The sequence below is a fragment of the Pristiophorus japonicus genome, chromosome 19 (assembly GCF_044704955.1).
Source record: "Pristiophorus japonicus isolate sPriJap1 chromosome 19, sPriJap1.hap1, whole genome shotgun sequence".
NCBI lineage: Eukaryota > Metazoa > Chordata > Chondrichthyes > Pristiophoridae > Pristiophorus > Pristiophorus japonicus.
This window is the reverse complement of record NC_091995.1, coordinates 7,966,878-8,076,783: the sequence shown is the minus strand read 5'-3', so window position 1 is coordinate 8,076,783 and position 109,906 is coordinate 7,966,878. Positions and strand designations below refer to the sequence as shown.

General features: G+C 45.5%; 1 protein-coding gene across 3 annotated transcripts; it reads left to right on the top strand.

Moving 5' to 3' along the window:
• The first annotated feature begins 32,169 nt into the window (after positions 1–32,169).
• Positions 32,170–93,629, top strand: LOC139229690 (carnitine O-acetyltransferase-like). 3 transcript variants are annotated; one of them, XM_070861212.1, is made up of 15 exons: positions 32,170–32,296; positions 32,400–32,474; positions 39,423–39,698; positions 40,832–40,950; positions 42,483–42,536; positions 44,024–44,189; positions 45,343–45,517; positions 48,731–48,909; positions 49,897–49,997; positions 51,323–51,442; positions 60,355–60,477; positions 61,579–61,714; positions 76,688–76,750; positions 80,634–80,771; positions 92,891–93,629. In XM_070861212.1, the coding sequence occupies exons 2-15, from the start codon at positions 32,445–32,447 to the stop codon at positions 93,104–93,106; spliced, it is 1,896 nt and encodes a 631-aa protein (XP_070717313.1). In that variant the 5' UTR covers positions 32,170–32,296; positions 32,400–32,444; the 3' UTR covers positions 93,107–93,629. The 3 variants fall into 3 exon arrangements, with proteins under 3 accessions (XP_070717313.1, XP_070717316.1, XP_070717314.1); XM_070861215.1 differs by lacking the exon at positions 76,688–76,750; XM_070861213.1 differs by lacking the exon at positions 32,170–32,296 and having other exon boundaries at positions 32,314–32,474.
• Positions 93,630–109,906: the final 16,277 nt, after the last annotated feature.

Sequence of the window (109,906 nt, the reverse complement as noted above, 5' to 3'; positions counted from 1 at the left end):
GCTTCAATGCCGGGGATGTTAGCCTGGACGAGGACGCTGATGTTGGTGCGCCTGTCCTCCCAGGGGATTTGTAGGATCTTGCGGAGACATAGTTGGTGATATAGCTCCAGCGACTTGAGGTGTCTACTGTACATGGTCCATGCCTCTGAGCCATACAGGAGGGCGGGTATTACTACAGCTCTGTAGACCATGAGCTTGGTGGTAGATTTGAGGGCCTGGTCTTCGAACACTCTTTTCCTCAGGTGGCTGAAGGTTGCACTGGTGTACTGGAGGCGGTGTTGAATCTCCTCATCAATGTCTGCTTTTATTGATAAGAGGCTCCCGAGGTAAGAGAAATGGTCCACGTTGTCGAGGGCCACGCCATGGATCTTGATGACTGGGGGGCAGTGCTGTGTGGCGAGGACAGGCTGGTGGAGGACCTTTGTGTTACAGATGTTTAGCGTAAGGCCCATGCTTTTGTATGCCTCAGGAAATACGTCGACTATATCCTGGAGTTCCACCTCAGAACGTGTGCAGACGTAGGCGTCGTCCGCTTAGTGCAGCTCAATGACAGAGGTTGGGGTGATCTTGTACCTGGCCTGGAGGTGGCGAAGGTTAAACCCACTGGTTCTGTAGTTTAGTTCCACTCCAGCGGGGAGCTTGTTGACTGTGAGGTGGAGCATGGAAGCGAGGAAGATTGAGAAGAGGGTTGGAGCGATGACACAGCTCTGTTTGACCCCGGACGTGGATTGGGTCTGTAATGGATCCGTTGGTAAGGATCATGGCCTACATGTTGTCGTGGAGCAGGCGAAGGATGTTGACAAACTTTTGGGGGCATCCGAAACGGAGGAGGACGCTCCATAGACCTTCACGGTTGACAGTGTCAAAGGCCTTTGTAAGGTCGAAAAAGCTCATGTATAAGGGCTGGCGTTGCTCTCTGCATTTTTCCTGCAACTGTCGTGCTGCAAAGATCATGTCAGTTGTGCCCCGTGGGGGACGAAATCCGCACTGTGACTCCGGGAGGAGCTCCTCGGCCACAGGGAGAAGACGGTTGAGGAGGACTCTAGCAACAGCTTTCCCAGTGGCTGATAGCAGGGAGATTCCCCTCTAATTGCCGCAGTCGGACCTGTCCCCTTTTTTAAAGATGGTCACGATCACTGTAGCTCTGAGATCTCCCGGTATGCTCTCCTCCCTCCAGATGAGAGAGATGAGGTCATGTATCCGCGCCAACAGTGTCTCTCCACCATACTTTAGTGCCTCAGCAGGGATTCCATCTGTTCCCGTAGCCTTGTTGTTCTTGAGCTGTCGTATGGCTTTTCCTACCTCGTGCAAAGTTGGGGTTTCACTGAGGTGGTGGCGAGTTGCATACTGCTGGATGGAGTCGAGAACACTCGAGTCAAAGGCAGAGTCTCAATTGAGGAGATCGTCGAAGTGCTCCTTCCAGCAGGCCCTGACTGCCTCAGTGTCCTTGATGAGTGTTTCTCCAATCTTGGCCAGCAGTGGGGTGGGGCCTTGGGAGTTTGGACCGTAGGTGGCCTTGACTGCGATGAAGAATCTTCACACATCATGGCTGTCGGCCAGTTGTTGTATCTCCTATGCTTTCTCCATCCACCACCTGCTCTTTAGGTCCAGGGCTTTTTGTTGGACCTCAGCCTTGAGCTGCCTGTAATGTTGCTTGCAGCTCCCGAGTTGGGTTGTTGCTTGAGGCTCAGAAATGCTCTGCGCTTGCTATCTATTAGTTCTTGGATCTCCTGATCATTCTCGTCAAACCAGTCCTGGTGTTTTCTGGTTGAGTGACCAAGTATCTCTTCGTAGACGCTGGGTATGGAGGCCTGGAGGGCAGACCAAGCGCTGTGGGCATTCTGCATCTCAGGGTCATCAAGGCATGTCAGGTTAGCTGTGAGGTGCTGGCTGTATGGGGCTCTCTTAGCTGGGTCTTTAAGTGCCCCGGCATTGAATACTTGCGGCACTGTTTCTGCTGTCCCCTCCACTTTGGGGCTATGTTAATGTAGATGTTGGATCGGATTAGGCGGTTGTCAACAGTTGTCAACTCCTGTCATGGCGTGGGTGATGCACACATCCTTGCGATCCCTGGCTCGGACGATGACATAGTCGAGCAGGTGCTAGTGTTTGGAGTGAGGGTGTTGCCACAATGCCCTGTATTTATCCCTCTGGCGGAACAAAGTGTTGGTGATGAGAAGTTCATGTTCTAGACATTTTGTCAGGTGTAGGGTACCGCTGGAATTGGCTTTCCCTAACCCCTCTCTGCCAATCATGCCTCCCCAGAGGGCTGTGTCTTTGCTGATCCTGGCGTTGAAGTCACCTACGAGAATCAATTTGTCGCCCGCAAGGACGCGGGACAGGGATGTTTCGAGGTTGGAATAAAAACCCCTTTTGTTCTCATCCGTTGCATCGAGTGATGGGGCATATGCACTGGTGACTGTGGCACATTGGCTCCAGGATAGGGTGAGTCGAAGTGTCATGAGGCATTCATTAACCCCGCAGGGGGAGTCTTTGAGGCGGTCGACCAGCTTATTTTTGACGACGAAGCCGACTCCGTGAAGGCGGCGTTATTCCTCTGGTTTTCCTTTCCAGAAAAAGGTGTAACCTCTACCTTGTTCCTTGAGCTGGCCTTCCCCTGCCTGCCGGATCTCGCTTAGGGCGGCGATGTCGATGTCAAAACGTTTAAGTTCCCGGGCAACTATGGCAGTGCAGCGTTCCGGCCTGTCGCTGTTGGAGTTGTCCATGAGAGTCCTGACGTTCCAGGTCCCGAACTTCATGTTCACGGAGTGGAAGATGCCTGTGCGTGAGTTCTTTTAATGTGGGATTAACACAGGCTTAGCTGAGCAAGTCTTGGTCCACTGGCAAGGGGGTCCAAAATGACTGGAGACCAGGCACTGCTATATGAGCCTAATTGCCTACAGCGAGATGTTGGCCGAAGGTCGGCGCCGAGTAGCGCCCTTGATGGTAGGTGGCCCGAGGCTTGGTTGGGGACAGGCATTAGGAAGGTCAGTTGTCCGCTTGAGTTCCGGGTGGGATGTCAGCAAGGAGTGGGAGGGCGGAAGAGTCATAGCCATTATGCTCACCAGTAGAAGAGGCCAGGTCACCAGTGGGAAAGGAGGAATGCTTCCTGACATCACCCCTGATGTAGTAAATGCACAGATCTGTATGGTCCTGAGACACGTACACCATGAGGGTCACAAGGTTGGTCCCCAGTCTATATTATGGAACAGCAGTAGGGGCTAGGGAGAGGAAGCTCAGACACAGTTTATGTTGCTGTTTGCTATCCAGTTACTTCGGCATTTTGAGTGAAGACAAGATCATGGGTGGGCCACTCAACACTCACTGTGTAGGCATTGACATGAAGAATGGCCATTAGATCGAGGTGCCAGAGGACTGATGGTGCCCATGAAAACATACCCCGAGTTAGCACATTCAGGAGATGGAAGGTGAGGAGAGAAATTCAGAGAGGAAGAGATCTTATCTAAACCTGTACATACATTTATTAGTGGAAAAAAGACTCAGTTAAAGTTGCAGGTTTCCTTGGGCACGTGATCCTAACAGTTAGTTTGAGAATGCAGAGTACTACACCTGGTTAAAGGAGCAACAGGTATCAGCTGTGGTTCAGTGGGGAGCACTCTTGCCTCGGAGTCAGAAGGTTGTTAGTTCAAGCCCCACTGCAGAGACCTGAGCACCTGATGCTCCAATGCAGTACTGAGGGGGCGCGCACTGTCTTTTGGATGAGACGTCTGCCTTCTCAGGTGGACATAAAAGAAGACGAGCAGGAGAGTTTCCTGATGTCCTGGCTTTAATGTCCCTCACCGAGGCTAAAAACAGGTGATCTGATTAGTCATTTATTTCATTGTTGTTTGTGGGACCGTGCTGTGTGAAAGTTGGTTGCCGTATTTCCTACTTTACAACAGACTTTAAAAGTGCTTCATTGGATGTAAAGCACTTTGAGACATCCTGAGGTTATGAAAAGCATTACATATCAACATGACTTCTTTCTTTACAGAGTTCTGTTTATAATAGACACAAGGGAGGGGTAATTTTAACGTAACTCTCCAGGCGGGTTCAGGTGTTTTACCTACCACCCCATATCACTCTACATTGACTTAAATGGAGAGTAACATCAGGCGGGGTGTAAGACAAGCGTCACACCCGATCCCAGTTTCCCAATGGGGGGGAGGGCGGTGGGATTAGGTTAAAATTGTCCCCAATTTGTGTTTCGAAAACATCATCATAAATTTAATTGATGAAATTGATATAAAATTTAAGCTCTCCCATAATGGCTCAGCTGATTAGGAAGTGAGTCGTTGAGCTGTAAAGACCAGGTTTGATTCTCTAAGCTGTGCAGATTCCATAGTCAGAAGCAGAGGCCCAATTGGCTCATATTCCAGTTTCCATTTGCCATCGTAGCCAATACCTGTATTTCTAGTAACATCTAGACATTAATACGAGATCTGACTTTAAAAGTACGGCTCTAACATGAAATAATTCCCATATGTAAACCACAGTTCAGATTGCTCACGTCTTTAATCCTGAAGGCAGATCTTAACCCTGTGGGTCAACTGGGAATAACATCACCCACATGGGACATCACACCATAAAGCTTTTGATCACTCTTCCTAATCTCTTTCTTTGCCTCGATGTCCATTTTCTTCACACTTCTATGAATCACCTTAAATTAAGAGTATTTTCTGTATCACAGGCACTATATAAATGCAGGTTTTTGTTGTTGTTGGTGTGCTATATGTATAGAAGATGTAGGTTTCAGCTCACTGGAGACTTGGCCTGCTTCTTGGCTGTGAACCAGTTTTTAATGACAAACCGACAGATTCATGGTCACTTTTACAGATACCAGCTTTATTATTTCCAGATTTCCAGAATTTGAATTCTCAAACTGCCAAGGATTTGGGATTTAAACTCATGTTCTCGGTATCATTAGTCCAAGCCTCTAGTTTACTAATCCAGTATCATAACCTCTACATTATCACATCTGTACTACCAGCAAGATAGTTAATCAAAATGAAGAGCAGGAATTGTACTCGATTTTTCTGCTGCATAGTCCAGGAGCTGTGTGGCAGAGTTCTCACTGCCTCGTGGCTGAGATTTGTTATCTCAACACCGGCCAGGGATTGCAGCTGGTCTGTACGGCTCAGATTGCGCAGCATACTATTCAGTGCATTCACTCACTGCGCTATCTATTCTAAGCTCTGTCCTTTTCATATTTTCTATAAAGAGTTAAAAAGGACTATGGCCAGTCAAAGTGCAATCTGCTGTTTGCTAGAAGCTAAAGCACTGATTCTGAGTAAAAATTAACTCATTTATTTCTGGATGAGCTCAACACCTGCAGGATGAAACAAACTGACACTTAGGCTGGCTATTAACAGTTTTTAGAGCAGTCAGTATTGTTATGTATATAACCCTTGGCAACCTGTATCACACCTGACCACCAGGAGTCCCAAGGGATCCCAGCATCCCTTGGGAACACTGTATATAAACAGGCCTCCCACACTGTACCTGCTCTGGAGTCTAATTAAAGGAGCTAAGGTCACACTTACTCATTGCATACAGTACTCAGTTTCATCCTTTATTATGAGCATAATAATTGGTGGCGAGGTAACGAACAATTATGCGAAAATGCAAAGAACAGTTGGTATCCTGGAGAAATTCTCAGAAGGGGATGATTGGGAGGCCTTTGTGGAGAGACCCGACCAATACTTCGTGGCCATCGAGCTGGAAGGGGATGAGAACGCTGCCAAATGAAGGGCGATCTTCCTTACCGTCTGTGGGGCAACAACCTGTGGCCTCATGAAGAATCTTCTAGCTCCGGTAAAACCAACAACCAAATTCTATGAAGAATTGTGTACTCTGGTCTGGGAGCACCGAAATCCTAAGGAAAGCGTTTTGATGGCGATGTCTCGGTTCTACACGTGTCAACGGTCGGAGGGCCAGGAAGTGGCAAGCTACATTGCTGAACTAAGACGCCTTGCAGGACATTGTGAATTTGATGGATTCCTTGAACAAATGCGAAGAGACTTTTTTGTGCTTGGCATTGGCCATGAGGTAATCCTTCGCAAACTATTGACTGTTGAAACACCGAACCTGAGCAAAGCCATAACGTTAGCCCAGGCATTTATGTCCACCAGCGATAACATCAAACAAATTTCGCAGCATAAAGAAGTTTCGGCTAGTACTGTGCACAAAGTAACATTGTTTTCGAGCAGGAATATACATGGCAGAACGTTCACGCCGGCTGCTGCACGATCTCAGATGACCTCGAGTCCGCCATCAATCGTTAATGCGAGGCAGTTAACACCTTGTTGACATTGTGGAGGTGATCATCGGGCCCATCAATGCCGTTTCAAGCACAATGCCGTTTCAAGCACTATGTGTGCAATGGCTGCAGAACAACGGGACAGGCGAATGTGCAGGCGAGCTGCAAACTGCAAACCATCACGTTGCAGAGGAAGATCGATCCATGGTGGATCAGGCTGAATTAGAGACTCGAACCGAGGAGACACACCTTCACCACGAAATGTCCACCAATAATGTTAAAAGTTGAACTGAACGGAATTCCAGTATCCATGGAACTGGACACTGGTGCGAGTCAGTCCATAATGAGCAAAAAGGCCTTCGACAGGCTCGGGTGCAACAAGGCACACAGGCCCAAGCTCAGCCCCATTCACACTTACACCAAAGAACTGATCCCTGTAATTGGCAGCGCAGAAGTCAAAGTCTCCTATGATGGAGCAATGCACAAACTCCCACTATGGATCGTACCAGGGGATGGCCCCAGACTGTTCGGCAGAAGCTGGCTGGGAAAAATCCGCTGGAACTGGGATTACATCCAAGCACTTTCGACCGGCGATGACGCCTCATGTGCCCATACTCTGAGCAGATTTCCATCATTGTTCGAGACAGGCATTGGAAGTTTCTCGGGGTGAAAGTGCAGATCCACTTGGTTCCCGGTACATGACCTATCCACCACAAGGCACGGGGCGGTACCTTATATGATGCGAGAGAAAGTGAAAATTGAGCTGGACAGGCTGCAGCAAGAAGGCACCATTCCACCAAGGCCGGTGGAATTCAACGAGTGGGCCAGTCCGATTGTCCTGGTACTCAAAGGTGACGGCATGGTCAGAATTTGTGGGGTCTATAAAGTAATGATTAACCGTTTTTCACTGCAGGACCACTACCCGCTACCCAAGGCAGACGACCCTGGCTGGAGGAAAAACGTTCACCAAATTGGACCTGACTTTGGCCTACATGACGCAGGAGCTGGAGGAATCTTCGAAAGGCCTCACCTGCATCAACACGCACAAAGGTCTGTTCATCTATAACAGATGACCGTTTGGGATTCGTTCGGCCGCGGCAATTTTCCAACGGAACATGTAGAGCCTGCTATAGTCAGTTCCACGCACTGTGGTTTTCCAGGACAACATACTGGTCACAGGTCGGGACACTATCGAACATTTGAAGAATCTGGAAGAGGTTCTATGTCGGCTAGGTCACATGGGACTCAGGTTGAAACACTCGATATATTTTCCTGGCACCAGAGGTCGAGTTCTTGAGAAGAAGAATCGCAACAGACGGCATCAGACCCACCGACGCCAAGACGGAGGCCATCAAGAACGTGCCGAAACCACAGAACGCGACAGAGCTGTGGTCGTTCCTGGGACTCGACTATTTCGGTAATTTCCTACCTGCGTTAAGCACCTTGCTAGAACCCTACACGTGCTACTGCACAAGGGAGACGACTAGGTATGGGGGAATTCACAAGAAGCTGCCTTTGAGAAAGCCAGAAATCTGTTATGTTCAAACAGACTGCTTGATCTGTATAACCCATGTAAACGATTAGTGCTAGCTTGCAATGCGTCGTCATACGGGGTTGGGTGTGTTTTACAACAGGCTAATGAATTCGGGGATTTTGCAACCGGTCGCTTATGCGTCCAGGAGTCTATCCAAAGCCGAAAGGATCTACAGCATGATTGAAAAAGAAGCTCTGGCGTGTGTTTACGGGGTGAAAAAAATGCACCAGTATTTGTTTGGTCTCAAGTTTGAGCTTGAAACTGACCATAAGCCACTCATATCACTATTCTCAGAGACCAAAGGGATTAACATCAATGCCTCTGCTCGCATCCAAAGATGGGCGCTCACGCTGTCGGCATACAGCTATGTAATCCGCCACAGACCAGGCACAGAGAACTGCGCTAATGCCCTCAGTTGGCTACCATTGTCCACCACCGGGGTGGAAATGGCACAGCCTGTAGACTTGCTCATGGTGATGGATGCATTCGAAAATGAAAAGTCACCCGTTACAGCCTGCCAGATCAGGACCTGGACCAGCCAGGATCCTTTATTGACCCTGGTAAAAAAAACGGTGTCCTCCATGGGAGTTGGTCCAGCATCCCAGCGGAGATGCAGGAAGAGATTAAGCCATTCCACAGGCGCAAAAATGAAATGTCTTTACAGGCAGACTGTCTTTTATGGGGTAATCACATGGTCTTGCCCAGGAAAGGCAGAGAAACGTTCAGACGTGACCACACAGCACCCAACCAGGCATTGTAATGATGAAAGGCATAGCCAGATCCCATGTGTGGTGGCCCGGCATCGACTCAGATTTAGAGTTATGCGTGCGCCAGTGCAACACTTGCTCTCAATTGAGCAATGCAACCAGAGAGGCACCACTATATTTGTGGTCATGGCCCTCCAAATCGTGGTCTAGGATCCACGTTGACTATGCGGGCCCATTTCTAGGCAAAATGTTCTTGCTTGTTGTGGATGCTTAATCAAAATGGATCGAATGTGTAATAATGTCTGTAAACACCATTGAAAGCCTACGAGGCATGTTTGCCACACACATGGCCTGCCCGATGTCCTAGTCAGCGACAATGGGCCATGTTTCACCAGTGCTGAATTCAAGGAACTCATGACCCGCAATGGGACCAAGCAGGTCACATCTGCCCTGTTCAAGCCCGCATCCAACAGCCAGACAGAACGGGCAGTTCAAACCATCAAGCAAAGCTTGAAATGCGTGTCGGAAGGCTCCCTGCAGACTCGACTGTCCCGCGTTCTGCTCAGACCCCACTCGCTCACCGGGGTTCCCCCAGCTGAGCTGCTCATGAAAAGGACGCTCTAGACAAGGCTCTCTCTTGTCCACTCTGACCTCTATGATCACGTCGATGGCAGGCGACATCAAAAAGCATGTACCATGATCGCACAAACTTGTCACGCAATATTGAGGCCAATGACCCTGTGTTTGTACTCAATTATGGACATGGTCCCAAATGGCTCGCTGGCATGGTCATAGCCAAAGAAGGGAGTAGGGTGTTTCAGGTCAATTTGGCCAATGGACTAACGTGCAGAAAGCATTTGGACCAAACCAAATTGCGGTTCACCAACAGCTACGAGCAACCCAAAGAGGACACCACCAACTTCGACCCTCCAACACACACACAAGTGGCAACCGACATCATGGTTGACCATAAAGCCAAACTCACCATCCCCAGCAGCCCGGCAAGGCCAGCTGCCCAGCAGCCCAGTGAAGAACCAACCAACTCACCCGAGACAATCGACAAGGGAGCGAAAAGCCCCAGACCGTCTCACCCTGTAAATAAGTGTACTACTGGAGTGATGATATGTATTTAACCCTTGGCAGCCTGCATCACACCGCCACCAGAGGGCCTACCTTTTGGAGTTCCAAGGGATCCCAGCATCCCTTGGGAGCACTGTATCTCAGCAGGCCTCCCACGCTGTACCTGCACTTTGGAGTTTAATTAAAGGAGCTGAGGTCACACTTACTCATTGCATACAGTACTCAGTTTCATCCTTTATTATGAGCATAATAAGTATCATTTCAGATTTTATGGCATTTTGGCAACAGACAATATTGTTTGGAGGATGGTTAAGATCGTCATAAAGCAACGAGGGGGCTGTTCATGGACTATTCCACAGTGTTCAGCTTATTCATAACTTCTCTAATAATGAAGCAGCCCATGCCAGCCTACAACATAACTTGGATTAACATATAGGCTTGGGCAGACAAGTACCAAGTAACGACTATCTCAAACAAGAGAAAGCCCAGCTATCTCCCCTGGACTCCCTCAATCTCTTCACCTTTCTTTCCTCCTTTAAGGCGCTCCTTAAAACTACTTATTTGACCAAGCTTTTGGCTCGGTACCAAATTTTATTTCATTATGCTCCTGTTTCATTTTGTTTAATTATCTCCTGGCCGGCCTCTCATCTTCCACCCTCCATAAACTTGAACTCATCCAAAACTCTGCTGCCCATATCCTAACTTGCACCAAGTCGCATTCACCCATCACACTGGTCTAAATTGGCTCCCAGTCCACAAACAGCTCAATTTAAAAATTCTCATCCTTGTTTTCAAATCCATCCGTGGCCTCACCCCTCTCTATCTCTGTAACCTTCTCCAACACCACAACCCTCCACGATCTCGATTCTGCTCCAATTCTTGCCTCTTGCGCATCCCTGATTTTAATTTCTCCACCATTAGCAGCCGTGCCTTCAGCTGCCTGGGCCCCAAGCTCTGGAACTCCCTCCCTAAACCTCTCTGTCTCTCTACCTCTCCTTCCTCCTTTAAGATGCTCCTTAAAACCTACCTTTTTGGACAAGTTTGTGGTCACCTGTCCTAATATCTCCGTACGTGGCTCCGTGCCAAAAGTTGTTTGATTATGCTTCTGTGAAATGCCTTGTAGAAGGTTTACTATGTTAAAGGCGCTATATAAATGCAAGTTGTTGTTGACCAATGACACCACAATTGCTGAGTCCCTCACCAACTGCACCGTGGGACGTCCGAAGGTCATGAAAGGTGCTATATAAATGCAAGTTCTTTCATTTCTTTCTTAAATCAGCAGTTTTCATAGTCATGTTCTGATGCGAACACACAAATAATTAGATTTATTGAATTCAATTTCCTATCATGCCATGGTTGGTATTTGAACATGTGATGCCACTCTAGTACCCGAATCATTTGGCTATCCTATCCTACAAAGGTTAAGATAAACTTGCAGAATGGGCATATAATTGGCAAATGAAATTCAACACAGATAAATGTGAGGTATTACATTTTGGTCAGAAAAATAGGGAGGTCACATATTACTGTTAAAACACAAATCTAAATGTGGTAGAAAACCAAAGGGATCTCAGACTACAAATGCACAAATCACTAAAAGTAGCAACACAGGTTAACAAGGCCATAAAAAAAGGCAAACTAGGCAGTGGGGTTTATTTCTAGATGATTGAATTGAAAAGTCGGGAAGTTATGCTAAACTTGTATCAAACCTTGGTTAGACCACACTTGGAGTACTGTGTACAATTCTGGTCACCATATTATATAAAAGATATAGAGGCACTGGAGGGGGTGCAAAAAAGATTTAGAAGAATGAACAGGCTGGGTCTCTTTCCCTTGAAAAGAGAAGGTTGAGCGGTAACCTAATAGATGTCTTTAAGATTATGAAAGGTTTTAATATAGTAGACAGAGAGAGTGTTTCCACTTGTGGGGAAGAGCAAACCTAGAGGCCATCAATATAAGATCGTCACCAAGAAATCGAATCGGGAATTCAGAAGAAACGACTTTACCCAGAGAGTGGTGAGAATGTGGAACTCGTTATAACAGGGAGTGATTGCAGTGAATAGTATAGATGCATTTAAGAGGAGGCTAGATAAGCAGATGACGGAGAAGGAAATAAAGGATTATGCTGAAGATGAAGAAAGAGGGGACGCGACTGGAGTGGAGCATGCTGGCATGGACTGGTTGGGCCAAATGGCCTGTTTCTGTGTTGCATATCCTATATAATCCTCTGTAAGATCTGTCAAATTTTCATCTTCAATGTATAGGTGTTAAGCATCACCTGGGCAGAGTGGAAAATCTGGTGCGGAGCTTCATAGGCTGATAATAGAACCCACTGGATTTTCCTTCCATTCATTTAAACGTAAGGAAAATTGGGCAAATCTCCCAGCAAGATTTTCCTTTTTGCACTGTGCTCATGGGACAGGTAACGGCCAGGCTGTGCAGGCGCAAATCTACCACATTGTGTTGACAATCATATTATCACATTAGCACAGGTACATAATTATATTTTAAGTAAAAATCTAAGAAGTGCATTGTAAATGTTTTCACTGGAGCAAACCTGACCTCTGGCACCACCTGCAATTACCCAGCAGCATCGAGGACAATGTTTGAATTGGGATTTTTGGAGATGCCATTTTTTAGCAAAAGGAATCTGCCACAAAGTCCCCAGTTCAGAGACAGTATTCTTTTAAGATTTACATTATTTTAGTTTTTTGGTTAGGGTGTGATGAGAGCACAATTTTCTTCCTGGAACAGAGAAATGGCGGACCAATTGAACAAGTACTTTGGTTCGGTATTCACTAAGGAGGACACAAACAACCTTCCGGATATTAAAGGGGTCAGAGGGTCTAGTAAGGAGGAGGAACTGAGGGAAATCCTTATTAGTCGGGAAATTGTGTTGGGGAAATTGATGGGATTGAAGGCCAATAAATCCCCAGGGCCTGATGGACTGCATCCCAGAGTACTTAAGGAGGTGGCCTTGGAAATAGCGGATGCATTGACAGTCATTTTCCATTGACTCTGGATCAGTTCCTATCGAGTGGAGGGTAGCCAATGTAACCCCACTTTTTAAAAAAAAGGAGGGAGAGAGAAAACAGGGAATTATAGACCAGTCAGCCTGACATCGTTGGGTAAAATGATGGAATCAATTATTAAGGATGTCATAGCAGTGCATTTGGAAAGAGGTGACATGTGACAGGGAAATCATGCTTGACAAATCTTCTGGAATTTTTTGAGGATGTTTCCAGTAGAGTGGACAAGGGAGAACCAGTTGATGTGGTGTATTTGGACTTTCAGAAGGCTTTCGACAAGGTCCCACACAAGAGATTAATGTGCAAAGTTAAAGCACATGGGATTGGGGGTAGTGTGCTGACATGGATTGAGAACTGGTTGTCAGACAGGAAGCAAAGAGTAGGAGTAAATGGGGACTTTTCAGAATGGCAGGCAGTGACTAGTGGGGTACCACAAGGTTCTGTGCTGGGGCCCCAGCTGTTTACACTGTACATTAATGATTTAGACGAGGGGATTAAATGTAGTATCTCCAAATTTGCAGATGACACTAAGTTGGGTGGCAGTGTGAGCTGCGAGGAGGATGCTATGAGGCTGCAGAGTGACTTGGATAGGTTAGGTGAGTGGGCAAATGCATGGCAGATGAAGTATAATGTGGATAAATGTGAGGTTATCCACTTTGGTGGTAAAAACAGAGAGACAGACTATTATCTGAATGGTGACAGATTAGGAAAAGGGAAGGTGCAACGAGACCTGGGTGTCATGGTACATCAATCATTGAAGGCTGGCATGCAGGTACAGCAGGCGGTTAAGAAAGCAAATGGCATGTTGGCCTTCATAGCGAGAGGATTTGAGTACAGGGGCAAGGAGGTGTTGCTACAGTTGTACAGGGCCTTGGTGAGGCCACACCTGGAGTATTGTGTACAGTTTTGGTCTCCTAACCTGAGGAAGGACATTCTTGCTATTGAGGGAGTGCAGCGAAGGTTCACCAGACTGATTCCCGGGATGGCGGGACTGATCTATCAAGAAAGACTGGATCAACTGGGCTTGTATTTACTGGAGTTCAGAAGAATGAGAGGGGACCTCATAGAAACGTTTAAAATTCTGATGGGTTTAGACAGGTAAGATGCAGGAAGAATGTTCCCAATGTTGGGGAAGTCCAGAACCTGGGGACACAGTCTAAGGATAAGGGGTAAGCCATTTAGGACCGAGATGAGGAGAAACTTCTTCACCCAGAGAGTGGTGAACCTGTGGAATTCTCTACCACAGAAAGTAGTTGAGGCCAATTCACTAAATATATTCAAAAAGGAGTTAGATGAAGTCCTTACTACTAGGGGGATCAAGGGGTATGGTGAGAAAGCAGGAATGGGGTACTGAAGTTGCATGTTCAGCCATGAACTCATTGAATGGCGGTGCAGGCTAGAAGGGCCGAATGGCCTACTTCTGCACCTATTTTCTATGTTTCTATGTTTCTATGTTTCCTGCTGCAAATAGGAAAATTTCTACCTTTATATGATATTGTGTTTTGAAATAGCCAGAATTAAAATGGAAGATACCTTGTGAAATTTTAGAATGGAGTTCTATAGTTGAGTTGAGTGAAACCCTGGCCAGGGTTTTTTTTGTATTGTACTCGTTAATAAATTCAAGTACCATTAAATCAGGATGTAACACCTAGACACCACCTCCCAAGACGCGAGATCTGACTTTAAAGGTATGGCTCTAACATGAAAAAATTCCCATGATGTCAATCACAGTGCAGACTGCTCACATTTTTAATCCTGATGGCACATCTTAACCCTTTGGGTCAACTGGGGACTAACATCACCCACATAGAACATGTCACCATAAAGCTTTTCACTCTTCCTAATCTCTCTCTCTTTGTCAAAGTCCATTTTCCTCACACTTCTGTGAAGCATCTTAAGACTATTTTCTATGTTAAAGGCACTCGACAAATGCAGGTTTTTGTTGCTGCATGTGTTAATTTCGTGGTGTGCTGTCCTACTCATGGCATGTATAGAGGGTGCAGGTTTCAGACTTGGCCTGGTTGTGGAAACTGCTTTTTGGCCTTGTCCACAAACAAAATGTTGGGAGGAAGTGCAAACTGTAATAGGGAGAACAGGGAAAGAAAACAAGAAGAATCAGCTGACTAGCAAATGATAAATTGGAGAATTTATCAGATGACATGGCTGACTCCTATAAGTTCAACTTATAACACAGTATGTCTGAATAAAAAATAACTTTAGTATTTTTCTCAAAGCTTAGGACAGTTAAATCTTCTCTGTGATACCATAATTTCCATAAAATCCGTCACCGTCGGATTGTCGCCCAAAATATCGCTAAGATTCTTAAATTAACGCCGGCGAAAAATTGCACAAAAAAAGGAAAAAATACCACCTGGCGAAAAAATGGATCTTACAAGCAGATTCTCAACGGTTAAAGCGATCCTGGGAAAATTGGGCGGTTCTTAATCAAAATGGGCGGTAATTACTCAAATTTAGACCAAGGCTGTAGTTGGGCCTAAGGAGGGGGAAAACACAAAATATATTTTTTCCAAGAAACAAAAAATAAAAAATCAGAAAACATTCTCAAGACCCTTTTTAAACTTAATCGCTGTAAAAGAATGTTAAATAATTATTAAAAACTTTAACTTATCTTTCTTTGCAGGGCTACTTACCTATCGCCCAGCTGCGGCTGCTTTTCGTGGGCGGTTTTTTCGATCTTACCTATGGGTCACCGCTGAGCCCAAACTTGAGCGGCAGTTTTTTCGGCGGTGCACACCAGCAGTCCGCTCCCCAGCGATATTTCGAAACCGCTGGCGGAACTCTTTGTGAAGTGGAGTGGAAATTTTCGCTGAGTGGTTTTCCGCTGAAAATGAGCCACACCACCAAGAAAATCTGCGGAAAAGGAGTGGAAATTCCAGCCCTATGTTTTTACCATGATCTCACAATTGATTTGGTATTTTCCCACTTCAGTGTTCTGAAGAACTGCTTACGAAGAGACATGTATGGCTGGAAGGGCAATACCAATAGCAAAGTCAGTAACAAATGGAACTGATGTTAAGAATTTGCATAGAAGAGATTTGCGAGAATGGTTCCAGGGATTCGGGATTACAGTTACTTGGATAGACTGGATGTCATGTATCTCACACTACTGTACATAACTGTATCTTACCATGCTATACATGGCTGTAACCAGATATGACCTGTAACCACAAGCTTACCTTACCACCAGGGATGCACTTGCAGGAGACAATGGATACCTGTTCCACACAGGTATATAAAGACAGGTCTCAGGCAAGTGCGGCATTCGAGACCTGTGAATAAAGGTGCAGGTCCTGAGTGACCTTGACTTCAGTATGTGCCTCGTGTGAGTCTGTACTGCAGGGACAGGACTTTACAGTGGCGACGAGTTACGGGATTACAGAATCCACAGAATGGCGACCAACGGCTCAGATAAAAAATACAATGCTGGAGATAATTGGGAGGACTTTATAGAAAGGCTCCAGAAAAGCTTTGTAACCAAAGACTGGTTAGGCGACGATAAGGCAGACAAGAAAAGAGCCCATCTCTTGACCAGCTGTGGCTCGAAAACACACGCCTTAATGAAGGACCTGCTGGCACCCGAGAAACCAGCAAGCAAGTCGTTCGAAGAGTTGAGCACAATGGTAAGAGACCACCTGAAGCCAGTGAGCAGCCTACACATGGCCAGACACAGGTTCTGCAACTACAGAGCATACCCGACTTTGTGGCGGAACTTCGGAGGTTGGCTAGCTTATGTGAGTTCTCCGATGAACTAAGGAGAGAAGTACTGAGGCCACGCAGGCATATTCCGAAAGCTCATAGAGACCAAGAACTTGACCCTAGAGGCAGCAGCACTGGTTGCACAGATATTCTTGGCAGTAGAAGAAGAAACGAGGTTGATCTACACTGCGGGTATGACAACTAACGAAACACCGGAACAAGGGGTTCACAGCGTGAAACAAGCCGCTACCCCCACACACAGACAAAGGCAGGAGAGCAGGCCTTCAACAGTAGGCAGTGGCGCCAGAAGCCATCAAGGGCCACATGAACAGCCGTTCACACCTCATCAACCCACTATGCGAGCAATCAACTACAAACTGAGAGAAGCTCAAGAGAGATCATCCAGACGCAGCTCATCCTTTGTAAACAATGGAAGCGGTCTGTGCTGGAGATGTGGGGGAAGGCACTCATCAAGGGGGTGTTGATTTCAGCATGCGTTTGCAGAAACTGTAACTATACAGGCTATCTGGCCCGCACGTGCAGAAAAACGGCAGCTCGGCTGGTATACGATTCAGAAGGGTCGGAAAGCGGACCAGAAGACGGTCGGGACAGTACCCGGACACCGAGGTACAGCGGGTCAACGGGATCAATGGCCACTGCTCTTACAACAAGACGCCTCCAATAATGATGAGGGTCCTACTCAACGGGATACCCCTCAATGGAGCTGGATACGGGAGCGAGTCAATCTCTCATGAGCGCTCAACAATTTGAACAGCTGTGGCCGCACAAAAGCGACAGACCAAAACTCACAAGGGTCGACACCAAACTAAGGACCTATACCAAAGAAACCGTCCCAGTCCTTGGCAGCGCCATGCCCTCAGTCACACAGAAAGGGACAGTGAACCGACTTCACCTGTGGATTGTCCCCGGAGATCTCCCAGCACTGCTGGGGAGAAGCTGGCTGGCAAAACTAAATTGGAAATGGGATGATGTTCACGCCATGTCGTCAGAGGAACGGACCTCCTGCTCAACAGTTCTAAGTCGATTTGAACATCTCTTTCAGCCAGGTGTGGGCACCTTCAAAGGGGCTAAAGTCAAAATCTACATCACACAGGATGCTAGACCGGTCCATCACAAGGCTAGAGCTGTGCCCTATGTGATGAGAGAAAAGATTGAACATGAACTGGACAGGCTTCTGCGGGAAGGCATTATCTCACACGTGGAATTTAGCGACGGGGCAAGTCCCATCGTCCCCGTCATGAAGCCTGATGCATCCGTACGAATCTGTGGGGATTGCAAATCTACCATAAACAGAGTCTCCCTCCAGGACCAATACCTGCTGCCCAGAGCGGAAGACCTATTTGCCACATTGGCTGGAGGAAAACTTTTCTCGAAACTAGATCTCACGTCTGCGTATATGACGCAAGAACTGACCGAAGAGTCTAAGCTACTCACCACCATCAACACACATCGAGGCCTTTTCATGTACAATCGATGCCCATTCGGCATCAGGTCGGCAGCTGCTATATTCCAGCGCAACAAGGAGAGTCTGTTCAAGTCCATCCCGGGGACGGTTGTATTTCAAGACGACATACTTATCACGGGCAGGGACACCGACTCCCATCTCCGCAATTTGGAGGAAGTACTAAAGTGGTTGGATCGGGTAGGCCTAAGAGTTAAGAAATCCAAGTGTCTGTTTCTCGCGCCCGAGGTTGAATTTTTGGGCAGAAGGATTGCCGCTGATGAAATCCGCCAACAGAGTCCAAAACCGAAGCAATTCGCCTGGCACCCAGGCCCCAGAATGTCTCAGAACTGCGCGCCTTTCTCTGGCTACTCAATTACTTTGGGAACTTTATGCAGAACTTAAGCACACTGCTGGAGCCTCTCCACGTGCTACTCAGAAAGGGGTGCGATTGGATTTGGGGGGACGCCCAGGAACGCGCCTTCTGTATTCCAACAGTATTTTGGCTTTCTTTGATCCAGGTAAAAAGCTACTTCTCACATGTGATGCATCAGCGTACGGGGTCGGGTGCGTTTTACAACATGTCAATGGTGCGGGTAAATTACAACCCATAGCTTATGCCTCCAGGTCACTTTCGCGGGCGGAGCACGGGTACGGAATGGTGGAGAAGGAGGCGCTCGCGTGCGTGTACGGTGTCAAAAAGATGCACCAATACCTTTTCGGGGCCAAGTTCGCGTTAGAAACCGACCACAAGCCCCTTACGTCCCTACTATCCGAGAGCAAGGCAATAAACGCCAACACCTCGGCGCGCATTCAACGGTGGGCACTCATGCTGGCATCTTACGACTACACCATAAGGCACAGACCAGGCACAGACAACTGTGCCGACCCACTTAGCAGGCTACCACTGGCGACCACGGAAGGGTCTGACGAACATCACTGTGAAATAGTCATGGCAATCAATGCCTTTGAATCCACAGGCTCGCCCATGACGGCTCGCCAAATCAGAGCCTGGACGACCAGCGACCCCATGTTATCCTTCGTAAAAAGATGTGTCTTAACTGGTGACTGGGCAGAGGCTCGCGATGCCTGCCCCGAGGAGATCAAACTTTTCCAAAGGCGCATGCATGAGCTATCACTACAAGCAGACTACCTGATGTGGGGCAGCCGAGTAGTTATGCCTCTGCGAGGCAGAGAGGCATTTGTCCAGGAGCTCCACCGCATGCACCCGGGGATCGTTCTCATGAAGGCCATAGCCAGATCCCACGTCTGGTGGCCTGGCATTGACGCGGACTTGGAGCTCTGCATCCGACGGTGCACCATTTGTGCCCAACTCAGTAATGCCCCCAGGGAGGCCCCCCTGAGCCCCTGGCCCTGGCCCACCAAACCGTGGTCGCGGGTGCACGTAGACTATACGGGCCCATTCATGGGCAAAATCTTCCTCGTAGTTGTAGATGCATTTTCAAAGTGGATTGAATGCACCATTTTAAACTCAAGCACCACCTCCACCACTGTGGAGAGCCTTGGAACTATGTTCGCAACGCACGGAATTCCTGACATATTGGTCAGTGATAATGGTCCGTGCTTCACCAGTGCAGAATTGCAAGATTTCATAAGTGACCACGGCATAAACCACGTTAAGACGGCACCATTCAAGCCAGCCTCCAACGGCCAGGCGGAGCAAGCAGTGCAAATCATTAAACAAGGCATGCTCAAAATCCAAGGTCCCACGCTGCAGGGCCGCCTTCATTGTCCACATTCATTGACTGGAGTCCCCCCCCGCCCACGCAACTATTGATGAAACGGACCTTAAAGGCAAGGCTCTCATTAATCCTCCCAGACATGCATGAAATCGTTGAGGCAAAGCGCCATAAGCTAACTGAGTACCATGACCGAAATTCGAGGGGGAGGTGGAATGAGATAGGGGACAAAGTGTTTGTGCTAAGCTACGGCAGGGGTCCCAAATGGCTTGCAGGGACAGTAACAGGAAAGGAAGGAAACAGGCTACTGGTGGTACAAATGGAAAATGGCGAAACCTGCCGGAGGCATGTAGACCAAGTGAAAAGTAGATTCACCAACAACATTGCTGAACCAGAGGCAGACTACAATGTGGAACTCACACCACACCTGGTGGACAGACAGAGCGAACAACCTGAGGAAAGGGCAATCCCAACAGACAGGCGAGATACCAGCAATCACACCGAAAGAAAAACAGGCACCAAGGCAAACAACTGAACCACAACTAAGACGCTCCACACGAGACGTAGACCACCTGAGAGACTGAACCTATAAAGACAATAAGACCTTGGGGGAGGGTGATGCCATGTATCTCACACTATTGTACATAACTGTATCTTACCATGCTATACATGACTGTAACAAGATATGACCTGTAACCACAAGCTTCCCTTACCACCAGGGGTACACTTGCAGGAGACACTGGATACCTGTTCTACACAGGTATATAAAGACAGTTCTCAGGCAAGTGCGGCATTCGAGAGTTGTGAATAAAGGTGCAGGTCCTGAGTGACCTTGACTTCAGCATGTGCCTCGTGTGAGTCTGGACTGCAGGGACAGGACTTTACACTGGAGATACTGGGATTGCAGTTTTGGCTCCTGCTCATGTATGCCAAAATTGCCCACTATTCCAGAATCATTCTGGAATGTAAAAATAAACCCTAGCTTCCATTCTCACTGCTAACCATCTTTTCTCCACTGCTGACCCTCTCCCCAGTCTTCACCCTCACCTCCGACAATAAGTATGAGGAGCTCATGGACCTCTTTGCCTCTAACATCGAGACCATCCATTCAGCCGCCTCTGCCGCTTCCATTCCTTCCCCTCGCCCACTGGATCCCCCCTGCCCTAGCCCTGACCTCACATCTTTCTCCAGTTTCTCTCTGATCTTCCCTCACGATCTTTCCGAGCTCACCCTGTCTATGAGACCCACTTCCTGCTCCCTTGACCTTAATCCCACCAAAGTGCTGACCACCCATCTTTCTTTTCTGACTTCCAAGTTAGCTGACATTGTTAACGATTCTCTCTCCTCAGTAATGGTCCTCCTCTCCCTCAAGTCTGCCATCATCATCCCTTTCCTCAAAAAACCAACCCTTGACCCCACTGTGCTTGCAAGCTACCGCCCCTTCTCCAAACTTCCTTTCCTCTCCAAAGTCCTTGAATGTGTTGTCGCCGCCCAAATCCATGCCCATCTTTCCCACGATTCCATGTTTGAATCTCTCCAATCCAGTTTCTGCGCCTGCCACAGTACCGAAAGGGCTCTCATTAAACCCGCAAATGACAAAGGTAAACTACCCTCCTCGTCCTTCTGGACCACTCTATCCTTCTCCAATGCCTCTCCACTGTCGTCCGGCTGGGTGGGACTGCACTCGCCTGGTTCCATTCTTATTTATCTAATCGTAGCCAGAGAATCACCTACATCGGCTTCTCTTCCCGCTCCCACATCGTTATAGATCTATCCTTGGCACCCTCCTATTTCTCATCAACATGTTATCCCTTGGCAACCTCATCCTAAAGCACAGTGTTAGTTTCCACATGTACGCTGATGACACCCATCTCTATCTCACTACCACTTCCCTTGACCCCTCCACGGTTTCCATATTGTCAGACTGCTTGTCCAACATCCAGTTCTGGATGAGCAGAACATTTCTCAAATTGAATATTGGGAAGACCTAAGTCATTATTTTTGGTCCCCGCCACAAACTCCATTTCCCAGCCGTTGACTCCATCCCTCTCCCCAACTTCTGTGTGAGACTGAAGCACACTGCTCACAACCTTGGTGTTATATTTGATCCTGAAATGAGCTATCGACCACATATCCACAGCATAACTAAGACCGCCTATTTCCACCTCCATAACATTGGCCGTCTCCGCACTTGCCTCAGCTCATCTGCTGCTGAAGCTCTCATCCATGCCTTTTCTATCTCTAGCCTTGACTATTCCAACGCACTCCTGGCTGACCTCCCACATTTTGACCTACGAAAACTAGAGTTGATCAAAATTTCGACTGCCCATGTCCTAACTCGCACCAGGTCCCACTCACCCATCACCCTTCTGCTCAATGACATACATTGGCTCCCGGTTAAGCAACGCCTTGATTTCAACATTTTCATCCTTGTTTTCAAATCCCTCCATGGCCTCGCACCTATAGCCTCGCTATCTCTATTTCTGTAATCTCCTCCAGCTCCACAACCCTCCAGAGATGTCTGCGCTTCTCAGCATTCCTGATTATAATCGTTCAAACTGTTCCCATTGGTGGAAGGGTCCAGAAGACGACATGAGGAAAAACATTTTTACACAGCGAGTGGTTAGGATCTGGAATGCACTGCCTGAAAGGGTGGTGGAGGCAGATTCAATTGTGGCTTTCAAAAGGGAATTGGATAATACCTGAAGGAAACAATTTGTAGGGCTACGGGTAAAGGTGGGGCAGTGGGGCTAGCTGAAATGCTCTTGCAGAGAGCCAGCATGGGCTCAATGGGCTGAATGGCCTCCTTCTGTGCTGTAACCATCTATGAACCAAACCATTTGCAACCTTGGTTTTGGTGTCCTATTCAATCTTGAGTGGAGCTTCCATATCTGCTTCATCACAAAGTTTGCCCACTTTTACCCTTGTAACTTTGGACGCCTCCATCTCTACCTCAGCCTACCTGCTGCTGAAACCCTCACCCATGCCTTTGTCACCTCCAGACTCCACTATTGCAATGGTGTCCAAGCCGACATCCCATCCTCTACTCTGCTCACCAAACGTTCTGCTGCTTGTATCCAATCCGGCACCAAGGGGAAAACCTAACACAGCTCTGGGGAAAGAGCAGGGGAGTGGGATTGATTAATAGCTCAGCAAAGAGCCAGCACAGGCATGATGAGCCAAATGGTCTCCTTGATTCTATGATTTAGCCATCATCACTCCCTTACCTCTATCTACAGCAGCTCCCCAACACCTCCAATTTAAAATTCTCATCCTCACGCTTCAACCCCTTCATGCCCTCACCCTTCCCCATTTCTATCACCTCCTCGAGCCCGACAAGCTCCCCTGTACCTTGTTGACAAGGGTGGCACTGTTGTTTGGTGAACCAACCTCTACCTTGCAGAGGCTGATTGCCAACTCTCTGACACCTCCTCCTATCTTCCCCCGGACCCCACTACTGAACATCAAACCATCATTTCCCAGACCGTTACTGACCTCATCTCCTCTGGAGATCTTCCCTCCACAGCCACCAATCTCATAGTTCCCCAACCCCACACAGCCCGCTTCTATCTCCTTCCCAAGATCCACAAACGGGACTGCCCCGATAGACCCATCGTTTCAGCTTGTTTTTGCCCCACAGAACTTATTTCTTCCTATCTCGACTCTATTTTTTTCTCCCGTTGTCCACTCTCTTCCCACCTACATCTGCGACTCCTCCGATGCCCTCCTTTAACTTTAACAGTTTCCAGTTTCCCGGCCCCAACCGTCTCCCTTTCACCATGAATGTCCAATCCCTCTACACTTCCATCACCCAACAGGATGGCCTGAGGGTGCTCCACTTCTTCCTCGAGCAGAGGCCCAACCAGTCCCCATCTACCACTCTCCTCCACCTGGCTGAACTTGTTCTCACATTGAATAACTTCTCTTTTAACTCCACTCACTTCCTCCAAATTAAAGATGTTACTATGGGAACCCGCATGGGTCCTATCTATGCCTGCCTTTTCGTGGGATAGATGGAACATTCTTTGTTCCAGTCCTACTCGGGTCCCCTCCCTCATCTCTTTTTCCTGTGCATTGATTACTGTTGGTGCCGTTTCCTGCTCTCACCCTGAACTTGAAAATTTCATTCACTTTGCATCCAATTTCCACCTTTCCCTCACCTTCACAAGGTCCATCTCTGACTCTTCCCTTCCCTTCCTCGACTTCTCCGTCTCCATCTCTGGGGATAGGCTTTCGACCAGCATCCACTATAAGCCAACTGACTTCCACAGCTACCTGGACTGCATTTCCTCCCACCAAGCATCCTGTAATGACTCCATTCTATTCTCCCAGTTTCTCCGTCTCCGTCGCATCTGCTCTGACGATGCCATCTTTCACACTAGTGCCTCTGACATGTCTTCCTTTTTCCTCAATAGAGGATTCCCCTCCGCCATGGTTAACATGGGCCCTTGACCGTGTCTGCTCTCACCCCTTCCCCTCCCTCTCAGAACCATGACAGGGTTCCCCTTGTCCTCACCTTTCACCCCACCAGCCTCCACGTTCAATGGATCTTCCTCCGCCATTTCCACCACCTCCAGCATGATCCCACCACCAATCACATCTTCCCCTCCCCTCTCAGCATTCTGAAGGGACCGCTCCATCCACGATACCATGGTCCATTCTGCAGTCACCCCCAGCATCCCCTCCCCTTCCCATGGCACCTTTCCGTGCAAGCGCAGGAGATGCAACACCTGCCCTTTTACCACCTCCCTTCCCACTATCCAGGGCCCTAAATACTCCTTCCAGGTGAAACAGCAATTTACTTGTATTTCTTTCAATTTAGGATACTGTATTCACTGCTCACGATGTGGTCTTCTCTACATTGGGGAGATCAAGCGTAGATTGGGTGACCACTTTGCGGAGCACCTCTGTTCAGTCCGCAAGTGTGACTCTGAGCTTCCGGTCGCCTGTCACTTTAATTCCCCGCTCCGTTCCCACTCTGACCTCTCCGTCCTAGGTCTCCTACACTGTTCCAATGAAGCTCAACGCAAGCTCGAGGAACAGCACCTCATCTTTCAATTAGGCACTTTACAGCCTTCTGGACTCAATATTGAATTCAGCAATTTCAGAGCGTAGCCACTACAAATCTTTGGCTCCCTTACCACCAACTTTCCCCACCCTCCCCCCTCCATACCCCCCACCCCGCCCCCACCCCCAGAGCTTGTTTCTTTCTTTTTTCTCCATGTCTCTAATGGAAGCTGGTCATTATCTCGCAATTATGCGGTATAATGTGAGGTTATCCACTTTGGTGATAAAAACAGGAGGGTTGATTATTGTCTGAATGGTGACAGATTGGTAAAGGGGAGATGCAACGAAACCTGGGTGTCATGGTACATCAGTCATTGAAGGTTGGCATACAGGTACAGCAGGCAGTGAAGAAGGCAAATGGCATGTTGGCCTTCATAGCGAGAGGATTTGAGTATAGGTGCAGGGAGGTCTTACTACAGTTGTACAGGGCCTTGGTAAGGCCACACCTGGAATATTGTGCAGTTTTGGTCTCCTAATCTGAGGAAGGGCATTCTTGCTATTGAGGGAGTGCAGCGAAGGTTCACCAGACTGATTCCCAGGATGACAAGACTCACATATGAAGAAAGACTGGATCGACTAGGCTTGTATTCAATGGAATTTAGAAGAATGAGAGGGGATCTCATAGAAACATATAAAATTCTGACGGGACTGGACAGGTTAGATGCAGGAAGAATGTTCCCGATGTTGGGGAAGTCCAGAACCAGGGGTAACAGTCTAAGGATAAGGGGTAAGCCATTTAGGACCGAGATGAGGAGAAACCTCTTCACTTAGAGAGTTGTGGGCATGTGGAATTCTCTACCACAGAAAGTTGTTGGGGCCAGTTCGTTAGACATATTCAAAAGGGAGTTAGATGTGACCCTTACGGCTAAAAGGATCAAGGGGTATGGAGAGAAAGCAGGAATGAGGTACAGAAATGCATGATCAGCCATGATCATATTGAATGGTGGTGCAGGCTCGAAGGGCCCAATGGCCTACTCCTGCACCTATTTTCTATGTTTCTATGTTTCTATTCACACCCTATTTTGACTAATGTTTTTCTAACTCCTGTCATCACCATTTAAATTTGGGCCATCATCCCTTTTTGCTTCTCCAATCTCTCCTGCCTTCCAACTTATCACAGACCTTCCCTTTTGTTCTTTCCTCCCCTATCCCTTTCAGTGCTTGTTAAGAATCTGCTCTTTCCAAACACTCTCCAGTCTGACGAAGGGTCATCGACCCTTATCTCTGCTTTCTCTTCACAAATGTTGCCTGACTCGCTGAAATTTCCAGCATTCTCTGTTTTTATTCCGGATTCCAGCATCCGCAGTACTTTGCTTTTGTATTCGTCCCCCTGATCAATATGTTCCTATGAGTCTAGACTGTTGTCTACTTCAATCTATATTAACGACTCGGAAGAAGGGACCAAGTGTAATGTAGCCAAGTTTGCTGATGATACAAGGGGAATATGAGTTTCATGTCTGAGACCAGCAGAGTCAGGTTGCCAACACTTTGTTTCACAAAAATACATTTTGCATATAAAATTGAAACATTTAAACCAAAGGGTAAAAAGCTCAGTGTCAGATTGTAAGGGGGTAGAGTATTGTAATGGGGTTAAAGATGTCATCAAAGTGGAAGTAGACAGACAGGTGGTCACTAAAGTGAATACTGAAGGTAGTGAATTGATCTGACACATAAAATGGTCCAGATTATAGGGCTCATCAGTATTAGGGGGTTGTGAGGAATCGGGAGTTCCTCCACCTCATGGTAGAGATTGTAATATATCACCTATTGACAGATTGTATGTAAAACTCGCTTATGTCAGTCACCAGTGGGGTGCCGCAGGGATCAGTGCTGGGACCCCAACTATTTACAATCTATATTAATGACTTGGAGGAAGGGACTGAGTGTAACGTAGCCAAGTTTGCCGATGATACAAAGATGGGAGGAAAAGCAATGTGTGAGGACACAAAAAATCTGCAAAAGGACATAGACAGCTATGTGAGTGGGCAAAAATTTGGCAGGTGGAGTATAATGTTGGAAAGTGTGAGGTCCTGCACTTTGGCAGTAAAAATCAAAGAGCAGGTTATTATTAATGGAGAGAGATTGCAAAGTGCTGTAGTACAGCGGGATCTGGGGGTACTTGTGCGTGAAACACAAAAGGTTAGTATGTAGGTAGAGCAAGTGATCAGGAAGGCCAATGGAATCTTAGCCTTTATCACAAAGGGAATGGAGTATAAAAGCAGGGAAGTCTTGCTACAGTTGTACAGGATATTGGTGAGGCCACACCTGGAATACTGTGTGCAGTTTTGGTTTCCATATTTCCGCAAGGATATACTTGCTTTGCAGGCAGTTCAGAGAAGGTTCACAAGGTTGATACCGGAGATGAGGGGGTTGACTTATGAGGAAAGGTTGAGTGGTTTGGGCCTCTACTCATTGGAATTCAGAAGAATGAGAGGTGATCTTATCGAAATGTATAAGATTATGAGGAGACTTGACAAGGTGGATGCAGAGAGGATGTTTCCACTGATAGGGGAGATTAAAATTAGAGGGAAAAATCTTAGAATAAGGGGCTGCCCATTTAAAACAGAGATGAGGAGAAATGTATTCTCTCAGAGGGTTGTAGATCTGTGGAACTCACTGCCTCAGAGAGCTGTGGAATCTGTGACATTGAATAAATTTAAGACAGAAATAGACAGTTTCTTAAACGATAAGAGAATAATGGTTATGGGGAGCGGGCAGGGAGGTGGACCTTGATACGTCCTTACTATACAGTATAAATGCACACGAGGCCCATGCTTGAGAGAAGGTCAGTCTGTGACCTGTCCTTCATTCCTCAGCACTCAAGTGATGAAGGTGGGTGGAGCTTCCCCTTTTATACCTGAAGGTCCAGGTTAGGAGTGTCTCCCAGATGTTCACCACCTAGTGGTCATTGTTCTCACAGTGTACAACTTGTCAGTTTATACATGGGTTACAATGCTGGTTGAATACATGACATCACCTCCGCCCGCCCCCCAAAGTCTTATTGGGATCACAGGTTGAGTCTCTCTGGTGGTTTACGCTCTCTTGTCGAGCGCCTGAGTTGGGGCTCCGGTTGTTGGGCACTGGCCTGAGTGTCTACTGTTTGCGGTGCCTCAGGCCTGTCCGGACTGCCCACAGTGACTGGGCTCTCCTCCCTTTGGTTCCGGTGTTCGGTCACCTGTGGTGGAGTGAACTCTATATCGTGTTCTTCCTCTGCTTCTTCTATGGGGTTGCTGAACCTCCTTTTTGTTTGATCCATGGGTTTGCGGCAGATTTATCCATTCGTAAGTTTAACTACCAGAATCCTATTCCCCTCTTTTGCAATCACGATGCCTGCGAGCCATTTGGGCCCTGCAGCGTAGTTGAGGACAAAGACAGGGTCATTTACATCAATACATTGCGCCCTCGCAATCCTGTCATGGTAGTCACATTGTGACTGGCGCCTGCTCTCGACAATTTCTTTCATGGTGGGGTGCATAAGGGATAACCTGGTTTTGAGCGTCCTTTTCATTAGCAGATCTGCGGGTGGAACCCCTGTGAGCGAGTGTGGTCGGGATCTGTAAGCCAACAGGAAGCGTGATAAGCGGCTTTGTAGGGAACTCCCTTGGATTCTGAGCATCCCCTGTTTGATTATCTGCACTGCTCGTTCTGCCTGGCTGTTTGAGGCCTGCTTGAACGGTGCTGTTCTGACATGGTTAATTCCATTGCCTGCCATGAAGTCCTGGAATTCAGTGCTTGTGAAGCACGGGCCATTGTCGCTGACCAAGATGTCCGGTAGACCGTGGGCGGCGAACATTGCCCGTAGACTTTCTACCATGGCAGAGGATGTGCTTGAATTTAAAATGTCGCACTCGATCCATTTGGAGTAGGCGTCTACTACAACCAAAAACATTTTTCCCATGGAAGGACCTGCGTAGTCCACATGGATGCGTGACCAAGGCTTGGCGGGCCAGGACCAGGGCCTAAGGGGGGCTTTCCTGGGCGCATTGCCCAGCTGGGCACACGTGTTGCACATGCGAACACAAAGTTCCAGATCTGCGTCTATTCCTGGCCACCAAATGTGTGACCTGGCAATTGCCTTCATCATGACAATGCCTGGGTGTTCATTGTGGAGTTCTCTGATGAACACCTCTCTGCCCATCTGGGGCATGACTACGCGGTTTCCCCACAGTAGGCAATTGGCCTGAATCGAGGGTTCATCCCTGCGCCTGTGAAATGGTTTAAATTTCTCAGGGCATGCCCCGTACGTGGCTGCCCAGTCCCCATTCAGAACACATTTCTTGACTAAGGACAATAGCGGGTCTCTATTTGTCCAGACTTTGATCTGACGGGCTGTCACGGGTGAGCCTTCGCTTCCGAAAGCTTCAACAGCCATGATCATCTCAGCAGCATGCTCGGTAGCCCCCTCAGTGGTGGCTAGTGGAAGCCTGCTGAGTGCATCAGCGCAGTTTTCAGTGCCCGGTCTGTGCCGAATTGTATAGTCATAGGCGGCTAACGTGAGTGCCCACCTCTGTATGCGGGCCGATGTGTTTGCATTTATGGCCTTGTTGTCGGCCAAAAGGGACGTTAGGGGTTTGTGATCTGTCTCCAGCTCAAATTTCCTGGCAAACAGGTACTAGTGCATTTTCTTTACTGCATATACACATGCAAGCGCCTTCTTTTCGACCATCCCGTAGCCCCTTTCTGCCTGGCACAGACTTCTGGAGGCATAAGCTACCGGCTGTAACTGACCTTTGGCATTGACATGCTGCAACACACACCCGACACCATAAGACGACACATCGCACGTTAACACAAGTTTCTTACATGGGTCATATAGCGTTAACAGATTGTTGGAACATAACAAATTGCGTGCTCTATTAAAAGCCCTTTCCTGGCTGTCCCCCCAGACCCCTTCGCGACCTTTGCATAGGAGCACGTTTAGCAGCTCTAGCAGCATGCTCAATTTGGGAAGAAAGTTACCAAAATAGTTCATGAGCCCCAGGAACGAATGCAGCTCCGTCGTGTTACGGGGTCTGGGTGCTCTCTGGATCGCTTCCATCATCCCCAGGAATTCTACCTCTGGAGCTAGGAAGACGCACTTCGCCTTTTTCAGTCGGAGCCCTACCCGGTCCAGTCTGCGTAGCACCTCCTCCAGGTTGTGGAGGTGTTCTTCAGTATCGCAACCCGTGATGAGGATGTCGTCTTGAAAAACCACCGTCCCTGGAATCGACTTGAGGAGGCTTTCCATATTTCGTTGGAAGATCGCGGTGGCCGAGCGAATCCCGAACGGACATCTGTTGTACTCAAACAACCACTTGTGTGTCATGATGGTGGTCAGCTTCTTCGACTCACTCGCCAGCTCCTGGGTCATGTAAGCTGAGGTCAGGTCCAATTTTGAAAAAAGTTTGCCACCGGATAGCGTCGCAAAGAGATCCTCCACTCTCGGTAGCGGGTACTGGTCTTGGAGTGACACCCGATTGATGGTGGCCTTGTAATCACCACATATCCTGACTGACCCATCTGCCTTGAGCACCGGCACAATCGGGCTCGCCCAGTCACTGAATTCGACTGGCGAGATGATGCCTTCCCTCAGCAGGTGGTCCAATTCGCCTTCAATCTTTTCCCGCATCACGTACGGCACCGCTCTGGCCTTGTGGTATACTGGCCTGGCGTCCGGGTTTATGTGAATCACTACCTTGGCCCCCATGAAAGTGCCAATGCCGGGTTGAAACAGTGAGTCAAATTTGTCCAGGATCTGTGAGCACAATACTCGCTCCACAGAGGAAACTGCATTGACATCGCCCCATTTCCAGTTCATGACAGCAAGCCAACTCCTCCCCAGTAGTGCGGGACCGTCCCCCGGGACAATCCAGAGTGGCAACCTGTTCTCCGAATCTTTGTGGGTCACGACTATCGTGGCGTTGCCTAACACCGGAATGATCTCCTTTGTGTAAGTCCGTAGTTGTGCGTCAATCGGCGATAATTTTGGCCTCCTGGCCTTGGATGCCCACAACTTTTCAAACTGTTTGATACTCATCAGGGACTGGCTGGCCCCCGTGTCTAGCTCCATTGATACTGGGATGCCATTGAGGAACACTTTCATCATTATCAGTGGCGTCCTGATGTATGAACTGTATACGTGCTCCACATGAACTCGCTGAACTTCAGCTTCCAGTGATTTCCCCCAGCGTTCATTTCTGCAATTTCTGCAGGTATTTTGCTCATCTCTGCAAACTCCGGCTGAGTGTGTGCCTCCACACCTCCAACATGAGCTGTTGTTGGAAACAAAAGGTCCCTTGCCAGTCGATCGTCTCTGACTGCCTCTGTGACTGTCCTTAAGTGCGCCATTAACAGGTGTTGATGGCCCCATTACTGGCCTCATTGTCCCTTGCAATGGCATGAATCGCCGTTCAGCTAGCCATTGTCTCTGTCGAACTCCCCTCTGGGCTTGACTACATGTTGGGGCATGCCCAATTAACCTTTTCTGCCTGGAGAACTGCGTGCTGCTTTAACAATGTTGATTCTCTGTCCCAACCATTCCTTAACACAGTACCTCTCGTCTGTTCTGCTAATGGCCATGCTCGCGTGGTTTAAATCTCAGTTTTTCATCGCCATTGATACGCCCTTACTATACAGTATAAATGCACATGAGGCCCATGCTTGAGAGGTCAGTCTATTCCATAGCACTCAAGTGATGAAGGTGGGTGGAGCTTTCGCTTTTATACCTGAAGGTCCAGGTTAGGAGTGTCTCCCAAAAGTTCACCACCTAGTGGTCATTGTTCTCACAGTGTACAACTTGTCAGTTTATACATGGGTTACAATGCTGGTTGAATACATGACAGACCCGAGTCCATGATCAGATCAGCCATGATCGTATTGAATGGCGGAGCAGGCTTGAGGGGCTGTATGGCCTACTCCTGCTCCTATTTCTTATGTTCTTATGATCTGTCAGGCATTAACCACGCTGCCGTGACACATTAGTTTCAGAGGGAGTGTATATCTGAATTTCGGGAATAAAAGGGCTGGTTTGAAAACACACAAGATGAGTTTCAATAGTAAGTAGAGAGTAAGCATTGATACGTGTCAATATTATGGGCTGAGCCAAAAGCTTCCCTTTCCCCTCTCCTTCTCCAGCCCAGTTCAGTGTGTTGTGGAGAATACTCTGTTCTCTTAAAATCTGTTTTTGCAGAATTAGACCAATCACGATCTCACTAGCTTCCTGTGAAGGTCACTGTGTTTTGGGGGTATGTTTTCTATGTCTGACTCTAAACAAATAGCCGCCTTTCCATTTGTGCCGTATTTCTTTGTGACCCGGGTTTTGACAAGTAAAATTCCCTTCCCCTGCCTGACCTTGGTCATGTTGCTCTTTGTTGACATCTGATATTACAGCGCCTCGCATGCCAGACTGTACCATTGCAAGAGTGAGAAAAAACTCCCTTTATATGAGGTATAATGATCGGGTGTTGCCGAACTAAATAAACCCTTTCCAACCACGGCCGACACTATTGCAAATAAAATCACAATGTTTATCGTCGAATTTAAAACTCCGTCCCGCATTTCCCCCCTTTATTTCCTGCTTCTTTAAAAGAATTCCCCCCATCCCAAATAATGTAAATATATAAGTGGCATTCGGTGCTCCTTTCACTAATAATTATCGGTGCGTGTTGATGTTCAAACGCCACCATAACCTCCAGATACCCCTGCACGTTTCGACTGTATCCCTCTGTATTTTGAACACAGAACACACGGGAAGCAGACGGAAGTAAGCGAGCTCTGGTGAACTCTAAACTCTTGGCATTTCCTTATATCATACCACAGCAGCTGCTGAAACAGCTCTAACTTTAGTATTTTGTTTTCAAAAAAAGGTTGGCCTCCACGTTGGAGTAAATGCTTCCTAGAAAAGGTTCAATATGATGCTCATGGCGTCCACGCGCCTCTGGGTGAGTTTCCGATCGTCAATTTCATTCCGGTCATTGATGCTTACATTGTAGCAAAATATTAGTATTTATTAATGGAAAGAAGGCACAGTAGCGAGTTACAAGTTGCATATTGTAACTACTGCTCTGCTCGCTAGCCTATTTGTCATACTCTTTTCCCACAACCGCTGGCGGATATTTGTGCATTAATAAAGTCAAAATAAACAGCGAGCATTGCACACGTGCGAAATGTCACTTTCTCCCCCACCATATCCCGAGTGTTTGCTGGGATACACTTGTCTGGCTGGGCCGGAAGAGCATTGTTGCATTTTATTAGGGAACCCAGTGTTTGTGAGGCACTCTTGTCCACCCATACCAGCAGAAACCGCCTTTAAAATGCAATTAAATGAGGAAAGAAAGAATTTGCATTTATATGGCGCCTTTCACTACATCATGACGTCTCAAAGCGCATTATAGTCAATGAAGTATTTTTGAAGTGTAGTCACTGTTGTAATGTAGGAGGAAGGTGTGTTATTAAATTCCTATGTATGCCAAAAATTAACATTTATTAAAGGTGAGACCTGTACACTTTTTGTTGTGGTTTTCAAAATTGCTGACAGCAGACATTTTGTGCAACAGTTCCTGTCCAGTGAGATCACGAATCAAAGGCTGTGGCCTATGTGTCACTGTATATAATGTACTCTCCCTTTGACCGGCAGTTTCAAGGCAGAAAACACAAGCGTGCACATATTCTTGCTATTGTTTGTAACTCATTTGTGTTTGTTCTACAGGCAGTTTTGTGTCTAGTTGAAAGCTATTGTAAATGTAACATCTGGAGAAGGTTAACTTGCGAGAAAGAAAAAGACTTACATTTATATAGCACCTTTGACGACCACAGGACGTCCCAAAAGTGCTTTATAGAAAATTAAGTACTTTAAAGTGAAGTCACTATTGTAATGTAGGAAATGTGGCAGCCAATATGTGCCCAGCCAGCTCTGACAAACAGCAATGTGCTAATGACTAGATAATTTAGTGATGTTGATGGAGGAATAAACATTGGCCAGGACACATAAGAAACAGAGGAGTCGGCTATTTGGGCCCTCGAGCCCATTTAATTTAATAAGATCATGGCTGATCTGATCATGGGCTCAACACCACTTCCGTGCCCGCTCCCCATAATCCTTCACTCCCTTATCGTTCAGAAATCTGTCTATCTCCGCCTTAAATATATCCAATGATCCAGCCTCTTTGGGGCAGAGAATTCCAAAGATTTACAATCCTCTGAGAGAAAAAATTTCTCATCTCAGTTCTAAATGGGCGACCCCTTATTTTTAAACTATGCCCCCTAGTTCTAGATTCAGGGGGTAACTCCCCTATTCTTGGAAATAGTGCCATGGGATCTTTTACATCCACCTGAGAGAGCGGGCGAGGCCTCGGTCCTAACGTCTTATCTGACAGTGCAGCACTCCCTCAGCACTGCACTGATGTGTCAGCCTAGATTTTTGTGCTCAATTCTCTGGAGTGGGACTTGAACCCACAGCCTTCTGACTCAAAGGTGAGAGTGCACAACACTGAGCCATAGCTGTATTACTGAATTTCTATGTATACCAAAAATTAACATTTATTAAGGGTGAGACCTGTACACTTTTTTTTGTTGCTTTCTTTTGCTTTCCTACTGCTGATAGCTGATGTGTTGTGCAGTAGTTCCTGTCCAGTGAGATCACGAATTAAAGGCTGTGGCCTGCATATCACTGATATAATGTACACTTTCACGACCACAGGACGTCCCAAAGCGCATTACTGCCAATGAAGTACTTTAAAGTGAAGTCACTGTTGTCGGAAATGCGGCAGCCATTATGCTGCTCTTACAAATAGCAATGTGCTAATGGCCAGATAATCTGGTTTTCCAGTGATGTGGATGGAGGGAGAAATATTGGCCAGGACACCGGGGATAACTCTCCTGCACTTCTTTGAAATAGTGCCATGGGATCTTTTACATCCACCTGAGAGAGCAGGTTTTAACTTCTCATCTGACAGAGCAGTGCTCCCTCAGCAATGCACTGATGTGTTTGCCTAGATTTATGTGCTCAAGTCTTTGGAGTGGGACTTGAACCTACAGCCTTCTGACTCAGAGGCGAGAGTGCTACTCACTGAGCCATAGCTGACAAAGAAATATGAGCTATGAGTCTTCCATTTTGGTCGAAAGTGATTGGGAACATAGATACTGAATTATCCTATCACCATAGGCAGTCCCTCGGAATCGAGGAAGACTTGCTTCCACTCCTGAAGTGAGTCCTTAGGTGGCTGAACAGTCCAATACGAGAGCCACAGACTCTGTCACAAGTGGGACAGATAGTTGTTGAGAGAAGGGGTGGGTGGGACTGGTTTGCTGCACGTTCGTTCCGCTGCCTGCGCTTGATTTCTCATGCTCTCGGCGTTGAGACTCGAGGTGCTCACCGCCCTCTCGGATGCACTTCCTCCACTTAGGGCGGTCTTGGCCCAGGGACTCCCAGGTGTCAGTGGGGGTGTCGCACTTTATCAGGGAGACTTTGAGCATGTCCTTGTATCGTTTCCGCTGCCCATCTTCGAGTCTCAACGCAAAGAGCGTGAAGAGGCCAAGCGGAAGGAGCTTGCAGCAAACCAGCCCCACCGACTCCTTCCCTCGACGAATGTCTGTCCCACCTGTAACAGGATCTGTGGCTCTCGTATCGGACTGTTCAGCCATCAAAGAACTCATTTTCAGAGTGGAAACAAGTCTTCCTCGATTCCGAGGGACTGCCTATGATTGGCTCGTTTGCCGTGAAGGAGCTCCGAGTAGAGCACTTGCTTTGCGAGTCTCGTGTCTGGCATGCGAACTATGTGGCCTGCCCAGCGGAGCTGATCGAGTGTGGTCAGTGCTTCAATGCTGGGGATGTTGGCCTGGTCGAGGACGCTAACGTTGGTGAGCCTGACCTCCCAGGGGATTTGTAGAATCTTGTGGAGACATCGTTGGTGATATTTCTCCAGCAACTTGAGGTGTCTGCTGTACATAGACCATGTCTCTGAGCCATACAGGAGGGCAGGTATTACTACAGCCCTGTAGACCATGAGCTTGGTGGCAGTTTTGAGAGCCTGGTCTTCAAACACTCTTTTCAATTACCTCGGTATGGGTTTTACTAAAACAAACAACAACTTGCATTCATATATCAGCTTTCACATGGTAAAACCTTCAAGGCAATTCACAGGAGCGATTATCAAACAAAATTTGACACAAAGGAATTTGAAAACAAGGATAGAATTTTAAAATCGAGGCTTTGCCGGACTAGAAGCCAATGTAGGTCAGCAAGCGCAGGGGTGATAAGTGAATGGGCATTGGGTTCAGAAGCTCAGCTCAGGGTCAAATAGGATCCCAATCAAGATCAGACTGGTGTGATGAAAATTCCTGTCTAAGGGTTCGGTATGACTGAGCATCAGGAGGTACCACTCCAGCAACGTAAGACAACAGCACCATGTGTCTCTCTTGCTTTTTCCTCCCAGTTAGCAGCCAGGCCAGATGAGAAGCACTGTGCCAGAACTTGTACTTGCTGATTTGGGGTCATTGCTGCATCAGAGCAGAATAATAAGCCTGTTCTTAAAGTAAAAGCAAGTTCACGGCACCCGCCATTATTAATTCGTAATAAAGCCCCAGCAATTTGTGGCAAAGAGAGACCCAGTGACTTTTATGAGGGCCAGATGCGAAGTTGACATCGCTGTGACATTATCAAATCGTAGTACCAGCAATGCACGGCACAGTAAAATATAGCATGATCTGAAGGGTGTGGGAAAAAAATCCCAAGTTCGTCGCGAGTTAAAAGGACTTGTATTTATACAGCGCTTTTCACAACCTCAGGACCTCTCAAAGCACTTAACAGCTAAATGAAGTGTAGTCACTGTTGTAATGTTGGAAACAGGGCAGCCAATGTATGTACAGCAAGGTCCCGCAAACAGCAATGTAATAATGACCAGATAATCTTTTTTTTAGTGAGGTTGGTTGAGGGATAAATATTGGCCCCAGGACACCGGGGAGAACTCATTTGCTTTTTTCCAAAATAGTGGCCATGGGATCTTTTACATTCACCAGAGAGAGCTGACAGGGCCTTGGTTTTAACATCTCATCCTAAAGACATCCCCTCTGTCAGTGCAGCGCTCCCTTAGTATTGCACTGGAATGCCAGCCTAGATATTTGGGTTCAAGGCCCTGGAGTGGGACTTGAACACACAACCTTCTGACCATTCCAGCAATTGCTGGCTCAATGTTTTATTGTGAGAGCATAAGCAGATTGGAAGCCAAATCCATTAGAGACACATAAATGTAGAAAGGGAGGAGCCAAATGTATAATCTGGGAAAATAAAGAATAAGCCCAGTGCCTGTGGAGCTACTACACTCCAAAAGCACTAATTGGCTGTAGCGCACTTTTGAGATGTTTGCAACTACAAATAAATGTGTACTAAAAAAAAAATCCTGTGATTTAAGTGTTGTGTTTGAATATTGCCATGTCAGCTGTGGTTCAGTGGATAGCACACTCGTCTCTGAGTCAGAAGGTTATGGGTTCAAGTCCCACTCCAGAGACTAGAGCACATAAATCGAAGCTGACATTCCAGTGCAGTGCTGAGGGAGCGCTGCACTGTCGGAGGTGCCGTCTTTCGGATGAGACGTTAAACCGAGGCCCTGTCTGCTCTCTCAGGTGGACGTAAAATATCCCAAGGCACTATTTTGAAGAGCAGTGGAGTTATCCCCGGTGTCCTGGCCAATATTTATCCCTCAGTTAACATAACAAAAACAGATTATCTGGTCATTATCACATTGCTGTTTGTGAGAGTTGCTGGGAGCAAATTAGCTGGCACATTTCCCACATTACAACAGTGACTACACTCCAAAAGCACTAATTGGCTGTAACGCACTTTTGAGATGTTTGATGGTCGTGAAAGGTGCTATATAAATGTAAGTCATTTTTTTTCTTTATGTCATTCCATCCCTTCAGCTGCCTGGGCCTTCAGCTGCTTGGGCCCTAAGCTCTGGAATTCTGTCCACCTATCCTCCTTTAAGATGCTCCTTAAAGCCTTCCTCTTCGACCAAGCTTTTGGTCATCAGCCCTAATATCTTCTTGTGTGTCAAGTTTTGTTTGATAACACTCCTGTTAAGCGCCTTGGGATGTTTTACTACATTAAAGGTGCTATTATAAATGCAAGTAGTTGTTGCCTCCATTCCCCATCCTTCCGGGTAGCATATGCCCCTACTTCCTTGGCGTGGTGTCCATTTTTTCCCTTAAAATTCTGTGAAGCATCTTGGTATCATAAGTTGCTTTATTGCAGACTGCTGACTTCCTGATATTACGCGGGGAGGCACTGAGCAGAGGCCAAGTGTCTTCCATAAGGTGTGAGGATCCAGAGGGGGAAGCTTATTGCTGGACTATGCTTGTGAAACGTCTCGTGACCAGCTAAAGGCAACAATGGTAGAGTCAGCTATTTGTGGCGAGGAAGGCCTGAGCAAGTGAGAGAGAGAGAATCAGGTTTAAAAGTATATGCCACTTGCTTACCTGTGTTAAAAGGTGCACCAGTGGAAAGTACATTCACCCTGCTGTGCTACTTGATACAATGTAATACTTATCCAATGTCTAATACAATGCAGTGTTATCTTTGGGTGTAAAGGTCAGTGTGCTATTGGTATTTTTGAAAAGGCTGCTAGATGATAATCACGAGTAAAAGATTGGTTGAACACAATTAGCCTTCCATTGCTCTATTTACTTTCTGCAGGTCATTTGGAACAAGGTTGACTTATTAACTTGCCCTCAATAAGCTAGTATGCAGACAAACAACCCCACATGCTGAGCCACATTGAGAAGGCAGCCTTAGTCCACATTCGATAATTGTTTCATCCCAAATAGGAATGGTTTGCCTCCCTGAAACTGTGGCTGTGGCATTCTGTTAAAGGGGAATCTATTCAAGAAAGTGTTTGGCACAACGATTATTCTTTAACAAACAAGCAGAAGACAAATAGCATTAAAGTTCTATTCTCATTGGACAGCTCTTATCCATTGCAAATTTAAGAGGTTTGCCAGAGCTGTCAAATGAAGAAATTCGTGTGGGTGGGCAGTGTGAAACGAGTTGTGCCATACAGATGGGCAGTGTGAAATGAGTTGTGCCGTACAGATGGGCAGTGTGAAATGAGTTGTGCCGTACAGATGGGCAGTGTGAAATGAGTTGTGCCGTATAGATGGGCAGTGTGAAATGAGTTGTGCCGTGCGGGCGGGCAGTGTGAAACGAGCTGGATCGTGCGGGTGGGCAGTGTGAAACGAGCTGGATCGTGCGGGTGGACAGTGTGAAACGAGCTGGATCGTGCGGGTGGGCAGTGTGAAACGAGTTGTGACGTGCGGATGGGTAGTGTGAAATGAGTTGTGCCGTGCGGGTGGGCAGTGTGAAACGAGCTGGATCGTGCGGGTGGGCAGTGTGAAACGAGTTGTGACGTGCGGACGGGTAGTGTGAAATGAGTTGTGCCGTGCGGATGGGCAGTGTGAAGAGTTGTGCTGTGTGGGTGGGCAGTGTGAAATGAGTTGTGCCGTGCGGACGGGCAGTGTGAAGAGTTGTGCCGTGTGGGTGGGCAGTGTGAAACGAGCTGCATCGTGCGGACGGGCAGTGTGAAATGAGTTGTGCCGTGCAGACGGGCAGTGTGAAGAGTTGTGCCGTGTGGGTGGGCAGTGTGAAACGAGCTGCATCGTGCGGACGGGCAGTGTGAAATGAGTTGTGCCGTGCGGACGGGTAGTGTGAAATGAGTTGTGCCGTACAGGCTGTCCAGTATAGGCGCCACCAAATATTCAACTTGAGTGTGAGCAATAGAAAAGCAAATCAGCCGAGTGTAATACCGATTCACTCTCACCCATATTGCACTTCTGCTCAGCACGGGTTGCACCGCTCCCTCCAAGTCTAGGTGCTTTATGCTTCAATTTCCATATTGCAGACAGTCAGAGTATGGTGGCCAACTCTCTTCATCAAGCCGTCAGGCCTCCGCTGCCCTCCAGAAAGGCCTTTTTCCACCCACACTCCATTGCCTCAGCTGCCGGTTCCTCCGCTGAAACATACATTGGAACGCTACCTCCTGGCACTGCAACCTCTTGTGACCCCAGAGGAGTTAGAACAGACGAGGCAAATGGTGAGAGAGTTCAGCAGACCACGTAGTATTGGACTGAAACTACAGGACAGACTGGAAAGGCGATCTCGAAGGACTGAAAACTGGGTAAGTGTTAGGATTTGTCACAATAAATAACATGGGGGCACCACAAATTCCTCTCTGTTCCCGCAGATTAGCATGAAAGTGGTGGGGCGGGTGGGAGGGAGGGGTGCTGAAATCAGAAAAATGCACTCGAGCACCTTCCAGTGGACATTGGGTGATGACTGGATCGGGCTCAGCTGTGATGTCTTCCAATAACAAATCGCAGCCCGTTTTATCGGCATTCCATCCACCAGCTCAGACATATGCTCCCTCCACCATCGGCTTCATTTACTTTGGGCTGGTGAGCTGCAGGCTGCCAAAAGGACATCCCAATGGATTGACACTGGCCAATATCTGGCTGCCATCAGTGTAAATGCGAGTCCCAGAATGGCAGTGGCCCAGAGTATTTTAGTGGGGCCACTGGAGAAGCAATCCTGCCCCCCGGGGCTCCACAGAAATAATAGCAAACTCATCTGTTTGGAACTGTTGCCTGTGGGAATGATCGGAGTATTTTTGCTGCATGCTCCAACCTTTTCCATCCTAAAATGGCCAGGATCTCGATTTGCATATTGAAATTGGCCGACCACCTAAAACAGCCTGGCACCCAGCGGTGCGCCCCTTTCAAAAATGGCGGCGGCCGCATTGTCGGTGTTCACGGGATGGCAAGGTTACTGACCCCACTTGGAGGCCGTTACCCACCTCGTTAACACCAGGAAACACTTGTTAAAATCGGCCCTTGCATTTGTCTCTCAGTCCATCAGTGGTAATGCCTTGCCCCATTTGATCAGTCTTTCCTGAATAATGCTACTGTTGTGTGACTCTTGCTCTGCTCAGTGCAATCAGCCCATACACCTCGCACAGCCGCTCAATATAGTTTTCACAGCCGTTTGTGACTCTCTCACTGTGTTTGTTGCCTGGACCCTCTGCAGTCACCCTCTGCCCTCGCCCCCCCCCACCTCCCCTCGCCTCCTTCCCTCCCCTCGCCCCCTTCCCTTTCCTTCTCTCCCCTCGCCCCCTTCCCTTCCTCCCCTCGTCCCCCCTCCTTTCCCTTGCCCCACCCTTTCCCTCGCACCCCCTGCCCTCACCCCCTGTCGTCGCCCTCTCCCATCACCCCCTGCCGTCTCTCTCTGCAGTCACCCTCTTTGTTTCCATTTCAGCTCACAGACTGGTGGCTCCAGAGTGCTTACCTCGAGTGTCGGCTTCCATTGGCTGTTCACTCAAATCCTGCTGTGGTGCTGCCCAAACAGGACTACAATGATTGGAAAGGACAGCTCAGGTAGGAGAGGGCACCGGCCACACCACGGTAATTGCCCAATCATTCATTCACATCTCATCAGCTGGCAGCCTCATCCATCCAATCCCCTTGAGAAAAAGGCCAACATGCCATTAGCATTTTCGATTGCTTTGTTTACCTGTCTACTATCTTTTAATAATTTGTCCCAAATATCTCTGCTTCTCTACAGTCCCTAGTTTCTCATCATTTAGAAAATAGTTTGATTTATCTTTCCTGAGTCCAAAGTGGATGACCTCACCTGTGCCCACATTGAACTCCATTTAGTATAGTTTTGTCCACTCACTTAATCTGTCTATGTCTCTTTACAACTTCCTGCTCCCATATGCACTAGTTACTGTCCCTCCAAACTTAGTGTCACCCGCAAATATGAATATACAACCCTCTCTTCCTTCATACAAGTCATTAATAAATGTGGTGAAAAGTTGAGGCCCCAGAATAGATCCCCAGTGAACAGATCCTGCCACTCTGAGTACATGCTCTTTATCCCAATTCTCTGTCTCCCAACATCCAAATGTTCAACCCAAGTCAAAAAGCTAAGTCCAAATTCCGTGGCCTCGAATTTTTGTTAATAATCTCTTGTGTGGAATCTTATCAAATGCCTTCTGGATGTCCATGTAGGCAACATCCATGTCGACAACTCCCTTATCCACCTGAATCTGACAGTGGAACAAAGCTGGATTAAAGGAGCAATGTCATGATTTGGTGAAATTATTTTCCCACCAGGCTCCATTCCTGGATAACCTCCTGTGAAAAGTCCACGTGTCTGGGAAATTGAAGTTGTGCTAGGCATTTATGATCATTTTAAAGAGAGAAATGATCTGTACCTTTTAGGGAGAGGAGCAGATGACAGACACATCAAGAACATAAGAAATAGGAGCAGGAGAAGCCATCCGGCCCCTTGAGCCTGCTCCGCCATTCAGTAAGATGATGGCTGATTCTACCTCAACTCCACTTTCCCCATAACCCTTGACTCCCTTAGTACCCAAAAATCTATCAATCATCGATCAATCTCAGTTTTGAATATACTTAGCGACTGAGAATCCACAATCCTCTGGGGTAGGGAATTTCAAAGATTCACAACCCTGTGAGTGAAAAGAAACTCTCCTCATATCAGTCCTAAATGGCTGCCCCCTTATCCTGAGACTATGACCCCTAGGCAGTGTTACTGAGGACTTCTGTTTACAAGCTTGGTGAAATGTCAACCAAGACCCTTTGCCAGCACATAGCATTGATTACAATTTAAACCTGCTCTCTTACACTAATTCAACAACTCATCCAAGTTCATTTTCATAACTAACGTTCATTGTGTAAAGAAATATATTCTGAAAAATATAGTTACTAATTCTCCTTCTGCATTTGTTTCTATATTTAAATCAAGTAGCTGTTCGAGTTAACAATTGAATGTTTCTCTGTTGTAATTGAACTGAAAAGCCAGTCCCTCCTGCCCCAATTTTGGGGCAACTTAGTCACTCTATAATGCGTGCTTTCTTATTGTGGTTTCTTTTCCCTCTCAGATTTGCAGCCAAATTAATTGCTGGAGTGCTAGACTTCAAGTCTAAGGTTGACAGGCAAGTTCTCCTTACTAGCTCCACTGGAGTCTTCCAAAAATCTCATGCAGTTGATGGATACCAATGGAGCACGATCCCTGTAAAACTTGGCGTACAAGTCCTCCCTTCCATGTATAGAGTTGAACAATTATCCGTTTGATGCAACCATCCATCATTTTCATATCACTTTACTTTATGGTTGTTGAATTGTCGGACTTTGCATGGAGGTAACATTCTGTCATAAGTGGTTGATTGCACAGAATCATAGAATGATACAGCACAGAAGGAGGCCATTCAGCCTGTTGTGCCTGTGCCGGCTTTTTGAGAGAGCTGTCCAATTTGTCCCACTCCCCTATTCTTTTTCCATAGCCCTGAATTTTTTTTTCTTTTCAAGTATTTATTCAATAACCTTTCTATAGTTACTATTGAATCTGTCCCACCACCCTTTCAGGCAGTACATTCCAGATCATAACAACTCGCTGCGCAAAAAAAAAATCTCCTCATCTCCCCGCTGGTTCTTCTGCCAATTGCCTTAAATCTGTGTTTGGTTACCTACCCTCCTGTCAGTGGAAACAATTTATGTTTATTTATTCTATCAAAACCCAACATAATTTTGATTTCCTGATATTCAGTAACGATAGGGTTTGCTCAATATGTCAGAACTGTATAAAAAGAATATGTTTGACTCGTCCCTCAGCAGTATCAGTTGTGGTTATTACTGGCTATATGTTGATATGTTACCTAACATATGCAAAGAACCACATGGGCAGTAGCTGAATTACAGGTGGATATGGATGATTGTGGGTTTGTTTACTCCTCGTGTTCCCGAGGCTGCAATCCATATCAGTAATCCATTTTGTTCCAGATCCTAGCTTATATCTGAGTTGGCTCAGTTTATAGCAACTGAGTCAGAAGGTTGTGTGTTCAAGTCTCACTCCAGGGACTTGAGAACATAAATTCTCGGCTGACACACTCAGTGCAGTACTTTCGGATGAGATGTTAAACCGAGGCTCCGTCTGTGCTCTCAGGTGAATGTAAAAGATCCCATGGCATTATTTTGAAGAGCAGGGGAGTTACCCTTGTTGTCCTGGGCCAATATTTATCCTTTAATCAACATCACTAAAACAGATTATGGGCGGTCATTATCACAGTGCTGTTAGTGGGACCTTGCTATGCATAAATTGATCGCCGCATTTCCTACATTACAACAGTGACTACACTTCAAAAAGTACTTCATTGGCTGTAAAGCGCTTTGGGACTTTCAGTGGTCGTGAAAGGTGCTATATAAATGCAAGTTTTTCATGCCATCCTATTACTACAGGTCCCTATATGTGGCATTCGACCTCAAAGTAAATTTGTTGGATTCACCAAGGCTGATAGCCAGAAAGACCATCAAAAAAAAATGTTTTTAAGTGGATCTTTCCGCCATGTCTGGCAAGTTTACTTGGGTGTTGTTACCAGCCATTTCATTTTGATGCTTGTATCTAGAAACTCTCTGTTTTCTTTAGGCAAACCCTTCAAGTGAAGCATATTAGAGGCAAGCCTGTCTGCATGGATCTGTACTCCAAAATTCTGTCATCTTGTCGCATCCCAGGGCCCAAACATGACACTTTGATAAACTACGGCTACATGAGGAGCCCACCAACACATGTCACGGTTGTCCGCAACTTCCAGGTAACATCCAAGAATGCTTATGCAAATGTTAATACTTTTATCTGAAATTCTCCATCCTTATCATGTGCATTTTGTTAATTACAAACTACATTCTTGTTCAATATTTATCCCTCAACCAATACCACCAAAACAGATTATCTGGTCATTATCACATCGCTGTATGTGGGATCGTACTGTGCGCAAATTGGCTGCTGCATTTCCTACATTACAATAGTGATTACACTCCAAAGGTACTTCATTGGCTGTAAAGCGCTTTGGAACTTCCTGAGGTTGTGAAAGGCACTATTAAATAAAAGTCTTTTTTTTTTAATAACATGGGGAGACAACATGTTTTATGTTGGAGACAGGATTATAAAAATGGAACGGACCTACCTGGTCCTCCAGCCCCCTCCCCGCCCCCCCCCCCACCTCCCGCGACAAACTTCGGGGTTGACAAACTTCGGGGTTTTCCAAACGCTACCGGAATTTCCCGCTCCAAGCTCGTTGGAAAGTAAAATTATCCCTCTTGGATTCACTGGTTATTGATTGAAAGGAATGGCATCTGTTATTGGCCATCCCTGAGTGGTGAGACGTTTGTCCCGATTTTAACCCAACCGGCCCAGTGGGACATCAGTGCAGCATAAAATCGGGTGGGGAGTAAACTAGTGTACAACTCAAACCCTCCTTGCTACCACCAGATGGGAGTAGGATAGAATCGGGATGATTATATCCAATTTAATTGTAAAATTGGACATTTTTGCATATTTACCATTTTGTTGCCAGTGGATGGTGGTCTTGCACATAGTTGCTTTCTGAACAGTGTTGTAGAATTATGCACTCAGAAGTGATGCTTTTAAATATCCTTCTACCTTTTAAGAAAAACAATTATGAGGCCACTGTAAGAACTTTTGAGTGCCATTAAATTGATGGACTTTGCAACTTGAATACAGTAATTTTTCCCAGGTTCTATTGTATTCTTGGTTCACATGAGGATTAGTGCTTCTAATAGCTCTTCGAGTAAGTCTGTGGGGATATTGGTCACTCTGAGGTTCTGTTACAGTGCAAGTCTGTGGGTGTTCTGGTTCGTCTGAGGTTTTGTTACAGTATAGTTCTGTGGAGTTGCACCAGTTCCATTGATGGTCCTCACTAACTCACTTGCGCTAACTTGTTCCAGTTCTTTCATCTGGACGTGTATAACAGTGATGGCTCCCCTCTAACTGTGGATCAGATTCACATGCAGCTGCAGCGAATCAGGAATCTCTCTTGGAAAACAGACAAGGAGCCACTGGGAGTGCTCACCAGTGACCACCGTAACACCTGGGGACAGGCCTACAACACCCTCATGAAAGGTAGGATCTCGGAAAGCTTGCAGTGCTGGAAAGGAGATGAACCCATTTGGTTTTTAGACTAAATTTTGCGCACAATAGATGACGAGTTTGTAATGTCATTTTTAAATTTCAATTTCTATAAAACGTACACAAATTAAATCAATTGAGCCTAAATTTATTTAAGGTTGATTCAATTTTGCCAAGTGCACCACTAAATGGAGCAAGGTGTTCGGTTTGGGGGAGCCTCACAGAAATAAAGGACAAAGATGATGGGCATCAACTGCACACAATCTACTTTAAGATGAAGCAAGACTGACTATGCTCATCAAGGAGGTTTAGGACATCTAACTGCCTTTAAGGAAACATTACCCAATTTATGGAAATACAGTTTTTGAGGAGGTGGGAGGGAAAGAGTAAAGGAAAACTATTACAAGAAAGGTGTGTCACTGCCCAGTTTTCTAAAGTTTTGCCATTATTCATGTAGCACAAATATAATTTGGTTTTACACCTGATATGTGAATATTGTTTTCCACAGTGTTTGGATTTAGAATTGGAATTTTGGTTAAGGATTTTTAAATGTTCTCTTTTGTTACCAATTCCTGGCTGACTTTGTTAGTCTGCTGTTGGTAATATTTTATGCCCCATTATCAGAGGCGGTCCCACGACGAGAATGACTTGCTTCCACAAGAGTTTACAGATGTTTCAATGAAGGACCCGATGTTCCAGTCCTGAACTCCAACTGAAGGGTGGAAATGCCTGTGCGGGGATTTTTTAACGTGTGGTGACCGTTGCACATCAGCCACCATATGGGCTTGACAGAGCTTGGCCTTTATCCAGTGGCAAGGGTTAACCAGGACGACTGGAGACCTGCTCTGCTGCATGGACCCAGTGCGCACACATTTTGCAGTGTGGGCTGACCCGTGCTGCCCCTGGGCCCTCGGCTCTTCTGGGCCCCGTACCTCATTCACCGCACCTTTGCCCACGATGTTCCAGGGCCCGGCGCTCCAGCTCTATTTATAGCCCCGACCTGCGGTGGTGTTCTCACACAGGTCGGGATGGCCCATGATGTTCTACTCCTACTGTTTCATTTAAAGCATTATTCCAGATTAACCTTTTCCAAGCTTTTGGGGTAAAAAGACTTCTCTTCCTCAAGGTGGACTCCCTGATATAAGGAATCGACACCTGCCCGTATTGTATAGCGACCACAGAATCACGCAGATGAAACCTCGGTTAACCGGTTTATTATTCGAGCATGCTCGGGAAATGTTCCGATGAACACTTCCTCGATCAGAGGTTTTACAATTACAATTATACAATTTTCCGAGGTGTGTGACCCTCTTACAAAACCACTGATTGGCCTACTGCTCAGACTGGCTCAGAGTGGTTCCCCCACCTGTCTATCTCCCATGGTATCACCCTTCTGGAATGTGTTCAACTTTGCCTCAGTTTCTCATGACGTGTTGATTAACCTTCCTTCCCAGGGTATGATATCTTTCTAGGATGATGATACCTCCCCCAACGGGACGATAACAATAATAAAAGACGTGTAACAACCCTGCAGGGTGGATCATTACGGAGGGAGAGGAACATCAGTGTAGCCTGACAGGAGAAGACGAGGGAAGTAGTCAGGCTAGTGAAACCCCGCTTGAGGAGGCAGACATGGATCTAAACGTAGATGGGTCCCGGTGCTATATCAATGGGACACCATGGACGAGATGGGCCGTGGTAGATAGCAACGGATAAGTTAGAAGGGAAGGCCGGCTAGAAGGGGGCCCATCGTCTCAAGTGGCTGAATTGGTGGCTCTCAGCGAGGCTCTGAGGATGGCAAAGGGAAAAAGAGTAAACATCTATAGACAGTCGGTATGCTTTTGGAGTAGTGCATGATTATATGATAGCCTGGAGTAGACGGGGATACATGATCTCAGGAGGAGGGCCGATAAAACATTGTTAAAAAATTATTGGAAGCCTCCCTCCTACCCCAAGAGTGTGCGATAATAAAAATCTAAGTGCACATAAAAATTACCGACCGACAACAACAGGGAAACGCGTGGGCAGATGAGGCAGTCAAGCGGGTGGCGGGTACAGGTACACTGGCCAGGGAAGCCCAGGTCGGAGCATGTACAACCGGGCCTGAGGAAAGAAACATGGTAAGGTACTGGGAGAAGCCACTCCACAGGAAAAGGAGGGGTGGAAGCAGAGAGGAGCCCAACAAGGGACCGACAGGGTATGGGACAGGCCTTAGCACATACACTAGTTAAAACATTGAATAAAGGGAATAGAGACAGTCAGCGGAAAGGATTTATTTAGTATAACCTTGATGGGGAAAGCAGACAAGTAGGTCCTGCAGCTCGGGAAGTAGCGCTACCCAGTCGAAAGGACCAGCCTGGAGGCTCACCCATGAAGAGTTAATTGGGAAAAGGCCTACCTTGGGCATATAGCCAAGGGCCATTAGGGGGGATTGTAAGGGGGTAAAAAGTACACTTGAGTAAGAAGCATAAGGGAATTAGGAAGTTCTGAGGAATCGGGAGTTCCTCTGTCTTACGGTACGGATTGTAATATTGACCGATTTATGTAAAACTCGCTTATGTATGTAAAGCATGTTTATACACTCGCTTACATTGGGTTAAGAAGAGGGAGGCAGCAATGCCTGATGGTTAATGAACCATCTTAAGTAGCCAACATGTATTGACCCTAAGCACAGAAAATAGAAGATGAAAACATACATTATGCCCCATACATTAAGGACAATATGTCAAGGATACAATATGCCATGTTGCAAGAACTAGAGCTGGAGAAAAAGTGAAAATTTAATATATATATAAGGTGTTAAAAATGATAAAAGGATTTGATAGAGTAGACACAGAGAAGTTATTTCCAGTGGTGGGGCAATCTAGAACAAGGGGGCACAACCTTAAAATTAGAGCTAGGCTATTCAAGAATGAAATCAGGAAGCACTTCTTCACACAAAGCAAAGAAGAAATCTGCAGCGCTCTCCCCACAAAGCTGTGGATGCTGGGGGTCAGTTGAACTTTTCAAGATCGAGATCGACAGATTTTTATTAATATTAAGGGAAGGACTGTGGATCAAAGGCGGATAAATGGAGTTGAGGTACAGACCAGCCATGATCTAGTTAAATGGTGGAAGAGGCTAGAGTGGCTGTTTTGTTTCAGTATTACTAAACATTTCATGATGCTCCACTCCCTTCTGTAACGCAGCAATTAATATCTTCCTCAGACAAACTGAACAGAGAATCGGTGCGGGCCATTCAGAAGAGTATTTTCACAGTGTGTCTGGACTCTCCAGTCCTGAAGATCTCTGAAGAGAAGTACTCAAGCCGCATGGGAGCTCAGATGCTGCACGGAGGAGGGAGCTACTCGAACAGTGGCAACCGTTGGTTTGACAAAACTTTGCAGGTACAAGCGACCAAGGCAGTGTGCTGAACTCATTAGAACATTTAATTATATCAAAAGAGGTGCATTTTAATGGTGCCCTCAGTAGAATGGTTTCCATAATGAAAGTGCATTGAGCATTTAAATCTCCGATCCAACGCTGGGAGATGTATCCTGTAGGATGTTATTTGTACAGGAGGTGTATGCTATTTAAATGGTTATGTGCGTATGTGTGAGAGGTTAAATAAATGAATACTGGCTCTTTCATCTTGTCCTGCTCACTCTGGATTTCACACAATATTCACGGATCTTGCACAAGGAGTACGGTGCTGGAATGTACAATCCGTGTTTACTGTGTTAATTGGGTTCTTCGCAAAAAAGAGCCAGAGAGGTATTTGGTTGAGAATGGAATGGAAGGTTGGGGATAAATATTGATGAGATGATCGGATAGTCCAAGGAACACTTCTAAAATAATTTGTTCTTGAGAAGTGAGCAATGTTGCCAAAGTCACATTTATTGCCCTTGTCCCTAGCTGCCGTGCATAGCGATTGTATTTACAAACGAGAGCGTCAACTTGATAGCGGGCCTGGAGTCATGTGTAGGCCAGACCAGGTATAAATGGCAGGTTCCCAGTGAACCAGTGAATTTTTATACCACTCTGTGTCCTTTCATGGTCGTTGTTTCTCTGGTGGCTGCCCACAACAGGCCAGATTCATTGAACTGAATCTCTTGACTTGCTATGGTGGCATTTGAACTCACTGGGTTTCTAGTCGAGCACCATAACCACTGTACCCAAATAATACTAAGGTTCCCCTGCTGCTCGGACCATGGAAATATCTTTTGTGGAAAGGAAGAAGCTTGGCTTCTTATGTCCTTATGATTCTGGGTGCAAGTTAAATGGTTGAATTTTACCTGGTCATCATACATTAATGAAGAAAATCAATCAGCTGGACTAATCTCCTGCAATTGCCCTTGTACCCGAGTACCTAAGAGTATCTGATTGTATTGCAGTTCATTGTTGGGGAGGACGGATCCTGCGGTGTTATATATGAACAGTCTTCTTCAGAAGGCCCACCCATTGCCACCATATTGGATCATGTTCTAGATTATTGGTAAGAAAGTGCAGAACAAAGCAAAATGCTTCATTTTGGTGACTTAAGCTGTTATTTACCTTTAAATGTATCCCCATTTTTCTGCTCTTTTGTACTATGAGAGAGCAAGCAGATAACTGAGAATTATCTCAACATAGAAGACTGATAATTAATGTTATCAATATTGGAGGGCATGTGCATAGTGTGCTTGTTTCACGTGCTTCTGTCTGCTATTTTAATAGAGACAGTAACCTGTTTATGTCAAATAGGTTCAGGCCTCTGTTAGGACAGCAGCAGAGGAATATAACCTGAGTGTGTTTGCCATTCTGCGTTGGTCTACCAATGTCACCAGCAGTGTATTGAGACATCACTATTAACTTCTCACAAGCCACTGAGTCTTTACACTATTCATGAATGGTTATTCCTGAAGAATTACTATGCAGCGATGAGTAGAAATTGGACTAAAGTTTTCTCTATCTGTGTTTTTAATTTAATGGGTACAATTCGATCCAATCTGCAGATGTACAGTCCGTTGAATACTGTACGGAGTAGTGTTATAATGTATTTACCAATAAAGATGGCTCTTGTTTAGTTAGGGATAATTTAATAGTTGTAGAAATAACAACTTTTATTTATATAGTGCCTTTAATGTAGTAAAACGTCCCAAGGCGCTTCAAAGGAGTGTTACAAGACAAAAAATACATTTGACACCGAGCCAGATAAGAAGAAATTACGGCAGATGACCAAAAGCTTGGAGTGTCTTGAAGGAGGAAAGAGAGGTAGAAAGGTTGAGGGAGGGAATTCCAGAGCTTCGGGCCTAGGCAGCTGAAGTAGCCGAACATTCTGATATTTTTAACCTGGTAAATACAATGAACTCGTCCACAGTAAGAAATGTGTGAAAAAACAGAGATATCTTTGGGGTTTTTTTCCAATCCGTCTCAATCACCACCTCCCGCTCCCCCGTCCCACCCCCAAATGGGAAGTTTTAAGTTTAAGTCCCTGGACAGTGTTGCAATGGAGATAGTGGGTAGGGATGGAGCACTGAATGCAAAAGTCAAAGTGAGATTTGGATGGAAGGTGGGTTACTGGTTGTGCTCCATCTCCCACTGGATGAGGAGAGAGCAACACATTCATTTATTGACGTGAGCAACAGCTGTAACCAGTTCCCTAACTCAGGCTGACTTTACTTCTCCAGGGAATGAGATGATAAATATAATTTAACATCCAGGATTATCTTTGTATAATACTTAACTTTTAAAGAGATTGATGCCATGCTGTGTTTCTTTAAATCAGTGTTCCTGTTTAAAAAAAATTATAAACCTTTAATTCATGTATTGCCTTTATAGTAAGGACCCAGATACAGTTCGAGCTCCCATGATTCCTCTCCCACTACCCAAGAAACTTTACTTTTACATCACTCCAGAGATCAAAAGGGACATTGAGCATGCCAAACAGAACCTGGACATGTGAGTATTATAGCTGACAATTGTGTATATTTGTGGGATTGGATGTAAGTTGGGGGTCAAACGAAGAGTGAATATAGGATGTCTAAGATGAGTTTACAGTGTATGTATGTGAACGCACGAAGCGTAGTAAACAAGGCAAGTGAGCTGCAGGCACAAATAGCCACGTTGAAATATGATGTAGAAATAACTCAGACCTGGCTCGAAAAAGGGCAGGATTGGGGATTAAATATTCCTGGTGTTCAGGAAAACATAAGAACATAAGAAATAGGAGCAGGAGTAGGCCACCTAGCCCTTCGAGCTTGCTCTGCCATTTAATAAGATCATGGCTGATCTGATCATGGACTCGGCTCCACTTCCCTGCCCGCTCCCCATAACCCTTTATTCCCTTATCGTTCAAAAATCTGTCTATCTCCACCTTAAATATATTCAATGACCCAGCCTCCACAGATCTCTGGGGCAGAGAATTGCATAGATTTACCAACCCTCTGAGAGAAGAAATTCCTCCTCATCTCAGTTTTAAATGGGCGGCCCCTTATTCTATGTCCCTGAGTTTAGTTTCCCCTATGAGTGGAAATATCTACCTGTTGAGCTCCCTCATTATATACGTTTCGATAAGATCACCTCTCATTCTTCTGAACTCTAATGATTATAGGCCTAACCTACTCAACCTATCTTCATAAGTCAACCACCCTCATCTCCGGAATCAACCTAGTGAACCTTCTCTGAACAGCCTCCAATGCAAGTATATCCTTCTTTAAATACGGTGATCAAAACTTACGCAGTACTCTAGGTGTGGCCTCACCAATACCCTGTACAGTTGTAGCAGGACTTCTCTGCTTTTATACTCTATCCCCCTTGCAATAAAGGCCAACATTCTATTTGCCTTCCTGATTACTTGCTGTACCTGCATACTAACTTTTTGTGTTTCATGCACAAGGACCCCCAGTTCTCTCTGTGCTGCAACACTTTGCAATTTTTCTCGATTTAAATTATAATTTGCTTTTCTATTTTTTCTGGCAAAGTGTATAACCTCACATTTTCCCACATTATACGCCATCTGCCAAATTTTTGCCCATTTAGCCTGTCTGTATCCTTTTGCAGATTTTTTGTGTCCTCCTCACAATTTGCTTTCCCACCCATCTTTGTATCATCAACAAATTTGGCTACATTACACTCGGTCCCTTCATCCAAGTCATTAATATAGATTGTAAATAGTTGAGGACCCAGCACCGATCCCTGCAGCACCTCACAGGTTACTGTTTGCCAACTGGAAAATGACCCATTTATCCCGACTCTCTGTTTTCTGTTAGTTAGCCAATACTCTATCCATGCTAATATATTACCCCCAACCCCGTAAACGTTCATCTTGTGCAGTAATCTTTTGTGTGGCACCTTATCGAATGCCTTCTGGAAATCCAAATACACCACATCCACTGATTTCCCCCTTATCCACTCTGCTCATTACATCCTCAAAAAACTCCTGAAAATTTGTCAAACATGATTTCCCTTTCATAAAACCATGCTGACTGCTTGATTGAATCATGCTTTTCCAAATGTCCCGCTACTGCTACCTTAATAATGGACTCCAGCATTTTCCAAACAACAGATGTTAGGCTAACTGGTCTATAGTTTCCTGATTTTTGTCTGCCTCCTTTTTAAAATAGGGGCGTCACATTTGAGGTTTTCCAATCCGCTGGGACCGCCCCAGAATCTAGGGAATTTTGGTAGATTACAACCAATGCATCCAATATCTCTGCAGCCACTTCTTTTAAGACCCTAGAATGTAAACCATCAGGTCCAGGGGACTTGTCCGCCTTTAGTCACATTATTTTACCGAGTACTACTTCATTCGTGATAGTGATTGTATTAAGTTCCTTCCTCCCTATAGCCCTTGATTATCCACTACTGGGATGTTTTTAGTGTCTTCTACCATGAAGATCGATACAAAATATTTGTTCAATGTCTCTGCCATTTCCCTGTTCTCTATTATTAATTCCCCAGTCTCATCCTCTAGGGACCAACATTTATTTTAGCCACTCTTTTGACCTTTTCATGTACCTGTCTGTTTTTATAGTTTGTGCTAGTTTACTTTCATAATCTATCTTCCCTCTCTTTATCATTTTTTTTACATAGAAACATAGAAAATAGGTGCAGGAATAGGCCATTCGGCCCTTCTAGCCTGCACCGTCATTCAATGAGTTCATGGCTGAACATGCAACTTCAGTACCCCATTCCTGCTTTCTCACCATACCCCTTGATTCCCCTAGTAGTAAGGACTTCATCTAACTCCTTTTCGAATATATTCAGTGAACTGGCCTCAACAACTTTCTGTGGTAGAGAATTCCACAGGTTCACCACTCCCTGGGTGAAGAAATTCCTCCTCATCTCGGTCCTAAATGGCTTCCCCCTTATCCTTAGACTGTGTCCCCTGGTTCTGGACTTCCCCAACATTGGGAACATTCTTCCTGCATCTAACCTGTCTAAACCCGTCAGAATTTTAAATGTTTCTATGAGGTCCCCTCTCATTCTTCTGAACTCCAGTGAATACAAGCCCAGTTGATCCAGTCTTTCTTGATAAGTCAGTCCCGCCATCCCGGGAATCAGTCTGGTGAACCTTCGCTGCACTCCCTCAATAGCAAGAATGTCCTTCCTCAGGTTTGGAGACCAAAACTGTACACAATACTCCAGGTGTGGCCTCACCAAGGTCCTGTACAACTGTAGCAACACCTCCCTGCCCCTGTACTCAAATCCCCTCGCTATGAAGGCCAACATGCCATTTGCTTTCTTAACCGCCTGCTGTACCTGCATGCCAACCTTCAATGACTGATGTACCATGACACCCAGGTCTCTTTGCACCTCCCCTTTTCCTAATCTGTCACCATTCAGATAATAGTCTGTCTCTCTGTTTTTACCACCAAAGTGGATAACCTCACATTTATCCACATTATACTTCATCTGCCATGCATTTGCCCACTCACCTAACCTATCCAAGTCGTTCTGCAGCCTCATAGCATCCTCCTCGCAGCTCACACTGCCACCCAACTTAGTGTCATCCGCAAATTTGGAGATACTACATTTAATCCCCTCGTCTAAATCATTAATGTACAGTGTAAACAGCTGGGGCCCCAGCACAGAACCTTGCGGTACCCCACTAGTCACTGCCTGCCATTCTGAAAAGTACCCATTTACTCCTACTCTTTGCTTCCTGTCTGACAACCAGTTCTCAATCCACGTCAGCACACTACCCCCAATCCCATGTGCTTTAACTTTGCACATTAATCTCTTGTGTGGGACCTTCTCGAAAGCCTTCTGAAAGTCCAAATATACCACATCAACTGGTTCTCCCTTGTCCACTCTACTGGAAACATCCTCAAAAAATTCCAGAAGATTTGTCAAGCATGATTTCCCTTTCACAAATCCATGCTGACTTGGACCTATCATATCACCTCTTTCCAAATGCACTGCTATGACATCCTTAATAATTGATTCCATCATTTTACCCACTACCGATATCAGGCTGACCGGTCTATAATTCCCTGTTTTCTCTCTCCCTCCTTTTTTAAAAAGTGGGGTTACATTGGCTACCCTCCACTCCATAGGAACTGATCCAGAGTCAATGGAATGTTGGAAAATGACTGTCAATGCATCCACTATTTCCAAGGCCACTTCCTTGGGATGCAGTCCATCAGGCCCTGGGGATTTATCGGCCTTCAATCCCATCAGTTTCCCCAACACAATTTCCCGACTAATAAGGATTTCCCTCAGTTCCTCCTCCTTACTAGACCCTCCGACCCCTTTTATATCCTCCTCAGTGAATACCGAACCAAAGTACTTGTTCAATTGGTCCGCCATTTCTTTGTTCCCCGTTATGACTTCCACTGATTCTGACTGCAGGGGACCTACGTTTGTCTTTCCTAACCTTTTTCTCTTTACATATCTATAGAAACTTTTGCAATCCGTCTTAATGTTCCCTGCAAGCTTCTTCTTGTACTCCATTTTCCCTGCCCTAATCAAACCCTTTGTCCTCCTCTGCTGAGTTCTAAATTTCTCTCAGTCCCTGGGTTCGCTGCTATTTCTGGCCAATTTGTATGCCACTTCCTTGGCTTTAATACTATCCCTGATTTCCCTTGATAGCCACGGTTGAGCCACCTTCCCTTTTTTATTTTTACGCCAGACAGGAATGTACTATTGTTGTAGTTCATCCATGCGGTCTCTAAATGTCTGCCGTTGCCCATCCACAGTCAACCCCTTCAGTATTATTCGCCAATCTATCCTAGCCAATTCACGCCTCATACCTTCAAAGTTACCCTTAAGTTCTGGACCATGGTCTCTGAATTAACTGTTTCATTCTCCATCCTAATGCAGAATTCCACCATATTATGGTCACTCTTCCCCAAGGGGCCTCGCACAACGAGATTGCTAATTAATCCTCTCTCATTACATAACACCCAGTCTAAGATGGCCTCCCCCCTAGTTGGTTCCTCGACATATTGGTCTAAAAAACCATCCCTTATGCACTCCAGGAAATCCTCCTCCACCGTATTGCTTCCAGTTTGGTTAACCTAATCTATGTGCATATTAAAGTCACCCATTATAACTGCTGCACCTTTATTGCACGCACCCCTAATTTCATGTTTGATGCCCTCCCCAACATCACTACTACTGTTTGGAGGTCTGTACACAACTCCCACTAACGTTTTTTGCCCTTTGGTATTCTGCAGCTCTACCCATATAGATTCCACATCGTCCAAGCTAATGTCCTTCTGAACTATTGCCTTAATTTCCTCCTTAACCAGCAATGCTACCCCACCTCCTTTTCCTTTTATTCTATCCTTTCTGAATGTTGAATACCCCTGGATGTTGAGTTCCCAGCCCTGATCATCCTGGAGCCACGTCTCCGTAATCCCAATCACATCATATTTGTTAACATCTATTTGCACAGTTAATTCATCCACCTTATTGCGGATACTCCTTGCATTAAGACACAAAGCCTTCAGGTTTGTTTTTTTAACACCCTTTGTCCTTTTAGAATTTTGCTGTACAGTGGCCCTTTTTGTTCTTTGCCTTGGGTTTCTCTGCCCTCCACTTTTCCTCATCTCCTTTCTGTCTTTTGCTTTTGCCTCCTTTTTGTTTCCCTCTGTCTCCCTGCCTTGGTCCCCATCCCCCTGCCACATTAGTTTAAATCCTCCCCAACAGCACTAGCAAACACTCCCCCTAGGACAGTGGTTCCGGTCCTGCCCAGGTGCAGACCGTCCGGTTTGTACTGGTCCCACCTCCCCCAGAACCGGTCCCAATGCCCCAGGAATTTGAATCCCTCCCTGCTGCACCACTGTTCAAGCCACGTATTCATCTGCGCTATCCTGCGATTCCTACTCTGACTATCACGTTCTTTGCTGGCTTTTAAAAGTTTCCCAATTCTCTGGCCTCCCACTAGTCTTGGCCACATCATATTGCTGACCGTCCCAGTGGATTGGAAAACCGCAAATGTAACGCCCCTATTTAAAAAAGGAGGCAGACAAAAAGCAGGAAACAGTTAGCCTAACCTTTGTCGTTGGAAAAATGCTCAAGTCAATTTTAAGGAAGGAAAGATGTTGCTGTGTTGGTTAGGGAGAATATTACAGTGCTGGAGAAAGAGGATATTCTTGAGGGGTCAATGACAGAATCTATATGGCTAGAGTTAAGAAATAATAGAGGTGCCATGACACTAAAAGATATGGAGGAGTAAATTTGCAGAGAAATTACAGAGGTGCAAGAACTATAGCTTAGTAATAACGGGGGACTTCAACTATCCTAATAGACTGGGATCGTAATAGTGTTCCTGTCAGACAAGGGGAAGAATTTCTGAAGTGTGTTCAGAAGAACTTTCTTGATCAGTATGTTTCCAGTCCGACAAGGGAGGAGGCATTGCTGGAACTAGTTCTGGGGAATGAGGTTGGTCAAGTCAGTAGGTGAACATTTTGAAAACAGTGATCATAGTATCATAAGGTTTAGATTAGCCATGAAAAAGGACAAGGAGCAACCTAGAGTAAAAATGTTTAACTGGGGGAAGGCCAATTTCAGTGGAATGAAGACAGATCTGGCCCGGGTAAATTGGAATCTAAGTTTGGCAGGCAAACTAATGGAAAATGGTCTGCCATTAAAGAGAAAATAGTTCAGGTACAATTGAGGTACATTCCCACTAGGGGGAAAGGCAGGGCAACTGAAGTCAGGACTCCCTGGATGACAAAACAGATCGAGATATGATGAAGTAGAAAAAGAGCACATTTGACATATCAGGTTGCAAGTACATCTGAGAATCAGGCTATTTATATGCAGAAATGTTAGAGGAAAAATGAAAAAGAAAATAAGATGGCCAAAGAGAGGATATGAGAATAGGATGGTAGCCAACATAAAAGGTCATTCAAAAGTCTTCTATAGCATATAAATAGTAAAAGGGTAGTAAGAGGAGGGGTGGAGCTGACTAGGGACCAAAAAGGAGACCTATGCATGGAGGAAGAGGGTTTGGCTTCGGAACTAAATGAGTACTTTGCACCTGTCTTCACCAAGGAAGAGGATGCTGCCATGGACATAGTGAAGAAAGAGGTAGTGGAGACACTTGATACGATAAAAATTGATAAACGGGAGGTATTAGAAAGGGTGGCTGTACTTAATGTAGATAACTCACTAGGAGTGGATGGGATGCATCCGAAGATGCAGAGGGAATTGACGGCGGAGATTGTGGAGGTATTGGTCATAATATTACAATCCTCGATAGATTCGGGGGTAGTGCCAGGAGACTGGATAATTTCAAATGTTACACCATTATTCAGAAAAGGGTGTAAAGATAAACCTAGCAATTACAGGCCAGTCAGTTTAACCTCGGTAGTGGGGAAGCTTTTAGAAACAGTAATCAGGGATAAAATTAACAGTCACTTGGATAGGTGTGAATTAATTAAGGAAAGCCAGCACAGATTTGTTAAAGACAAATCGTATTCAACTAACTTGATCGAATTTTTTGATGAGGTAACTGAGCGGGTTGATGAGGGTAATGCGGATGAAGTAATGTACATGGATTTCCAAAAGGTGTTTGACAAAGTGCCAGCAAAGTTGAAGTCATAGAATAAAAGGGACAGTGGCAACATAGATATGAAATTGGCTGAGTGTAAGGAAACAGAGAGTAGTGGTGAACGGTTGCTTACAGACTGAAGGAAGGTATACAGTGGTGTTCCCCAGGGGTCGGTTCTAGGACCAATGCTTTTCTTGATATATATTAATGACTTGGATGTGAGTGTACATGGCATAATTTCCACATTTTCAAATGAAACAAAACTTGGAACAGTGAACAATGAGGAGGAGAGTGACAGACTTCAGGAAGACATAGACAGGCTGGTGAAATGGGTGGACACGTGGTAGATGAAATTTAACACACAAAAGTGTGAAGCGATGCATTTTGGTAGAAAGAATGAGAAGAGGACTAAAATGATACAATCCTAAAATGAGTGCATGAACAGAGAGACCTGGGGGTATATGTGCACAAATCATTGAAGGTGGCAGGGCAGGTTGAGAAAGCAGTTAAAAAGACTTACGAGATCCTAAGCTTCATAAATAGAGGTATAGAATAGAAAATTGTGGAAATTATGATGAACCTGTATAAAACACTGGTTTGGCCTCGACTGGAGTATTGTGTCCAATTCTGGACATCACACTTTAGGAAGGATTTGAAGGCCTTAGAGAAGGTGCAGAAAAGATTTACGAGAATTATTCCAGGAATGAGGGACGTCAGTTACGTTGATAGATTGAAGAAGCTGGTGTTGCTCTCCTTGGAACAGCAAAGATTGAAAGGAGATTTGATATAGGTGTTCAAAATCATGAGGGTTCTGGACAGAGTAAATAGAGAGAAACTATTCCCGTTGGTAGAAGGGTCGAGAACCAGAGGACACAGATTTAAGGTGATTGGCAAAAGAACCAAAGGCGATGTAAGAAAAATCTTTTTACGCAGCGAGTGGTTGGAATCTGGAATGCACTGCCTGAAAGGGTGGTGGAGGCAGACTCAATTTTATCTTTCAAAAAGCAGTTGGATAGGTATCGGAAGGAGAACTATTTGCAGGGCTACGGGGAGGGGACTGGGGAGTGAGACTAGCTGAGAGTCGGCACGGGTTCAACAGGCTGTGCTTCCATGCTGTAACCATTCTATTATTCAATGATTCGAAGTTATGAAAGAAAGCCCAAGTGTTTAGTACCCGCTATTCAGCTGTAATTTTATTCAAGTGATATGCCTCACCCTTCTGATCTAGCTTTAACTCATCCCGCTCTCATAATATGGTTTCCTGAGCTTCCATCCTGTTCCATGCAATCCGAAATGCACAAAGCCTCTCAGAGGGGAGATTTCCTCTGTGTCTTCAGTGTGGTGAAATTGTAACTGTCTGTAAAGAATATATTTATGATTTTGCCACGCATGATGGAATTGTCTCCCTTTGCCCAGAAGCCGTGTATTCTAAATCGTATAAAGTTGATGCTGCACTGAAATTTCTTCTGACAATTTGAAAGATGCCTTGAGATCAATATTTGCCATTATTTTTAACCTTAAATGGTGCTTGACCTTAATGGTTTTCTTCAGGGTTCTGTAATAAGCCCGTTAGTTAATAGTCAACTGCGTTCCCGCAGATGTGTTTAGTTAATGGGGATGATTGTATAAAGGGAATGCTTTGCATGCTGCAGAAGTGTTCCTATGAAGAGGTGTCTACTGTAGCAAATACTAAGATCATGTTATAGATCAATTCTGCCAGTATTGAATTTGGATCACACAAGGATTTCTTTATGTACTGTTTCTGATGCATGCTTAGATTTTCATTGTATCATCTAATATCCTAATTTGGAAAGTTCGTGAAGAATTATAAAATACACACTCAGATGAAATTGTGATTCTGTTACAGTTTAGTTAATGACTTGGACATCAGCTGCTTCACTTATAGGAACTTTGGCAAAGACTTCCCCAAACAACATGGCATGAGTCCAGACTCCTTTGTTCAGATGGCACTACAATTGGCCTATTTTAGGTACGTACTCCATAAAGGACAAATGGCCTCAAGCCATCATTCAGGTGATGTTGAATTTAACACCATATGACTGCTGTGAGTTCAATTACTGATTTGATGTACTCCATCTACCTCCAGCAATCTGTTTCATGCTCTGCCCCGAACCGTCTTAAATAAGACATTTTCTGCTTTTCCCCAAATGTGTACTTCCAATGACAGTTTAAGGTGCTGGTGCCCAGATAAGCAGCTCATATCAGAGTTGTGATCCCCAGTTGATTAAGGGACACACCTTTACCTTGGGCTGTCGTTTTTTTCCTATCCAGATAACTTGCATAGCATCTCGTTTTTGCCCATGATAAGTTCTGCATCCAGCTGCTTGGATGATGAGGCAGATAATATACCAGTGCATTTGCACATGACACTCTGGGAGCATGCCAAGGTTGCAGGGCAGTCTATCTAGCCCTAGCAGCTCTCAAAAGACTATGCCTGTTTTTTGTTTTTAAGCAAAATGGCCCATTCACAGATGAGAAGTTGGAGCCATGGTCCTATTTGGAGTAGCTGGCCATCTAGCAATAAATAGTGCATTTTTCAGTAGGCCTCCCTTTGAAGTGGTTGTTTAACCTGGGCACTGAGCATCTGGAGTGTTGCTCAGGCACTGCAGGCACATTATGGGATATTCCCCTCACTAGCTAAAAACTTTGGGGCTTTGAGCCTTTTTGCACCATCTGTGTTCAGGTGTAAGCACATGAAGTTCTCCGGGCCCACATTTACGTACACTGCACGTGGGGTATAGAGTCGGCCTTCCTGCGTGATAACATGAGGCAGCTCTAACAGTAAAACACCAAGTCTGCATTATTAGCTTCCATGTGCCTGTGTTGTACTAGGATGTGTTCTGAAGTTTCATTTCAAAGTTGCATAGCGATTGTGTTTAGTCAAAGATGGATTTTGTATGAAAGTATAGATTATAGTTTTAACTTGCAACAAACCCAAACTTGTTTAGTAGTAATTGAAAATGGCAGCTTTGCTTTGAAGCCATCTATTGTGAGTTTGTGAGTAGAATTGGCTGGTTAGTCGATGCTCCCCATTACTCTTATTATTACACCTATTTACTACCACTTTCAGAATGTACAAGGAGCTGTGTGCCACATGCGAGAGCGTTTCAATGAGAAATTTCCACCTGGGACGCACTGATGTAATCCGATCAGCATCTACAGATTCCTTAGAGTTTGTGAAAAGTATGGATGATACAGAAAAGGAGGTACTTTGTCACTAGAAATTGTACAGAAATGTAATTTTTCCTCCTCCCCCATTAAATTATTTCCTGAACCCTTGGAATAATAGCAGTAGAGTTTTGACAGCTATTTAAATTTGGACAATTGCAATAAAGTAAAATTAAAGTGACTGTGAAATTCTGCAGGGCCACTGCTGGCACTCATAGAAACAAAGAAATTTATAACGAAGAATTTCGGCCCATCGTATCCGCGCTGGCCGACACAGCCCTCGTCAGCAGCCCTGAAGGTTGCATACAAACCAATGAACAATGGCGGAAAGATAAAGAGCATCCGGCCCAACTAGTCTGCCCCACACAACTGTGATACCCCATGCATCGCAACATTTTACATTCCACGCCAACCGGAGCCATGCGATCTCCTGGGAGAGGCAAAAAAACAGACAAAAATCCAGGCCAATTGGGGAAGAAAATCTGGGAAAATTCCTCTCTGACCCATCCAGACGATCAAGACTAGTCCAGGAGATCACTCCGGCCGTATTAAATTCCCTGAAGTACTTAACATTGTATCTGCGCTAGCCAACAACAAAAGAACATAAGAAATAGGAGCAGGAATAGGCCATACGGCCCCTGGAGCCTGCTCCACCATTCAATAAGATCATGGCTAATCTGATCATGGACTGAGCTCCACTTCCCTGCCTGCTCCCCATAACCCTTTACTCCCTTATTGCTCAAAAATCTGTCTATCTTCACCTTAAATATATTCAATGTCCCAGCCCCCACAGCTCTCTGGGCAGAGAATTCCATAAATTTACAATCCTCTGAGAGAAGAAATTTCTCCTCATCTCAGTTTTAAATGGGTGGCCCCTTATTTTAAGACTATGTCCCCGAGTTTTAGTTTCCCCTATGAGTGGAAATATCCTCTCTGCATCCACCTTGCCGAGCCCCCTCATTCTCTTATACTTTTCGATAAGATCACCTCTCATTCTTCTGAACTCCTACTCAACCTTTCCTCATAAGTCAAACCCCTCATCTCCGGAATCAACCTAGTGAACCTTCTCTGAACAGCCTCCAATGCAAGTATATCCTTCCTTAAATACGGAGATCAAAACTGTACGCAGTACTCCAGGTGTGGCCTCACCAATACCCTGTACAGTTGTAGCAGGACTTCTCTGCTTTTATACTCTATCCCCCTTGCAATAAAGGCCAACATTCCATTTGCCTTCCTGATTACTTGCTGTACCTGCATACTAACCTTAGAAACATAGAAAACATAGAAAATAGGTGCAGGAGTAGGCCATTCGGCCCTTCGGGCCTGCACCACCATTCAATAAGATCATGGCTGATCATTCACCTCAGTACCCCTTTCCTGCTTTCTCTCCATACCCCTTGATCCCTTTAGCCGTAAGGGCCATATCTAACTCCCTCTTGAATATATGCAATGAACTGGCATCAACAACATTCTGTGGTAGGGAATTCCACCCAGACTCTCTGAGTGAAGAAGTTTCTCCTCATCTCAGTTCTAAATGGCTTACTCCTTATCCTGAGACTATGTCCCCGGTTCTGGACTTCCCAAACATAGGGAACATTCTTCCTGCATCTAACCTGTCCAGTCCCGTCAGAATTTTATATATTTCTATGATATCTCCTCTCATTCTTCTAAACTCCAGTGAATACAGGTCCAATCGATCCTTCTCTCCTCATATGTCAGTCCTACCATCCCGGGAATCAGTCTGGTGAACCCGGGAATCTGCTGCACTCCCTCAATAGCAAGAACGTCCTTCCTCAGATTAGAAGACCAAAACTGAACAGAATATTCCGGGTGAGGCCTCACCTAAAGACCTGTACAACTGCAGTAAGACCTCCCTGCAAATCTCCTAGCTATGAAGGCCAACATACCATTTGCCGCCTTCACTGCCTGCTGTACCTGCATGCCAACTTTCAATGACTGATGAACCATGACACCCAGGTCTCGTTGCACCTCCCCTTTTCCTAATCTGCCGCCATTCAGAAAATATTCTGCCTTCGTGTTTTTGCCCCCAAAATGGATAACCTCACATTTATCCACATTATACTGCATCTGCCACTCGTTTGTCACTCACCTAACCTGTCCAAGTCACCCTGCAGCCTCTTAGCATCCTCCTCACAGCTCACACCGCCACCCAGCTTAGTGTCATCTGCAAACTTGGACATATTACGTTCAATTCCCTAATCCAGATCATTAATGTATATTGTAAAATGCTGGGGTCCCAGCACTGAGCCCTGCGGCACCCCACTAGTCACTGCCTGCCATTCTGAAAAGGACCCGTTTATCCCGACTCTCTGCTTCCTGTCTGCCAACCAGTTCTCTATCCATGTCAATGCATTACCCCCAATACCATGTGCTTTAATTTTGCACACCAACCTCTTGTGTGGGACCTTGTCAAAAGCCTTTTGAAAGTCCAAATACACCACATCCACTGGTTCTCACTTGTCTACTCTACCAGTTACATCCTCAAAAAATTCTAGAAGATTTGTCAAGCAGGATTTCCCTTTCATAAATCCACGCTGACTTGGTCCGATCCTGTCACTGCTTTCCAAATGTGCTGCTATTTCATCTTTAATAACTGATTCCAACATTTTCCCCACGACTGATGTCAGGCTAACCGGTCTATAATTACCCGCCTTCTCTCTCTCTCCCTTCTTAAAAAGTGGTGTTACAGTAGCTACTCTGCAGTTCATAGGAACTGATCTAGAGTCGATAGACTGTTGGAAAATGATCACCAATGCATCCACTATTTCTAGGGCTACTTCCTTAAGTACTCTGGGATGCAGAATATCAGGCCCAGGGAATTTATCGGCCTTCAATCCCATCAATTTCCCGAACACAATTTCCTACCTAATAAGGATTTCCTTCAGTTCCTCCTTCTCACTCGATCCTCTGTCCCTTAGTATTTCCGGAAGGTTATTTGTGTCTTCCTTTGTGAAGACAGAACCAAAGTATTTGTTTAACTGGTCCGTCATTTCTTTGTTCCCCATTATAAATTCACCTGAATCTGACTGCAAGGGACCTACATTTGTCTTCACTAATCTTTTTCTCTTCACATATCTATAGAAGCTTTTGCAGTCAGTTTTTATGTTCCCAGCGAGCTTCCTCTCATACTCTATTTTCCCCCTCCTAATTAAACCCTTTGTCCTCCTCTGCTGTATTATAAAATTCTCCCAGTCCTCAGGTTTGCTGCATTTTCTGACCAATTTATTTGCCTCTTCCTTGGATTTAACACTACCCTTAATTTCCCTTGTTAGCCACGGTTGAGCCACCTTCCCCGTTTTATTTTTACTCCCGACAAGGATGTACAATTGTTGAAGTTCATCCATGTGATCTTTAAATGTTTGCCATTGCCTATCCACAGTCAACCCTTTAAGTATCATTCGCCAGTCTATTCCAGCCAATTCACGTCTCATACCATCGAAGTTACCTTTCCTTAAGTTCAGGACCCTAGACTCTCAATTAACTGTGTCACTCTCCATTTTAATAAAGAATTCTACCCATATTATGGTCACTCTTCCCCAAGGGGCCTCGCAAAACAAGATTGCTAATTAGTCCTTTCTCATTACACATCACCCAGTCTAGGATGGCCAGCCCTCTTAGTTGGCTCCTTGACATATTGGTCTCAAACCATCCCTAATACATTCCAGGAAATCCTCCTCCACCGCATTGCTACCAGTATTCTTAGCCCAATCAATATGTAAATTAAAGTCGCCCATGATAACTGCTGTACCTTTATTGCAGGAAGAGTAGTGCAAGGAAGGTAGTGCAGGGGTCCCCTGTGGTCATCCCCCTGCAAAACAGATACACCGTTTTGAGTACTGTTGAGGGGAATGACTCATCAGGGGAGGGCAGCAGCAGCCAAGTTCATGGCACCGTGGCTGGCTCTGCTGCACAGGAGGGCAAGAAAAAGAGTGGGAGAGCAATAGTGATAGGGGATTCAATGGTGAGGGGAATAGATAGGCATTTCTGCAGCCGCGACCGAGACTCCAGGATGGTATGTTGCCTCCCTGGTGCAAGGGTCAAGGATGTCTCGGAGCGGGTGCAGGACATTCTGAAATGGGAGGGAGAACAGCCAGTTGTCGTGGTGCACATTGGTACCAACGACATAGGTAAAAAAAGGGATGAGGTCCTACGAAACGAATTTAAGGAGCTAGGAGCTAAATTAAAAAGTAGGACCTCAAAAGTAGTAATCTCGGGATTGCTACCAGTGCTACGTGATAGTCAGAGTAGGAATCGCAGGATAGCGCAGATGAATACGTGGCTTGAGCAGTGGTGCAGCAGGGAGGGATTCAAATTCCTGGGGCATTGGGACCGGTTCTGCGGGAGGTGGGACCAGTACAAACCGGACGGTCTGCACCTGGGCAGGACCGGAACCAATGTCCTAGGGGGAGTGTTTGCTAGTGCTGTTGGGGAGGATTTAAACTAATATGGCAGGGGGATGGGAACCAATGCAGGGAGACAGAGGGAAACAAAAAGGAGGCAAAAGCAAAAAACAGAAAGGAGATGAGGAAAAGTGGAGGGCAAAGAAACCCAAGGCAAAGAACAAAAAGGACCACTGTACAGCAAAATTCTAAAAGGACAAAGGGTGTTAAAAAAACAAGCCTGAAGGCTTTGTGTCTTAATGCAAGGAGTATCCGCAATAAGGTGGATGAATTAATTGTGCAAATAGATGTTAACAAATATGATGTGATTGGGATTACGGAGACGTGGCTCCAGGATGATCAGGGCTGGGAACTCAACATTCAGGGGTATTCAACATTCAGGAAGGATAGAATAAAAGGAAAAGGAGGTTGGGTAGCATTGCTGGTTAAAGAGGAGATTAATGCAATAGTTAGGAAAGACATCAGCTTGGATGATGTGGATTCTATATGGGTAGAGCTGCAGAACACCAAAGGGCAAAAAACGTTAGTGGGAGTTGTGTACAGACCTCCAAACAGTAATAGGGATGTTGGGGAGGGCATCAAACAGGAAATTAGGGGTGCATGCAATAAAGGTGTAGCAGTTATAATGGGTGACTTTAATATGCACATAGATTGGGCTAGCCAAACTGGAAGCAATACGGTGGAGGAGGATTTCCTGGAGTGCATAAGGGATGGTTTTCTAGACCAATATGTTGAGGAACCAACTAGGGGGGAGGCCATCTTAGACTGGGTGTTGTGTAATGAGAGAGGATTAATTAGCAGTCTCATTGTGCGAGGCCTCTTGGGGAAGAGTGACCATAATATGGTGGAATTCTGCATTAGGATGGAGAATGAAACAGTAAATTCAGAGACCATGGTCCAGAACTTAAAGAAGGGTAACTTTGAAGGCATGAGGCGTGAATTGGCTAGGATAGATTGGCGAATGATACTTAGGGGGTTGACTGTGGATGGGCAATGGCAGACATTTAGAGACCGCATGGATGAATTACAACAATTGTACATTACAGTCTGGCGTAAAAATAAAAAAGGGAAGGTGGCTCAACTGTGGCTATCTCGGGAAATCAGGGATAATATTAAAGCCAAGGAAGTGGCATAAAAATTGGCCAGAAATAGCAGCGAACCTGGGGATTGGGAGAAATTTAGAACTCAGCAGAGGAGGACAAAGGGTTTGATTAGGGCAGGGAAAATGGAGTACGAGAAGATGCTTGCAGGGAACAGTAAGACGGATTGCAAAAGTTTCTATAGGTATGTAAAGAGAAAAAGGTTAGTAAAGACAAACGTAGGTCCCCTGCAGTCAGAATCAGGGGAAGTCATAACTGGGAATAAAGAAATGGCAGACCAATTGAACAAGTACTTTGGTTCGGTATTCACTAAGGAGGATACAAACAACCTTCCGGATATAAAAGGGGTCAGAGGGTCTAGTAAGGAGGGGGAACTGAGGGAAATCTTTCTTAGTCGGGAAATTGTGTTGGGGAAATTGATGGGATTGAAGGCCGATAATTCCCCAGGGCCTGATGGACTGCATCCCAGAGTACTTAAGGAGGTGGCCTTGGAAATAGCGGATGCATTGACAGTCATTTTCCAACATTCCATTGACTCTGGATCAGTTCCTATGGAGTGGAGGGTAGCCAATGTAACCCCACTTTTTAAAAAAGGAGGGAGAGAGAAAACAGGGAATTATAGTCCGGTCAGCCTGACCTCAGTAGTGGGTAAAATGATGGAATCAATTATTAAGGATGTCATAGCAGTGCATCTGGAAAATGGTGACATGATAGGTCCAAGTCAGCATGGATTTGTGAAAGGGAAATCATGCTTGACAAATCTTCTGGAATTTTTTGAGGATGTTTCCAGTAAAGTGGACAAAGGAGAACCAGTTGATGTGGTATATTTGGACTTTCAGAAGGCTTTCGACAAGGTCCCACACAAGAGATTAATGTGCAAAGTTAAAGCACATGGGATTGGGGGTAGTGTGCTGACGTGGATTGAGAACTGGTTGTCAGACAGGAAGCAAAGAGTAGGAGTAAACGGGTACTTTTCAGAATGGCAGGCAGTGACTAGTGGGGTGCCGCAAGGTTCTGTGCTGGGGCCCCAGCTGTTTACATTGTACATTAATGATTTAGACGAGGGGATTAAATGCAGTATCTCCAAATTTGCGGATGACACTAAGTTGGGTGGCAGTGTGAGCTGCGAGGAGGATGCTATTAGGCTGCAGAGTGACTTGGATAGGTTAGGTGAGTGGGCAAATGCATGGCAGATGAAGTATAATGTGGATAAATGTGAGGTTATCCACTTTGGTGGTAAAAACAGAGAGACAGACTATTATCTGAATGGTGACAGATTAGGAAAAGGGAAGGTGCAACGAGACCTGGGTGTCATGGTACATCAGTCATTGAAGGTTAGCATGCAGGTACAGCAGGCGGTTAAGAAAGCAAATGGCATGTTGGCCTTCATAGCGAGGGGATTTGAGTACAGGGGCAGGGAGGTGTTGCTACAGTTGTACAGGGCCTTGGTGAGGCCACACCTGGAGTATTGTGTACAGTTTTGGTCTCCTAACTTGAGGAAGGACATTCTTGCTATTGAGGGAGTGCAGCGAAGATTCACCAGACTGATTCCCGGGATGGCGGGACTGACCTATGAAGAAAGACTGGATCAACTGGGCTTGTATTCACTGGAGTTCAGAAGAATGAGAGGGGACCTCATAGAAACGTTTAAAATTCTGACGGGTTTAGACAGGTTAGATGCAGGAAGAATGTTCCCAATGTTGGGGAAGTCCAGAACCAGGGGTCACAGTCTGAGGATAAGGGGTAAGCCATTTAGGACTGAGATGAGGAGAAACTTCTTCACCCAGAGAGTGGTGAACCTGTGGAATTCTCTACCACAGAAAGTCGTTGAGGCCAATTCACTAAATATATTCAAAAGGGAGTTAGATGAAGTCCTTACTACTCGGGGGGATCAAGGGTTATGGCGAGAAAGCAGGAAGGGGGTACTGAAGTTTCATGTTCAGCCATGAACTCATTGAATGGCGGTGCAGGCTAGAAGGGCTCTAATGGCCTGCTCCTGCACCTATTTTCTATGTTTCTATGCACGCATCCCTAATTTCTTGTTTGATGTTGTCCCCAACCTCACTACTACTGTTTGGTGGTCTGTACACAACTCCCAGTACCGTTTTCTGCCCTTTGGTATTCCGTAACTGCACCCATACCGATTCCACATCATCCAAGCTAATGTCCTTCCTTACTATTGCATTATTTTCCTCTTTAACCAGCAACGCCACCTCACCTCCTTTTCCTTTCTGTCTATCCTTCCTGAATGTTGAGTTCTCAGCCTTAGTCACCCTGGAGCCATGTCCCCGTGATGCCAATTACATCATATCTGTTAACTGCTATCTACGCAGTTAATTCGTCCACCTTATTGTGAATACTCCTCGCATTGAGGCACAGAGCCTTCAGGCTTGTCTTTCTAACAGCATTTGTCCCTTTAGAATTTTGCTGTAATGTGGCCCTTTTTGCCTTGGGTTTCTCTGCCCTCCACTTTTACTTTTCTTCTTTCTATCTTTTGCTTCTGCCTCCATTTTATTCCCCTTTGTCTCTCTGCATAGGTTCCCATCCCCCTGCCGTATTAGTTTAACCCCTCCCCAACAGCACTCGCAAACACTCCCCCTCGGACATTGATTCCGGTCCTGCCCAGATGCAGACCCTCCGGTTTGTACTGGTCCCACCTTCCCCAGAACTGATTCCAATGCCCCAGGAATTTGAATCCCTCCCTTCTGTACCACTCCTCACGCCACCTATTCATCTGAGCTATCCTGCGATTCCTACTCTGATTAGCACGTGGCACTGGTAGCAATCCTGAGATTACTACTTTTGACGTCCTACTTTTTAATTTAGCTTCTAGCTCCCAAATTCGTCTTGTAGGACCGCATCCCGTTTTTTTTTCCTATATCGTTGGTACTTATATGCACCATGACAACTGGCTGTTTACCCTCCCTCTTCAAAATGTCCTGCACCAGCTCTGAGACATCCTTGACCCTTGCACCAGGGAGGCAACATACCATCCTGGAGTCTCGGTTGAGGCCGCAGAAATGTCTGTCTATTCCCCTTACAATTGAATTCCCTATCACTATCGCTCTCCCACTCTTTTTCCTGCCCTGCTGTGCAGCAGAGCCACCCACGGTGCCATGAACTTGGCTGCTGCTGCTCTCCTCTGATGAGTCATCTCCTCAACAGTACCCATACCTTTTCTGTTTCATGCACAAGGACCCCCAGGTCTGTCTGTACTGCAGCACATTGCAACATGAGGTTATCCAGTCTAATCCCACTTACCAGCTCTAGGTCCATAACCCTGCAGGTTACAGCACTTCAATAAGAACATAACAGGAGTAGACCATACGGCCCCTCGAGTCTGCTCGGCCATTCAATAAGATCATGGCTGATCTGATCATGGACTCAGCTCTGCTTCCCCGCCCGCTTCCCATAACCCCTTATCCCCTTATTGTTTAAGAAACTTGTCTATTTCTGTCTTAAATTTATTCAATGTCCCAGCTTCCACAACTCTCTGAGGCAGCGAACTCCACAGATTTACAACCCTCTGAGGGAAGAAATTTCTCCTCATTTGTTTTAAATGAGTGGCCTCTTTTTCTAAGATCATGCTCTCTAGTTCCAGTCTCCCCATCAGTGGAAACATCCTCTCTGCATCCACCTTGTCAAGCCCCCTCATAATCTTATACATTTCGATAAGATCACCTCTCATTCTTCTGAATTCCAATGAGTAGAGGCCCAACCTACTCAACCTTTCCTCATAAGTCAAATCCCTCATCCCCGGAATCAACCTAGTGAACTTTCTCTGAACTGCCTCGTAAATATGGAAACCAAAACTGCACGCATTATTCCAGGTGTGGTCTCACCAATACCTTATATAGCTGTAGCAAGACTTCCCTGCTTTTATACTCTATCCCCTTTGCAATAAAGGCCAAGATACCATCGGCCTTCCTGATCACTTGCTGTACCTGCATACTATCCTTTTGCATTTCATGCACAAGTACCCCCCAGGTCCCGCTGTACTGTGGCACTTTGCAATCTTTCTCCATTTAAATAATAACTTGCTCTTTGATTTTTTTCTGCCAATGTGTATGACCTCACACTTTCCAACATTATACTCCATCTGCTAAATTTTTGCCCACTTACTTAGCATGTCAATGTCTGTCCTCCTCACGCATTGCTTTTCCTCCCATTTTTGTATCATCAGCAAACTTGGCTACATTACACTCAGTCCCTTCTTCCAAGTTGTTAACATAGATTGTAAATAGCTGGGATCCCAGCACTGATCCCTGCGTCACCCCACTAGTTACTGGTTGCCAACCAGAGAATGAACCATTTATCCCGACTCTCAGTTTTCTGTTAGTTAGCCAATCCTCTATCCATGCTAATATATTACCCCCAACGCTGTGAACTTTTATCTTGTGCAGTAACCTTTTATGTGGCACCTTATCAAATGTCAAATGCCCTTCCAAGCACCTTTTAGATGTGGTGAGTTTCTGCCTCTACCACCCTTCCAGGCAGTGAGTTCCAGACCACCAGTGAAGAAGCTTCCCCTCAAATCACCTGTAAACCTTCTACCAACTGCTTTAAAACTATTCTCTCTTGTAATTCACCCCACCACTAAGGGAAATAGGTCCTTGCTATCCACTATATCCAGGCCCCTCAAAATTTTATACACCTCAATGAGGTCTCCTCTCCGCCTCTTTTGTTCCAAGGAGAACAATCCCAGCCGATCCAATCTGTCCTCATAACTAAGATTCTCCATTCCAGGCAGCATCCTCGTAAATCTCCTCTGCACCCTCTCCAGTGCAATCACGTCCTTCTTATAATACGGCGACCAGAACTGCACGCAGTATTCCAGCTGTGGCCTAACCAGAGTATTATACAATTTAAGCATAACCTCCCTGCTCTTGTATTTTATGCCTTGGCCAATAAAGGCAAGCATTCCGTATGCCTTCATAACCACCTTATCCACCTGGCCTGCTACTTTCAGGGATCTGTGGACAAGCACTCCAAGGTCCCTTTGTTCATCTACACTTCTAAGTGGCCTACTGTTTAAAGTGTATACCCTTTCCTTATTTTCTCCCCAAGTGCATTACCTAATACTTCTCCAAATTAAATTCCATTTGCCACTGTTCTGCCCACCTGACCAGTTGATTGCTATCCTCCTGCAGTCCATGACTTTCCTCTTCATTATCAACCACACAGCCAATTTTAGTTTCATCTGCAAACTTCTTAGTCATACCCCCTATATTCAAATCTAGATCGTTGATGTATACCACGAAAAACAAGGGACCCAGTACTGAGCCCTGCGGAACCTCCCTGGAAACATCCTTCCAGTCACAAAAACAGCCATCAATCATTACCCTTTGCTTCGTACCTCAAAGCCAATTTTGGATACAACTTGCCACTTTGCCCAGGATCCCATGGGCTTTTACCTTTGTGACCAGTCTGCCATGTGGGACCTTATCAAAAGCTTTGCTAAAGTCCATATATACCACATCATACGCACTACCCTCATCGACCCTTCTGGTTACCTATTCAAAAAATGTAATCCGGTTAGTCAAACATGATCTTCACTCACCGTAACTCTTGAGTAAAACTCCAAAGGAACAACATCAATGGCCATTTACACGGTTCTCTGGCAGGTTCACTGATTTCCCACTGAAGTTATGGTGGGAGAACTCCTGTGGAATTTTCAGACCAGCTCCTCTCCAATTCTGTGTTTGCTACAAACTGCATCAATCCGAATTAAACTATGGTTTTATATCTCAACTGAAAAGTCCAGGAACTAGGCAAAACATTTCCTGGACACAAATATATAGGCAACAAAAATTGTGATAGCTGTCCTGTGTACAAACACCTGGCTGTTAGTAATGAAATCATGACCAAAGTATAACTGCACATATCTTTACTCACAAATGACATCAATGAAAAAATAGGCAAAGTAGAAGTGAGCTCATTACTTGTGCAGCCCTCTGGAAGCTTACAAATCCTTGGAAAATAAGCTCTGCTTTAGTATTTTCACAGCTTCCTGCCTCACATTCTGACTCTATCCGCCATGAGAGCTACAGTGCCTTTCTCTACATATGAATTTCTTCGTGCTTTTAAAAGTGAAAAGTTCTAATGAGGGAGAATGGACCATTATCGGCTATGGTGTCAACATCAAGCATTGCCAGGCCAGATATATCAAGGCCTGAATTAGAGCAATGCCTCACAACATGATTTAGCTCCAACCATAGAAGTGCAACTCCCGTTGTACGCGTGTGAATTTTGGATTTCCCACATTATGGGCCCAAGTTTCCACATGATAAAAAACGGGCGCCCCTCTGAGCTGGGCGCCCGTTTTTCGAGCCGAAAAAGGCGCCGGAAAAAAAACGCGCGATTCTGGAGCGCCCTGCAGCTCCATGTCTGCTTGGCGCGGCGCCCAGGGGGGCGGAGCCTACACTCGCGCCGATTTTGTAAGTGGGAGGGGGCGGGTACCATTTAAATTAGTTTTTTTCCTGCCGGCAACACTGCGCGTTGGAGCATCCGCACACGCGCAGTGTGAAGGAAACATTGGCACTCGGCCATTTTTGTAGTTCTTTGTAGCTGTTTAATTTTTGAACACTTTTTAATAAAAGCACATCAGCACTGAGGCTTCTTGCAGCAGTGAGAAGGCTGCAGGAAGCCTCAAAGTTGAGGCAGCCATTTCCCTCCTCCCCCACCCCCCGGGAACGAACGGCTTCCTCCTCCCTCCCTCCCTCCCTCGTCCCCCCCACCCCCCCCCCCCCCCCCCGCGGCAACGAACGGCTGCTTTCCCCCCCCCCCCGCGGGAATGAACGGCTGCCTCCTTCCCCCCCCCCACCCTGCAGCATTCTCCCTGGCTGAAGCACTTTCACACAGGTAGGAAGATGGTTTATTTAATCTTTTCTTTGCTTATAAATTTTTATTCAGGTTGGATTTATTTGTTTAATATTTGTAGAAGTATAAATACGGATTTATTATAGAATTTAATGACTTCCCCCCCCCCCCCCCCCACCTCGTTCTGGACGCCTAATTTGTAACCTGCGCCTGATTTTTTAATGTGTAGACAAGGTTTTTTTCAGTTCTACAAAAATCTTCACTTGCTCCATTCTAAGTTAGTTTGGAGTACGTTTTCACTGTGGAAACTTTGAAATCAGGCGTCAGTGGCCGGACACGCCCCCTTTTGAAGAAAAAATTCTGTTCCAAAGTGGAACTGTTCTAACTGGCTCGAACTGCAGAAACAAAAAATGTGGAGAATTGCGATTTCTAAGATAGTCCGTTCTCCACCAGTTGCTCCTAAAAAATCAGGCGCAAATCATGTGGAAACTTGGGCCCATTCTGTCCATCTGGTCAAAGTTTGGTCCATTTTGTGCTCTAGGCTTGGGGTCAACTCGGAACTGGTTTGGGAATATATGAACTCATTTTGCATTGGGAGTACCTGATCTACTTTTTCAGTTGCCATAAAAACAAAATTTTAATTCTATCAGCATGGGATGAATTGAAAATTGAGTCCCAAAAGTATAATGGCCTACAGGAATAATCGATTCTTGTACAGAGGCTTTACCTGTTACTTCGCCAACTTTTTGATTGTGTTTAGAATTACTGCACAAGCTTGAATGAACATTTAAGAAATTTTGGGGGCGAAATTGCCCTGCATCCTGATTAGGGGCGGTAACCCGCTCGGACGGGACTTTCTGCACCCAGTGCGGAAGTCCCGCCCCAGCTGCTGAAGTGGGCATACTGCCCCTCAAAGGAAGTGCAGCGCAATCTCGCACGCTCCATTTCCTTTAGGGGAGGTTCCAGCAGCACAAACAGGTCGAGTTGTGCAGCGCTATGTGGATACACAGTGTAGCGCTGATGCGCTTCAATGCCCCTCCCCTTTGCTTAAAGGGGCGGGCCACTGCGCACTCTGCAAGGCCTCTGATGGCCTCCGTTGGACCACCAGAGCAGCGTGGTACCGGGCTAGCAGCCCAGCACCCAAAACGGACGATGGTGGCCCAGACCATGGAAAAAAACAGATTGGCTATCCAACCCAAAAGTCGGCAAAAAGACTAAGATGGCAGCGCAGAGCACTGGAGACTTCCCTTTAACATCCGCCCCGCGAGCACATGTCAGCCAGCTTTGCGACCTGCGAAGCTGGTGTGGACACCCGCTTGCGTCCGCCTCATGGGCTGCAAGGCAATTTCCCCTGTGGGGCAGAAAGGGGTCGCCACACACATCGATGACTGCATTGCCGGTTGTGTGGAGGTCCGGGAAGCTATCCACAGGCCGTGGTGCTGCCGTGACAGCGCCTCTGCAAACTCCCGGGCAATTTTCTGGGAGTTGGCAGCTCCCCCCCCCCCCCAGGGCAAAAACTGTCTTGCCCCGGAGGCTTTACAGGCCTCTCAAAAAGGGACAATTTCACCCTCTAAGACTGTTAAGAATTTTAAAAGAGCTAATATTTTCAACATTCCATGAGTAAGAAGGAACATCATGAATGACCCAAGTGCATCTTAAGACTGATGAGAAATAACACCAACATTAAATGGATTACCCAAGATGCTTTGGCCCAATCAGATGGGAGTCAAACAGATCACTTGCAGTTCTGCCTGTCACATGTGAGGGGTGCTATATACACGAGAAATTTATCTACTCTAACATGCTACACAACAAATGATTGCAAATCAACGGCCCTGAAATTCCGGGTCAGAGGCTTCTTTTGGACAAACGCCTCCGACCAGAGAATTTTTACGAATTTACCTAGTGGTCCCGGAGGAACTTGAGATTCCGGTAGGGAGGCTTTCTCTTCCCGCACTGCGAAGCGTGCTCCCGTCCTTTGAGGTTCGGATGCAGAAGGTGGTCACATGTGACTGCACAACCAATCAGGTACAGTATTCTCATTAGTAGCAATGAGAACTCGGTATCTACAAGTTCTCGTTTGTTTTTTCTCATTAATAACAAACACACTAAACACCACAATAAAAAATAAAAAACACACCTCAAATAATTAACATTTATTGAAATTAAAGTTGGTCTTAGAAAAAAAAATTCAAATTTTTAAAAAAGTTTTTAAAATTATGGTTTAAAATAAATTTACCATAGTGGGCAGGGTTTTTAACAATAAATGTGTTTTTCAAAATTTTATTTTATTATGTTTTTGTGTGTTTTAAAACTCTTTATGCTTGTAAAAGTAGGCTATGCGCCTGCTTTTATCAGGCGCAAGAGTTTTGAGGACATTTGCTGGGCAAGATATGGGTAAATACCGCAATCTTGGCCTCGTAAATGTCCTCGCTCCCGAGATACGGAGGATCTGTCAAGCTGCAGCTTGACAGATCGGAAAAGCCGGTTTTCAGCGCAGGCGCATTGTATGCTAAAAACCGGCTTTTGCGATGCCTCCCCGGGTCCATACACACTCCATACAGACCCAAGGAGGCCGGGATTTCTCGGCCAACATTTTTCCAAATGTACACTTAACATTATGCAGTTCACCATGATTGACATTACATACTTTATTTTTCTCTAATAACAGGCAGGCCAGAAGATAGCAGCATTGAAAAAAGCAATTGATTGCCATGGTGCTTACACAGACATGGTAAGAGAAGATCTGGAAAACCTGTTTCCAAACTATTCAGTGAAATCTGACTACAGTGCAGTTCTGGTCTTGGTTTGACCTTTCTTGTTATTTTGTGATCCAGTTTGCTGCAAGAGGGTAGAACCAATGACCAAAGAAACACCAATTAACTTACTGGACTGGGAAAGATTGTTTCATCTATGAACTTCTTGAGATAGAATTGAGTGGGAGAGGGGGGAAAAGAGTTGATGAAAGTTGTGGGAGAAGAAAATTAAGGCTCAATGAAAATAGATTGAGATATCCGTCAGAATATCGCAAGCGATAGAAAAGGGATCAGGACATGACATTTCTGACACTGGCTGGAGTCATACCTAGCACAAAGGAAGATGGTTGACCTCCAACAACCACAACCATCTCAACCCTAGGACATTGCTGCAGGTATTCCTCAGGGCAGTGTCGTAGGCCCCACCATCTTCATCAATGACCTTCCCTCCATCACAAGGTCAGAAATGGGGATGCTTGCTGATGATTGCACAGTGTTCAGTGCCATTTGCAACTCCTCGGATAATGAAACAGACGATGCCCGCACGCAACAAGTCTTGGACGACATTCAAGCTTGGGCTGATAAGTGTCAAGTAACATTAGCTCCATACAAATGCCAGGCAATAACTATCTCTAACAAGAGTGCATCTAACCACCGCCCTTGACATTCAACAGCATTAGCATCGCCGAGTCCCACAACATCAACATCCTGGCGGTCATCATTGACCAGAAATTTAACGACATCCAACACAGACAGCAGGGGAGTGCATGATGCGGGAGAATACGAAAAGATGAGAGAAGTCAAAAACAATTAGGAAGGCAAAGATGAACTATGAATTTAAATTCTGAAGGAACATAAAACAAAATAGTAAAATATTTTACAGGCACGTCAATGAAAAAAGGACGGTTGGGATGGGAATAGGACCATTAAGGGATAGACAGGATAATACCACAGGGAACGATAGAGAGATGGCAGAAATATTAAATAATTATTTTGCTTCAGTATTTACTAGGGAGATAGAACAGGTGGACTAACATTGGATGAAGAGATTAGTAATGAGATAAGTACATTTAAAATAAAAAGAGGGGATATATTAAATAAACTAATCAAACACAGAGGATAAAAGCCCTGGTCCGGATAGATTGCATCCATGCATTTTAAAAGAAGCTAGGGAAGAGATAGCAGAGGCCTTACTACACATATTTAATAATTCGTTAGAAAAAGGTCTAATGCCAGAGCACTGAGGGGTAGCTAACGTAATACCTATATTTAAGAAGGGGGATAGAATATGGCCAGGGAATTATAGACCAGTCAGCTTAACATCGGTGGTGGGAAAAATAATGGAATCCCTATTAAAGGAGAAAATAGAAGAACATCTAAAAACCCAAAATATAATAACGAAGAGTCAAATTTAAAAAAGGAAAGTCTTGTTTGACCAACCTCAGTGAATATTTTGATGAGGTAACAGCGAGAGTAGACAATGGTAATGCAGTACAGTTAGATGTAATTTATCTAGATTTTCAAAAGGCCTTCGATAAGGTACCCCATAATAGTCTGATGAATAAGGTCATAGAATGCGGAGTCAGGTGACAAGTAGCAGAATGGATAGCTAGCTGGTTTCAAGACAAGTAGGGGTAAAAGGTGGCAGAAGGCGGGTAGTGGCGTTGCACACGGGTCAGTGCTGGGACCACTGTTGTTCACAATTTATATTAACGATTTAGACAATGGAATCAAAAACGCAATCTCTAAATTTGCCGACGACACCAAATTGGGGGCGAGTCAATACTGAGGAGAACTGCAACAAATTACAGGAGGACATTAATAAACTTGCAGAATGGGCATAAGTATTATATGTATACTATTAACTAAGGGAAATCCTTATTAGTTATTAGTCGGGAAATTGATGGGATTGAAGGCCGATAAATCCCCAAGGGCCTGATGGACTGCATCCCAGAGTACTTAAGGAGGTGGCCTTGGAAATAGCAGATGCATTGACAGTCATTTTCCAACATTCCCTAGACTCTGGATCAGTTCCTATGGAGTTGAGGGTAGCCAATGTAACCCCACTTTTTAAAAAAGGAGGGAAAGAGAAATCAGGGAATTATAGACCGGTCAGCCTGACATCGGTAGTGGGTAAAATGATGGAATCAATTATTAAGGATGTCATTGCAGCGCATATGGAAAGAGGTGACATGATAGGTCCAAGTCAGCATGGATTTGTGAAAGGGAAATCATGCTTGACAAATCTTCTGGAAGTTTTTGAGGATGTTTCCAGTAGAGTGGACAAGGGAGAACCAGTTGATGTAGTGTATTTGGACTTTCAGAAGGCTTTCGAGAAGGTCCCACACAAGAGATTAATGTGCAAAGTTAAAGCACATGGGATTGGGGGTAGTGTGCTGACGTGGATTGAGAACTGGTTGGCAGACAGGAAGCAAAGAGTAGGAGTAAATGGGTACTTTTCAGAATGCCAGGCAGTGACTAGTGGGGTACCGCAAGGTTCTGTGCTGGGGCCCCAGCTGTTTACATTGTACATTAATGATTTAGACGAGGGGATTAAATGTAGTTTCTCCAAATTTGCGGATGACACTAAGTTGGGTGGCAGTGTGAGCTGCGAGGAGGATGCTATGAGGCTGCAGAGTGACTTGGATAGGTTAGGTGAGTGGGCAAATGCATGGCAGATGAAGTATAATGTGGATAAATGTGAGGTTATCCACTTTGGTGGTAAAAACAGACAGACAGACTATTATCTGAATGGTGACAAATTAGGAAAAGGGGAGGTGCAACGAGACCTGGGTGTCATGGTACATCAGTCATCGAAGGTTGGCATGCAGGTACAGCAGGCGGTTAAGAAAGCAAATGGCATGTTGGCCTTCATAGCGAGGTGATTTGAGTACAGGGGCAGGGAGGTGTTACTACAGTTGTACAGGGCTTTGGTGAGGCCACACCTGGAGTATTGTGTACAGTTTTTGTCTCCTAACTTGAGGAAGGACATTCTTGCTATTGAGGGAGTGCAGCGAAGTTCACCAGACTGATTCCCGGGATGGTGGGACTGACCTATCAAGAAAGACTGGATCAACTGGGCTTGTATTCACTGGAGTTCAGAAGAACGAGAGGGGATCTCATAGAAACGTTTAAAATTCTGACAGGTTTAGACGGGTTAGATGCAGGAAGAATGTTCCCAATGTTGGGGAAGTCCAGAACCAGGGGTCACAGTCTAAGGATAAGGGGTAAGCCATTTAGGACCGAGATGAGGAGAAACTTCTTCACCCAGAGAGTGGTGAACCTGTGGAATTCTCTACCACAGAAAGTTGTTGAGGCCAATTCACTAAATATATTCAAAAAGGAGTTAGATGTAGTCCTTACTACTCGGGGGATCAAGGGGTATGGCGAGAAAGCAAGAATGGGGTACTGAAGTTGCATGTTCAGCCATGAACTCATTGAGTGGCGGTGCAGGCTCGAAGGGCCGAAGGGCCGAAGGGCCTACTCCTGCACCTATTTTCTATGTTTTTCTATTATAGCTGCTAATCTCTTTTCCCATTATCATTGGGGGTGTTGGTTAGCATTTAAGTCTTGTGCACAGCCATGTGACTTTAATTAAACCTCGTTATTGTATCAAAGAATGTTACAAGTGGAACTTGACCTACGCTATTGAAGTATAGGTGATAGTTGATGAAAAGAGTCGTGCTTAAGATGGTTTAACACACTTTGTAGTTCAAGTGTCTAGTTGTGTGATATGGGGCTATTATTAGACCTGGCATTATACAGATAACTGGATAAGCAGTGAGCGCTCATTAACTATCCTAGGAATTTTTACAGAATGTTTTTCTTTAAAATTATAAACTTGTTTTATTTTTTTCACAGGCACTTAAAGGAATGGCAATTGACAGGCACTTGCTGGGCCTAAAGCTGCAGGCTATTGAAGAAGGTCTGAGTGTGCCGGAGATCTTCATGGACACCTCTTTTGCTGTGGCAACGCACTGGAGGCTCTCGACAGGGCAGGTACGTCTAAGCTGGGCACAGGAAATAATGACGCCTTCAGTGCTGGTGCTTACAGCAGCCACTTCCAGATATTATTCATTGTCTCATTTTTGAAGGTCCTGAACCAGCAATAGGGTCTCACACACAGCCAGTGCCTATAGAACAATTGTAGGTAGCGTGCGCATGGTTTTCTGAAATGTGTAGCTGTTTGCAAGGTCCTGTCAGTGGTGTGGTGCCTTGGAAAATTTACCCTTCTATATATTCAAGCTTTTTGAGGCAATCTGATCTGATGATCATTTGAATGTGATTCATAAATCATATGTATTGTACTTTAGGAGAACATATCTAATTGCAAATGAAAAATAGATTTAAATGAACATGGGCCCATAAAATGTAGTCGTGTTTGAGGATCCTTGTGGTTATGTTAAATGACAGCTCATAATTTAATTTCTAGTTAAACATTATGAGGTTTAATTTATTTTTGGTGCTACTTTTTGCACACTGACTAATATGCCTAAGCTAAATTCCTACAATGAGCACACTGGAATTGAGCATAAATTGAACACAGATTGTCTCACCTCCTGACTCCCAAAGCCGTTCCACCTCTTTTGCTGTGGCAACACACTGGAGGCTCTTGAAGGGCAGGGCATAGGAAATAATGACAATTCCATGCTGGCATTTATAGCACCACCTGAATCCACAATGAGATTACCATACTCCAAAGTATTCTTCATTTGTCTCATATTCGAAGGTCTTGACCAGCAATAAGGTCTCTCACACAGCCAGTACCCATTGAGGGTAGTGTGCCCACGGTTTTCTGATATGTGTAGCTGTGTGTAAGGTCCTGCCAGTGGCGTGATGCCTTGGAAAAGGCAAAAGTCAGGAGTGCGATGGAATATTCTCCACTTGCCTGGATGAGTGCAGCTCCAACATTCAAGAAGTGCGATAAAGCAGGATAAAGCAGCCCGCTTGATTGGCACCCCATCCACCACCTTAAACATTCACTCCCTATACCACCGGCGCACTGTGGATGCAGTGTGTACCATCTACAAGATGCACGGCAGCAACTCGCCAAGGCTTCTTCAGTGGCACCTCCCAAACTTGCAACTTCTACCACCGAGAAAGACAAGGGCGGCAGGCAGATGCGAACATCACAACTTGCAATTTCCCCTCCAAGTCACACGCCATCCAGACTTGGAAATATATTGCCGTTCCTCCATCATTGCTGGGTCAAAATCCAGGAACTCCGTCCCTAACAGCATTGTGGGAGTACTTTCACCACACAAACTTTGGTGGTTCAAGAAGGCGTATGACCACCATCTTATCATAGAATCATAGAAATTTACAGCACGGAAGGAGGCCAATTCAGCCCATTGTGTCCGCGCCGGCCGACCAAGCGCTATCCAGCCTAATCCCACTTTCCAGCTCTTGGTCCGCAGCCTTATAGGTTACGGCACTTCAAGTGCATATCCAAGTATTTTTTAAATGTAGTGAGGGTTTCTGCCTCGACCACCCTTTCAGGCAGTGAGTTCCAGACCCCCACCACTCTCTGGTGAAAAGGTTTCCCCTCAATTCCCCTCTAAACCTCCGACCAATTACTTTAAATCTATTTCCCCTGTGTATTGACCCCTCTGCTAAGGGAAACAGGTCCTTCCTATCCACTTTATCTAGGCCCCTTATAATTTTATACACCTCAATCAGGTCTCCCCTCAGCCTTCTCTGTTCCAAAGAAAACAAATCCAGCCTATCCAATCTTTCCTCATAGCCAAAATTCTCCAGTCCAGGCAACATCCTCATAAGTCTCCTCTGCACCCTCTTTAGTGCAGTCACATCTTTCTTGTAATGTGGTGACCAGAACTGCATGCAGTACTCCAGCTGTGGCCTAACTAGTGTTTTATACAGTTCAAGCATAACCTCCCTGCTCTTATATTCTGTGCCTCAGTTAATAAAGGCATGTATTCCGTATGCCTTCTTAACCACCTTATCTACCTAGTCTGCTACCTTCAGGGATCTGGACATGCACTCCAAGATCCCTTTGTTCCTCTACACTTCTCAGTATCCTATCATTTATTGTGTATTCCATTGCCTTGTTAGCCTAGCCCTCCTCAAATGCATTTCCTCACATGTCTCTGGATTGAATTCCATTTGTCACTGTTCTGCCCACCTGACCAGTTCATTGAGATCTTCCTGCAGTCTGCAGCTTTCTTCTTCATTATCAACCACACAGCCAATTTTTGTATCAACTGCAAACTTCTCAATCATACCCCCTATATTCAAGTCTAAATCATTGCTATATAACACAAAAAGCAAGGAACCTGGTAATCTTCTTCCTAGGTGGTCCCTCATATCGAGGATGACTTGCTTCCTCATCAAAAAGGGATGAGTTCACAGGTGTTTCAAAGGGGGACCTGATATTCCAGGTCCAAGCTACATGTTGAAGGGTGGAAGATGCCTGTGCGTGGATTTTTTAAATGTTTATAAATTTTTTTTTTAAAAGACCTGGTAATGAACCCCACTGGAAACAGCTTTACAGTCATAAAAACACCTAGCAACCATTACCCTTTGCTTCCTGCTTCTGAGCCAATTTTGGATTCAACTTGCCACTTTCCCTTGGATCCCATGGGCTTTTACTTTCGTGACCAGTCTGCCATGCGGTACCTTATCAAAAGACTTCCTGAAATCCATATACATTACATCATCTGCACTGTTCTCATCGACCCTCCTTGTTATCTCCTCAAAAAATTCAATCAAGTTAGTCAGATACGACCTTCCCTTAACAAATCCATGCCTTTCTAAATGAAGATTTATCCTGTCCCTCAGAATCTTTTCCAATAATTTTCCTACCACGATGATTGGCGTGTAATTACTCCGTCTAATCCCTTTTTAAACAAAGACACAATGTTAACAGTCCTCCTGTCCCCCGGCACACCTGTAGCCAGAGTGGATTGGAAAATGATGGTCAGAGTCTCTGCTATTTCCTCTTTTGCTTCTCTTAACAGCCTGCGATACATTTCATCCGCTCCCTCCTAACACCCTGGTCCATTCCGCAGTCACCCCCTCCCCTTCCCACGGCACCTTCCCGTGCAAGCGCAGGAGATGCAACATCTGCCCTTTTATCTCCTCCCTTCCCACTATCCATGGGCCCCAAATACTCCTTCCAGGTGAAACAGCGATTTACTTGTACTTCTTTCAATTTAGTATACTGTATTCGCTGCTCACAAAGTGGTCTCCTCTACATTGGGGAGACCAAGCACAGATTGGGTGACAGCTTTGTGGAACACCTCGGTTAAGTCCGTAATTGTGACCCTGAGCTTCCGCTTTCCTGTCACTTTAATTCTCCACTTCCCTCCCACTTGACACCGGACTCCTGCACTGTTCCAATGGAACTCAACGCAAGCTCGAGGAACAGCACCTCATCTTTCGTTAAGGCCAATTACAGCCTTCTGGACTCAGCATCGAGTTCAATAATTTCAGAGCATAACCTCTGCCTATCTTTGGCTCCCTTCCCCCACACTCCCCCTCGAGCTTATGTTTTTTTCCCCCTCTTTGTCTCCAATGGCAGCTGGTCATTATTCCGCCATTCACACCCTATCTAGACTAACCCTTTTCTAACTCCGGCCATTACCATTTCAATTTGGCCCATCATCCCTTTTATCTCTCTAATCTCTCCTGCCTTCCACCCTATCACAGACCTTCCCTTTTAATTCTTTCTTCCACCCACCGCCCCCCCCCCCCCCCCACCACCCCTTCAGTGCTTCTAAGAATGTGTTCTTTTCGAACATTCGCCAGTTCTGACGAAGGGTCGTCGACCTGAAACGGGTAACTCTATTTTTCTCTCCAAAGATGCTGCCTGGGCCGCTGAGATTTCCAGCATTTTCTGTATTTACATTTCATTTGGACCTGGGGATTTATCCACTTTCAAAGCTGCTAAACTCCTTAATACTTCCTCTCTCACTACATTTATTTCATCTGATCTTTTATACTCCTCCTCCCTGATTGCAATGTCTGCATTGCCCTGGAACGCCCACATGCCAGGAACGAATGAAATAAAAACTTAACCAGATTCTGTTGATGAATAGAATACCCTATTCATGAAAAGACAAACCTGTTTTCATTTGTTCCCTGTTATTTCTTTGCTATTTGTTCCTAAAGTGTCCAAAGCAATACTTGTATGTAAAGCGCTTTGAGATAGAAACATAGAAACATAGAAAATAGGTGCAGGAGTAGGCCATTCGGCCCTTCTAGCCTGCACCGCCATTCAATGAGTTCATGGCTGAACATGCAACTTCAGTATCCCATTCCTGCTTTCTCACCATACCCCTTGATTCCCCTAGTAGTAAGGACTTCATCTAACTCCCTTTTGAATATATTTAGTGAATTGGCCTCAACAACTTTCTGTGGTAGAGAATTCCACAGGTTCACCACTCTCTGGGTGAAGAAATTCCTCCTCATCTCGGTCCTCAATGGCTTCCCCCTTATCCTTAGACTGTGTCCCCTGGTTCTGGACTTCCCCAACATTGGGAACATTCTTCCTGCATCGAACCTGTCTAACCCCGTCAGAATTTTAAACGTTTCTATGAGATCCCCTCTCATTCTTCTGAACTCCAGTGAATACAAGCCCAGTTGATCCAGTATTTCTTGATAGGTCAGTCCCGCCATCCCGGGAATCAGTCTGGTGAACCTTCGCTGCACTCCCTCAATAGCAAGAATGTCCTTCCTCAGGTTAGGAGACCAAAACTGTACACAATACTCCAGGTGTGGCCTCACCAAGGTCCTGTACAACTGTAGCAACAACTCCCTGCCCCTGTACTCAAATCCCCTCGCTATGAAGGCCAACATGCCATTTGCTTTCTTAACCGCCTGCTGTACCTGCATGCTAACCTTCAATGACTGATGTACCATGACACCCAGGTCTCGTTGCACCTCCCCTTTTCCTAATCTGTCACCATTCAGATAATAGTCTGTCTCTCTGTTTTTACCACCAAAGTGGATAACCTCACATTTATCCACATTATACTTCATCTGCCATGCATTTGCCCACTCACCTAACCTATCCAAGTCGCTCTGCAGCCTCATAGCATCCTCCTCGCAGCTCACACTGCCACCCAACTTAGTGTCATCCGCAAATTTGGAGATACTACATTTAATCCCCTCATCTAAATCATTAATGTACAGTGTAAACAGCTGGAGCCCCAGCACAGAACCTTGTGGTATCCCACTAGTCACTGCCTGCCATTCTGAAAAGTCCCCATTTACTCCTACTCTTTGCTTCCTGTCTGACAACCAGTTCTCAATCCATGTCAGCACACTACCCCCAATTCCATGTGCTTTAACTTTGCACATTAATCTCTTGTGTGGGACCTTGTCGAAAGCCTTCTGAAAGTCCAAATATACCACATCAACTGGTTCTCCATTGTCCACTCTACTGGAAACATCCTCAAAAAATTCCAGAAGATTTGTCAAGCATGATTTCCCTTTCACAAATCCATGCTGACTTGGACCTATCATATTACCTCTTTCCAGATGCACTGCTATGACATCCTTAATAATTGATTCCATCATTTTACCCACTACCGATGTCAGGCTGACCGGTCTATAATTCCCTGTTTTCTCTCTTCCCTCCTTTTTTAAAAAGTGGGGTTACATTGGCTACCCTCCACTCCATAGGAACTGATCCAGAGTCAATGGAATGTTGGAAAATGACTGTCAATGCATCCACTATTTCCAAGGCCACCTCCTTAAGTACTCTGGGATGCAGTCCATCAGGCCCTGGGGATTTATCGGCCTTCAATCCCATCAATTTCCCCAACACAATTTCCCAACTAATAAGGATTTCCCTCAGTTCCTCCTCCTTACTAGACCCTCCGACCCCTTTTATATCCGGAAGGTTGTTTGTGTCCTCCTCAGTGAATACCGAACCAAAGTACTTGTTCAATTGGTCCGCCATTTCTTTGTTCCCCGTTATGACTTCCCCTGATTCTGACTGCAGGGGACCTACGTTTGTCTTTACTAACCTTTTTCTCTTTACATATCTATAGAAACTTTTGCAATCCGTCTTAATGTTTGGTTCAAATGCATCATCCAGTTACATGTCTAATGTCATATGGTTAAAATTAAACCTCAGAAAATGTGAGGTTCTCCACTTTAGCAGAAAAAAATAGAAAAGCAAATTATAATTTAAATGGAGAAAAATTGCAAAGTTCTTTCGTACAGAGGGATCTGGGAGTTCTTGTGCATGAAACACAAAAAGTTAGTATGTAGTACAGCAAGTAATCAGGAAAGCAAATAGAATGTTAGCCTTTATGGCAAGGGGGATACAGTATAAAAGCAGAGAAGTCCTGCTATAACTGTCCAGGGTATTGGTAAGGCCACACCTGGAGTACTGCGTGCAGTTTTGCTCTCCGTATTTAAGGAAGGATATACTTGCATCGGAGGCTGTTCAGAGGAGGTTCACTAGGTTGATTCCAGAGATAATGGGATTGACTTATAAAGATAGGTTGAGTAGGTTGGGCTTATATTCAATGGAATTCAGAAGAATGAGAGGTGATCTTATTGAAACTTAAGATGAGAGGGCTGGACAAGTTGGATGCAGAGAGGATATTTCCAGTCATAGGAGAAACTAAAACTAGGGGCATAGTCTCAGAATAAGAGGCTGCCTTTAAAACTGAGATAAGGAGGAATTTATTTTCTCGGAGGGTTGTATATCTATGGAATTCTCTGCCCCAGAGAGCTGTGGAGGCTGGGTCATTGAATATATTTAAGGCGGAGATAGACAGATTTTTGAGCGATAAGGGGTTATGGGGAGCGGGCAGGAAAGTGGAACTGTGTCCATGATCAGATCAGCCATGTACTTATTAAATGGCGGAGCAGGCTCGAGGGGTCAAATGGCCTACTCCTGCTCCTATTTCTTGTGTTCTTGTTACTGTTACGTAAATGAAAATGGGCAGGTCTCACAAATAGCAAATAAGATGAATCTGTTGATGATGAACAGGCAGATGAAGCCTCGGTTTAACATCTCATCTAAAGGACAGCATCTCCAACAGGCACTCCCTTGGTAATGACACTGAGATAGACAGCATTGTCAGCCTAAATTATTTGGGATGGGACTTGAACCCACAACGTTTTAATTTTGCAGGAGAGAGTTCGACCAAATGAGTCATGGAAGGAGAATTTGCAAAATCTGAGGAAAATGTACAGAATAGGAGGCAAGAGTATTTAAATATTAGTCATCCATTTGAGCCACTGTAGGATCACACTATTTCATACAACAGATAAAGTTAAAATTATCTCTGAAATTGAACTGGAGAAACACTGAAAGTGATGATGATCATCATCATCATAGGCAGTCCCTCGGAATCGAGGAAGACTTGCTTCCGCTCTTAACATGAGTTCTCAGGTGGCTGTACAGTCCAATACGAGAACCACAATCTCTGTCACAGGTGGGACAAACAGTCTTCGAGGGAAGGAGTGGGTGGGACTGGATTGCCGCATGCTCCTTCCGTTGCCTGCGCATGATTTCTGCATGCTCTCGACGACGAGACTCGAGGTACTCACCGCCTTCCCGGATGCACTTCCTCCACTTAGGACGGTCTTTGGCCAGAGACTCCCAAGTGTCACTGGGGATGTTTCACTTTATCAGGGAGGCTTTGAGGGTGTCCTTGTAACATTTCCGCTGCTCTCCTTTGGCTCGTTTGCTGTGAAGGAGTTCCGAGTAGAGCGCTTGCTTTGGGAGTCTCGTGTCTGGCATGCGAACTATGTGGCCTGCCCAGCAGAGCTGATCAAGTGTAGTCAGTGCTTCAGTGCTGGGGATGTTGGCCTGGACGTTGGTGGATCTGTCCTCCCAGGGGATTTGTAGGATCTTGCGGAGATATCGTCGGTGGTATTTCTCCTGTGACTTGAGGTGTCTACTGTACAGCAGTTATAATGGGTGACTTTAATATGCACATAGATTGGGCTAGCCAAACTGGAAGCAATATGGTGGAGGAGGATTTCCTGGAATGCATAAGGGATGGTTTTCTAGACCAATATGTCGAGGAACCAACTAGGGGGGAGGCCATCTTAGACTGGGTGTTGTGTAATGAGAGAGGATTAATTAGCAATCTCATTGTGCGAGGCCCCTTGGGGAAGAGTGACCATAATATGGTGGAATTCTGCATTAGGATGGAGAATGAAACAGTTAATTCAGAGACCATGGTCCAGAACTTAAAGAAGGGTAACTTTGAAGGTATGAGGCATGAATTGGCTAAAATAGATTGGCTAATGATACTTAAGGGGTTGACTGTGGATGGGCAATGGCAGACTTTTAGAGAACGCATGGATGAATTACAACAATTGTACATTCCTGTCTGGCGTAAAAATAAAAAAGGGAAGGTGGCTCAACCGTGGCTATCTAGGGAAATCAGGGATAGTATTAAAGCCAAGGAAATGGCATACAAATGGGCCAGAAATAGCAGCGAACCCGGGGACTGGGAGAAATTTAGAATTCAGCAGAGGAGGACAAAGGGTTTGATTAGGGCAGGGAAAATGGAGTACGAGAAGAAGCTTGCAGGGAACATTAAGGCGGATTGCAAAAGTTTCTATAGGTATGTAAAGAGAAAAAGGTTAGTAAAGACAAACGTAGGTCCCCTGCAGTCAGAATCAGGGGAAGTCATGACGGGGAACAAAGAAATGGCAGACCAATTGAACAAGTACTTTGGTTCAGTATTCACTAAGGAGGACACAAACAACCTTCCGGATATAAAAGTGGTCAGAGGGTCTACTAAGGAGGAGGAACTGAGGGAAATCTTTATTAGTCGGGAAATTGTGTTGGGGAAATTGATGGGATTGAAGGCTGATAAATCCCCAGGGCCTGATGGACTGCATCCCAGAGTACTTAAGGAGGTGGCCTTGGAAATAGCGGATGCATTGACAGTCATTTTCCAACATTCCATTGACTCTGGATCAGTTCCTATCGAGTGGAGGGTAGCCAATGTAACCCCACTTTTTAAAAAAGGAGGGAGAGAGAAAGCAGGGAATTATAGACCGGTCAGCCTGACCTCAGTAGTGGGTAAAATGATGGAATCAATTATTAAGGATGTCATAGCAGCGCATTTGGAAAATGGTGACATGATAGGTCCAAGTCAGCATGGATTTGTGAAAGGGAGATCATGCTTGACAAATCTTCTGGAATTTTTTGAGGATGTTTCCAATAAAGTGGACAAAGGAGTACCAGTTGATGTGGTATATTTGGACTTTCAGAAGGCTTTCGACAAGGTCCCACACAGGAGATTAATGTGCAAAGTTAAAGCACATGGGATTGGGGGTAGTGTGCTGACGTGGATTGAGAACTGGTTGTCAGACAGGAAGCAAAGAGTAGGAGTAAATGGGTACTTTTCGGAATGGCAGGCAGTGACTAGTGGGGTACCGCAGGGTTCTGTGCTGGGGCCCCAGCTGTTTACATTGTACATTAATGATTTAGACGAGGGGATTAAATGTAGTATCTCCAAATTTGCGGATGACACTAAGTTGGGTGGCAGTGTGAGCTGCGAGGAGGATGCTATGAGGCTACAGAGTGACTTGGATAGGTTAGGTGAGTGGGCAAATGCGTGGCAGATGAAGAATAATGTGGATAAATGTGAGGTTATCCACTTTGGTGGTAAAAACAGAGAGACAGACTATTATCTGAATGGTGACAGATTAGGAAAAGGGAAGGTGCAACGAGACCTGGGTGTCATGGTACATCAGTCATTGAAGGTTGGCATGCAGGTACAGCAGGCGGTTAAGAAAGCAAATGGCATGTTGGCCTTCATAGCGAGGGGATTTGAGTACAGGGGCAGGGAGGTGTTGCTACAGTTGTACAGGGCCTTGGTGAGGCCACACCTGGAGTATTGTGTACAGTTTTGGTCTCCTAACTTGAGGAAGGACATACTTGCTATTGAGGGAGTGCAGCGAAGATTCACCAGACTGATTCCCGGGATGGTGGGACTGACCTATCAAGAAAGACTGGATCAACTGGGCTTGTATTCACTGGAGTTCAGAAGAGTGAGAGGGGACCTCATAGAAACGTTTAAAATTCTGACGGGTTTGGACAGGTTGGATGCAGGAAGAATGTTCCCAATGTTGGGGAAGTCCAGAACCAGGGGTCACAGTCTAAGGATAAGGGGTAAGCCATTTAGGACCGAGATAAGGAGAAACTTCTTCACCCAGAGAGTGGTGAACCTGTGGAATTCTCTACCACAGGAAGTAGTTGAGGCCAATTCACTAAATATATTCAAAAGGGAGTTAGATGAAGTCCTTACTACTCGGGGGATCAAGGGGTATGGCGTGAAAGCAGGAAGTGGGTACTGAAGTTTCATGTTCAGCCATGAACTCGTTGAATGGCGGTGCAGGCTAGAAGGGCTGAATGGCCTGCTCCTGCACCTATTTTCTATGTTTCTATGTTTCTATGATCCATGTTTCTGAGCCATACTGGAGGTGGGTATTACTATAGCCCTGTAGACCATGAGCTTGTTGGCAGTTTTGAGGGCCTGGTCTTCAAACACTCTTTTCCTCAGGCGGCCGAAGGCTGCACTGGCGTACTGGAGGTGGTGCTGCATCTCGTCGTCCATGCCCGATCCCGTTGATAGGAGGCTCCCGAGATAAGGGAAATGGTCCACATTATCCAGGGCCGCGCCGTGGATCTTGATGACTGGGGGGCATTACCCCTTCCACGAATACCACCAAAAATAGATTACTGGTCATTCACCTCAATCCTGTTTGTGGGACCATGTTTTGCACAAAATGCCTGCTGCATTGAAATTAATTCACTGTATGCACTGAGACATAAATGCAAGACTTTCTTTTCCTACACAGCTTGAAAGAGTGCATCTGATGGCACCCAACTTCTGCTGCCCTCCAAATGTACCTGGCCAGAAATGTTGCAACACTTCCAGACCAGTTTTACACCACAAGAACATTATAGCCGAGATTTCTTGTTCAGCGTGGACAGGCTGGTGGAGGCCCTTTGTCTTACTGATATTTAGCGTAAGGCCTATGCTTTCGTAAGCCTCAGTATAAACATCGACTATGTCCTGGAGTTCAGCCTCAGTACGTGCGCAGACGGTGAATGTGGAGCTAATTTTTTGATTGGCTATAAATGAACAAGAAATCTCGGCTATAATGTTCTTGTGGTGTAAAACTGGTCTGGAAGTGTTGCAACATTTCTGGCCAGGTACATTTGGGGGGCAGCAGAAGTTGGGTGCCATCAGATGCACTCTTTCAAGCTGTGTAGGAAAAGAAAGTCTTGCATTTATGTCTCAGAGCATACAGTGAATTAATTTCAATGCAGCAGGCATTTTGTGCAAAACATGGTCCCACAAACAGGATTGAGGTGAATGACCAGTAATCTATTTTTGGTGGTATTCATGGAAGGGGTAATGTTGACCAGGGTATTGTGAGCAACAGCTATTCTTCTTGAATCTCTGGAGCAGGCAGATGAGGACTTGAATTCACATCTCACCTGAAGGATGGCCCCACTGACAGTCCAGCATAGTATTTAGTGGGTTCTGCACTGTCGGCCTAGATTATGGGTTTGGTTCTGGGAGCGGAGCTTGGACCTATAACCTTCCGACTCTGAACAGAGTCAAGTTCAGATAAATCTCACCATGGCACTGGTATCGAGTTGCAGTCCAAGGTACCGCCCTTCCTTGTCGATGCCTGTGCCTAATTTGAATGCTAGCAGCTTTCTGCTTTGATGAAGAGAACTCGACATTTGTATATTGAGCTGTGCACGTTCATTCATACGGCATTTTGCTAACCACAACCCAACCAATGCACCTCATATCGATCACCTTTTGTTCCTCTCTGACTTATGAGCTTTGGCTGGTCTGATTTACTGAACAAACTGCAATCCAGTCTGATTAATACTTACAGCCTCTGTAGCCATCCAGGATCAGACACTTTGACCTAGGCTCAATCTCTGACACATTGTACTGTCTGGGTCAGAAGTAAAGCTGTGAGGATGGGGTGGGGTTAACAAGGTGTAGTTTCAGTTTCCTGAGCTGGCAGAGTCCAAACTGGTTAGGCTGGTAGAAGTGGAGGTAATTATTTTACATGTAATGCATGTAATAACTGTTTTGATGTTGAAAGATTGGCCTCATTGTTGAACCTTTTCTCCTGTATAGGTGCCCGCCAGAACGGACTGCGTGATGTGTTTCGGTCCCATGGTGCCAGATGGATATGGCGTCTGGTACAATCCCCTAGAAGATCATATAAATTTCTCTGTCTCTGCCTTCAACTGCTGTGAAGAGACTAATGCAGAATGGTTTTCAAAATCTCTGGAGGTTGCTCTGATGGACATGCAAAACTTAGTTTTAGAGACATCTAGTCAGACTGCATAGGAAAATCAGAAAAGTAATTCTCCTGTACGGGGAGCATGATGCAGCCTTTTATTGAGATGTCACCTTGGAAATTGAACCAAATTGGTTGGTTCAGGCACATGACTCTCCGATCCAGATGTCCCAACAACTGAATTGTTAGTCGGTACCCACTATAAAGCCTATTTGTAAGATGCTGGAGGCTGTTTAAGACCAAGAATCTGCTTTCAGTCCCAGTAGTCAAAGGTCAAAGTGTAATGTCCTTGTTCCGATAATGTGTCTGAGGAAACCCAAGTTGTCATTTGTATAGTAAAAAATGTGTGTCTTGCATTTGCATTTATATGTTCCAAATGAGGCGTATGTGTGTGGACGTAAGAGATGGACTTCATTTTTTTATCTCTGTTGGACTCCCTTTCGTAATTGAATTGATGACTGCGTCTGCTATGAGAGAAGGTACTAATTTCACTGTATAGGACAGTATACGCGTGCAATATAAGCCTGTTACAGCTTTACATTAAATACAATGATTTGTCTTTTGTTATCTTTATGTACATGTTTTTGCATCCCATGATTATCTCTCACATCCACAGTACAGTGAAGATCTAGCCTAGCACTGTACACTACTCTATTCTGATATGTTGCCAGGTTCCACACACCACTCGTATCTCCGCTACCAGCCCTCTCAGATTTCACATTTTGCTTGCAGTAACATTTTTTCTTGTGAATACCACTGTACTGGGTTCTGGATTGTCGCTGCCATTACTTTGGAGCTTGACCAGCCACTGAGAATGTCATCCTATGTATTTGGGTTAAATTTGAAGCTGAATCCCAAAGGTGGTGAAAAATAGTCACCATGGAATGTCTCAAATAGTTTGCTCAGTAACACTGTTCGACTTTGAAGTATATTGTCTCATACAAATATGCAGACACATTGCTATGCTGGGGTATATTAGTTCTTGCCAATATTGTGAACACTATTCTACTATTAACAAAAAGTGTTGAGATGTAACAACATTTCAAATAAATAGTTTCTTGCAACTAGTTTTTTCTCTTCCCCATATATTTTACTGGCATCTAATTTTAATGATTTTTCTGTTTTTCAATGGAAATGTGAAATCGAAAATAACTGGTGAAATAGAGCTTGGCTTCAAGTCACAAGGTTGTAAGCTTGTTCCATCCTGAACAAATATCCTGCGGCCCAGGAGGAGACGTTTTTAACCTGAAGCACTTTGCATAGCTGTAGCTCACCGAGTCGTCTCGCTCTAATTTGCTGTCGCTCCCTTTTCTGTGCTTTGCTGGAAGCTTTATAGAATCAGACACTTACAGCACCGAAGGAAGCCACTCAGCCCATCATGCCTGTGCTGGCTCTTTGAAAAAGCAATCGTGTTTCGTCTCAGCCTGTTTTATGTCTGTAACCTGTAAATATCTGTCCAACTCCCTTTTAAAATTAGATATGGAATCTGTTTCATCCACCTTTTCAAGTAGAGCATTCCAGATCTCGACAACTCTCAGTGAAAAAAATTATCATCTCCCCTCCAGATCTTTTATCAATGATTTTAAATCTATAACTGCTGGTTATTGACCCAATCGCCAGAGAAAATTAATTTTCATTATCTATTCGGTATCGAAACTTCTTGAAAACCCCTACTACCTCGCCTCTTAACCTCTTTTCCAAGAAGAAGTCCTACCTTTTCCAACCTCTCCTCATAACTGAAGTTCCTCATCCCTGTTAACATCCTGGTAAAGCTCCTCTGCACCCTTTCTAAGGTCTTTACATCCTTCTGAGGTGTGGTCCCCAGAATTGTCCACAATACTCACGCTGAAGCCAGGTTAGGTGTTAGCCAGAATATAAAGTCTTAATTCCCTCGTGCAAGATCTTCATTTAAACAAAAAATTTTAGTGTGTTTGAAAACTTTGTTTCAAAACATTTAATTTTTGATGATACTATTGGCGTTGAAAAGTATTATTGTAAAGTTTTCTCAGTGCACTGCAAGGTGTAGTTCTGAACACAAGAAACCATAAGTTTCAACGCCTAATGTGTGTTGATTTAGCTGACCACAGCTGGCGCAGTGGTGAGGGTGTTACAGCTGGTCACAGTGACCCTCGGGATGCTATGGGGAAATCAGCCTCTGTGCTCTCTCCTGATCTTCATCCAGTGACCTCTATTGGAGAGTATACATGAGTGCAAGTTGAATGACTTCGCTTGCTCATTTTCAAGGCTGATACCTGAAGACAAGTTGGATGGATGAAGTTTTTAAAAAAAAATTCATTCCTGGGATATGGGCATCACTCGCAAGGCCAGCATTTATTGCCCATTCCTAATTACCCTTGAGAATGTGGTGGTGAACCTCCACCTTGAACCGCTGCAGTCAGTGTGGTGAAGGTACTCCTATTGTGCTGTTAGGGAGGGAGTTTCAGGATTTTCACCCAATGATAATGAAAGAATGTCAATATATTTTCAAGTTCGGGCGAGTTGGTGGGGAACTTGCAGGTGATGGCGTTCCCAGGCCCCTGCTGTCCTTACCCTTCTAGGTGGTAGAGGTTGCTGTTTGGAAGATTTTGTCGAAGAAGCCTTGGTGAGTTGCTGCAGTGCATCTTGTAGATGGCACACACTGCAGGCACGGTACGCTGGTGGTGGAGGATGTGAATGTTTAAGGTGGTGGAACGGGTGCCAATCAAGCGGGCTGCTTTGTCCTGGATGGTTTCGAGTTTCTTGACTGTTGTTGGAACTGCATTCATCCAGGCAAGTTGGGAATATTCCATCACAGTCCTGACTTGTGCCTTGTAGATGGTGGAAAGGCTTTGGGGAGTCAGGAGGTGAGATACTTGCCGTAGAATGTCCAGCCTCTGACCTGCTCTTGTAGCCACAGTATTTATGTGGCGGGACAAGTTAAGTTTCTGGTCAATGGTAAAATGCTGGTGGATTCTTCAAAGTGTGGAAACTGTCGACCAGCGTAAGTCACCACCTTCAGGAAGGAGAAAGGGGTGTCGCTGCACGCAAAAGTGACATAATACTGAAAAAGATTGCTCCAATCTTTTCTCCATTTATGAAATGAAGACAGGTTCTCTTTTAAAATTAGGATGTTTTAAGTTTCATAAACAGCAGGAAGTTTCCAGAAAGGAAACTATTTGAAAGAGGGCTCATGAACATTGAACTGGTTTTGGGCTTCATTGAATTCTGCTCTTCTAGAAATTTCTGCCTGAATAAGAAATGTGCTGCCCTTAATAAAGCTGAATGCCAGGGACAAACAGCCATCCCTGGTGTCCAATGTTGCGATGGGGCAGATAATTGGAAACATAGGCTGATAAATGTCTTTATTAGAAACATAGAAACATAGAAAATAGGTGCAGAAGTAGGCCATTCAGCCCTTCTAGCCTGCACCGCCATTCAATGAGTTCATGGCTGAACATGAAACTTCAGTACCCGCTTCCTGCTTTCTCGCCATACCCCTTGATTCCCCCGAGTAGTAAGGACTTCATCTAACTCCCTTTTGAATATATTTAGTGAATTGGCCTCAACTACTTTCTGTGGTAGAGAATTCCACAGGTTCACCACTCTCTGGGTGAAGAAGTTTCTCCTCATCTCGGTCCTAAATGGCTTACCCCTTATCCTTAGACTGTGACCCCTGGTTCTGGACTTCCCCAACATTGGGAATAATCTTCCTGCATCTAACCTATCTAAACCCGTCAGAATTTTAAACGTTTCTATGAGGTCCCCTCTCATTCTTCTGAACTCCAATGAATACAAGCCCAGTTGATCCAGTCTTTCTTGATAGGTCAGTCCCACCATCCCGGGAATCAGTCTGGTGAATCTTCGCTGCACTCCCTCAATAGCAAGAATGTCCTTCCTCAAGTTAGGAGACCAAAACTGTACACAATACTCCAGGTGTGGCCTCACCAAGGCCCTGTACAACTTTGGCAACACCTCCCTGCCCCTGTACTCAAATCCCCTCGCTATGAAGGCCAACATGCCATTTGCTTTCTTAACCGCCTGCTGTACCTGCATGCCAACCTTCAATGACTGATGTACCATGACACCCAGGTCTTGTTGCACCTCCCCTTTTCCTAATCTGTCACCATTCAGATAATAGTCTGTCTCTCTGTTTTTACCACCAAAGTGGATAACCTCACATTTATCCACATTATACTTCATCTGCCATTCATTTGCCCACTCACCTAACCTATCCAAGTCACTGCAGCCTCATAGCATCCTCCTCGCAGCTCACACTGCCACCCAACTTAGTGTCATCCGCAAATTTGGAGATACTACATTTAATCCCCTCGTCTAAATCATTAATGTACAGTGTAAACAGCTGGGGCCCCAGCACAGAACCTTGCGGTACCCCACTAGTCACTGCCTGCCATTCTGAAAAGTACCCATTTACTCCTACTCTTTGCTTCCTGTCTGACAACCAGTTCTCAATCCACGTCAACACACTACCCCCAATCCCATGTGCTTTAACTTTGCACATTAATCTCTTGTGTGGGACCTTCTCGAAAGCCTTCTGAAAGTCCAAATATACCACATCAACTGGTTCTCCTTTGTCCACTTTACTGGAAACATCCTCAAAAAATTCCAGAAGATTTGTCAAGCATGATTTCCCTTTCACAAATCCATGCTGACTTGGACCTATCATGTCACCATTTTCCAAATGCGCTGCTATGACATCCTTAATAATTGATTCCATCATTTTACCCACTACTGAGGTCAGGCTGACCGGTCTATAATTCCCTGTTTTCTCTCTTCCCTCCTTTTTTAAAAAGTGGGGTTACATTGGCTACCCTCCACTCGATAGGAACTGATCCAGAGTCAATAGAATGTTGGAAAATGACTGTCAATGCATCCGCTATTTCCAAGGCCACCTCCTTAAGTACTCTGGGATGCAGTCCATCAGGCCCTGGGGATTTATCGGCCTTCAATCCCATCAATTTCCCCAACACAATTTCCCGACTAATAAAGATTTCCCTCAGTTCCTCCTCGTTACTAGACCCTCTGACCCCTTTTATATCCGGAAGATTGTTTGTGTCCTCCTTAGTGAATACCGAACCAAAGTACTTGTTCAATTGGTCTGCCATTTCTTTGTTCCCCGTTATGACTTCCCCTGATTCTGACTGCAGGGGACCTACGTTTCTCTTTTTCTCTTTACATACCTATAGAACCTTTTGCAATCCGCCTTAATGTTCCCTGCAAGCTTCTTCTCATACTCCATTTTCCCTGCCCTAATCAAACCCTTTGTCCTCCTCTGCTGAATTCTAAATTTCTCCCAGTCCCCGGGTTCGCTGCTATTTCTGGCCCATTTGTATGCCATTTCCTTGACTTTAATACTATCCCTGATTTCCCTTGATAGCCACGGTTGAGCCACCTTCCCTTTTTTATTTTTACGCCAGACAGGAATGTACAATTGTTGTAATTCATCCATGCGGTCTCTAAATGTCTGCCATTGCCCATCCACAGTCAACCCCTTAAGTATCATTCGCCAATCTATCCTAGCCAATTCACGCCTCATGCCTTCAAAGTTACCCTTCTTTAAGTTCTGGACCATGGTCTCTGAATTAACTGTTTCATTCTCCATCCTAATGCAGAATTCCACCATATTATGGTCACTCTTCCCCAAGGGGCTTCGCACAATGAGATTGCTAATTAATCCTCTCTCATTACACAACACCCAGTCTAAGATGGCCTCCCCCTAGTTGGTTCCTCGACATATTGGTCTAGAAAACCATCCCTTATGCACTCCAGGAAATCCTCCTCCACCGTATTGCTTCCAGTTTGGCTAGCCCAATCTATGTGCATATTAAAGTCACCCATTATAACTGCTGCACCTTTATTGCTAGCACCCCTAATTTCCTGTTTGATGCCCTCCCCAACATCACTACTACTGTTTGGAGGTCTGTCCACAACTCCCACTAACGTTTTTTGCCCTTTGGTGTTCTGCAGCTCTACCCATATAGATTCCACATCATCCAAGCTAATGTCTTTCCTAACTATTGCATTAATCTCCTCTTTAACCAGCAATGCTACCTCACCTCCTTTTCCTTTTATTCTATCTTTCCTGAATGTTGAATACCCCTGGATGTTGAGTTCCCAGCCCTGATCATCCTGGAGCCACGTCTCCGTAATCCCAATCACATCATATTTGTTAACATCTATTTGCACAGTTAATTCATCCACCTTATTGCAGATTCTCCTTGCATTAAGACACAAAGCCTTCAGGCTTGTTTTTTTTAACACCCTTTGTCCTTTTAGAATTTTGCTGTACAATGGACCTTTTTGTTCTTTGCCTTGGGTTTCTCTGCCCTCCACTTTTCCTCATCTCCTTTCTGTCTTTTGCTTTTGCCTCCTTTTTGTCTCCCCCTGTCTCCCTGCATTGGTTCCCATCCCCCTGCCATATTAGTTTAACTTCTCCCCAACAGCACTAGCAAACACTCCCCCAAGGTCATTGGTTCCGGTCCTGCCCAGGTGCAGACCGTCCGGTTTGTACTGGTCCCACCTCCCCCAGAACCGGTTCCAATGCCCCAGGAATTTGAATCCCTCCCTGCTGCACCACTGCTCAAGCCACGTATTCATCTGCGCTATCCTGCGATTCCTACTCTGACTAGCACGTGGCACTGGTAGCAATCCCGAGATTACTACTTTTGAGGTCCTACTTTTTAATTTAGTTCCTAGCTCCTTAAATTCGTTTCATTGGACCTCATCCCTTTTTTTAAACCTATGTCGTTGGTACCAATGTGCACCACGACAACTGGCTGTTCTCCCTCCCATTTCAGAATGTCCTGCACCCGCTCCGAGACATCCTTGACCCTTGCACCAGGGAGGCAACATACCATCCTGGAGTCTCGGTTGCGGCCGCAGAAACGCCTATCTATTCCCCTCACCATTGAATCCCCTATCACTATCGCGCTCCCACTCTTTTTCCTGCCCTCCTGTGCAGCAGAGCCAGCCAAGGTGCCATGAACTTGGCTGCTGCTGCCCTCCCCTGATGAGTCATCCCCCCCAATAGTACTCAAAGCAGTGTATATGTTTTGCAGGGGGATGACCACAGGGGACCCCTGCACTACCTTCCTTGCACTACTCTTCCTGCTGGTCTTCCATTCCCTATCTGGCTGTGGACCCTTCTCCTGCGGTAAGACCAACTCACTACACATGATACTCACGTCATTCTCAGCATCGTGGATGCTCCCGAGTGAATCCACCCTCAGTTCCAATTCCGCAACGCGGACCGTCAGGAGCTCGAGGCGGATACACTTCCCGCACACGTAGTCGTCAGGGACACCGGAAGTGTCCCTGAGTTCCCACATGGTACAGGAGGAGCATAACACCCGACCGAGCTCTCTTGCCATGACTTAACCCTTAGATACACTTAAATTGGCAACAACAATGTTAAAAGTTACTGACTAATATAAAAAAGAAAAAGAAAAACTACTCACCAATCACCAGCCAATCACTTACCCCCTAGGCTGTGACGTTACCTTTCTGTTTCTTTCTACTTCTTTTTTGCCTTCTCCCCGTAGCTGCACAAGTACGACTCTCGACGACCCCGGACTCACGCCTCTCGCGGCCTTTTGTAGGCCTCTCGCCGACCCCGGACTCACGCCTCAGCAAAAGAACCAGGGGTGACATGAGAAAATATTTTTTCACTCAGCAATCTGGGATGCACTGCCTGAAAGGGTGGTGGAAGCCGAGTCAATATCAAAAGGCAATTGGATAAATACTTGAAGGTAAAAAATTTATAGGGCTATGGGCAGAGTTCCCGCTAAACTGCACGACTGCGCAGCGGTCTGGTGGTTCCCCGCAGGCCGCTCACTGGTTTATAATGGAAATAACAACAACTTGTATTTATATAGTGATTTTAACGCAGTGAAATGTCCCAAGGCGTTTCACAGGAGTATTATGCGATAAAAATTTGACACTAAGCCGCAGAAGTAGAAATTACGGCAGGAAAGAGATACATTTTAGGGAGTGTCCTGAAGGAGGAAAGAGAGGTAGAGAGGCGAAGAGGTTTAGGGAGGGAGTTCCAGAGCTTGGGGCCCAGGCAGCCGAAGGCACGGCCACTGATGGTTGAGCGATTATAATCAGGGATGGTCAGGAGGGCAGAATTAGAGGAGAGCTGACATCTCGGGGGGTTGTGGGGCTGGAGGAGATTACAGAGATAGGGAGGGGCGAGGCCATGGAGGGATTTACATAGAAACATAGAAAATAGGTGCAGGAGTAGGCCATTCAGCCCTTCTAGCCTGCACCGCCATTCAATGAGTTCATGGCTGAACATGCAGCTTCAGTACCCCCTTCCTGCTTTCTCACCATACCCCTTGATCCCCCGAGTAGTAAGGACTTCATCTAACTCCCTTTTGAATATATTTAGTGAATTGGCCTCAACTACTTTCTGTGGTAGAGAATTCCACAGGTTCATCACTCTCTGGGTGAAGAACTTTCTCCTCATCTCGGTCCTAAATGGCTTACCCCTTATCCTTAGACTATGACCCCTGGTTCTGGACTTCCCCAACATTGGGAGCATTCTTCCTGCATCTAACCTGTCTAAACCCGTCAGAATTTTAAACGTTTCTATGAGGTCCCCTACCATTCTTCTGAACTCCAGTGAATACAAGCCCAGTTGATCCAGTCTTTCTTGATAGGTCAGTCCCACCATCCCGGGAATCAGTCTGGTGAATCTTCGCTGCACTCCCTCAATAGCAAGAATGTCCTTCCTCAAGTTAGGAGACCAAAACTGTACACAATACTCCAGGTGTGGCCTCACCAAGGCCCTGTACAACTTTGGCAACACCTCCCTGCCCCTGTACTCAAATCCCCTCGCTATGAAGGCCAACATGCCATTTGCTTTCTTAACCGCCTGCTGTACCTGCATGCCAACCTTCAATGACTGATGTACCATGACACCCAGGTCTCGTTGCACCTCCCCTTTTCCTAATCTGTCACCATTCAGATAATAGTCTGTCTCTCTGTTTTTACCACCAAAGTGGATAACCTCACATTTATCCACATTATACTTCATCTGCCATGCATTTGCCCACTCACCTAACCTATCCAAGTCACTCTGCAGCCTCCTCGCAGCTCACACTGCCACCCAACGTAGTGTCATCCGCAAATTTGGAGATACTACATTTAATCCCCTCGTCTAAATCATTAATGTACAATGTAAACAGCTGGGGCCCCAGCACAGAACCTTGCGGTACCCCACTAATCACTGCCTGCCATTCTAAAAAGTATCCATTTACTCCTACTCTTTGCTTCCTGTCTGACAACCAGTTCTCAATCCACATCAGCACACTACCCCCAATCCCATGTGCTTTAACTTTGCACATTAATCTCTTGTGTGGGACCTTCTCGAAAGCCTTCTGAAAGTCCAAATATACCACATCAACTGGTTCTCCTTTGTCCACTTTACTGGAAACATCCTCAAAAAATTCCAGAAGATTTGTCAAGCATGATTTCCCTTTCACAAATCCATGCTGACTTGGACCTATCATGTCACCTTTTTCCAAATGCGCTGCTATGACATCCTTAATAATTGATTCCATCATTTTACCCACTACTGAGGTCAGGCTGACCGGTCTATAATTCCCTGTTTTCTCTCTCCCTCCTTTTTTAAAAAGTGGGGTTACATTGGCTACCCTCCACTCGATAGGAACTGATCCAGTCAATGGAATGTTGGAAAATGACTGTCAATGCATCCGCTATTTCCAAGGCCACCTCCTTAAATACTCTGGGATGCAGTCCATCAGGCCCTGGGGATTTATCGGTCTTCAATCCCATCAATTTCCCCAACACAATTTCCCGACTAATAAAGATTTCCCTCAGTTCCTCCTCCTTACTAGACCCTCTGACCCCTTTTATATCCGGAAGGTTGTTTGTGTCCTCCTTAATGAATACCGAACCAAAATAAGGATGAGAATTTTGAAATCGAGGCACTGCTTAACCAGAAGCCAATGTAGGTCAGCGAACACAAGGGTGATGGGTGAGCGGGACTTGGTGCGAGTTAGGACATGGGCTGCCAAGTTTTGGATCACCTCTAGTTTATCTAGGGTAGAAAGTTGGAATGGTTAAGTCTAGAGGTAACAAAGGCATGATGAGGGCTTCAAAAGTGGATGAGCTGAGGCAAGGGCGGAGATGGGCGATGTTACGGAGGCGGAAATAGGTGGTCTTAGTTATTCTGCAGCTATGTGGTCGAAAGCTCATTTCAGGGTCAAATATGACACCAAGGTTGCGAACAGTCTGGTTCAGCCTCAGACAGGAGTTGGGGAGAGGGATGGGGTCAGTGGCCGTGGAACGGAGTTTGTGGCGGGGACTGAAAACAATGGCTTTGGTCTTCCCAATATTCAATTGGAGAAAATTTCTGCTCATTCAGAACTAGATGTCGGACAAGCAGTCTGATAATTTAGAGACCATGGAGGGGTGAACTAGAGCTGGGTGTCATCAGCATACATGTGGAAACTGACACTGTGTTTCCGGATGATGTCGCCAAGGGGCAACATGTAGATGGGAAATAGGAGGGGGCCAAGGATAGATCACCCAAGGATAACTACTCAAGTATGAAAAACTGAATAGGCCATGCAGCCAGTTAAAGGGTTCATGCACCAAAAAAATGACAGGGAACATTGGCTATGGGGAAAGTGCAGGGGTAATGGGATTAATCGGATAGCTTTTTCAAAGAACCAGCAGAGGCATGATGGGCCAAATGGTCTCCTTCTGTGCTGTACAAGTATCATTCTATGATTCTAACATATCATTAAAATATGTCATTCAAGAATAGTGACAGTCAGCAGCGAGAACTCCCAATGGCTAGGAGAAGGGGGGATGGATCACAACTGTGCTTGACCCTATCCAATTCGCCGCTTGCTCCATATAGAAATGGGTGAAGGGGAACTGGAAGACCCAGGCTTTATTCTTCTCTTGAGCACTTTCCAGGATTCTGTTCTAAACAGTTACTTCACCCACTTCAGACTTTAGCAATCTTCCCCCATTTTCCTCAACCAAATAAAAATGCTAAATATCGCAGAAACAAAAATCTGAAACCAAAACAGAAAATGCTGACCTGTAGCATGTCAACCAGCATCTGTGGAGAAAGCAGTAAGTTAGTGTTTCAGGTCTTGGCCTTCGACCCAACTGGAAGATGTACTAGATGAACAGGTTACACCCCTCGTGTCTACCTGCCAGTTTTTCTTCCACCACACTCCTGGGTCACTGAAGCTGTCTCTGCTTTTCCAATTTTTCCATGATTCATTCTCCTTCTGCTATTTTGTTTTAACTATTCACCCATCCTTTTAGTCTTGTATATATATTTTATTTATCCAATTTCCCTCATTGTGCCTCCTTTTGTCTTATGCTATTACAGGTACAATGTCATGAATCCAGAATTCCGAAAACCGGAATTGTCCGAAAAACCTGACATTTTTGAGGTGGCCAAGATGGCGACATCTGGCAGTGTGGGATGAGGAAACCGGTAAAAAAAAACGCAGCGCTGGAGGGCGCAGGCGGTGAGGAGTGGAGGGAATCGGCGAGCGGAGTGAATCGGTAAGCAGCGAAGAATTGGCGGGAATCGAGGAGCGGCGAGGAGCGGAGGATTAGCGGGCGTCGAATTGGTGGATGGCAAGTTCCGAAATCCAGCAAAACCCGAAATCCAACACGGATGCAGTCCCAAGGATTCCGGATTTCAGACTATTGACTTTCTTTTCTGAAATCCGGCAACACCCAAAAACCGTCACGGACTCAGTACCAAGGATTCCGGATTTCAGACGGTGTACCTGCATCACTTCGTCCTCTGATCATTTCCTGTTGTCCATCCAATCGCTTTACAGTTCATTCTTTTCTCTCATGTCTGTGGTGATTTTTATTTCTTACCACCACCTTCTCTCTTGCTCTGTTCCTTTTGATGAACTGTTCATCTGTACCATCTTCCAGTTCTAACAAAGAGATATCGGCCTGAAACATTCCCTTTATCCACAGATTCCTCCTGACTTGCAGAATGTTTCCACCATTCTCTGTTTTTATCCTCTATTTTTCTTCCATGCTCAGCCTTTTTTTCCATTCCCTTTTTTGTCTTTTTAATGCCTCCGGTTGCCTTATTGAGTTGTGCATCTTTCAGCACTTTTTCAGTTATCTATTCGAAGACTATTAATTACTTCTCTGTATCAATCATTGGAAAACCTGACCATTGACTTTTATCTGCTCTTATTGTTGTTTAATTCTATTAAATATTCTGCTTGTCATTCAGTTTCCAGTTCTGACTAAAAATGAGGGAGTTAGTCGGGGAGCTCCAGGATTTTGACCCAACGATGATGAAGGAACAGTGATATACGTCCAACTCAGGATGGAGTTTAACTTGGAGGTGTACCCATGTGCCTGCTGCCCTTGTCCTTCTAAGATGTAGAGATTGTGGGTTTGGGAGATGCTGAAGCTTTGGCTGATATCAAAACTAACCTACGGAAATATTATTTCAGTGAGCAACTGGTCAATCTGTGGAACAAATTCCCGAGGGAGACAATGAAAACTGTTGGTACTGAGTCATTCAAATGCAAATTGACTTCAATGGACAGTAAAATCAGGCGAAGTTTAAAACCAGCATTGCACCAAAACCGATCAGATTCTACAGGCGGGTTGGGTTAAAATTGCCCCCAGTGATTCTGCTATTGCCATTTACACCTCATCTTTTATTTCTTTACTTATTCCATTACCATCCCTTTTTGCCTTGCACCATCATCCATTTTGTCATTTAATTAGTGCTGCCTTCCACCATATGACAGACCGTCCCTTTTGTTCTTTCCTCCCCTCTAGGGTTGTATTCCCTAGAATTTAAAAGGTTAGGTAGTGAATGATCAAACTTTTCAAAATATTAAGGGGAACAGATAGGGTAGATAGAGAGAAACTATTTCTGCTTGTTGGAGAGTCTAGCACTAGGGGGCATAGTCTAAAAATTAGAGCCAGTTCTTTCAGGAGTGAAATTAGGAAACACCTCTACACACAAAAGGTGGTAGAATTTTGGAACTGAAGTTTGATAATGATCAGATAAACTTTTTAAAATGTTGATTGCAGGATAAATATTGGCCAAGACACCAGGGTTAACTTCCCTGATATTCTTTGAAATAGTGCCATGGAATCTTTTACATCCACCTGAGAGTGCAGGTTTAATGCCTCATCCAGTGGACGGCATCGCTGACACTGCAGCGCTCCCTCATCACTGCACTGGAAAGTTAGCCTAGGTTTTTGTGCTCAAGTCTCTGGAGTGGGACTTGAACCCATAACCTTCTGACTCAGAGGCGAGGATCTACCAATTGATCCACAGCTGACATGTTAAAAAGTACCCAAGAACAACTAAAAGCAATTTTGTTTCTAGTAACAGCAGTATAACAGTTCTCCTGGTAACAAAATTACACTTACAGATTTTTAACCGGTGGTTTCTCACAAAGGGGCCATATATTGCACTTGATTTAAAAATGTATCTTTTATGAACAAGGCAACTTGAACCTACAGATAAACCAATTGGGTACAAAAGTTACAGAACTATTGGCACAATCTAAATTAAAGGAGAGCATAGTTAATTAAGCTTATAAGACTTAGTGAGATCGCAGGAAGGTACTCGGAGTCAGAATGTCATGGTTTCAACTTCCACTCCAGGGACCTGAGCACATAATCCAGGCTGACATTCCAGTGCAGCACTGAGGGAGTGCTGCGCTGTTGGAGGTGCAGTCTTTCGGATGAGCTCTCTCTGAACAATATTTATCCCTCAGCCAATATCACATTTCTGTATGTGGGAGCTAGCTGTTCGTAAATTGGCTGCCGCATTTCCTACATCATCATCATCAGTGGTCCCTGGAACCAGGAGGACTTGCTTCCATATGGGTTCACAAATGTTTCAATGAAGGGCCCGATATTCCAGTCCTGAACTCCAATTGAAGGGTGGAAGATGCCTGTGCCTGGATTGTTTTAACATGTGGTAACCATCGCACATCAGCCACCACACGGGCTTGACAGAGCTCGGTCTTTATCCAGTGGCAAGGGTTAACCAAGACGCATTTCCTACATTACCACAGTGACTGCATTTCAAAAGTAATTGATTAGCTGAAAAGTGCTTTGGGACATACGGAGATTGTGAACGGCGCTGTGTAAATGCAAGTATATTTTTTCCTGATCTGTATAATTCAACTACTCACTGCATAATCAAGGGAATCATGCGATATGAGGATCGGGTGGGAAAGTGGAGTTGAGGTCGATGATCTCATTGAATGGCAGAGCAGGCTCGAAGGCTGTAGAACCTACTCCTGCTCCTCTTTTTTTTATTCTTATCTTATATTGGCCTAGAAATCCCGGCCTCCCTGGGTCAGTACGAAGTTTCTACGGACTCGGGAAGACATCGGAAAAGCCGGTTTTCAGCGCACAATGCGAATGCGCTGAAAATTGGCTTTTCTGATCTGTATCCGCAGATTGGGAGCGAGGACATTTGCTTGGGCAAGATTGCAGGATTTACGCATATCTTGCGCAGCAAATGTCCTCAAAATTCTTGCGCCTGAAATAGCAGGTGCATAGCCTACTTTTACAGGCGTAAGTGTTTAAAAACATATATAAACATAATAAAATTAAATTAAATAAACACAGTTTATTGATTAAAAACTCTGCCCACTAAGGTAAGTTTATTTTTAACCTGAATTACAAAACAAAAACAATTTGGAAAAATATTGTTTTATTCCTAAGGCATTTATTAATTAAAATTAATTGAAATTAAAGTTATGTGAGGTATGTTTTTTTATTTTTTTTAGTATTTTTTTTCCCATTCATAACAATGAGAGCTCGTAGATATGGGGTTCTCATTGCTATTAATGGGAAAGGGTGAAAAGTTGTCGGATGGCGGAAGATGAAAGTTGATTTGGCAGGGGAGGGCTCTAGGGAGCTGCCACCCCAGCGTACATCTTGAACCTGCACCAAAGCAAAGAACCATCGGTGACTTCAACACCAGGGTTGGCAAGGACACAGCCTCTGGGGAGGCGTGATCAGCAGAGAGAGGGTAGGGAAAGCCAACTCCAGTGGTACCCTACTCCTGACAAAATGTCTAGAACATGAACTTCTCATCACCAACACTTTGTTCCACCAGAGGGACAAGTACAAAGCATTGTGGCAACACCCTCGCTCCAAACACTGGCACCTGCTCGACTATGGCATCGTCCGAGCCAGGGATCGCAAGGATGTGCGCATCACCCGCACCATGACAGGAGCTGATGACTATTGGATGGATCAACGCATAATCTGATCTATCACTGATATCAATATAGCCCCAAAGCGGCGAGGGCAGCAGAAGCACAAAAAAGTCAATCACGGGCACTCAAAGAACGCTAAGAAAGCCCTATACAGTCAGCACTTCACATAACCTGGCGTGCCTTGATGACTCCAAGACGCAGAATGCCCACAGCACTTGGTCTGCCCTCCAGGCCTCGATTAGCAGTGCCTGCGAAGAGACGCTTGGTCACTCAACCAGGAAACACCAGGTCTGGTTTGATGAGAATGGCCAGGAGATCCAAGAGCTAATAGATCGCAAGCGCACGGCATTTCTGAGCATTAAACAACACATCAACTCGGGAGCATTACAAACGGCTTAAGGCCGAGGTCCAACAAAAAACTCGGGACCTAAAGAACAGATGGTGGATGGAGAAAACACAGGAGATACAGCAGCTGGCCAACAGCCATGATGTGCGAGGATTCGTCATCGCAGTCAAGGCTACCTACAATCCAAACATGCAAGGCCCCACCCCACTGCTGGCCAAGACTGGGGAAACACTCATCAAGGACACCGAGGCAGTCAGGGCCCGCTGGAAGGAGTACTTCAAAGATCTCCTCAATCGAGACTCTGCCTTTGACTCGAGTGTTCTCAACTCTGTCCCGCAGTATGCTACCCGCCACCCTATCAGTAAAACCCCAGCACTGCGCAAAGTAGAAAAAGCCATAAGACAGCTTAAGACCAACAAGGCTACGGGAACAGATGGAATCCCCGCTGAGGCACTGAAGTATGGTGGAGAGGCACTGTTGGCGCAAATACCTGACCTCATCTCGCTCATCTGGAGGGAGGAGAGCATGCCGGGAGATCTCAGAGATGCAGCGATCGTGACCATCTTTAAAAAAGGGGACAAGTCCGACTGCAGCAACTACAGAGGAATCTCCCTGTTATCAGCCACTGGGAAAGTCGTCGCTAGAGTCTTCCTCAACCTCTGGCTGAGGAGCTCCTCCCGGAGTCACAGTGCGGATTTCGTCCCCTACGGGACACAACGGACATGATTTTTACAGCGCGACAGCTGTAGGAAAAATGCAGCGAACAGCACATGGCCTTTGACACTATCAACCACGTAGGTCTATGGAGCGTCCTCCTCTGTTTCGGTTGCCCCCAAAAGTTCATCACCATCCTCCGCCTGCTCCATGACGACATGCAGGCCGTGATCCTTACCAATGGATCCATTACAGACCCAATCCACGACCGGACCGGGGTCAAACAGGGCTGCGTCATCGCCCCAACCCTCTTCTCAATCTTCCTCGCTGCCATGCTCCACCTCACAGTCAACAAGCTCCCCGCTGTAGTGGAACTAAATTACAGAACCAGTGGGACTCTGTTCAACCTTCGTCGTCTCCAGGCCAGGTCCAAGACCACCCCAACCTCTGTCGTCGAGCTACAGTATGCGGACGACACCTGCGTCTGCGCACATACAGAGGCTGAACTCCAAGTCATAATCAATGTATTTACTGAGGCATACGAAATCATGGGCTTTATGCTAAACATCCTCCAGCAACCTGTCCCCGCTGCACAGTACTGTCCCCCAGTCATCAAGATCCAC

Excerpts from the sequence above, each read along its gene's own strand:
- LOC139229690 (XM_070861212.1), top strand. The coding sequence starts at position 32,445 with ATGATGCTCATGGCGTCCACGCGCCTCTGG. Across the intron at positions 32,475-39,422 it reads TGGCGTCCACGCGCCTCTGG|ACAGTCAGAGTATGGTGGCC; the intron begins GTGAGTTTCCGA and ends TCCATATTGCAG. Across the intron at positions 49,998-51,322 it reads GATCATGTTCTAGATTATTG|TAAGGACCCAGATACAGTTC; the intron begins GTAAGAAAGTGC and ends TTGCCTTTATAG.